General features: G+C 36.7%; 11 protein-coding genes, 6 long non-coding RNA genes and 1 other non-coding gene across 22 annotated transcripts; 15 read left to right on the top strand and 3 right to left on the bottom strand.

Annotated features, from left to right (window-relative positions):
* The first annotated feature begins 1,842 nt into the window (after positions 1-1,842).
* On the top strand, positions 1,843-4,670 carry LOC130989221 (uncharacterized). The gene is made up of 3 exons (XR_009090540.1): positions 1,843-2,039; positions 3,684-3,764; positions 4,389-4,670. It is a non-coding gene; the product is annotated as an uncharacterized LOC130989221 (long non-coding RNA).
* A 4,863-nt stretch (positions 4,671-9,533) lies between these two features.
* On the top strand, positions 9,534-12,361 carry LOC130989220 (uncharacterized). The gene is made up of 3 exons (XR_009090539.1): positions 9,534-9,730; positions 11,375-11,455; positions 12,080-12,361. It is a non-coding gene; the product is annotated as an uncharacterized LOC130989220 (long non-coding RNA).
* A 10,164-nt stretch (positions 12,362-22,525) lies between these two features.
* Positions 22,526-23,390, top strand: LOC130989219 (uncharacterized). The gene is made up of 3 exons (XR_009090538.1): positions 22,526-22,764; positions 22,858-22,920; positions 23,136-23,390. It is a non-coding gene; the product is annotated as an uncharacterized LOC130989219 (long non-coding RNA).
* A 27,545-nt stretch (positions 23,391-50,935) lies between these two features.
* On the top strand, positions 50,936-52,811 carry LOC130989218 (NAC domain-containing protein 6-like). Its single transcript, XM_057913171.1, has 3 exons — positions 50,936-51,290; positions 51,380-51,648; positions 52,314-52,811. Exons 1-3 carry the CDS (start codon positions 51,122-51,124, stop codon positions 52,623-52,625), a joined length of 750 nt encoding a protein of 249 aa, XP_057769154.1. The 5' UTR covers positions 50,936-51,121; the 3' UTR covers positions 52,626-52,811.
* Positions 52,812-53,257: 446 nt separating this feature from the next.
* On the top strand, positions 53,258-54,013 carry LOC130990817 (uncharacterized). Its single transcript, XM_057915053.1, has one exon. The coding sequence runs from the start codon at positions 53,258-53,260 to the stop codon at positions 54,011-54,013; it is 756 nt and encodes a 251-aa protein (XP_057771036.1).
* Positions 54,014-55,633: 1,620 nt separating this feature from the next.
* Positions 55,634-56,389, top strand: LOC130990816 (uncharacterized). The gene has a single exon (XM_057915052.1). It carries the CDS (start codon positions 55,634-55,636, stop codon positions 56,387-56,389), a length of 756 nt encoding a protein of 251 aa, XP_057771035.1.
* Positions 56,390-57,456: 1,067 nt separating this feature from the next.
* On the top strand, positions 57,457-58,507 carry LOC130989217 (uncharacterized). The gene has a single exon (XM_057913170.1). It carries the CDS (start codon positions 57,540-57,542, stop codon positions 58,368-58,370), a length of 831 nt encoding a protein of 276 aa, XP_057769153.1. The 5' UTR covers positions 57,457-57,539; the 3' UTR covers positions 58,371-58,507.
* A 1,617-nt stretch (positions 58,508-60,124) lies between these two features.
* LOC130989216 (uncharacterized) lies at positions 60,125-63,105 on the bottom strand. Its single transcript, XR_009090537.1, has 3 exons — positions 62,288-63,105; positions 60,936-60,993; positions 60,125-60,335 (listed from the first exon to the last, which is right to left on the bottom strand). It is a non-coding gene; the product is annotated as an uncharacterized LOC130989216 (long non-coding RNA).
* A 6,836-nt stretch (positions 63,106-69,941) lies between these two features.
* LOC130989215 (uncharacterized) lies at positions 69,942-74,587 on the bottom strand. The gene is made up of 3 exons (XR_009090536.1): positions 72,105-74,587; positions 70,753-70,810; positions 69,942-70,152 (listed from the first exon to the last, which is right to left on the bottom strand). It is a non-coding gene; the product is annotated as an uncharacterized LOC130989215 (long non-coding RNA).
* A 6,175-nt stretch (positions 74,588-80,762) lies between these two features.
* Positions 80,763-81,329, top strand: LOC130990815 (uncharacterized). Its single transcript, XM_057915051.1, has one exon. The coding sequence runs from the start codon at positions 80,763-80,765 to the stop codon at positions 81,327-81,329; it is 567 nt and encodes a 188-aa protein (XP_057771034.1).
* Positions 81,330-82,020: 691 nt separating this feature from the next.
* LOC130989214 (uncharacterized) lies at positions 82,021-84,014 on the top strand. Of its 4 annotated transcripts, none has more exons than XR_009090535.1 (6): positions 82,021-82,102; positions 82,280-82,372; positions 82,454-82,555; positions 82,795-83,004; positions 83,257-83,493; positions 83,779-84,014. XR_009090535.1 is itself a non-coding variant. In XM_057913167.1 (5 exons), the coding sequence occupies exons 3-5, from the start codon at positions 82,915-82,917 to the stop codon at positions 83,800-83,802; spliced, it is 351 nt and encodes a 116-aa protein (XP_057769150.1). In that variant the 5' UTR covers positions 82,084-82,218; positions 82,280-82,555; positions 82,795-82,914; the 3' UTR covers positions 83,803-84,014. The 4 variants fall into 4 exon arrangements, 2 of the variants coding, with proteins under 2 accessions (XP_057769150.1, XP_057769151.1); XR_009090534.1 differs by having other exon boundaries at positions 82,084-82,218; XM_057913167.1 differs by having other exon boundaries at positions 82,084-82,218; positions 82,280-82,555.
* Positions 84,015-89,529: 5,515 nt separating this feature from the next.
* LOC130990814 (uncharacterized) lies at positions 89,530-90,592 on the top strand. The gene is made up of 2 exons (XM_057915050.1): positions 89,530-89,979; positions 90,095-90,592. The coding sequence occupies exons 1-2, from the start codon at positions 89,530-89,532 to the stop codon at positions 90,590-90,592; spliced, it is 948 nt and encodes a 315-aa protein (XP_057771033.1).
* A 354-nt stretch (positions 90,593-90,946) lies between these two features.
* On the top strand, positions 90,947-99,194 carry LOC130990813 (uncharacterized). The gene is made up of 2 exons (XM_057915049.1): positions 90,947-91,565; positions 99,163-99,194. Exons 1-2 carry the CDS (start codon positions 90,947-90,949, stop codon positions 99,192-99,194), a joined length of 651 nt encoding a protein of 216 aa, XP_057771032.1.
* On the bottom strand, positions 93,770-93,876 carry LOC130991100 (small nucleolar RNA R71). Its single transcript, XR_009091063.1, has one exon. It is a non-coding gene; the product is annotated as a small nucleolar RNA R71 (small nucleolar RNA).
* Positions 99,195-107,625: 8,431 nt separating the features above from the next.
* LOC130989213 (uncharacterized) lies at positions 107,626-113,912 on the top strand. Of its 2 annotated transcripts, XR_009090532.1 has the most exons (3): positions 107,644-108,147; positions 108,267-108,363; positions 113,655-113,912. It is a non-coding gene; the product is annotated as an uncharacterized LOC130989213 (long non-coding RNA). The 2 variants fall into 2 exon arrangements; XR_009090533.1 differs by lacking the exon at positions 113,655-113,912 and having other exon boundaries at positions 107,626-108,147; positions 108,267-110,881.
* A 14,060-nt stretch (positions 113,913-127,972) lies between these two features.
* Positions 127,973-128,728, top strand: LOC130990812 (uncharacterized). The gene has a single exon (XM_057915048.1). It carries the CDS (start codon positions 127,973-127,975, stop codon positions 128,726-128,728), a length of 756 nt encoding a protein of 251 aa, XP_057771031.1.
* A 1,664-nt stretch (positions 128,729-130,392) lies between these two features.
* On the top strand, positions 130,393-131,172 carry LOC130990811 (uncharacterized). Its single transcript, XM_057915046.1, has one exon. It carries the CDS (start codon positions 130,393-130,395, stop codon positions 131,170-131,172), a length of 780 nt encoding a protein of 259 aa, XP_057771029.1.
* A 1,130-nt stretch (positions 131,173-132,302) lies between these two features.
* Positions 132,303-133,058, top strand: LOC130990810 (uncharacterized). The gene has a single exon (XM_057915045.1). The coding sequence runs from the start codon at positions 132,303-132,305 to the stop codon at positions 133,056-133,058; it is 756 nt and encodes a 251-aa protein (XP_057771028.1).
* The last annotated feature ends 4,688 nt before the right edge of the window (positions 133,059-137,746 follow it).

Raw genomic sequence — 137,746 nt, 5'->3', positions numbered from 1 at the left:
GGTCTTTACGTTCTTGAGAGAGTATGAGTGTGAGTTCAGCAAATCAAGGCAATCCGGCAGTTTTTTATGGTTGCAATCGAGATAAGAAGTGTCGTACGTGTCAGGGATTCGGATCCCATGAGAGCGAGCAGTGGGAGAATCTCTTCCACACGAGGTGTCTTGTCAACGACAAGTTATGCAGTGTGATCATTGATGGAGAAAGTTGTACGAATCTGGCGAGTAGGTTCATGGTGACGAGATTAGAGCTGCCCGAGTTGCATCACCCCAAACCATATCGTTTGCAATGGCTGAATGAGACCGGCGTCGTCGAGGTCACCAAGCAAGTGAAGGTGCCTTTTCGCCTTGGTAGGTATGCAGACGAGGTTTTGTGCGATGTTATTCCCATGCAGGCGACCCACATTTTGTTGGGTAGACCGTGGCAGTTTGATCGACGAGCTACTCAGGATGGCGTCACCAACAAGTATTCTTTTCAGTATAAGCAAACGAGGGTGGCACTTGTTCCCCTTAACCCTGAACAAGTTTATGAGGATCACGTGAAACTGCAGCAACTGCACATGGAGGTGGATGAGGTGATGTCTAGGGAGCATCCGGTAGAGAAAAAGGAGATGCAGGTTGAAGTGGAGATTGATAGAGAGGTTGTTGCTCTCAAAGATGAGGAGACCGATCCCGATAGGCCACAATTGGAGGAGACCGACGAAGCAATGGCAGTTGTGGTGGACATCGATCGAGAGGTTGTTGCTGTTGAAGAAGAGGAGCCCAATCTTACGTTGCTGAAATTGAAGGATTCACGTGAGAAAGTGCGTGAGGAATCTATTCCATATATTTTGGAAGCAAAGGCGTTGAATCATGATAAGAGCGTTGAACAGGAGCAGCGCTGTGATGTTGCCAATAAGTTAGGGATGATCTTTTTACAACAACCAAAGCTAAAGTGGATGCATGATATTGGAGATACCAAGCTGCTGCAGTTGGTGAAGGTTCCGTTTCAAATAGACAAGTATAACAGTGCAGTCTTTTGTGATGAAGCGTTGATGGTTGAAACAACCTTGGCTGAAGCAATTATGGCTGTTCAGAAGCAACCATGGCTGTTCGGAAGCGCCCACGCTACATATAAAAGGTTGAAGCCACCATGGCTGTTTGGACAAGAAGTGAAGCATGGCGGCCTTTACAACAACAACTTTGTCATGTTCAAGGTCCAAGCACAATCAGTGTTAGCGCCGAAGCATTTGGTTTTTGATCCCGGCAAGATGAATGATGGACAAGAGAGAACAGCTAGGGTCCATCAATCGTTTCTTGCAATAAACGAAGATCTGATTTTTGATCCCGGCATTGGCATTCACGACTTGGATTTTAGGACAAATCCTCTTCAAGAAGATGAGAATGATGCAGCCCGAACTGAGCCAAGCTCGCGCCAGAGCAGAGATAAATCCCGCGCCAGACCAGAGCCAAGGATGCCAGAGCAGAGAAGCCGAACTGCCAGAGCAGAGAAGCCGAACTGCCAGAGCAAAGAAGTTGTAATACCCCGTTTCCCCGAGTTAAATTTAGAATTTATTTTTAAACTTAGATTTAAGATGATTCACGCCGGATATAAAGAAAAAGAATTTATTTTTAATTCCAACAAAAATGATTTACAAAAACATTTGTAAAATTAGTTATTGAATTTATATGCATTGCATATTTATTTAATTTAGCATTCAAGCATTTTCACGAGCTTTTAATTAGCAAATCCTGAAGAATTATTACAGTTTCGACAATTTTATCAGATAGAATTTTATTTGTCAAATCAACAACCTCAATTACCCACCTCCCTATGATATCCATTAGCCACCTACCCACTTACCCACCTCCCATACCTGCATTACACCTCATTCATCACTATCATACATGCATTACACCTCATTCATCACTAGGAATTTCAATCATGCTTTCCACTTCATCTCACACACTCTCTTCGTTCCATCACCCCAAACAAAGTTCAAGAGCAGAGCAACCAAGCAAACTCAGCAGCCAACCATTTCAGAAATTGAAGTGAAATTCTAAAGGTTCAAACTTTAACTCGTCGCTTTATTTCCCTTTTCGATTGAGCAACCCATTGATATCATGTTAAGATTTCCAGCCATTCAATTGAATCACACGCTACTGATTTCCCATATAGCAAATTCAGTTTCGTGTATCAAGTTTTTGAAACAAAATGACATTTACATACATGAGCATACAAATATGTATTTCTATATTCATGAAACATTCTTGTTGAAAAGAAGAAAGAAAAGTTTGAGCTTTGATTTTGTTTCCTTGTCTGTCGAGTCTGGGCTCTGGTCGAAGGCGGTGGCTCGGCGCCACTGTCGGTCGGCTGGCGAGTTGAGGGAGAAGCTGACTGAGGCGGATGAGAGAGTGGAGGGAAGCAGGGCACGGCGGCGGTGCCGCTGCTGTCCGGCCAAGGGCGAAAAACTGAGAGGGGAGGGAGTCATGGTTTGTGTGTGTGAGCGTCTGTGAGTCAGGGGAGAGTCGACGGCGGCAGCCATGGCTGCTGTCGCCGGATGTTGCACAGAGGGAGGCCGAGGGAGGCGGCGGCGTCTACGTCGTCGCCAAGGAGGAGAGAGAACAGGGGTTGGGGCGGTGGCTGTCGTTGCAGTCGCCGAAAGAGGGGGAAGAAAGAGGGAGCTGGAGCCTATCGACGCTTGCCCCGGCGAGCTTCGGCGGCGGTGAAATTCTGAGGGAAAGAGACGAGCAGTCGTGAGGGAGAAAGAGAGACATGGGAGGGGTAGAGTTTCAGAGGGCGTTCGGCGGCGGCAGTGAGCTTCGTCTGCTGCTGTTGTTCGCCGGAGATGGGCCTCGGCGGCCGTGAATTCGGAAGAGAGAGAGAGAGAGATCGCCGCTGCTAAGTGTATTTCCGGTGACTGGTGTGTGTGTGTGTGCGTGCGTCTGTGTACGTGGGAGCGACTGTGAGTGTGAGAGTAACGAGATGGGGGGGATGGCGCGGCGTGAATGGAGAGAGAAGAGAGAGGCGTGAGAGTGGTGAGAGTGAGAGAGTGCGGCTGATGGGGGGAGAAGAAAGGAGAAGAAGGGTGAGGGTTGGGCTTTGAGTGTTGGGCTAGGGTTTGAGGGACTTGGGCCGAGTTTTATGAGTGATGGGCCGATTTTAAATAGATTTGGGCTGCGATTTTTACAAGCTTGGGCCGATTTCTAATTTTATTTAGCTGGGCCCGATTTATTTTATTCAGTCTGGGCCATTCCTATTTTATTGAGTTGGGCCTCGTCTTTTAAATTTATATGGGCTATTATTTATTTAAGCATGGGCTCTATTTCATCTATTTAAATGGCTTCCCTATTTTAATTAATTAGACTTATTAAGTTTGATTAATTATTTTTAATTTGCATAATAATATTATATTATTATTATGTGCATATTTTAAGTAAATTACTTATTATATGCTAAGCATGACATGAAATTGCATTATATTTTGCAATAAAAGTATTTATGATTTAATTGGTTTTATTTATAATTCCAATTATTAAAGAAAGATGAGTAAGAATATTGTTGGTGTTCTTAACTCAAGAGAAATGTTTTCAATTATTTATTTATTAAATTTTGAAAACCCGGCTAAGTGAATCATAGAATGTTAAGCACTACACCATGACTTAAGATTAGATTTAAGGAGACCTATTGAGAATAGAATTTCTTGTAGGCTTTGTGACCAGGGGGATTAGCGCTGCTTTCCCAAGACAGGTTTATATGTGATTATGATCTTCAGGCTTTGCCTAACCAGGTGGGCTTACTTTCCAAATGTACAAAGTATGATTGAGTTATTAAGCTCTAAATATTTCAATGAAATGCAAATTGTTTATTTATTGTAATGAAAACTGTTTATCCAATAAAATGTTTATGTGCACTCTACTCTGTTTAAGGCTCGCACAGTTAATCAATTGAGGTTCTCTTATGACCTAATACGTTGTTTGAGGATTGTGTACACTTGTTAGTTGACTCGGTGGGTTGATCTCCATCGGGCTCTAACCAGAGGCGTTATAAGGGTGCTCGGCTGGATGTGTTCCGGAGCATGAGAAATATCAGGCCTGCCTGGGTAGCGTCCCGAGGTCAAAGTAAACTTGTCTGGGTTACGCCCTCAGTTCAAGTAAGCAGGAGACAGAGATCCGTCGGTGGCTAAAAGGACCGGGATCACAGCGAGTAACAGAAAGGGAGTGTGACATGTGCGCACAAATGAAAGAAAATGTTTTAACATGCTTAGAAGTACTTCTTTCAATTTAAAAACCTTCTAAGTCATGTCAAGTATGATTGGATAAACTGTCTTTATTAAAATATGAGATGTTTCAGAAAATGCATGCCCACTAAGTACATTAGTACTTAGCCCAAAAATACTTTCAAATGTTTTCAGGTTGGCTGGCCGGTGCTGACGGGACGGAGCTGAGGCTAGAGTTAAATTCCTATGTTAGACTTCCGCTGTAGCAATTACTCATATCAGTCTTTTGTTTTCCCAACTTAAGATCTTCATGTTAAATTTCAAATGATATATCTGACCGAGCTTAGACTCTTCACTACTTAATTTATGCCAATGAATGTCGGTTGTCAGAAGCATGAAACAAAACTTGTGATCCAAAGGGGCATAGCCCGACTTTCTATCCTATTTCGGGTTTTAACAAGGTATTTCCCTTGTTTATTTCTATGAATTATTTATACCTCGATTATATTTATTCTTTCAAGAATTGGGGTGTGACAGAATGGTATCAGAGCATGAGTTTTCTTTCATGACTCTGATAACCATAAGCTTTTGATGTTGAGTCTAGAATAGTATCTCTAGACTTCTAAGAATGTCAGTAGCCCTCAGCTCACCGTCACACTGCCGCAACCGAGGTACGATAATAGTTTAAAAATAAATATATATATGTATTTCAGATGTTATAAATGTTTCCAAGAAAAAGTGTGCGCTCCAATGAATGATGCTATGTGAATTGCTTATCGCTTTCCATATGTTATAAGTTATGAATTGCTAATCGCTTTCATATTGTTATCTTGGGTCTCCGACTCATATAACCAAGCTCAGTATCGTGTTTGGGACAACCCGAGCCCTTAACGATAAGATAAGTAAGTATCGTGTTTGGGACAACCCGAGCCCTTAACGATAAGATAAGTAAGTATCGTGTTTGGGACTACCCGAACCCTTAACGATAAGATGAGTTAAAGTCGTGTTTAGGACTATTGAGCCTTTCACGAATACCAGATGAATGGTCGAGTTAGATTCTTTGAATCTTCCCGGCAATAGAAAAGTTTCATGTGGCATTTAATGTCAACATGTTTCAAGTTTCAAAGAGAATGAACGAATAAGAAAGCTTTATGTTGTCGTTTTAGGCTAGCTGCCTATACGATTAGAATGGTGGATCCTCTTGCAAACTGTTTGAGTACCACCCAAGAATGTTTTGAGAATGTTAATCGTGATAGCACCGCTTGATCGATTTAAGTAAAGACTGGTAAGATAGAAATGTTTAACATAGAGGTGTTACAACATAGAGGCACTGCCTTAAGACTAAGAATTCACTTGAGCTATTTCAATAGCGATGAGATTAAGTTTTTCACATAAGAACTTATGTTGCTTATGATTATGATGTCAGTCGTGATAGCTTTGCTAGAACGGCATAGAGTGGACTTTCATGGTATCAATGACTTATGATGAAATACTTACTAGTAAGTTTTAAGTTAGAAGTTTGACTAGAGACTTACATGAATAAGAAGTTGACATGATTGGGGGCGAAGTTCCCATTTGACTGAGTGATTCGTTTTGTTGGGTCTGGCCAGCCCACATGACTAAGATCTCGGTGATTGTCAATTAAGATTTTTGATCTCGAGGTAGAGCATCACTACAATATATATAGACTCGCACTATATAGTTGTCACAATAGAATATCCTTTCATCACGATAAGTATAGTAGCGATTAGAATTACTCAGTTTATCATTAGTTTTCAACCAGCTGTCAATATGTGGTCCACATGGTGGACAATAATAAGAAATGCGTAAAGGAGTTCGTGAATGAATCGCGTCATGAGATATTCAATTCCCCTAGTGAACCAGGGAGACATTACGAAGGAACAAGCAATGAACGAGACTCTCACCACCGAGTCACTACAACAATTGGAGAAGGAGAAATTTCACGCACAAACAAGATATGTACACCACCTCAAGAGGGAAGTAAAGAAAAAGGAAATGGAATGAAAGAAATAGAGAAAACCCTTAAATAAGAGGAAAGCACTAGAACTACACTTAAGGTATAACCCAACCCCAAGGCTAGTAAGCTCAAGCTAAGAGAGTGAATGCTTTGGCTAAAGTGCCAGAAGCTACAACAAGAATAAAGTTGGAACGCCACCACAATGGAAACTTAGAAACCCCCATTAAATAACCATTTGGAAATGGGAAAATAAGTTTACATGGCAGAAGGAGTGCCATTAATCCTCGAAGTGAAAGTTACGAAGATGATGAGAAAAGTTTGATGTTAGAATTCCCTAGTCAATCTGAGAAGGTGACTTAGGACGAAGGAAACAATTAAGAAAGTTCAACTGATTTGAGAGTATAAAGATATTTTTCCCAATGAATTACCAAATTTTCATCAGACCTAGTTTTATGCAACATAGTATGTCACTATGGGGAGCACTAATTAAAGATGTCAAAGAAAAGATGATACACTAAGGATGTGTATTGATTATAAGAAGTTGAAGCAAGCTCATAAGAATAGATATCATATTCCAAGGATAGACGACCTGTTAAATCAGTTGAGAGGAGCCGGTGTGTTTTCCAAGATTGACCTAAGATCTGGTTACCACCAACTCAGGATGAAAAGAGAAGACATTCCAAAGACAGCGTTTCGAATGCGTTATGGACTTTACGAGTTCACAGTGATGCCCTTAGATTTAACGAATGCCCCAGCAGTTTTCATGGACTTAATGAACAGAGTTTTCCATCAGTATCTCGATAGTTTTGTCTTAGTGTTTATCGACGACATCCTCGTATACTCTAAGACCGAAGAACAACGTGAAGAGCACTTACGCATCGTACTCAAAACCCTGCGCAATGAGAAATGGTTTACCAAATTCAACAAGTGTGAATTTTGGTTAAAGGAAGTTATGTTTCTCGGTCACATAGTGTCGACTGAAGAAATCAAAGTAGACCCCGCCAAGGTCGAAGCAGTCAAGGAATGGAAGGCACCATCAAATGTCAATAAGATCAGAAGTTTTCTCGGTTCAGCAGGTTACAATATAAGGTTCATCGAAAGATTCTCGAAATTGGCTAGGCCAATGACTCGACTTTTAAGAAAAGGGACTAAGTATGTTTGGTCCGAAGCTTGTAAACAAAGTTTTAAGTAGCACAAGACTAGGCTGACTACTGCACCAGTGTTAGCAATACCAGAAGAGAATGAAGAATTTGAGGTGTACACTGATGCCTTGAAACTAGGATTGGGTTGCGTGTTGATGCAAAATCAGAAAGTGATAGCATACACGTCTCGTCAATTGAAGCCCCATGAGCTGAATTATCCAACTCATGATTTAGAACTAACAGCCGTGGGCACGCGCTGAAGATTTGGAGACACTACCTCTATGGAGTTAAGTGTGAGATCTTTACAGATCATAAGAGTTTAAAGTACTTCTTCGAGCAAAAGAATTTGAACATGAGACAACGAAGATGGCTCGAATTAGTAAAGGATTACGATTGCATCATCAGTTACCATCCAGGAAAAGCAAATGTAGTAGCTGACGTCCTGAGTCGAAAGACGAAGGCTAAGCTAGGGTTTTTAATACCCAATAGAAGGAGCTGATTCGTGAGTTCGCCTCACTCAGTTTAGAGATTGTTTATTCCTCAGATTCAGTATCGGGTTGTGTAGCTGCACTGACAGCTAAACCTGATTTGAGAGAAAGAATTGTGCAAGCACAAAGAGAAGATTTGTTCTTGGAGAAGACGCGTCTCGCTGCAAGAACGAATGAAACGAAAAGATTAACTGAAGCAAAGAATAATACACTTATGGTTGGTGAAAGATTGTGTGTGCCGCACAATGAAGAGTTAAAGAATGAGATTATGAGCAAGGCTCATGATACTCAATACACTGCACATCCAGGCAGTACAAAGATGCACCAGAATTTAAAGAAAATTTTCTGGTGAACAAGAATGAAATGAGATATAGCGTCATAGTAGACCGATTATCAAAGTCAGCACACTTTCTACCAATTCAAATGACATTTTGATTGGAGAAACTTGCAAAGTTATATGTCAAAGAGATAGTACGCCTTCACGGTGTACCTGTATCTATCACATCAGATCGTGACACCAGATTCACCTCACGTTTCTGGAAAAGTTTACAAGAAGCAATAGGCACTCAGCTGAACTTCAGCACAACGTACCATCCTCAGACTGACGGACAGTCAGAAAGAACGATTCAGATTCTAAAATTTTCGTTGCGAAAAAATTATCGCAGACAAAGGTAGAAGTTAGGAAGATTTGTTATCTCTCGTAGAATTTGCTTATAACAATGGTTATCAAGCAACATTTGGAATAATCCAGATGAGGCCTTGTATAGCCGAAAATGTAGTTCACCATTTTACTAAGATGAAGTGGGTGAAAGAAAGCTGTTAGGTCCTGAACTGGTTCAACAGATGGTTGAGAAGGTCGACCACATCAAGCAAAGAATCAAAGAAGCTCGAGATAGACCAAAAGTCTTACGTCGATAAACGCCGATCGGAGTTAGAATTCAATGTTGGGGATCGAGTTTTCCTCAAAGTTTCTTCCTAAAAGGGAGTTATACGTTTCAGAAAGAGGGGCAAGTTACGACCCCGTTATATAGGACTTTTTGAGATCCTAGATAAGATAGGCCCTGTAGCCTATAGGTTGGCATTGCCACCCAGTATTGGAGACATACGCAATGTGTTTCATGTCTCTCAGTTAAGAAAGTATGTGTTTAATCCAAAGTATTTGATTAAGCCAGATAAATTAGTCCTAGTCAGGACTTAAGTTATGAAGAGAAATTAGTCCAGATACTTGATCGCAAGGTTCAAGTTTTACGAGGCAATAATATTGTTCTCGTCATGTAGTGGAACCATCACAGGATGGAAAAAGCCACAAAAGATATGAATGAAACAAATGACTAGTATCACAAGCTAGAATACCAGATATGCAATTCCGAGGACGGAATTTTTTTTTAAGGAGGGAGGGATGTAATACCCCGTTTCCCCGAGTTAAATTTAGAATTTATTTTTAAACTTAGATTTAAGATGATTCACGCCGGATATAAAGAAAAAGAATTTATTTTTAATTCCAACAAAAATGATTTACAAAAACATTTGTAAAATTAGTTATTGAATTTATATGCATTGCATATTTATTTAATTTAGCATTCAAGCATTTTCACGAGCTTTTAATTAGCAAATCCTGAAGAATTATTACAGTTTCGACAATTTTATCAGATAGAATTTTATTTGTCAAATCAACAACCTCAATTACCCACCTCCCTATGATATCCATTAGCCACCTACCCACTTACCCACCTCCCATACCTGCATTACACCTCATTCATCACTATCATACATGCATTACACCTCATTCATCACTAGGAATTTCAATCATGCTTTCCACTTCATCTCACACACTCTCTTCGTTCCATCACCCCAAACAAAGTTCAAGAGCAGAGCAACCAAGCAAACTCAGCAGCCAACCATTTCAGAAATTGAAGTGAAATTCTAAAGGTTCAAACTTTAACTCGTCGCTTTATTTCCCTTTTCGATTGAGCAACCCATTGATATCATGTTAAGATTTCCAGCCATTCAATTGAATCACACGCTACTGATTTCCCATATAGCAAATTCAGTTTCGTGTATCAAGTTTTTGAAACAAAATGACATTTACATACATGAGCATACAAATATGTATTTCTATATTCATGAAACATTCTTGTTGAAAAGAAGAAAGAAAAGTTTGAGCTTTGATTTTGTTTCCTTGTCTGTCGAGTCTGGGCTCTGGTCGAAGGCGGTGGCTCGGCGCCACTGTCGGTCGGCTGGCGAGTTGAGGGAGAAGCTGACTGAGGCGGATGAGAGAGTGGAGGGAAGCAGGGCACGGCGGCGGTGCCGCTGCTGTCCGGCCAAGGGCGAAAAACTGAGAGGGGAGGGAGTCATGGTTTGTGTGTGTGAGCGTCTGTGAGTCAGGGGAGAGTCGACGGCGGCAGCCATGGCTGCTGTCGCCGGATGTTGCACAGAGGGAGGCCGAGGGAGGCGGCGGCGTCTACGTCGTCGCCAAGGAGGAGAGAGAACAGGGGTTGGGGCGGTGGCTGTCGTTGCAGTCGCCGAAAGAGGGGGAAGAAAGAGGGAGCTGGAGCCTATCGACGCTTGCCCCGGCGAGCTTCGGCGGCGGTGAAATTCTGAGGGAAAGAGACGAGCAGTCGTGAGGGAGAAAGAGAGACATGGGAGGGGTAGAGTTTCAGAGGGCGTTCGGCGGCGGCAGTGAGCTTCGTCTGCTGCTGTTGTTCGCCGGAGATGGGCCTCGGCGGCCGTGAATTCGGAAGAGAGAGAGAGAGAGATCGCCGCTGCTAAGTGTATTTCCGGTGACTGGTGTGTGTGTGTGTGCGTGCGTCTGTGTACGTGGGAGCGACTGTGAGTGTGAGAGTAACGAGATGGGGGGGATGGCGCGGCGTGAATGGAGAGAGAAGAGAGAGGCGTGAGAGTGGTGAGAGTGAGAGAGTGCGGCTGATGGGGGGAGAAGAAAGGAGAAGAAGGGTGAGGGTTGGGCTTTGAGTGTTGGGCTAGGGTTTGAGGGACTTGGGCCGAGTTTTATGAGTGATGGGCCGATTTTAAATAGATTTGGGCTGCGATTTTTACAAGCTTGGGCCGATTTCTAATTTTATTTAGCTGGGCCCGATTTATTTTATTCAGTCTGGGCCATTCCTATTTTATTGAGTTGGGCCTCGTCTTTTAAATTTATATGGGCTATTATTTATTTAAGCATGGGCTCTATTTCATCTATTTAAATGGCTTCCCTATTTTAATTAATTAGACTTATTAAGTTTGATTAATTATTTTTAATTTGCATAATAATATTATATTATTATTATGTGCATATTTTAAGTAAATTACTTATTATATGCTAAGCATGACATGAAATTGCATTATATTTTGCAATAAAAGTATTTATGATTTAATTGGTTTTATTTATAATTCCAATTATTAAAGAAAGATGAGTAAGAATATTGTTGGTGTTCTTAACTCAAGAGAAATGTTTTCAATTATTTATTTATTAAATTTTGAAAACCCGGCTAAGTGAATCATAGAATGTTAAGCACTACACCATGACTTAAGATTAGATTTAAGGAGACCTATTGAGAATAGAATTTCTTGTAGGCTTTGTGACCAGGGGGATTAGCGCTGCTTTCCCAAGACAGGTTTATATGTGATTATGATCTTCAGGCTTTGCCTAACCAGGTGGGCTTACTTTCCAAATGTACAAAGTATGATTGAGTTATTAAGCTCTAAATATTTCAATGAAATGCAAATTGTTTATTTATTGTAATGAAAACTGTTTATCCAATAAAATGTTTATGTGCACTCTACTCTGTTTAAGGCTCGCACAGTTAATCAATTGAGGTTCTCTTATGACCTAATACGTTGTTTGAGGATTGTGTACACTTGTTAGTTGACTCGGTGGGTTGATCTCCATCGGGCTCTAACCAGAGGCGTTATAAGGGTGCTCGGCTGGATGTGTTCCGGAGCATGAGAAATATCAGGCCTGCCTGGGTAGCGTCCCGAGGTCAAAGTAAACTTGTCTGGGTTACGCCCTCAGTTCAAGTAAGCAGGAGACAGAGATCCGTCGGTGGCTAAAAGGACCGGGATCACAGCGAGTAACAGAAAGGGAGTGTGACATGTGCGCACAAATGAAAGAAAATGTTTTAACATGCTTAGAAGTACTTCTTTCAATTTAAAAACCTTCTAAGTCATGTCAAGTATGATTGGATAAACTGTCTTTATTAAAATATGAGATGTTTCAGAAAATGCATGCCCACTAAGTACATTAGTACTTAGCCCAAAAATACTTTCAAATGTTTTCAGGTTGGCTGGCCGGTGCTGACGGGACGGAGCTGAGGCTAGAGTTAAATTCCTATGTTAGACTTCCGCTGTAGCAATTACTCATATCAGTCTTTTGTTTTCCCAACTTAAGATCTTCATGTTAAATTTCAAATGATATATCTGACCGAGCTTAGACTCTTCACTACTTAATTTATGCCAATGAATGTCGGTTGTCAGAAGCATGAAACAAAACTTGTGATCCAAAGGGGCATAGCCCGACTTTCTATCCTATTTCGGGTTTTAACAAGGTATTTCCCTTGTTTATTTCTATGAATTATTTATACCTCGATTATATTTATTCTTTCAAGAATTGGGGTGTGACAGAAGTCGACTGTGCCCGAGCAGAGAAGTCAAGTCTGCCCGAGCAGCGAAGTCGAAGCTGCCAGAGCAGAGAAGCCGAACTGCCAGACCAGAGAAATCGACTGTGCCCGAGCAGAGAAGTCAAGTCTGCCCGAGCAGCGAAGTCGAAGCTGCCAGAGCAGAGAAGCCGACTTTCCAGAGCAGAGGAGCGGAATTGCCAGAGCAGAGCGGAATTCCCAGAGTAGACGAGCGGGCGTTTCCAGATGGGGCGTTTTCCAGTGCTGGCGTTCTCGCCCGAGTTGTCAAAGCTTGCTGATCAAGTTTCTTTTGTTTCCTTGGTTTTAAGTTTCCTTGTTTGTACGTTATTTCCTTCTTTAAATTAGGGTTTTATTTTGCCTATATATATGGCTGCTGTATGGAACGAAAGAGAATTGAATTTTGATAATATTACAGTGAGTTTATTCTCTCTCAAGTTTCGAATTCTTCTTGATTTTTCCAAACAAGAATTCAACCTATCGACGAATCGACGAGTTCATCATCCCTCGCCGTGTGTCATTCAACGTCTCCGAGTTGCTGCACCGATCACATCGTTGGGGACTAGAGATCCGTTCTCTAGGAAACTACGTAGATTAGGTCAGGGGTTTTGGGATATCCACACTTTATCTTTATTTCAGTTCTCGTTTTTAAGTCTTCCGAACGTGTTTGTGAGATCAGTCCTGCAAGATTCAGTTCTGCACCGGCGAAGATCATATCAGCCAGCTCAAGAAGGATGGCAAAGACAGCCATGTCTTTGATGGAAATTAAGCAAGAACCAGGAGAAACACTAAATGAATACTAGAGCTGGCAAAATCAACCAGCTCGACGGGCCAGCCCGGCCCGCTCGTATTTAGGGTTGGGCTGGGCTTTATAAAAAAGAGGCCCGAAAAAACCCGGGCCTAAAAAGCCCGCCCAGTCAGCCCGCCGGGCTGATCGAGCTTTGGGGCTAAAAAGCCCAGGGTTTTTGGGCTAAAAAGCCCGCCCGATCAATTTTTTTTAATATGTCAATTTATTCATTCTATCTGTTTTTTTCCGTAAAATCATTTAGTAGTTCGATTAATTTAATTCAATTCTGTAAAATCAAAACTGAAATTCAATTTTTTTTTTGTTGGGAATACTTAATGTTGTTCATTGGTTTTTCGTTTTTCATTTATTTATTATTATTTTTACTTTCCAGTTTAGCATAACATTCCTAAAATCATGAGTTAAAAAGCTTGATATATAAGCTTCAATTTGATAGCTGGGCATGAAGTATGAATCTATATCAAAGATCTGGCTAGCTTTTATTTATTAATTTTGTATTTTGTACTAGACATTTCATTTTGCTTCTGACTTGCTTCAAATGTGATGATATGAATGATGACGTTCAAATTTGTAATCAAATTGGCTCATGTTGATTGTAGTGCTTTTTATTTTGTTTATAGTTATCATTTGAATAATAAAATCTATTTATTTTTTTATAAAAATAAAAATAAAATTTAATAATAAGATAAAAAGATCATTGGGCGGGTTTGGCCCAACCGCCCGATGGTCCGAATGAGGCTGGGCTGGGCTTGTAAAATTGCAACCCGATCGAATTCCGGGCCGGGCCAGCCCGGCCCGGTTAGTCTCATAAGCCCAGCGGTTCAGGCCGGGCTAGCCCGACCCGCCCATTTTGCCAGCTCTAAGGAATACGCGTCGCGGTTTACTATGTCTTCTCTGGCCGTCCCTAGAGCTGAATCTCAGATCAAGGGCTATGCCTTTGTCAGAGGCATGAAGCAATGTGCATTTTTTGAGGAGCTCCAAATACATCCGCTTGCAGACTTTGATGAAATAATGTCTAAGCTGCCAGGATACATCCAGTTGGAAGAGGTTAAGGCTGCTCGCAGAGCAAAAAATGATCGTAACAGAGCCAAAAGGACAGAGGTGAAGTCAGAGCCCGTTGATAACACCCAACAAGATCATTCCAACGGAAATGCCTTCCGAGGTTTACCATCCAGATTCTCGTATCAAGCTAGAGAAGCCCAAGCGTCCCAACAAACGGTGAACAATGTGAATCAACTTACTGACTTCACACTTATGAATACCCCACATGAGAAAATCTTTGACATAATCAAGGGCGAACCGTGGTTTCGGTCTCCTTATGGTTATGAACAGGGTCGTCCCAAACCAGGGCATAACAACTTATTGTGCCATTACCACAACGCTTACGGGCACCCGACTCAGTACTGTCACAACCTCAAGCGACAAATCGAGATATTAGTCAGGCATGGAAGGTTGGATCGTTTTATAAAGCAGACCCCACATGTTCATCATCAGAATTATGAGGGAGAAAAGACAGGGGAACCACGCAGAGTTGGTAGTCCCCCACCAGAAGATAGACGGGTAGTACACATGATAATTGGGGAGGAAGAAGGCCCCACGTCTAATCAGGCAAAGAAACAGGCCATCAGAGCTGCTAAAGCAGGGTTGTACCCTATTCAGGTGATGTCTATACAAAGCCAGAGTAAAGAAGTAGGTATATCGTTTGGGGCAGCAGATCAGAGAAACATAAGGAGACGTTTGGGGTGGGGGATTGGAGGTTAGGAAAATCCATTGGGTGAAGTGGGTTGATTTGTGTGTTGGATTTGACTTTGGGGGCTTAAATTTTAAAAATCTCAGCTGGTTTAATACGGCCCTCATGGCCAAGTGGATTTGGAGATTCTTGGTGGATAAACAGCTTCTTTGGGCCAAGGTGGTGAGAGCCTGTCATGGGGAGTTTGTGTGGGAGAATAGTGGGCTGGGTGATGCTAATGGCAAAATTACATAAACAGGATGGTGGAAGAAAGTGTTGGGAATTTGTAGGGGGGACGATGGCAAGTGGTTGCGTGATAATGTTGAGGTGGTGTTGGGAGAGGGAGATTCCTTGAGATTTTGGCATGATTGGTGGATCGAGGATGGCAAACTCTCTGAGAAATTTCCTAGACTTTTTCGGATTTCCAACAACAAAGACGGTACTGTTAAGAGTATGGGGCTTTGGGTTGAAGGTGCATGGAGGTGGAATCTTGAGTGGTGCCGAGAGCCGAGGGGTCGAGAACATGATCAAATCCAGTCTCTTATCTCTATCATTGACCGTTATGTGTTGAGGTCAGATAAGCGGGATGGTTGGAGTTGGAAAGCGTCATCCAACGGAGTCTTCTCCGTCAAGTCGGCTTATGAGGCAATTAGTTGGGAGAGTCGACAGTTGAACGAGCGAAGAAAAGAAGGTGAACTGACGCAGATCTGGAAAACCAAAGCCCCTGCAAAAGTCATTCTTACGGCCTGGAAGGTGCTCAAAGGAAGATTACCAACCTTCGACAATCTCATTCGCCGGCAGGTGGCAATCCAACTTCCGAATTTTTGCGTGCTCTGTAAGGAGAAAGAAGAGTCCATCGACCATCTCTTTTTCTCTTGCTCGAAATCTGAGGAAGTTTGGAAGGAGTTGATCCAATGGATGGGCAAGCAAACTGTCTTTCATCATAAGGCGAAGCCCCACTTCAACGTTTTTGTTAACCTCGGGCACAAAGAAGACGTCATGTTCTTAACGGCTGTTTGGACCTGTGTTGTTTGGTGTGTTTGGAAGAAGAGAATCGAGTGCATTTTCAATCAAGGCTCTTGGATTAAGGAGAGAATGGTTTCTGAAATCAAGACAAGGATTTGGGGTTGGAGCTTGGCTTACAATCTGAAACTGACCACCTCAGATTTCCGCAGATGGACCGCAGCGGTCTGTTTGCTTGGTTGAGACTTGTTTCTGTGGTGTATTGGATCTCCCTGTTTTATCCTCCTTTCCTCCTTTTGTTTCTTGCTGTCTGATCTGTTTTCGGTACTTCTTGTACCTTCTTTTTAATAAAGCTTTTTCCCTTATCAAAAAAAAAAAAAGATCAGAGAAACATCTTACACCCACATAGCGACGCCCTAGTATTTTCAGCAGATGTAGCCAACTGTCTGGTACACCGGATCTTCGTGGATACTGGAAGCGCCGTCAATATCATTTACAAAGATTGCTTGGTAGCCATGGCTCTGAACACCACGTTAAGGCCAGCAGGAGCTCCTCTGTATGGATTTACGGTAGAATCGATCACTCTGGCAGGGTCGGTAGAGTTGCCTATGACATGGGGGCAAGCAGGAGCATCAAGAACACAAATCCTACATTTTTTGGTAGCGGACTTTCCCAAACCAAGCTATAATATTATAGTAGGAAGGCCAGCTCTGGATGCCTTTCAAGCTGTGATCTCAATGTATCATCTAAAAATAAAATTCCCTCTGGAGTGTGGTAAAGTAGGGGAAGTATGTGGAAACCAGATTGTTTCCAAAGAATGTCATGTTCGAAGTCTAACGACTCAAGCCTCGCGAAAGCAGCCCAGAGAAGAGGAAAGAACAGATTAGGGTACCAAGTTTGCCAAGAATGAAGGGGGCAGATCTGTCAACCCGGTAGAGCAGGTCGAGGCAGCGGAAATAGAGAGAAATCCAGACAAGCAGCCCATGATGGCGACTGATGACCATTGCATGCTAGTAGAGCTCTTCCCTGGGATTGCCAGAGCGCCTTTGAAAAATTGAAGACATATTTGGCGGAGATGCCAGTTCTGACAAAACCAGCTCCTGAGGAGAGCCTATATCTATATGTGGCCGAGGGAGGAGGAGCATACCACCTATCCGGCAGCGAGGGCAGACCGCTTACTCACCCATCGAACATCAACACGTTGAGGAAATTCTACGTCTGAACGATGCTCAAAGCCAGATAGACCAAATACTCTTTTTTCCCCACTGGGGTTTTAATGAGGTTTGGGGCCAAGGTACCCGTAATAAATGGTATTCTTGGTTTTAGGGAAACACACGTGTGTTGCTTTTTAATTTTCATTACTTGCTACCTTGTCATATTTACAAACAGAGCACAGCTAAGAGCAAAGCTACATAGCATAGCTATAGAGCAAACTGCTATGCCGACACCGGATGGTTGTCAAGGCATCAGAGCATGGCTAAGAGCAAAGCTACAGAGCAAACTGCTAAACTGACACCGGATGATTATCGATGCATCAGCTAAGAGCAAAGCTACAGAGCATAATTAAGAAAAAAGTTACAAAGTGTCATTCCAAAGCAAATAATAATTATCGAGTACAACTTTCATAGAAAAATCTATCAAAGTTAAATTACAGAGCTAACGGAGAGCACAAAACATACTTGTCGGAACAAAAATGACAGAACATAAAGGACGGAGCTTGACCGCAGAATTAACAAAAATTACAAAGCATAGTGCCAGAACAGAGTACTCAATACTACACAACAAAGTGCTAACTTTTTGTAATCGTGCTTGACTTCTAAAGTACGCGCACGATACTGGGGGGGACTAGGGGTGGATATCCCTCCCCACGTTTTCCGAAATTCAGATACTATCAGAAATTTACCCAGAATATACATTTCAAACATACAACACAAGTTACCAAAGTACACAAATAACAGAGCAAACAGCTAGACCAGAGACAACTCTGGTTGTCAGGGCAAGAGCATATGCTAACAGAGCAAACAGCTAAAGCAAAAACAACTCTGGTTGTCAAAGCAAGAGCATACACTAACAGAGCAAACAGCTAGACCAGAGACAACTCTGGTTGTCAGAGCAAGAGCATACGCTAACAGAGCAAACAACTAAAGCAAAAACAACTCTGGTTGTCAGAGCAAGAACATACGCTAACAGAGCAAACAGCTAGACCAGAGACAACTCTGGTTGTCAGAGCAAGAGCATACGCTAACAGAGCAAACAACTAGACCAGAGACAGCTCCGGTTGTCAGAGCAAGAGCATACACTAACAGAGCAAACAGCTAAAGCAGAGACAACTCTGGTTGTCAGAGCCAGAGCATACCTTAACAGAGCAAACAGCTAAAGCAGAGACAACTCTGGTTGTCAGGGCAAGAGCATATGCTAACAGAGCAAACAGCTAAAGCAAAAACAACTCTGGTTGTCAGAGCAAGAGCATACGCTAACAGAGCAAACAGCTAGACCAGAGACAACTCTGGTTGTCAGAGCAAGAGCATACGCTAACAGAGCAAACAACTAAAGCAAAAACAACTCTGGTTGTCAGAGCAAGAACATACGCTAACAGAGCAAACAGCTAGACCAGAGACAACTCTGGTTGTCAGAGCAAGAGCATACGCTAACAAAGCAAACAGCTAGACCAGAGACAACTCCGGTTGTCAGAGCAAGAGCATACACTAACAGAGCAAACAGCTAAAGCAGAGACAACTCTGGTTGTCAGAGCCAGAGCATACCTTAACAGAGCAAACAGCTAAAGCAGAGACAACTCTGGTTGTCAGAGCCAGAGCATACCTTAACAGAGCAAACAGCTAAAGCAGATACAACTCTGGTTGTTAGAGCCAGAGCATACCTTAACAGAGCAAACAGCTAAAGCACAGACAACTCTGGTTGTGTAAACACCTCTGGTCGCTGGAATAAAGAAACAAGAGCAAAATGTTACGCATTATCTCTGGATTCATGGGGGTTTTTGACCGGATGTGATAAAGTTATTGTTGGCTACCTCATAATGGATATACATGAGAATAACGTGTCATTTGATAAATTGATTTTCTTGCTTATGGGTGCGAATTCTTGGCTAAATATTATTTTGAGAAATGAGTTCTTTAGCCCTACATTATTGTTGTGGCGGAATAAAAGTTTAGGATAATGTTGTCATTCAGGGAAAGTAGAGATTATGAACCAGAACAGAATGCTATGAAGGCACCGCTGGTTGCCAGAGCAGAACGCTATGCAGAGCACTCAGGGTACACATCACAAATGATCAAAACAAGGGATATTCATAGCCCGAAAATAGCAACAGAATCGTGCTTGACTTCTAAAGTACACGATACCAGGGGGGTAGCTATTAGCTTCAAGAGCATAGCTGACGGATGATCAGACTCTGGATGGTCTCGTCTGACCATACCAGGGGGAGTAGCTATTAGCTTCAAGAGCAGAGCTGACGGATGATCAGACTCTGGATGGTCTCGTCTGACCATACCAGGGGGGGAGTAGCAATTAGCTTCAAGAGCAGAGCTGACGGTTGACCAGACTCTGGATGGTCTTGTCCGACCATACCAGGGAGGGAGTAGCTGATGAGGGGTGAAATATGCGAGGTCCTAAGATCAGGACACGTGGCCTTGCTTGGAAAACCAAAGTGGAATATCAAAGATGAGCAACAGGGAACGAAGAAGCTGTGAGAAGTAGGCAGAGGGAAAAGTCCAGAGCTACCGGACAGAGCAGAGCGATGAAGACGAAGTCTACTCCAAGAGAGAAAGTCCAGAGCTACCGAACAGAGCAGAGCGATGAAGACGAAGTTTGCCCCGAGAGAGAAAGTCCAGAGCTACCTGACAGAGCAGAGCGATGAAGAAGAAGTCTGCCCTAAGAAAGAAAGTCCAGAGCCACCAGACAGAGCAGAGCGACGAAGACGAAGTCCGGCCCGAGAAGAAAAGTACCCTTAAATCTCCAGAGGAAGAAAGTCAGAGGAAAACCCGTCAATCCAGCTCTGTATTTAGGGGACAAGGACCCGACAAAATATATGCTAATGATAGCCCTAGCCAGTCAAATAGTTAGCACGCGAAATGAATGACCAAGCGAATTTACAGTTTTGCCCTCAATTGTAACGCCTATAAATATCCGCTACGATGAAATAAAACACACGCTCTCTCTTTTCCTGCTTTCTAAACTCCCCTCTCTTGTTTTCTCTCTAAGAACTCTCTGAAAAATCAGAGAATGATGGGAACACAGGTAGACGATAATGAATCCCCACCGCAAATCCGATAGGTTTAATTATTGATCTACCACCTTATTTATTTATTAAATATATATTAAATTATTTAATTAACTTTAATTATTTTCATTTTGAAATTGAATCAAACATTCAAACCCTACACTGTACACTCCATCGGTCCCTCCCTCTATGACTCCCGCCCGCCTCCCAACTCCCTCTGTTCCCTAACCCTTCCCTCGTCGACCCAGTCACCCAGCGGCGCCGGCCTCCGTCGTCCCACCCACCACGACCCAGTGGCGTAGGCCTCCCGCGAGTCGCGACCCTCACCCAGTCATCTCCAGGTCCGAGTCCCGCCCGCCTCCCAACTCCCTCTGTTCCCTTGCAAGTCGTCGACCCAGCCGCGCCGCCTCCGAGCTCCCAGCAGACGCGCCGCCAGCCGTCCCCAAGTACTGTTTTCTTCTTCTTCTTCTTCCTTTTTTTTAATGACTCAATGTGTAGATTTGTGCACTATATCTACATTTTCAATTAAAAAAAAATCGGGTATTAGGGTACCTGAATACCCGATTAAGCCAAATCGGGTACCCTAATACCCGAAATACCCGATTTTCACAGTTTGACTTGAAAGATGTAATTTTGACCGGGTAATTTAGGGTATCCGAATACCTGACTCGGGTACCCGAGTCGGGTATTAGGGTACCCGATTTTTTTCGGGTTCGGGGTCGGGTTTAGGGTTTTAGTCTTATTCGGGATCGGGTGGCCTATTTTTTCGGGTAGGGTACCCGACCCCGACCCGATTCCCAGCCCTAGCCCTAGTGATTTATACATATTGTTGAGACGATTTGTTTAGTTAGTTGAAGAACATTATTATTTCTACGTATGTTTTCTAAGTAAATATTGTTTATGTATCGAATATTACATTGGTAAGTTTATTACATGAAAACATAATTTTATTTGTAATTATATCATGCTTATGAATTTTGACTCGGTCTTTGAGTAGTACATGCATGATATTTTGTTCTATTTGAAGGGCTTGAAAAAGACGGGTTATAGAAATTTTGAGGTGTTTGGAATTTGTGAGCGGTTTGGAATTTGTTGCACACTTTTTTCTTTCTCTGTATTTCCAGGTCCACGATTTTTCCCCCATCTTATATTATGCTAAATAATAACTCGTCTTAAAATATAAATAAAGAACCATTTTGACACTTTAATTATAAATATTCACGGTAAATTTATCACTTTATTAGATGAATTTATAATTTTTGGTTCAAATCCTATATGAGGTGATTTTTTTTTAAATTCATTACTTTTTACTGCGAATTCATCATAATTTCATGATTTGTAGTTCCTATTCTTAAATAGATTTATATGCTAATTACTCCCTATATTGATGGTTATAGAATAAAATAAAAGGATAAATTCTTTCAAATCAAATTGATTCGGATCATGAGGGTTGATAACGCTCATGTTTCCATGGTTTTTAGTGTTCATATGATGTCAATTTCATAGGGAATTGAGTGTTCGATATTGTTTTGTGCTTATATTACTTTATGTTGTGAAAAATGATACTTGCTCATACTTTGATAAATTTTACAGAAATCTTGAGTCTAAATTTGGACGAGTGGTCTTAATGAAAGTTATAGATCATCGCGATAATAGTTCGTAGGCGCAAACAGTTCGCAAATCCGAGTTCGAACGAGGAAGATATGGCTGAAAAAAGAAAGTCGCGCGCAGTAGTGAATAATGCCCATTTCGGGAATTTCCGAATTTTCGAATTTTATCAGTATTTTTTAGCTCTGTACTATATTTATCCCTTGTGCCTTTATATAGGTCCTTTTTCCTAACCTATTAGAGACATCTTTTCACCTCTCTTCTTCCTCTTTTCATATTTTTTAGTCTTAAACTTAGAATTTTAATGCTTTCATAAATTAGATTTATTTTCTGCAAGATTCAAGATTCCAGATGTTCATTCTGAATTCTTTTAGGGTTTTATCTATTTTATTCATTTCAATTGCTTTCTTTTTATTTATGCTTTTATTTTATTTTATGATGTGTGTCTAGTTCTTTTATCTGAACTTAGGGTTTGTACATAGTTGATTGAATATGTGTTATTTGATTTATTGATATTAATTTGCCCTCCAACTTTTGATTCACGATTATTGGTGTTTGATTTCTTGTGAATTATCTGGCCAATAATTTGCATGTCTAGTTGTTCAGTTTGAGTCTTGAATGTGATAATTGTTCAGCTAATTCATGAATGCATGATATAGTTTTGCCTTGAGTCTTGAATGTGATAGGTGGGCTATAAGAAGTTATTCTGTGTGTTATTTGGAATTAATTTATTCATTTGAGCAGTAAATTTGTAAAAATCTGTAGTTAATATTTTGCATTGAACATGTAGATCGCCATATTAACATAGATTAGTTCTCCAAATAATATTTATTAGGACTGGTGGTCTAGATATGTTCATAACAGAGAGAGAGCATAAAGTCTTAATTCACAACTTGATTTCAAACAATGTGGATTTTTCAGGAACCGTTACATGAAAGAAATTATTGAAGAGCTTATGAAGAATGGTCGCTTTTGCCTATACATTCACATGTAAGTAATTTGTCTTAATTCTCAATTATACGTTTTTCATATAAAACAATAGTTTATCTTTTATAGTTTAACAATCAGAGTTATTCTAAATAGGATATTGATGAAGTTCGTGTTGAGTGGGTGAATCTCATTCTTAGTCACATATAAAAAGTAGAGGTAATATTCTACAACTTTGGTTTACTAATATGGATTTGTGTTATAGATATACTAGTATATGTTTATTTGGTCTATTGATTTTAATGAAAGAAATATACTTTTGAAATAATATATGTTGCAATTAGCTGGAATATTGTTTGAAATGTAAGAAATGCTTTGTTGACATGATTGTTTTATATGTTTTCATGGCAAATCTTGTTTTAATTTTGTGCCAGGATATGCTGGAAATGAAGCAAAAACAGGAGACTTTTGCTGAATTTTCCATGAAGATTCTTCAACAATAGACTACTAGATATTGTTTTGAAAAAAAATATTGTACTCTTTGTTTTGTATATTTAATCTCTTGTCGTTGTTAGCTTCATTTCAGTGTACATTAACAGAATATGAAATATTGTGAAATTATATATGACAATTATAATTTTTTAGTGTATCAATATTTGTATTTCATTTTTTGTTAATTTTAAATAAAATAACAATAATTTTTAGTTGACGATAGCCAACCACTACGACAATAGGCGTAGAGTAAGATCACTAAAAGTGTAGTCTTTAAATACTATAGACTACCATTTCTAGTTGACAAACCGTAGTCTATTCTTCCAATACACTACAATTTCGAACAGAATTAACTACGGTTTCCACGTGTAGTATATGATTACACATAGACTACGGTTTCCACACGTAGTATATGTGCGTCTAAAAATGTAGTCTTAAGTAACTATAGACTACGGTTATAAAACCGTAGTCTATATTGATGGGAATAGACTACACCATCTACCACTACGGTTTTTAATGACATAGACTACGGTCTTAAAATGTAGTCTATGAGCTTTTTTGTAGTAGTGCTTGAATGCGATAAGGGGTTTATTAATCTAGTTTCATAGTTGTTCGTTAGAGAAGATTATGAATAGTATAGTGATCTTTCATCAGGGCTGGATTAAAATTGGTAATTGAATCAATAGATCGAATGCATGTGTTTGATTAACGATAATACATCCCTAGGTTCAAAGTCTTTTATTATTTGAGTTATTCTCCTATTTTATTTGGTTTGTTTTGATTTTAGTTTTTATTCATTCATCATATTTGTGTTTCTGCCTGAATATTGCTACAGAATTATTAGGATTACTTAGAGTATTTCGCTTAAATGTCTCTGTGGATACGATAATTGCTATATATGCTACAATTGCACTGTGTTAATTGCAGTATTTTGTTGCTAATAAATTAGTGATCAAAGATAAAATAGTCTTAATATCTAATTAAACTGAAAATATATTTTACCTTAAATACCCTTAATAAAAATTTAGAATATTAAAAATACTAAATTTAATATATTCATGAACATAAATTCAATTATCTTTTTATTTTTCTAGGTCATCAATTGATCAATTCATGAACATAAACATTTTCGATTAGTCTACTTAAATTTATGAACTTAAATTTATTTTTAATTACTCTCCATGATTCATGAACATCAATCCATGGACATAAACTAAAGCCTTTCAAAACACATTGCACAACAGTGTTAAATAGCATATATTGCCGATCTTAAAATTCTTTTTTTGTTTTCAAATAATTTGTTTGTTTTTTAATTTTTATTTTTTGTTTGACATTTTTACCCAAAATCATTATAAAACGCATTTCACTTTATAAATTAAAATACTTATTAATATAATATCAGACATTGTTTCTAAAATAAAATTTCTTACATAAATCAGTATGAGTTATGTATTCTCAAGTATTGTATAATTGCAACACCATCTTGATTTTCTTCTTTCCATGAGATCATAATAATTTGAAACACAACCAACAATACAAAAAGTCGTAAACTGTAATATAATATATATTATAATTTAGACATATATATATATATATATATCACATACTAAATTAAATTTGAATATTTACTACGAGTAAAACTTTTTTAACATGACGAAAAGTTGTGGGCCTATTGTAATCTCTAATAAATTAAAGAGGGAAATCTTATTATAGCCATCTTTCATAAAAACATAGGTTTTATAGCCCTAGTTTATAATAGATAAGTTATATAGTCATTTTAAGTTTAAAAGACTATAACACCCCTTGATTTTTTTGTACTCGATGGCGCCATCGTGTACACCATCGAGTACTCGTGGTGCCATCGTGTACACCATCGAGTACTTCGATTACTCGATAGTGTTGTAGAAAATCTTCATTTTTTTCATTACTCGATGGTGTACACGATGATGTCATCGAGTACATCATCGAGTACTCGAAGTTTCAAAAAAGTCAAAGGGTGTTATAGTCTTTTAAACCTAAAATGACTATATAACTTATCTATTATAAACTAGGGCTATAAAACTTATGTTTTTTTAACAAAAATGGCTATATGTGATAATTCCCACTAAATTTATGAATAGTTAAGGAGAATTTGAGTTTACTATTAATCTTAGTTATAGTTTATTAAGTGCCAAGTATAATTTATTCATTCTCAATTATAAAATATTTTAACGATATTTTATTAATTTTAGGTGATTATATTTGGAAGATGACTATCTATGTAAAATTTATAAATTTGTCTACGAAATAAAATAAAAATAGATTCATGCATGTTGAGAAGATTCATACATGTTGTAATTGTTGTTCTATTCATATCACCAATTTAATTCACACTATAAACTAGTCAAAATTTTCATTAAAAATATAAAAATATTTAATGGAATTAATGTTCCCAATATATATATATATATATATATATATATATATATATATATATATAGGGGCGCGCTCCAGTGAGACCCCCTATTTTTCGTGTAACATGAGTACAATGAATAAGACATATAATACTAATGAACAAAACGTATATCTAATGAACAAGATGTATATACTGATGAAAAATAAAATTTAAAAAATTCGTAATGAATAAGACATATATACTGATGAACAGGGCCGTATATATTGATGAACAATGCAGTATATACTAATGAATAACAAAATTTAAAATATTCTGCTCCCTCCAGGATTCGAACCCTGCGAAAAAAAATCACCCTCCAAATACAATATCAGCCATAGGATTGATAAAAATAAACGCACCAGATCATGCCCTAGATCTCACTAAAATTAGAGGGTCTCATTGGAGCGGCCCCCTATATATATATATATATATATATATTAATTAAAATTATAAAATGAAAAATATATAAAGGATAAAAATATCTTTATATGTTTAAATTTAATAAATTTTAACATTTGATTCAGATGAAATCTATCTATTACTATTAAATAGAATACATATTGAAGACCTCTCATTCATTCTCTATCCTACGTGGCACTGCCACAAGTTAGTATTTTGATCATTCTCAATTCTATATTATATGACACTAGTGTATTACCCGTCGAAATTCGACGGGTACATATTTTCTTGTAATTTATATATTTTATGTTATTCTTATGATAATTATATAAAATAAATTTTTATGTAAATTATTTATATAATTAATTAAATTAAATTAGTAATACATTTTAAATTATATTAATCTCAACAACTTTTAGTAATTAAATTATTAATTTTGTTGAGATCATAAAAATACCCATCAGTTTTCATATGAAATTTTATAAAAAGTTGACGCGTAAGAAAAAAAAGAGTAGAAATACATATATATTTGACATAGGTATAATGGAGGATTGATTTGTTGCATTTGTTGTTACAAGATTTATTAATTTTGTTCAATTTTTTATTTTTATTTTTTGCCTTTTGACCATAATTTTATATGGAGTTTGAAAAATCATAATTGAATTGTGAGTATCATATAATTCCGAACTTCTAAAAGCATAACTAATTATGAAAATAATCTCGCCTGATATTTAAAAGACCATAACTGATTTATCGAACATCGTATCATTTGGAGTTTTAAGACCAACCAAGTTGTGGGCATCATCTCGTCGCAGATTTGACAGATCACTTCTAACTTTTGAGCATCATCTTGTCTGAAACTTGAAAGAGAATCATCTCGTCTAAAACTTGAAAGAGCATCATCTCGTCTGGAGTTTTGAGCATCATCTCATCTAAAGTTTGAGAGAGCATCATCAAATATGAAATTATATTCAACCATGACTCCAATTGTCAACTATCTAACAAACATAAATCTAACAATTTAGATATTTTATTTATGTATATAATTTTATTAGTTCAAACTCTAGAGAGAAAGGAAAGAGAAGAGTTCTTAAAGCAGTAAAAGAGAGAGCGTGTGCTTTATTTCATCATCGTAGGTATTTATAGGCATTACAGTCGGGGTAAAGTAGTAAATTCGTTTGGTCATCTATTTCGCATGCTCGCCATTAAACTAATTAAGGCTATTATTAGATTATAACTTGTCAGGTCGTTGTCCCCTAATTACAGAGCTGGATTCTGTCCTCATCATCCCGCTCTGTCTAGTAGCTCTGTATTTCCTTCCTTGGGGCAGACTTCTACTCTTTGGCTCCGCTCTGCTGGCGAATTGTCTCTGGCGTGTGGCTCCACGCTCTGGCTCCAATAGCTTAGCTCTGACTCTGGATCTGGCGATTTGGCTCTAGCTCTGACTCTAACGACTTAGCTCTGACTCTGAATCTGGCGACTTGGCTCTGGCTCTAACTTTAAGGTAATATAGTTGAAATTATATTAATCTGAATCATATTCCCCAATTAAATGTTAAGGATAGTGATCTTCCGTCGATTGGATTGGAAAACCGTTACGGCGTGCTTCATAAAGATGATGAGAAGGTGGCCGAAACAGATAGTGACAGGGTGGACGAAAACTTTGTTGTTGAGTCTCCCCATATGTCTCTAAATGAAATTGGGAAGGTTAGTGCGGAGCATCTGAATGCGGATGGGGCTGATGATTTTCAGGAGGATCATTGCATCACTAAGCGACATGATTTGTCGGCTGGTAAGGGAGCTACGACTTTCATAGGAGATGAAGACTCCGGGAGCAGCAAAGGTCAGCATGGGGAAGAGGTTGTTACTTCTCCAAATATGCAGTCGGAGGATATTGATGAGTTACAGGTTCAGAAAGAAGCTGCCATTAATACACAACGGGAGAAGGACCCTACTCCTGATTTGAAGGATAGGGCGGAGTCTCAGGGGATCATTCCGGATCAAGAGGATATTGCTAATCGTATTAGCAGGCTCGAGGCGCAGGTTAGTCAAGGGATGGAATTGCTCGTTGAGCAAGTTCCACCTAAGCGTGGACCGGGTCGTCCTAAAAAGGGTATGGAACGTTCGCGCGTCCCACTGAATCCGAATCCGGTAGATTACATGAAAGGTCGTCTAAGAAATGCGGAGGAACTGGGATATAAGCCGAGGGACTTTGTGGTTGATCATAGCAACAATAGTGCTATGCGTGCTATGAACAATATCGCGCACGGCCGTTGGTCGGATGAAATGGAGTTGGACGACTTTCATACCAACAAGGATTTTCCTTATTGATTTTGTTGCCAAGTGTTTTCTTTTGACTTAAGCTGTCCTATGCGTTGATGTTTTTGTTTTACGAGCTCTTTTCGAGTCTCGGGCCCTAAGTTTGCTTTCTTGTGCCTTCAAGGGTTTTTTCTTTTTCCTTTTTATATAAAACTCTATTAAAAAAAAATATTTTGAAAAAATGTCAATATTGAAGATTGTTTTTCATCTGAACATCATCTTGTCTGAACCACCTTGTAGGATCATATCATCATCTAAAGCCCGGAAGACGACATCTAATGTTTGAATACCAGACTTTTGAGCATCATCTCGTTTAGACTTAAAATACAAAAAATGAACTTTTATGCGTCAATTTTTTTAACATCACTATTTGGAGGTTTAAAAATCAAATTTGACTTGTGAGATTGTATGATTTGGAGCTTTTAATATCATAACTAACTTGTAAACATCATTTTGCATGGAACTTGAAAAAATCTTGACAAACTTTTATGCATTATTAATTAGCTTCAAATATTATAATTGAGTTCCAAGAATCATCTCATTTGGAGTTTGAAAGAATAAATTTAACTTGTATCATCATTTAATTGGGTTACGAGAATCATCTCGCTTGGAGCAATTCAAATTGTATTAGTCTCAATCATTCCACCAATTAAATATAGATATTTTAATTTGGAGAGCAAGGGCTTCTTCTTGTATAAGTTTTATTTTAGTGAAACCTTATAAAAAAAATCAATGTGAAATGAGGTAATTTATATGAATTATTCACTCGATTGAGATTATTTTAAATTTAATACATAATTAAAGATTTTTAATGTATTTTAACATCATATCCTCTATTGTTCTTTATCTAAATTCTTCATTTATGCATTACTAATTTCATAATTTATCTATCTATCTATCTATCTACTACTACTACTACTACTACTACTACTAGTACTAGTATTATTATTATTATTATTATTATTATTATTATTATTATTATTATTATTATTATTATTATTATTATTATTATTATTATTATTATTATTATTATTATTATTATTATTATTATTATTATTATTATTATTATTATTATTATTATTATTATTATTATTATTATTATTATTATTATTATTATTATTATTATTATTATTATTATTATTTACGAAACTGAAACAAGTAAAGTTTTTAGATATGAAAAATATATTTTTCTTCCCTATACAAATAAAATGTACGGATATATTTCATAAAAAAAAATTTAATTATTTTGATAGACATAAAATACGATTTTGTTTTAAAGTAATCAGGTTATAGAATTTGTGCCTTATTATTCAAACATGTAAATCAATGACCTGACCCGTTTATAATTTACATACGCGTGCATGTCTCAATTCAAATTCAATTTAAAATTGATTTTATTGAAAATTAAGAAGATAAATATTATATATATATATATATATATATATACATATAATATATACACACACTTTTGAGAAATATAAAATTAATAACAAATATACATCTAATCACTAACATTCAATTAAAATCATTTATAATTTTTTTCTTGTCAGACATGTAAATCTAATTTTTATCGAGATAAAATAAATAATAAAATTTATTAATTTAGATTATATGTAAGTTAATGATAATAAAATTTATTATTATATATGTATAAATTTATTATTAATTATATTTATTAAGATTAATTTTTATCGAGATAAAATAAATAATAAAATTTATCAATTTAGACTATATGTAAGTTAATATTATAGATATATATATACATTTATTATTAATTATATTTATTAAGATTAATGGATCTTTATATGGAATGTAATAGTTAATTAATTAATAAATGATGAAGATTATATATGGTAAATTTTGAAATGATGAGATTTTAGATATGCCACATAGGTTAAGGCTTAATCCTATTATATAATAGATTTTTACATCTTTTCTTCATCCATCCCACATTGAAATTATCCTAAACTCCATCAATTCATAATCTATATAAAAGGCTCAATCTTCATGTAGACATTAGGCCATCTATTTTTTCCACATTGATATTATATTTAATCATTGAAAAATATAGATAAAGAAATACTTATATTATGTATTTCAAATAAATAGTTTTTCCGCATGTTTTTATAACTGCAATAAATTTTCACATTAAATTTATAATAAACTTCATAATTCAAAATCTAAAAAAATCGAAATTAAATTTCAATATTTGCAAACCGAAATAAAAGTATAGATGTTTTTGAAATAAATAGGTTCTTAAACTGAACTTGGTTAAAATAAATAAAATGATCGTTAGATATATTTTAAATAAATATGTAATTTAATTTAATTTGGTCATATAAAATAAAGAAAATGATAGTAAGATATATATTAAATAAATAAGTTCTTCAATTTAATTTGATCATGTATATAATTTGAAATAATCATTAATCTCACATTAAATTCATAACCTAAATAAAAGGCTTAATTTTCATTCATATTTTAGTTTTTCATCATTCTCACATTAATATTCTATTGAACTTAATAACTAAAAAACTGTAAAACAAGGACACTAAAAAACTGTAAAATCTATTCGAGTAACAACAAATTTGCTGCACAGTTGATTATACTGAAATTTACTTGGCTTCTCCATGGAATTTATCAACAGAAGATTCAGAATCAAAATATCTCATCTATCATTAAAAACAAGAAATCTTCAAAACCATAAACTCTATTCGATATCGTAATCAATCTGCTGCACAAAAGGAGACTGAAACTTATCTTGCGACTCCATGGAATTGGACGCCAAGCAGTAAAATCCCCGCAGGAATGATGAACTACAGTTGAGGCTGAAAAACAAAAATCACAAAACGATCGAAATAATCTCTAAATGCATTACACACATAACTAACGTATCTCCAAATATAATTTTCCTTAAATAAAAGATATGATTAGTGAAATAAATGGATATGCACAATTGTAAATGACAATTCTATCCTTTAATGAATGAAACAGCCGAATTCTCATCATTTTTGCACAGCCGAATGATCACCGTTGGATATAATAAAATCAACGCACAGGATTTGGTCTCTATTCTTTGAAAACTTGGGTGGTCTCCATTGAACTCTTCCCTATATATATATATATATATATATATATATATATATATATATAGGGAGAGGTTCAAATAAGAACCACTAATAAAATAAGAACGGAGAACCATTTTAAGCCATTCGATCATCAAGATCTACGGTGGATGCATCATCTTGGTGGATGGATGCAGGTGCTGGGTTCGAATCCTGAAGGGAGCAAAAAAATTATTTTTTTCGGATGCATTAAATTTAATAGCGGATGCATTAATTTGTATAGCAGATGCAGTAATTTTATTGGTTCTTATGTTCTCACGATAATTGTGGTTCTCACTATAACCGCACCCTATATATATATATATATATATATATATATATATATATTAAATAAATAAGTTCTTCAAATTAATTTGAAATAAGTCCTCATTTTCAAATAATCTCATAATATCTAGGTAAAACACTTAATCTCCGTTCATATATTAAACAAACCGCCTCTCACCAAGGCTTCCTATGCCTCCACTCTCCGGCGTAAAGCAGATCGCCCCTCCGATGTAATTGCTCATGATTATTCAGTCCTCAAGACATCGTTCATTGATGATAAACCTACGTTGATCCTTTCGCCGGATTTCCATCAACGTCAACTAAAGAAATTCACCCACTCTTTGCATGGTCGGTTGCTCCTGCACAAAGGGGACAACCTTAGGTTTGCCGATGACCTACAGGTGGAGCTCACCAAACTTTGGAAGATTAAGGAAGCCTGGCACATCGCACCTCTCGGAAAAAGGGTACTTCACTTTGCAGTTTTCCTCGGCCTCGGATTCCGCCGCCGCCGCTTTAAACCCGGTTTGGCGGCTTAGTTCCGGTCATCTTCGGATTCAAGCGTGGCAGCCTTTCTTCGATCCTTACAAAGCTTCGTCTTTCCTAGCACAAGTTTGGTTGCGTATCTTTCATCTTCCTCATGAACTTTGGCATCCGGAAGTTATTGCGGGGATCGCGAGACATGTCGGGGCGTCGATCAAGATCGACGGGATATCGGCCACAACTCGAGTTGGACACTTTGCTCGTGTGCTTATTGAAATGGACGTTTTTGGTCTGGTGGCTTATTTTTTTGGATGTCAAATGTGGTACTCAATACTTCACTTTGGAATTTAGATACGAGGATCTCCCGTATTACTGCAATACTTGTCTTGTTACTGGCCATTCTACTAACTCTTGCAGGAGACATGCTAATGAGGACACTGAGGTGGATCGCAAGGATGCCGCGACCGTTGAGGGCTTCAAGGTGGTCAAGAACCGTCGGGTGTAGAAACCGAACTGGTGTCAGAAGAACCGAGGGCATAGCAACCCTCACTTGGACGAGGGTGAAATTCCGTTCTCTCATGAGACTACGACGACAAAGAATAATACACATTTTGAGATGGTGGAAACGGATGAGGGAGAGTCACAAAGCAGTGAATGAGTTCCTCAATTGAACTCTTTCGCAGCCCTGGACGTCACAGAAGTTGGTGAGGAGATGGGTTTTGGGGCTGGAGAGGATATGGTGCAGAAACGTAGGCGTGTGGATGTTGAGGATGTCCTTGATGACAGGGCAGACCAGTTGGTTGGTACCAGACAACCGGCAGATAATACAACTATTTCTGATACACAGATTGTTATCACCACGACGCATAAACACAGATCTGGCTTTGATTGTGACGCCAGGAAAAGCGACGATGGAGGACCCCCCCATATCTCGCGGTCGAGGGCGTCCGAAAGAGGCTACCAAGAAGGGGAGAGTTTCTGATTCATCTATCAAGCACCGACTCCGGCGTATAATCAAGAATGGTATGTCCTCAGATTTCCAAAAAGCAGCAGGCCGTGCTACTGATATCGTTTTGCAGGGTGCCGTTCTTGACACTCCGTCTCCGGTGGAGTTCTTGAATAAAGTGCAGCAAGCTCAGTCTGGAGGAGCGATTCTGCAAAATTTTATGATTCACTCATCTTCTGACGCAGCCCGATCTATGTAGGCCGTGGTCTCTACACAAAAGAAAAAATGGGGAGATATGTTGGACGACAAATATTCTTTTGACAAGGAAGATCCTCTAAGAATGTTCTCTTAGTTTTGGCCGTTTTTTCGGTTACCCGTGGTCTCTTGCGGGTGCTTTCGCTTGTTTTTGTCTTTTATCTTTTTTCCTTTTTAATAAAATTTCTATTTCAGCAGCAGCAGAATTTATATTAAATCTCACAATTCAAAGTTTAAATAAATTTATTGTTAAAGTTTACCATTTATAAATTTAAATAAATAGATACTTAACTTTGAAAAAATAATAAAAATATATTTGAAATAAATAAGTTCTTATTGTTTGAAATTTTATCAAGATTATTGACCAATTATTTCTTTATATATTTTATTTGATTATAAATATATATATATATATACATATATATATATATAATAAATTTAAATAAATTCGAGAAATTAGTTGGTATTATTATATGTTTAGGACGAGAATATGTATTAATATATATATATATATATATATATATATATATATATATATATATATACTCCTATGTGCCATCGTCATATTTTTGCATTTTTATTAATCCTAATTTTCCAAACATTTACATATTTATTCATTCTTATTTATCTAAGTATTATTTTTTTTTATGAGAATTCACCAAAATAAAAACTTATATAAAAGGATGCTCTTACTCTCCAAACCAAATACCCACATTTAATTTGTGGAGTGATTGAGATTAATACAATTTTGCTTTGTCAATTTAAGTTGATCAAATTTATTTAATTAAATAAAAAAATATTTAATTTTATTTTTTAAAAATAAATACTTGTATTAAATAAATTATTTCTTCATTTTAATTTAATCATAAAATAAGATATTTTGCACATTTTAAAAAAAATTGGACTAAACATTGATTTTTTTTTAATGAAAATTTACCAATTGAAATACTAAATAAATTGATATGATATAATTTGAATCTACCATCAATTTTCTCAAGCCTTAGACGAGATGATTCTCAAAACTTAGTTATGGTCTTTCAAACTTCAAACTAGATGATGGTTACGAGTCAGTTTTATTTTTCTAACTTAAAATGGAATAATGCTTGAAACTTAGTTATGGTATTTTAAGCTTCAAATGTGATGATGCACAAAAGTTTGTTATGTTTTTTCAAACTCCATATAAGATGATGTTTGAAAGTTAGTTATGATATTACAAGCTTCACATTATATAATCTCACAAATCAGCCCTGGTCTTTCAAGCTCATAATGAAAATGATGAATAGAAGTGAGTTATGATATTTAAAGCATCAAGGTCTAGACGAGATAATGCTCAAAAGTTTGACGTTCAAAAATCATATACTCCCTCCGTCCACGAAATGAGTACCCATATTTCTTTTTTTGTCCGTCCACCAAATGAGTACCCATTTCCTTTTTTGGTAAGTGTACCCCACACATCACACTCACAATAAAAGTGGGTCCCTTATTCCACTTACACACACTTAATCAATTTCTTAAAACCCGTGCCACCCCCAAATGGGTACTCATTTCGTGGACGGAGGGAGTATCATTTTTCGAGTTCTTAATGATTAAGTGGTCTTATAGAGTTGAGATGAGATGATGCTTAGATGACAGATAAGATTTTAAATTAATTCTTATCTGTCAATATAGAAAAATTGTACTCCCTCCGACCCAATAGTAATGTCCCAAAAAAATGACCACGCAAATTAAGAATATGTAGATAAAGTACGAGAGAGATAAAGTAAATGAAGTGAGAGATAGATAGAGTAATGAAAAAGTAAGAGAGAGATAAAGTAAATGAGGAGAGAGAGAGGGAGTAGATAAAGTAAAATGTTTCCTTTTTTAGATTAGAACATTATAAATGGGACGCCCAAAAAGAAAATTTGGGACGGAGTTAGTACAAAATTTATACTACAAAATAGTATTTTTCATTATTCTAGCAAAAAGTTAACATTTAATTGACGAATATAATTGAGATTAATATACTCCCTTTGTCCCACGTCAAATGACCTAATTTCTATTTTGGGTTGTCCCATTTTAAATGAATCAAACCAAATTTAGAAATAAAATTGAGCATTTAACACGACTTTTTTTTATGTCCCACCACCACTTCACACCTTTATTATATATTTTTTAATCTTCGTGTTCAATTATTTTGGATAATTTAAAGTGAGACGAAATGAGTAATATGAACTCTATAGCATTAAGCTAAATTAATTAAAAAATAATTATATTATATAAAAATAATATAAATAATTTGAATCATAATTTAAAATCCCATCGAATTTATACACTAGTTGATCCAAATAGCATTGTCCAAAATAGTAAAATAAAAGCTCCAATTTTTTATGTTAATAATGCTTGCTTTTAGCCTTTTACACATTAATTATGAGTAGGTAGATGGGACAATAACTAGACATTTATTTTGTTTGAGGAGTGACAATTAGAATGTTTGGTGTATAATTAATTTGGGACCGTCTCACGAATTCCTACAATAAATTAAAACTTTGAAGTCAGTTGAACGTTTTTTGTTGTTATATATTTTTAGTAATTCCCCAACTACGTTATTCATAATCATAGGTGATGTGGTTAAAAAAGATCATATTTAAAAAAAAATATGACACACACATACATATATTAGACGGTCTTCGTGTATTTTAGACAACTAACTAAATTTATTGATAATCGGATAATTTAATGACTCAGTCTACATTCTTAAAAGAGCAGTGATTTTTAGACACTTAACGTGTTTGATACACAACATGAGATAAGGAATGATAAATAAAACTTAGATAAATAATATAGATTAGGTGAGATTGTTAATATTTTATAGGTGTTTGATAAATAAGATATAAATACTAAGATAACTAATATTATTGTTTGATACGAAAGATACAACTATAGATAAAAGAGTAAATTACAATTTTAACCTTATATTTAAATAAGTAAACTAAACAAATAAAAAATATAAAAATAATTATCCCAACCCCAACACCAGTACCCCCAACCCACGCCCTTTTCTTCTTATCTAGGTAGAGAGATAAGTTATCCCACCACTTTGGTGTAATTAGTAATCTCATAGTAACAGTGAAAAACATGCGGGCCTGACCTTTATTGCGGGCTTGGACTACTATATAAAATGCCTATCAAACGGAAGGAAAAGGTAAGAAATAGTACAATTTATCTAATCTAATAGCCCCTATCAAACGGACCGTGTCTAGACACCTAGGTTTTAACCGGTTTTTATGTGGATTTTTGATTGAACCGGTTTTTTGCTAATTTATGGTTTTACTAAAATATCATTTCCTTATATTTTTTAATTACTTTTAATCTTATCTTTTTTTTTTTGTATTTTCGTTTTCTCCATATTGTTTGCCGTTTTTTTGCCATTTTTTTCGAAAATTATATATTTTTTTCGAATTTTTTTATTTTTCTTTTAAAAATTTCATTTCTTAAATTCCTCAACTACTTTTAATCTTATCCTATTTATCTTGTATTTTAGTTTTTTTCCCTATTTTTTGGTTTATTCGAAAATTGTTTTTTTTTCTGAAAAGTGAAAATTTTATGATTTTTTTCGAATTGTTATTTATTTATTTTTTTCTGAGATTTTATTATTTTTTTCCGACGAATTTATGAATTGTTGTATAGTTATCCGGCCAAAATATCATAGTATGATTCGTTTTATTATCTATTTTTTTTTTCAAATTCAGTAATTAATTTCAATTAATTAATTGTAGCTTAATTTCATTGACTATAATTAATTCGTTACTCAAACATTACTATTTTCATTTTGTTATTATTACATTGCATTTAATACTTTATTATAATACATTCAAATAAAGTATATGTTAAATAGACTTGCGAGCGAAATCCAATCGTATTATTCATTTTATTTTATTTTATTTATACCAAATTCACTAATTAATTTCAATACAATGCAAAATGCCATCGTATAATATATTCTTTCTCATTTAAGTATATGTTAAATAGTGACGCGACCGAAATCCAATCGTATGAATCATTTCACTTTATTTTATTTATTTAGATATTATATTCACTAATTTAACTTAAATTAATTAACAACTCATAATTTTATAACAAATAGTTATATCGACTTTGTTAAATACACTATAGCAGTTCATTGTCTTATTGGCATATCGTGTTTAATTATTTACAATAATTAAATTGAATTTCCCTCAAGTATATGTTAAATAGTTTTATATGTTAATTTTATTTTCAAATTCACTAATTAATTTCAAATAATTTACTAACTTTATTTCATTGAGTACAATTATTTCGACTTTGTTAATAACGCAATGGTGAAGCATGAAATCTTTCCCTAATTAAAAAACAGTAATCGAGACAGGATTTACGTGGTTCGGTCATTAAGACCTACGTCCACGGGAGATCTTCGAGTTTTTCCACTATAATTCGAGATGATTACATTTTACAAGTATTGCTCCCAAAATAAACTATCCTCTTTAATGCTAATGCTAATCTTCTATTTATAGATGTGATAATAAACCCTAAAGGCCTTAGGCCCATGAGCTTTGATAATTGGGTTTAGGCCCTTTAAGGCCTTAATACACTTTAGTCCTGATTTGACCCATCTGCGCTGTCCTTCGTTGCCCGTGTTGAGTAGTTCCTTGAGCTGCGCAGGCGAGTCTGCACCGCTAGGTCCCTTCGTCTACGCTGCCAAGTTCGTTTCTTTGTCTACGCTGCCGAGTCCGTTTCTTCGTCTACGCTGCCAAGTCCATTTCTTCGTCTACGCTGCCAAGTCCGACTCTTCGTCTACGCCGCCAAGTCCGGCTCTTCGTCTACGCCGCCAAGTCCGGCTCTTCGTCTACGCCGCCAAGTTCTGGCTGTGTAGCTCTTTGTCTACGCCGCCAAGTTCTGGCTGTGTAGCTCTTTGCCTACGCCGCCAAGTCCGGCTCTTCGTCTACGCCGCCAAGTTCTGGCTGTGTAGCTCTTTGTCTACGCTGCCAAGTTCTGGCTGTGTAGCTCTTTGTCTACGCCGCCAAGTTCTGGCTATGTAGCTCTTTGTCTACGCCGCCAAGTTCTGGCTACGCAGCTCTGCTCTGGCCACGCAGCTTTGCTGCCCTGTTCTGGTCTACGCCGCTCTAGCTGCGCAGCTCTGCACTTTGGCCAAGACTGATTGATTCTTCGTATTCATTTGTTAGTAAGTCTTTTTAATTAGACATGCGCTCGTTAGTTCCTTTGATAATAATAACAATAATCAGGTAAAGTAGATTTAAACTACTAAGCACAGCGCTGATGAGTATTCCAGTCCTCATCAGCTACTCCCCCTAGTCTGGTTGAACTGTGTCTTCTTTGTTCAACCAGTGATGCGTGATATAGAGTCGGCGCTGTGCTGCTCACCCGAGTAGGGTCCAAGTGTTTTCTAGCCCTGTAATTCATCCCGAATCGAGTACTTGTAAGCTTTGCAAAATAATCAATGATAGAATAGTACATCCCTGCCAATTTGTCAACACAAAAATATCCCAACTCTGTCAAAATATTTAGAATAACAACAAGAATAATAAGAGTGAAGCAACTCCCTTTCGAACGTGCTCGTTGAGCCGCTTTTTGATTATTATCATTGTGCTCGTGCTAAGGCAGCTCCGGGAGCTTTGTACTTAGGCAGCTCTAAATTTCTTAGGCGGCGAAATTCCCCGAACTTCTCAAACTTCAAAGCATAATCCCCTAATTCATCAAGAATTAACATAATGAAAGTAGATAACTTAGCTTCCTCTTGTATTAGTGTTTATCAATGCCGGAAATTCAGCGCAGGCGATGAGATGGACCGGTATATGACATTGACCTGGTGAAGAACAACTAATGCGCCGCAGCGCTGGTGAAGAGCAAAGCATAACATCACAGCGCTGGAAACTTCGTTGTATCAAGATCAATAAATCCCATAGAGTTGAGACGCTAGAGTAATTTGTTTGGCTTGGTGATCATAAAAACTGAGACTTTGTCATCCCAGCTAGTTCACCTCAGTGGTGGGTGTGAGTTGCCGACGACGTGATTTAGATTTCGAAAAGGCGACATCTTCGTATGTCAAGGAGCTCTGAAGCTGAGAGTGCATCTTCAATAATATCAGCCCATCTTAATCACGAGCGGCAACAAAGGAGAGAGGCGGCGCTGGCTGCGTTGCCGAGCAGCAACAAGCGAGGGAGGCGGCGCTGCCGAGCAGCAACAAGCGAGAGAACAAGTTAGAGAGGGAGCGCTGCTGAGCAGCGACAAGCGAGAGAAGCGGCGCTGCCGAGCAGCGCGAAGCGAGAGAACAAGTGAGAGAGGCGGCGCTGCCGAGTAGTGACAAGTGAGAGAGGCGGCGCTGCCGAGCAGCGACAAGCGAGATAGGCGGCGCTGTCGAGCAGCACCAAGCGAGAGAACAAGCACGAGCCCCTTTCCCTTAGGTTTTGAATTTTTTTATCCCTAAAAAATAGGATATAAGAGGTGATGGGGGTATACACCCCCTACTCCCCCCCCAGTGTCGTGCGCGTACTTTAGAAGTCAAGCACGATTGTTGAAGACCTGGAAGAGCTAAGAAGGTACCCGAGTAGGGCTGAAAAGTCGGTGCCGAGGAGTAAACCGAGAGAGCGATTGAGTTTTTAAGGCTCATCCCTTGTCAATTAGGCATACATGATTCCCTGCACTTGTTAGATAAGAACTTGTCGATCTTTGTAAAAATAGTAAAGACAAAGTATTTCAGCGCTGCAGATGAACTAAGATAAAAGAGAGTAGTTTTTCCTTTAGATTATTTTGATGTCATCAATGATGACTAACTTAAGGCTCAAGTATCCGCAGAGCGGCTAAGTTGCCATTTAAGGCTCATCCCCAGTCTAACTTTCGCGGCTTATGATGTTTCTGCGCGGAGCATAGACATTGAGGCCTTCGTCGTGCAATTAATGCCTTGAATTGTGCAATTGATGCCCCGAAGTTTTGCAATTAATGCCCCGAAGTTTTGCAATTAATGCCTTGAATTTTTGCAATTAATGCCCCGAAGTTTTGCAATTAATGCCCCGAATTTTTGCAATTAATGCCCCGAAGTTTTGCAATTAATGCCTTGAATTTTGCAATTAATGCCCCTGTCTAACTTTCGCGGCTTACAATATTTTTGCGCGGAGCATAGACACTGTGAACTGACAACGACTCGGACATTCTGCGCCGACCGAGATAAATGAGATAACTGTTTTCCCTGTACTTGAAATAGCTGCTCTGACTGCGCTGAGATAGTCACACGGGTTGCGCTGATACAATCGCACTGGCTGCGCTGATATGATCACTCTGACTGTACTAAGATAGCCACACTGGCTGTACTGGGATAACCGCACTGGCTGCGCTGATATGATCATTTTGACTGTACTAAGATAGCCACACTGGCTGTACTGGGATAGCCGCACTGGCTGCGCTGATATGATCATTCTGACTGTACTAAGATAGCCACACTGGCTGCGCTGAGATAATTTATGCAATCTGCGTTGCAGATGACTTAGATGAAGATGATTGCACAGGTTGAGCTGACTGAGACGGTCACGCTGATAATTTGAGCACTGATTGTACTAAGATAACTGAGATAGTTCCCCCAGCCAAGACAACTGAAATGACTGAGACGGCTGTGCAGGCTGAAATAACTGAAAAAACTAAGATGGCCGTGTAGGCTGAGATAGCCTGTCTTGACTGCGCTGAGAAAGCTCAGATATATTCTGAAGCTTACAGTTCTAGATCGTAGCTAAGTTACCATTTAAGGTTTTAATATCCGCTACTCGGCTGAGTTGCCGTTAAGGCTCAAATACCCTGCTAAGTTTGTCGAGAAAACACACATGGTGGTGTATATTCCACTCCCCCCTTAGTAACATGTGCATGAGTCAACTAAACATGTTATGTGTATACTTGTGCTTGGTGTCCGTGCTTGTGATGTTAGTGGCAGCGCTGACATGACTATAGTCCCGAAATAAGTTATTCAAATTATGTTTCAAGCCCTAGGCACATATGCAGAAGGTGTGCAGCTCCGTACTAGTTAATATACAGAAAGTATGCAGCTTCATGTACTTAGTCAATTCATATTCTAGCCCTAGGCACATATGCAGAGGGTGTGCAGCTTCGTGTACTTAGTATCAAATTCCCAAGTCCCATCAAAGATGATATAAATCACCAGTATGCCCAAGTATTCAAGTAGAAAATTTTTCGAATCCCAATCATGCTCACGCACCTCGATAACTAAGATCATGTAATAAGGGACTATAGTTCTGCGAAGTACCTGAGTCACCACTTGTTAGTGGGTGACCTTTCCATGTGTGGCGTTTACCATATTTATTCAAGTCTTTCCCCAAAGTTGTTTATCCTGTGCTGTAAGAATTCTTAGGCAAAAGCATTAGTAAAATATGAGAGCCCCTTAGGATAGGGCGATGAACTTATTTAAGAAATATATATATTTTGCGTTCCTAGAACGACGGCGCTGCCCTGTCCCTGTTCACACTTGATATTTTGACAGTTGATATTCATAGATAGATCAAGTCTACTTGAGATAGGAGAATTTAATGTATTATGCTGATTTTGAGTTTTTCAAGTTGAAGACTAGTCACCACAATTTAGCGTAGTCATGAGCCTGCCTTCCCTTATGTTCTCATATTAAGCGCCAAAGCAAAGTGAAATCACAATGCAATCTCAGTCTCAAAATTAGAATAAAATCAAGGTAATGTCAATCCCAAATTTAGATAAATCATCATGAAATTCAAGAAATAACATAGTAATCTTGGTCCCAAAATTTTTAAGGAATCATTATGAATAATCCCCGCCCTGACTAAAATAATGGTAGGAGCTATCTTGATAACCAAAAGAGGGGAGAGACAACCGGTGCGGGCTGCGCTGCCGAGCAGTAACGAGGGCGAGAGACGGCGCTGACTTGTTGGCGAGAGGCGGCGCTGATGAACCGTGCGACAATTCGTGGCGGTGAACAGGAGGCTGTGGATGTCTTTGCCTAGTTTATTGAAGACTGTCATCACAACAGCACCCTGGCAGCTCTGTCGTCCCTTCATTCAGGCAAACAGTGTGCGTTTAACAACAAACGCTCAATATGCACAACACAAAAGCCTCTTCAGCGCTGAGCTAAGATAGCGGCCCGAGTTAGGAAAACTCCTAATGCAAGATCAGGGCTAAGTTAGTCCAGCAACATGGCATAGTTAATTCCCAAAATCAAAGCAAAGATCAGAATTAAATCAGTTCCAAGTTCAGAGCTAAATCACAACAATATCAAACCCAAAGATCATAGTAACATCATAGCACTGTCAAGCTCACAAATAAAGTAAAATCACAATAATGTCAAGCTCAAAAATTCCAAGAATCAACGCAGGGCAGATGGTAAATTTAAATCAAAGAGTGAATCGCTACATGATCAAGTAAATTGTTGTTCCCAAATGGAATATTCACTGATAATCTTCGTTGATAGCATTGTCAAGCAGTAGGACTAGCATCATGATATGAATCATTGAAAAGGAATCACTATCAAGCACCCCTAAAATTCATTCAGTAATAGCAAATGAATGTCAAGTACAATGTCCAAAATCATTAATAAACCAAGAATCACAATTAAGCATTTAACTTCCAAGGCCGAATCACAGCAATCTTTAAACTCAAAATTAGAGTAGAATCATAGAAAATTATAGCAAGATCACAAGAGACTAGCAAGACAAGCAAACAAAATTTGGGAACTCAGTTCAACATGAAACATATTGAGAAACATATTGAGAAAATCGCCAATAAGTAAAAATCTTCCCTTAGCGTAATTGCAGCAAAGATTAGCTCGATTCTGGCGGGCTGCGGAGCTTCGACACCATCGAGGGATGGTGGATTCTTGAAAAATGGGACTGAGAAGGCGAGATATTTGCGAGGAATGTCGCTGATTAGCTTTAATCCCTTTCTTTTTAATGGCGTCAAGAGCCGGGGGCAGCTATATTAACTGATCGTCTGTTAGCGAAACATGGATGGCTGTGCTCTGTTCCTGGACTAGTAACCCGGCGGTGAATCACGCCTCTAACCCGAAGAAATCAATCTCTCAATTTCAATCGGGAGCTCTGGTCGTTTTCCCCATATCAGCCCCTAACAACTCCTCATGAGTCTCTGTGCTTGTTGACAGAAAACTTTTTACCCTTGCACAAGGACGAATCGAAAGAGATCATAAGAGAGTATGATTGAAATAAGTACACGAAACTGAAGGACTAATTCTAGCATGAAAAGGATTGGAAGAATAAGATGTTTGTGAATGAAGCTCCTGGCACGGCGATGACGCACGGCGTGTACGAGACGAGGCGGCGCTGACTTGAGGATTTCTCCCTCAAGCAGTAAAAACCCAAGCAATTCTATATCGCCACAGCTGCCGAGCAGCAACAAGGGCGAGAGGCGGCGCTGACTTGAAGCGGCGCTGACTTGAGCTGCGCTGCCGAGCGGCAACAAGGGCGAGAGGTGGCGCGAGCTGCGCGGGCTGAGTGGAGAGGTGGTGCTGGCTGCGCAGGCTGAGCCGAGGAGAGCGCTGGCGGCGCAGGCTGAGCAGAGGAGAGGGCTGGCTGCGCAGGCTGAGCAGAGAAGAGGGCTGGCTGTGCGGGCTGAGCAGAGAGGCGGCGCCGCGTCGGGGCACATGACTACGTCGGAAGTCAGAGCTTCTCCTCCATCAACGTGGCGGAGGATGCCCGAACTAGTTTGCTCAAAGCCACCGGTGATTCGCTGAGAAACACAAGGGAAAATAAAGAATCATTAAGATTTTCCGAGATTTGTACGATTGGATCAAACTAAATCGAGAAATTTGGGGATTTTCCCCTCTTCCCAGCAAATCGAGAAGCCAAATATATTTGGGGAAATATATCTGTATTCCCCGATCTGGCCCTTCGTGGCCGGCCTTGTGATTTCCTCGATCCACCAGATTGGATTTAGAAGAAGAAATATCTGCCCTCCCCGATCTGGATACAAGAAATTGGCAGAACAAATCGTCAGCAAAAATAAACCCCAATTTTCCCCTTCTTCGGTCTTAGGATTTTTTCCGATTGGAGATGATTTGTTGCGGTTGTTGCCGATTTGCTGTGGTGATGAATCTTTTGAGGATGTTGCCGATTTGCTCTCCTCCCGTCGAAATCTGGAAGCTGGAAATCGGAAACTAGAAATCGAACTCAACCCCTAATCTTCCTTTTTGAATTTTTTTTTTTGTTGACAGATTGGATCGGCTCCGACTTCGATGAACAGTATCTTCTCCGATGAACAGTAACAAGGCTTGATTTTTTTTGATGAACAGTAACCCTCCTCCCTTTATTCGATGAATAGTAAATCCGAATCTGGAAATTGCAAAAATCGAGAAGAATGTTCCTCGAAACTCACGCCTTAGCTCAATTTCCCACAGACGGCGCCAGTTGGTGAAGCATGAAATCTTTCCCTAATTAAAAAACAGTAATCGAGACAGGATTTACGTGGTTCGGTCATTAAGACCTACGTCCACGGGAGATCTTCGAGTTTTTCCACTATAATTCGAGATGATTACATTTTACAAGTATTGCTCCCAAAATAAACTATCCTCTTTAATGCTAATGCTAATCTTCTATTTATAGATGTGATAATAAACCCTAAAGGCCTTAGGCCCATGAGCTTTGATAATTGGGTTTAGGCCCTTTAAGGCCTTAATACACTTTAGTCCTGATTTGACCCATCTGCGCTGTCCTTCGTTGCCCGTGTTGAGTAGTTCCTTGAGCTGCGCAGGCGAGTCTGCACCGCTAGGTCCCTTCGTCTACGCTGCCAAGTTCGTTTCTTTGTCTACGCTGCCGAGTCCGTTTCTTCGTCTACGCTGCCAAGTCCGTTTCTTCGTCTACGCTGCCAAGTCCGACTCTTCGTCTACGCCGCCAAGTCCGGCTCTTCGTCTACGCCGCCAAGTCCGGCTCTTCGTCTACGCCGCCAAGTTCTGGCTGTGTAGCTCTTTGTCTACGCCGCCAAGTTCTGGCTGTGTAGCTCTTTGCCTACGCCGCCAAGTCCGGCTCTTCGTCTACGCCGCCAAGTTCTGGCTGTGTAGCTCTTTGTCTACGCTGCCAAGTTCTGGCTGTGTAGCTCTTTGTCTACGCCGCCAAGTTCTGGCTATGTAGCTCTTTGTCTACGCCGCCAAGTTCTGGCTACGCAGCTCTGCTCTGGCCACGCAGCTTTGCTGCCCTGTTCTGGTCTACGCCGCTCTAGCTGCGCAGCTCTGCACTTTGGCCAAGACTGATTGATTCTTCGTATTCATTTGTTAGTAAGTCTTTTTAATTAGACATGCGCTCGTTAGTTCCTTTGATAATAATAACAATAATCAGGTAAAGTAGATTTAAACTACTAAGCACAGCGCTGATGAGTATTCCAGTCCTCATCAATTATCATATCAATTACAATACTTTATTATAATATATTCAAACAAAGTATATGTTACATACTGTTACAAGCAAAATCCAATTGTCTGATTCATTATTTTTAATTTTCTTATCATTACTTACACTATAGTAGTTTATTTTATAATTATTATATCACGTTTAATAAAGTATATGTTATTTATTCTTTCGAACAATGCCCCTTCGTATGATTCAGTTTATTATTATTTCTAACGGTTTACTAACGTGGTTGCCACTATCGGACAAGGTGGCAAAGTATCACTTACATATTATTAAGCTCTCAGGTTCACATCCCCCAAGCACCTTTTTCTTGTTATTTCTATTTTTTTTTAAATATTCGAAAAAATTATATAAATGAAAACGATTTTTTTTAAATATTCGAAAAAAAAAATTATAAATGAAACACCTTTTTCTTGTTATTTTGGTTCTTTGTTTTTTAAATCATTTTTTATTTTTTTTAAATATTCAAAAAAATTATATAAATGAAAACGATTTTTTTTTTTAAATATTCAAAAAAAATTTATAAATGAAACACCTTTTTCTTGTTATTTTGGTTCTTTGTTTTTTGAATCATTTTCGAATTTTTTTTTTAATATTTGTAGGGGGTGAATCCGACAATTACGGAAACGACGTCAGTCACGTCTGGATCGACGGGCACTAGCAACCTGAAACCACAAGCAACGTTAGAGCCCTCCGAAGAGCACCGGTGGGGGTGTCGATGGAAGGGCCTCCGACGCTCAAGTCAGTGAATTGAAATAAATAACGTAAATAACGTAATGACAATAATTAAACGATGGAGGGGAGATAGAGAAAAGATAGTTATAAGGGAGTTTTCCGGATGATCGGGATGATCCAGTAATTGGAGGCAGAGTGGATGAGCGATATGGACCAAGGGGCGACGGACGTCCGGGTTGGCGGGGTTACTCGGATGATCGGAACCCTAGGAGACTGTGAGCGTCGGAGGCGGTGGAAGAACGGGGAGAGCAGGAGATAACGAGAGTCAGTGATCGTGAATGCAAGAATGAGTGTTCGTGACGGCGTCCCTCGATTGTGTTAGTGAAGTAGTATATATAGGTTATGGGCCTGCAGGGAGGCGACTAGGGTTAGGGCTTTTTGGAATGTTCTTTGAAACCCTAGCGGTTCCGATTTTTTAGGAAACGATCTTCCGCGACTCTCGTCTGACCTAGTCGCCAAGTAGTTGTTGAGTTTAGGGTTTTCCCTGGTGGGTTTATGTATCTACCGCATATGGGCCCACTTTGGACCTTGTATCATGAATATGGTGTAGATCGTTTTACCGGGCTGGCCCGTTGGGCCGCACTGACGTACATGCCGCCGAGCTACTCTGCTCTGATTTTCCAAAGCTGCTCTGCTCTGGTTTCCAGATCTGCTCTGGCGTCGAGGCCAGCTCTGGCGTCGAGCTCTACTCTGGCATTGAGTTATGCTCTGGCGTTGAGCTCTGCTCTGGCGCTTGAGGTCAGCTCTGGCGTCGAGCTCTGCTCTGGCACTTGAGGTCTGCTCTGGCGTCGAGCTCTGCTCTGCCAGGGCATGTCTGCTCTGCTCTGTCTACCGAGACAAGCTAGGCTGGCCCGTTAGGCCATATAGTTTTGGTTCATACGAATTTTACCCATTACAATATTCGAAAAAAATATATAAATGAAAACAAATCTAGGATTATTTTAGAAGAATATCCCTAAATTTATGGAAACAAATCAAATTAACATAAAATTCAAAAAATAAATTAAATGTGGAAATATATCTAATATTATTTTAGGGGAATCCCTAAATTAGTGGAATCAAATATGTATTAAAATTCAAAAAATAAATTATCTATGTAAATAAATCTAGGATTATTTTAGGAGAATCCCTAAATTAGTGGAATCAAATATGAGATTATTATTTGGAGAAATTAAAATCTCTAAATTAGTGGAATCAAATCTAGGATTATTTTAGGATAATCTCTAAATTGGTGGAAATAAATAAAAATAACATAATTTTTGAAAAATAATAAAAATAAATATTAATTTCGAAAAAAAAATCCAAAAAATAAATAATAAAAATTTGAAACGAATAAATATTAATTTCGAAAAACAAAATTAATTTTCGAAAAATAATACTAAAAATAAATATTAATTTCGAAAAAAAATCCGAAAAATAAATAATAAAAATTTGAAACGAATAAATATTAATTTCGAAAAACAAAATTAATTTCGAAAACTAAATAATAAAATCTTGAAACAAATAAATAAAAAAAATTTGCAATTAAAACTAATATAAATTCCAATTATTATATGATTTATAAATTTTTTGAAAATAAATAACCTCGTGAGGGACAAACCCCAACCAGCAATTAAAGCTGGAAAACAATTAACCGAAAAAAACGAAAAAGATGAAAAATAACCGAAAAAATAGAGAAATATAAGGAAATGATACTTTAGTAAAATCATCAATTAACAAAAAACCGACTCAATTAAAAAATCACAAAAAAATCGGTTAACACCTAGGTGTCTCAAAATCATTATCATTATTGTTCTTAAAATAGGTCGAAATCACAAACGTACTCTCGACATGACAAATAACCCAAATTCTAAATGCGGAATATATATATATTTTTTCCTAAATTAATAATCAATATATACAATATATACATCTGAATTTATTGTGTTTTGAATGAGTCAAATATTAAAGTATGTTTTGGAAGAGAACAAAATAAGAGGAAAATGTTAGTTGTCGAATTCCTACAAAAATAAGCGGTCACGAGTCAAGAAATGGGCCCCTTATGGAGTAGACGTCTTTGGGGAAGACTTTCTAAGTCAAGTGAGCTTTGTTGTTGCCCAATTTTATTTTATTTTATTTTTCCAAAATGCATACTACAATAATGGCCAAACGCGGTTTGAACATTTACTCGTATTTTTTTGTTTTCATTTTTCATTTTCTTCTTGGCAAAATGCGCACATTCTATTTTTTTTGAGGCGAAAATGTGCATATTCTATAATTTACTCATTATCATAAATATAAGAAGCGGATGCATGTCTATTTATTCAAATTATAATTAATTTATATGAGTTATATATATATATATATATATATATATATGTGTGTGTGTGTGTGTGTGTGTTAAAATCATACTTTGATGACAAGGGGGTTCTTGTGTGTGAGATTGTTCCAAGTTCCGATTCAAATCTAAATAGTATAGTATTTTTTTATATATAATTATCAAAAGAACAACAAATAAATTATTGAAAAATGGTATTTGAACCTAAAGCTTGATCTGTTTCATGAGTAATTTGTTTATCTTAATTATATAGTTTGCATGTTATTATACAAGAATATAATTTATTTAATGCACATATAAGATTAGTAGTAATCGAATTTAAATACGTGCTTTAATATTCCAGTAGCGTTCAAAGTTCCACGAATATGAAAATAATGACTGTGATTAAATTTGTTGAATTCAAGTTCAAGATAGTCAAGAATTTTTCTATTCCGGTAAATATTTGTTTGAACTCTGATTTATACATCTTCGTTCCTTGAATTAATTATAATTCAATGTTTAATGTGAAACAATATTAAAAGAGGGTTATTTTTTTAGGGTAAATATTACTTTAAACCCCGAACTATTTTCGCACTATCAATTATATCATGAACTATCGAAAATAATTTTTTAAACCTTGAACTATTAATTTTGTATCAATTGTACCATTTGTTCATTTTTTTAGTTTCAAAAATTTGACGTGGCTCACCGGATACCACAATGTATTTAGAATCATTCTTTTTTTGACCTATATTATATAAAACGACGTGATTATATGCATTACTCATTAAAAATTCAAAGGATGAAAAATGGATAAATGGTACAATTGATACAAAATTGATAGTTCAATGATTAAAAAAATATTTTCAATAGTTCAGGATATAATTGAAAGTGCGAAAATAGTTTGGGGTTTAAAGTGATATTTACTTTTTTTTTTTTTTAAATCATTTAGGTATAAACATGTTACGAGAATTTCTTTAAACGGGTGTCTATTAATATTCATATATAGTATGACTTGTTCCATCGTTGATAAGTTTTTATTGACTGCCAAAACTTAATATAATTTCACGTATTCGTATTTTTTAAAAAACTAACACGATATATAGCACATGCAGTGTTTGTAAAAAATAAGACGTAATTTTTTTAAAAAAAAATGAGTAATAAATATATATGTAATAATAAACTAAAGCTCAAGTCACATTGGGTGACCATATTTTCCATCTCCAAAATTTTATTGCTTATCTATTCGGGTTTCTTTATCTCTTGAAAATATTATAAATAAATATTGATTATAAATAATTTTTTACGATATACATAGTGAAATTAAAGGACTTATTATTCTTTTGTATTTGACTTCCAAAATACTTAAATATGTGTACTAGTAGATTAATACTATATAACTATCGAAATCCGCTGTTCCTTATAAAATCTTTGTGAATTTGTATCTCAAAACCATACTTAAAATATCAAATATATAAAAATTACTACATTGCATGATAAAATATAATGAAATATTTATAAGAAAATTAATAGACAACATCATAATTTGCAAGAATTAGTATTACTTTTATCACAATTGTAAAGAATTTTGAGATATAAAATGGTTTTCCACCAAATAAAAAAAATTATTCATATATAGGGAGAAGTTCAAATGAGAACGGAGATTTAAAATTATAATGAGAAACTATTTTCAACACTTGGATTACGAAGATCTATGATGAATTGAACATTTTAATGGATGAATACACCAACTGAATTCGAATCGTGAAGACAGCGAAAATTTTATTTTTCTTTATTTTTTTCGAGTGCAGCTAATTGCACAAAAAATACAGTAATTTTACTACACAGTAATACAGTGTTCTCAATTTTCATTTTAATTTTCGATTTTAATTATAATCAATGCCAATACTTATCATATGAAAGAGGTGGCTATCATGATCTAAAATCCAATTTTAGTACATAAACCGCGTGAAATAAATCTAGTCTTTTTGTCCTTGATTCACAATGCATCGATGGCCCACACATTTTTGAAAAATGAAATAAAATAAAATTAACGAAGAGATAATACATCCGCCATTGAGTGGTTTCCCTTTCCATGACGAGAATTAAAAATCGATAAATTTGGTGCTTATATAAATGAGGCATGCTTTAGAGATATATGTGTGCATAAACAAACTTTGGGAGTGTATTTGCGTCACAGTGCATTGCAAGAAAGCGACATTCACAAAAACAAAGGTGCAAGAATTAGTGCAGCAGCAGAATCATGGATGAAGAATCTAAATATGAGCTGAAGCTGCCCGGATTCAGATTCCACCCAACCGAGGAAGAGCTCTTGAATTTCTACCTCAAAAGCATGGTTTTCGGGAAGAAATTCCGCGGCGATGTTATCGGATTTTTGAATATATACAACTACGATCCCAAAGATTTGCCGAGTAAGTTATCTTATCAACTGAGCTGCGTTTCGTTTCGTTATATATAAGATATTTAACTAATACATAAGTTGTTGTGTTATGATGAACAGAGCTGGCGAAAACAGGGGAGAGAGAGTGGTACTTCTTCGTGCCTCGGGACAGGAAGCACGGCGGCGGAGGGAGGCCGAACCGCACGACGGCGAAGGGATTCTGGAAGGCGACGGGTTCGGACAGGCAGATTATGGGCGGCTCGGATCCGAAGCAGACGCTGGGGCTCAAGAAGACGCTGGTTTTTTACGAGGGCAGAGCGCCACGTGGCAGGAAGACCAACTGGATCATGAATGAGTATCGCCTCCCCGACAACTGCTCCGCCCCTAAGGTACGTGCTTAATCGAGTCTATACGAATTTTTTATCTACGAGGAGCTAAGGGGGGCTTAGGCCCTCCCCCAAACATTTATATATATATGTGTTTTAAAAGTTTCACATCATCGTATTTTATGTGAGTCGTTATACTAGCCTTAATCGTCTAATCAACGAATCAAATGATATCAGAAAATTCTCATTTTCAAAATGCACCACCATGCGTTTGCTCCTAATTTTGTCCAGTGAATTTGAAATTCACTGTATCACATTTCGTGCATCATCCTGTATTTACTTTTTATTTTCTTGTATTTTTTTGTCCAATTTCATTTTTTTATGCTTTAATTTAATTTTGTGATTATTAATTATGATTTTTTCATTATTTGATGTCACTTTTATTAGTTAATAATATATTGATAAATTTAAAGTTATGGTATATAATTTTTAAAAAAATTTAAACTTTAGAAAAAAAAAATCAAATTAATTCATAATATTATACTCCTTGTCCAACGGCGGACCTAAGAGGCTCCAAGGGGGGCTTAAGCCCCCACCACCAAACACAAGTTTTTTATATAATCGTTATGTGAATTGCTGTAAAATAGGCGTCATCGTGAAATGAAATTGTAAAGAATATATAGAGAATTTATTTGCGCATCGGCCCCTAACGTTGTGGAATAATGCAGGACATTGTTTTGTGCAAGATATACATGAAGGCGACGTCGTTGAAGGTGCTGGAGCAGAGGGCTGCGATGGAGGAAGGGGCCAAGACACACGCTTCTTCTTCGCTGGATTCCGCCTCGTTGCAGTTTGAGGGGAAGGAGTTGAAGAGAGAGAGGGAGGAGAGAGAGAGCAGGCCTTGCTCGAGCTTGGTGTTGCCGAATAACATAGCAGAGCTGCAGGTGCCTAAGATGAGCATGGATTGGATGCACGACTCTTTCTGGACTAATTTAAGCCCATGGCTCGATAACTTCACACCCTTCATGCCACTGTGCTGATTTTATCATTATTCCACTTACTTTCAAGAATTGCATTAACATATAAAGTAATCAAGAAAATAGTTGCAAAGGCCTTCTTTCATTGTGAGACTTTCCTCTGTTTTAAATGTGCAAATTTGGCCTACAAATTGATACTTTATATACAGATGAAGGGACAAGACGAATAAAAAAATTTAATTTTTTCAAGTGCTGGTTGGCTGCAATATTGTGAAATTAATATCTCAGACAAAATGAAGTAAACAAGATATTATTTGAGGCTACAAACATAAAAGAAATGCACGTACGTGTTATCTCTCATTGATTACCAGGTATAATGGAGGTGCCAACTATGTGTAGTGTGTGATAATGATGAGACTTTGATTGCTCATCTACAGACAAAATATTACTATATTCTGATCCTTTGTTTCTTCTCCAAGAGCAGAATCTGAAATCATCTCGTGCATTACATTACAAAATTGTTCAACTAAACTATATTTTATAGCAAATGATTAATTTATGGTCTGTCATTGAGAAAATAAGAAAATAATGAAGATTCCTTGTATCATCTTCCCCCACTATATAATGAGAGAATGCATTCTTCTTCCTTCATTCATCAATTCAATTGTAAGCCTCATTTTCACCAACAAAAAGCAATGGCTCTTCACCACAGCCGCTCTCTTAGCTTCCCATCTGCATCACATCCTGCTGTTTCCCACTTCGATGAGAGCCTATCCCGGTTGAGATCTTCGGAGGCTGCTTGCTCCTCCCTCTCAACATTCAACGCCACAATAAACGGCCTCAGAAATTTATACGAGAGCATTGATGATTTGCTGCTCTTGCCTCACATCCAACAGATTGTTTCTGAGGAGTGTGTTGATGATTACATCAACCTATTGGATGCTTGCAGCTCAGTTAAAGATCTCATCTCACTTGCAAAGCAAAATTTAAGAGAGCTTTTGTCTGCTATAAGGAGAAAGGATGTTCAAGGAATCAATGCCTACCTTGCTTCAAGAAAGAAGTTGAAGAAAATGATCCAAAAGTGCTTGAAGAAGTTGAGACGTAGCAGCGTCTCAGCCACTTCTGAGAATGCTTCCATGTTGAAAGATGCAGAGTCCGTTGCCATTTCCTTGCTCGAGTCTCTCTTGTCCTACACCTTGGGGGTGAAGATGCAAGAGACGAAGAGCAGCTGGTCGTCGGTGTCAAAGCTTATGCAGTCCAAGAAAGTATCAGATGACGAGAATGAGTTCAACAAGGTGGATTCACTCCTTCAAGTGAATCAAGAAAACGAGCTCGTGAATCACATAAAAGAGATGGACTCGAGCATTCAAGTTGTTGAAGAAGAACTCGAATCAGTATTCAGGCAGTTGATCAAGACCAGAGTTTCCCTTCTCAACATCCTCAACCACTAGCTAGCTTTCAAACTCATCTTGAGATTGAAAATTTTGTAACTTAGTACATGAAAATGTACTTGTACATATCAAATTGATCCACAAGGATCATTATAATACAGAGACAAAAAAAAATCTCACACATATATACTTATTTCATTTTCCCTGTCCTTGACCATCTAATATTGAGTATTTGCTATTTATTTATTTGATTTAAGAATTTCTTTTATCTTAAGCATCTATGATGCATGCTAGGCTATTTCATCATCACGCATGACATACTGTGGAAATACAAAGTTTACGGCATCATGCCATCTTTGTGAAATCTGAAATCTCTAAAGATATATATGGTGGCATGCTGTGGGATAAATCTATCACATTTTCTTCTATATCCAACTATCTTCTCCCCCTCATAAGGTAATAAATCTATCAAATTTTAAGGTGATATTTCAAAAATCGGCTACTTCAATGTCTCAATATGTATTGTATTTTCTTCACCAACATAAATTTTGTAACAGAAAGTTTTAGGCTACCCACTAAACTGCAAAATATTGGATTGCATACCTCAAGTGGGAAGATTTGTTTCTTGAAAGCTTGGAACATGGATTAGCAGATTCTTCTTTTTTGTGGGTATGATTTTCTCTTAGCCTTAGAGCAGAAAGTAGCATCTTGGTTCATGTGTGAGACAGATCTCCAGCCAATCCAAATTCAGCCTATTTTTTCAACTTCTTGTGAAATGATTCAATGAATACGAGGCGAAAGAAGCAACTTATTGATCCAGACAAAAGCGTTTTAGGCCGTTTACTCTGTCTGTCATGTGATTCAGACAAGCAGCTAAGAGAACTGCCATGGAAACTGCGGCTTCAAATCAATATTCAAATAAGGCCTACAAAATTGAAGAGTTCTGCTGTCTTTATAGGAAGTGGTAGTATACATATATAAAGATGAATTGACCCGTGTGATATCGATCAAGATTCACCATTATTCCGGCTATGTCTATGCATTCTTTCCTACCATCAAAACCAAGAAATTGTTTCAGACTTTAGTAGTTTGGATTGCATCATAAATTTGTGTGTTTGCATCGTCTGAAACCAGCAGTTATCAAGGAATAGAAGATTCTTTCATTTGGAGAATCCTTCCCAGTTATGAAGGAATAAAAGATTCATTCATTTACTATTATTACCAACAGTTAACTTTTCATATCTCAGAAGAAAATAACAACATAGGCAGCAGCACATTTACTTGAATTTGTCAAATCTCAAGACAATATAATAATTTAGGACACACGAGGGTATTGCATAGTTTAATACTATCTCAGCTGTCCAGATTCCAAATGTCTCTGAAGAGACAGCAACTACTGAATATATATCACATGCTTTCACCTCAGAAAAAACACTAATAAAATGTGCAGTTGCTGATAATGTGCAGATTTCTCTACAATATACAATTATGTTGGCTACGATGGTAGGAAACATTGCGTAGACATCGCCATAATCATTCATAATCCAGATCATATCACACGAGCTCGTCTTAGAAAACATAATGTTGTCGTTCATCTCTTCTATATATTAAGAGAATGCATTATGCTTCCAAACATCACAAACTTCTTCCTTCATTCCTCATTTTCATCAAGAAAAAGCAATGGCTCTTCACCACAGCCGCTCTCTTAGCTTCCCATCTTCATCACATCCTGCTCTTACTCACTTCGATGACAGCTTATCCAGAGTGAGATCTTCGGAAGCTGCTTGCTGCTCGCTCTCATCAATCAACGCCACAATAAATGGCCTCAAAAACCTGTACGATAGCATTGATGATTTGCTGCTCTTGCCTCACATTCAACAGGTCGTATCTGAGGAATGTGTCGATGATTGCATTAGGCTATTGGATGCGTGCAGCTCAGTTAAAGATCTCATCTCACTTTCCAAGCAAAATTTAAGAGAGCTTCTCTCTGCTATAAGGAGAAAGGATGTTCGAGGCATCAATACCTACCTTGCTTCAAGAAAAAGGTTGAAGAAAATGATCCAAAAGTGTTTGAAGAAGTTGAGACGTAGCAGCGCCTCAGCCACTTCTGAGAATGCTTCCCTGTTGAAAGATGCAGAGTCCGTTGCCATTTCCTTGCTCGAGTCTCTCTTGTCCTACATGTTGGGAACGAAGATGCAAGAGAGGAAGAGCAGCTGGTCATTGGTGTCAAAGCTGATGCAATCCAAGAAAGCATCAGACGAAGAGAATGAGTTCAACAAGGTGGATTCACTCCTGCAACTGAACCAGGAAAACGAGCTCGTGAATCACTTGAAACAGATGGAATCAAGCATTCAAGATGTTGAAGAAAAACTCGAATCCACATTCAGGCAGTTGATAAAAACTAGAGTTTCCCTCCTCAACATTCTCAACCACTAGCCTTAAATCTCATCTTGAGTTTGAAAATTTTGTAGAGAATCTATTATACAAACTGAAAATTTTGTACCGAAATTATACAATACAAACTGAAAATTTCTTATAAACTCTTGCACAGTACCCTCATTTTATTGTGATAAGAATCTATTACATATTCTTCTACCAAGTCTCTCTCCCTTGATTATATATCCAAGGCTACGGTGATTCTCACAACATTTTGCAGTGATCTAGTTGAGAACACACTTGGCTAACAGAAATGCTAATGTTGCTACAGAAAGACTGAGGATTCCTATCCTATCAGAGTGTTTTGGACTGCATATATACCAAGATTTTTCAATTTTTGGATATTCAGATAAGCTTTAATATTTTCATTTGCAGCATATTATATGCCTTCTTCAACTGCAGCAGCTTGAAACTAACATAGATTCAAGCAACTGATTCTGATTTTTGGCCTTTGTACAAAAACAGTCTCTCTCTCTCTTCAATTTCAAAGGTGAATCTGCCATCTTTATCAGTTCTTTTAAATATGCAAACAAGGCCTAGAAATTGCACAGGAAAAGAGTTATCAGCCTGTTATCTATTTCAATGAGCTTTTTCGGTTTTGATTTTGGATATTTGCTCATGTTAGAAGCAACGCTCATTGTTGGTCTTGCCTCACAATGTTTACAATATGAACCTAGCGAGAGACGAATATAAAGGATCTCGTTCCAGCCAAAATCAGACAGTTATGAAGGAATAGAAAAGATTCAGTCATTGGAGAAATCATTCATTTACTATAATACCAACAGTTAAATTACTTTTCACATTCTCAGAAGAAAATAATAACTTAGGCAGCAAAATTGCTTGAATTTATGAAACTTCTCAAATCTCAAGACAATATAGTAGAATAGGCCACACGAGGGAGTTGCATAGTTTAATACTATCTCAGCTGTCCAGATTCCAAATGTCTCTGCAAAAACAACAATTACTGAATATATATCACATGCATTCACCACAGAAATAACACTAATAAAATGTGCAGTTGCTAATAATGTGGATCAAATTGCAGATTTAACAACAATTGGCTGTGATGGTAGGAAACATTGCGTAGACATCGCCAAAATAATTGATAATCCAGATCATATTACACCACTATATATTGAGAGAGTGCATTATGCTTCAAACATCACAAACTCCTTCCTTCATTCATCAATTCAATTCTAAGCCTTATTTCCACCAACAAAAAACAATGGCTCTTCACCATGGCCGCTCTCTTAGCTTCCCTTCTTCATCACATCCTGCCCTTTCTCACTTCGATGAGAACATATCCAGATTGAGATCTTCGGAAGCTGCTTGCTCCTCGCTCTCATCAATCAACGCCACAATAAACAGCCTCAAAAACTTATACGAGAGCATTGATGATTTGCTGCTCTTGCCTCACATTCAACAGATTGTTTCTGAGGAATCTGTCGATGATTACATCAGCCTATTGGATGCTTGCAGCACAGTTAAAGATCTCGTCTCTCTTGCAAAGCAAGATTTACGAGATCTTCTCTCTGCAGTAAGGAGAAAGGATGCTAAAGGCATCAATGGCTACCTTGCTTCCAGAAAAAGGTCGAAGAAAATGATCCAAAAGTGTTTGAAGAAGTTGAGACGTAGCAGCGCCTCAACCACTTCTGAGAATGTTTCCATGTTGAAAGATGCAGAGTCCGTTGCCATTTCCCTGCTCGAGTCTCTCTTATCTTACACGTTGGGAACGAAGATGCAAGAGACGAAGAGCAGCTGGTCGTTGGTATCAAAACTGATACAATCCAAGAAAGCATCAGACGACGAGAATGAGTTCAACAAGGTGGATTCACTCCTGCAAGTGAACCAAGAAAACGAGCTCGTGAATCACTTGAAAGAGATGGACTCGAGCATTCAAGTTCTTGAAGAAGAACTTGAATCAGTATTCAGGCAGCTGATCAAGACCAGAGTTTCCCTTCTCAACATTCTCAACCACTAGCTTTCAAACTCATCTTGAGATTGAAAATTTTGTAACTATACATGAATGATGAAAATATACTTGTATATATCAAATTGATCCACAAGGATCATTACAATACAATTATCAGAATATTTCTGCTACATTCTTGTTCAATATCCTGATATTAGTATATGCTTATCCATTCATTCTTATTTTTGACTTGAATATACAAGATGACATATAAATACAACATATATAATGGCATTTCAAGATTTACAGCATCATGCTATGATCATTACTACCAAGATTATATCTAACATATGACTAGCAAAGTTCTAATATTGGTAAAGAGTGGCTGTTAATGAGTATTATTTTATACAGCATGAATTGATTCATGATTCTTAATCCTTAAAGATATGGATGAGATAGGACAGTTTTTTCCCCTCATTAATTTGAGCTCTAAAATATATTTTTAAACATATATGGAGCTCTAACAATTGAATGAAGTGTCATCTAAACTGCAGAGAGATTGTCTCAGGCTTAAGTAAGGCTAGATATTTAAAGATTCAGTTATTTCAATGTCTCAGTTTGCAATGGCTCTGCATGTGATGAAGAGCTTGACCAACATAATTATGAGGCAACAATAGCAAATTCATCTAAGTATTTTTTTATTTTTGGGTTTGTTTTGTTGTTTGTATTTCATCACCAACACTCGAAATCATGAACAAAAAGCAAACTCGAATCAGGATTTCATGAGAATCAGAGCTACTCCAAAATTTTCATAGTAGCTGCCATGATAATAATTCTAGGAAAAAAAACAATTCAAAATTATTGATATTGATGAAGAGGGGAAACAACAAAAGGGTCTGTTTCTTAGTAATATTCAAGAAACAAGTGTGCTGATGAAATCAAGTAAATATTGACAAAAGCAAAACAAATAGGGTTTTTTTTGTTGGATTTCATTTTTGGGTACAAAAACTGCTTCTTGGATTTGGAAAAACGCCTGGTTTTCTTGAAATACTTGTTCAAGTTTGCTTTTTTATCCATGATTTTGAGTGGTGGTGATGAAATACAAACAATGAAACATAACCCAAAATCAGAAATGCTTGTAGAAAACATATTATTTTGTGAATACTGCCTAAACTACGTAAATTTTCATGAACTCGTGGACTTGGTATTTCTTCTTTGCTGATCTGCAAATAAGGTGTTTTAAATTGAAGCATATATGGAGATGAAGGGACAAGAAGAATCAAAATTATTTTTTCAAACATGATCAACGTGATAGTGATGGAGATTCACAATTATTTCCGGCTATGTCTATGCATTGTTTCCCACCATCATAACCAACACGCTATTAAAAAACCATATTTATTTCATGCATGAGAATATAAAGAAAATATCATTTTGTAGATCTTCGGAGGCTGCTTGCTCCTCCCTCTCATCAATCAATGGCCTCAGAAATTTATACGAGAGCATTGATGATTTGCTTCTCTTGCCTCACATTCAACAGATTGTTTCTGAGGAATGTGTTGATGGTTACATCAACCTATTGGATTCTTGCAGCTCAGTTAAGGATCTCATCTCACTTTCCAAGCAAAATTTAAGAGAGATTTTGTCTGCTCTAAGGAGAAAGGATGTTCGAGGCATCAATGGCTACCTTTGTCACGACCGGCCCTAATTAAGGATAATTAAGCCGGGTTTCCCGTGACTAATGGAGGGAGATTAGAAGCGGGGTAGAAAGGGGGATAATCAAACAAGGAAGGATCGCATTTCATCATTGTTAACAAAAGGGATATAATATAACGGAGGTTTAGTCGTATAGACTCAAATAACTAGTAAGTTCGGATAACTCCGACTTAGCCAAAATAACATAAAACTTCTGAGTACGCAGCGGAATAAGGTTCTGATTACATGTATGAAGACATGTATCCCTAGAGTTCATTAATACATAATAAGACAAAAGAGTCCCGCTCGTCACTTCATCACCATCGGCAGCTACTCAACCTGCACATTTAGAAATATATGCAGGGCTGAGTACAAAAGTACTCAGTGGGCACGTATGCCTAAGTATAAAAATACATGCTTCAAAACTGTAAATTGTCATGCCATCATAAACAGTACAGCAAGGGAGTTTTTCGCTAAAAAGGCCCAAGCTTACTAAGTTCATTTGTGATTCTTAAAGTTCGTCTGCAGACTAAGTTCTCTTGTAATCTATCATATCTGGAACTTTGTGCCGGAGAGGTGGCCACCTCTCACGGTCACTTGACCGGCCAACCCGCTAGATGACTCACGATCACTGGTGTACACTAGTCCTGGCAGGATAGCTATCAACTGCTCAGGACCCGAATTCGATTGCATCATTGGCAAAGCCAAAGCAGATAGATATCATACTAAAATTTAAACATTTTATGGCAAGACAATACTTGAAATAACTTTAACTCAAAGATTTTGTCATGAAATAACTTGCTCAAAGGTAGCATTAAACTCGTTTGATAGATATATAAAACTGAAATTAACAGTTAAATCATCTCATGCATTCATTCGTATAAGAGGCCTACGACAAGCAGGGGATCTCTATATACGTATAGTAAAAGTAATGCCCACCTGATATGCTTAATGAAGTAGAGATCCTTGCTTGTTTACTTTATAAAGCCACTCGAACCTTCATTATAATGAGGTTCCCAAGGTAAGATTGTATAGATAGACAAGAAATAAATAGAAAAGAATTTCTAATTGAAACTTATATCTCTTGAAACTTTAGGGTTGCTTCCTCTAATCTAAGTAATCTACTTATATGGACTTCACTAACTAAAAGCAAACAATAACATCATATCTCTTGGGATATCTCAAGTTGAAAAAAAACTTAAGAGTAGACTAATCCATTCTATATAGATTAGCTTACAATTAATAACTAAAACATCAATCACTTAGCATAATTCTATTCATAACTATCCCAACTAAGAAATCTCAAACATGTATTTATATATGAATCTCAACTTTGAAATATCATATAAAATCAACCTCTTTAAAGAAAAATACAAGCTTTACATTTTTAGAAATCTCTCAAAGTCTATTTTTATTAGAAAGTTACAAAAATACAATACATTAAGTGTATGAGAAGTTATATCACAAAAGGCAAAATCTGCCACCGAACTTCGCTGCTTCGCGCAGTACATTTCAGAAAATAAGTTAGCATATCTAATGGTCTCGGATTTAGCTGAAATTTTGCAGAGAACGACTACACATGATGAAGTTATTACAATAAAAATTTCAAGTTATTTGGACTGCGAAAACATCATCAAAAGTACCCCGAAACATACTGTTCTGTCCAACCCGAAAACTGACAGAAATGCTCATTGACATATCACTCATATTTTTCTCAAATAAAAGCTATAGGATCTCAAATACATCATCCTAATACACATTAGCATGCTTTAGCTTAAACTTAATTCATGTTTAACACATCAACATATAGTAGCATGCTTGATATCCCCCAATTACTATCGTATGATCTCATTTTACAACTCAAAGAGTACAATTACACAAGCATCAAACATGTAGCTATCTTATATCAAGAATTCCCACATCCATTGAAACTAAACTATTAGAAAATTATGATTTCTTGCAAATAAAAACTCAAATAAATCTCAATGATTCCCTCACAAACATATAAATATATATACGCAGCCAATTGATGGAAATTAAGAAGATGGAATTCTAGGGTTCTTGAGGGAATCGACAATTGGGGGTTTTATCTAGCTTTGATTGTTTTCATCCTATCACTAAATTCTAATCAGTCTCTAATTGAAAGCATAGAGAAATTAAGATAAAATATGAATATGAAGCCTATCCTTCCAGCCCCCACTTTCGAAACAAAACAAACAGAGTAGATAAGAGAATTATTGTTTTCTCTAATTTCTATTGTGAATAGAATACTTGACTATAAAAATTCTTACCTGTACTCTTGGATGATTATAAGAGGATTCAATTGTTCCGAAAGCTTGGTGAGGAAACAACAAAAGAAATGAAAGAACAAGTGGGAGAAAATAGCGTCTGAGCAAGGAACTAAAATGAAAAGTAGGTTTTCATGTTTTCTTGAAGTAAAAGAAGAATGGAGATTATACGCATGAAAGGGAAAGTCGTAGGGAAGATAAGGATAAAGAAAGTAATGACTTCTCCCATAAGCTTTTTCTTGTTCTAATCCAAAAACTAGATATACATGCTATTTTATTAATAAAGTTTTAAGGAAAATGTTATAAAATCCACTCCATATTACTCCTTGTGCATATATCAAACCAAAATCCATAGACACAAGTGAAATAGAAAATTTTAAAATAAATAAATAAAACTTCAAAGGTTACTTTAACTCAAATTTCTTGTGAGATAAAATCCCAAATAAATTCATTCCTAAAATTAGGAAATGAATTTGCTAAAATAAAATTCTTGCTATCTCAAATATGATCTCAAATTCATGACTTAATATTAAATCATCACTATTAAAATAAAAAGCTCATAGATAAATAATTAAATAACATCCGTCACTTCGATTAGTCGAGCGATAAGTCGACTAATAATATTTCTTATTTATCACCAATCTCATCTCTGAAAATAATAAAATAATCCCTTTAACTAGGAATTATAAACTTGCTTCAAAGAATAAAATTAATAAAGGATGCAAATTAAAAGCTCAGGATATTTTAATAATATCTCATCTCATCTCTGTGATTCTACTTCTCTTTCTTCTTTTAGATAATAGAAAATAGGAAATAATATTAATAATATATACCGTAGTGAAAAAGCCGGGTGTTACATCCTTTCCCCCTTAAAAAAATTTCGTCCTCGAAATTTGACTACGTTAGAAAATAATTCTAGATACTTGTTTTTCACATCGATCTTGTGCACTCTTGGAATGCGGAACATTGAGAAAAACTTCATCCTCTACAAAAAGTTTATGTTGCTCTTGAGGTTCCTTGAGCAGTTGTCGATTTTGTCGGATAAGCGTAATCATTTATTCAACCGCATTAGGTCCTGTCACTTTTCTTTCACTTACCTCATGTCAATAGAGTGGAGATCAATATTTCTTTCCACAATAAGCTCCACATGGTGTCATATCAATTGTTGCCCAAAAATTATTATTGTAGGCAAATTCAATGAGTAGCAAAAGCTTTTTCCCAATTCATCCTTCGATCTAGTGCATAATGCGGCTTCTGAGTACGCATGATGCACCTTGAGATGGTCGTCTCCTGCCCTCTGTAGGCGGGGAATTCACTCCTACCGTGCTAGGGAAAAGACAAATCATTTTTGAAAAGAGAGTTTTGGAACCCGGATTCACCCACGATTGCCAGCGTCCCTTCTGCTAAAGCCGCCGCTTCTTCGCTCTAGTACAATAATCTATATCACATCTTCCAAGGTTTAAAGATTTCTCTCAAATTGCTCATCTATTGTTGGATGAAAGGCTATTTTAAAATATGGCCGAATTCTCAAAGTTGAAAGACCATATAAAATCGGTCCTCTGTATCAAAGATGGACTTGGTTATGCATTGTTGCAAAGTGAAAGAGTTATTGTTAATGGGTCATGAAAATTTAGACCGCAAGAACTGAATTGCTCAACATAACTTGGAGCTAGCAACAATAGTATTATGAAACGAGATGTGGAATTGATACACCTCATAAAAGTTTAAAATACTTATTCGAGCATTAAGATCTAAGTATAAGGCAAAGAATATAGCTCGAATTAATAAGGGACTATGATTGTAGAATAATTTGTCACCCACGCAAAGCGAATATAGTAGTGGATGCCTTGAGTAGAAAAACTCAAGTTAACTAAGGATTTCTCCTTACCCATGAAGAAAATTGATCAAGGAATTCGAAAGGTTGAATTTAGATGTGGTTTTACCACCACAAACCATAGAAGCTGTAATTGCAATTTCAACAGTAACTCCTGATTTGAGAATCAGAATTGTTACAATACAAAGGAAATATGAAAAGTTAGAAAAATTACGGGCAAGGATTATGATAGAAGAGATCAATACTTGCCCAAAAGCTAGGGGTACTGCTATCATGTTTGAGAAAAGTTGTGTACCCAATACTGAACGGTTGAGAGTAAAGCTCATGATACGCTATATAGTGCCCACCAAAGAAGCACTAAATTATATCAAGATCTCAAACAAAAGTTTGGTGGGAAGAAATGGAAATGAGATATATCTTCATTAGTTGAAGGAATGTTTGGCTAGCCAACAAGCAAGGGCACTACATCAAAACTCTATGAGAAGTTACAACTACTATATGTGTCAACCTTCTAAGGCGCATATCGAGATATGTCACATAATTCTCAATCATATTCAACCATGGTCTTCTTTCCTTGCTTTAAATTGTTAAATTACGTCTCCTTTTTGCTGACGACGACTTATGAAAACATATTCTTCATAAAAATTTCTGTGAACTGGCCCCAAATAAGATTCTCTAATCGCTCGAGGGTATATATCTTCTGCTTCGTCTCCCACTAATAAGTCGATCCTTGTAGTTGAAATAACATACAAGAAGGCGCTCTTGATCATTGTATCTAAGCAAGCGAAACTCGCAAAACTCTACTGCTTCTTTGAAACTCTACCGCTTAACTCGCAATAAAGGGATTTTGACAATGAAAAACTTCTGCTATTCTTCTTTCAAGTTGATGGGGACGAGTAGTTCTTTAAATTATTCACATGGCGGATAGCAGATTTTCATTGCTTCTTTGAGACATCATGCCGAGTAAATACACAAAATTCTCAAAATCGAGCTTTCATCCCATCAGTAAAGCAATCGCTGCTAATTAGCTATAAATCAACTAAGTTATAAAACTTATACACAAAAATTCAACCATCTAAGCAATTAAAGCTCAACGGCCTAGTAAATGACTACTTTGATCATTTCATAGCATGGGAAAATTTGCCTCATTGATTTCTCATACAAAAGATGAGAATATACGTTGCAAAAATGATCTTAGTACGTACTAATTGTGATGCAGTAACTGTATAACGTCACTTACTAGTACTAGGTTACAGTGCCACTGACATAACTCGCTACTGTATCATCAAACTGTCTATATCTACATCCATCCAATGTATAGATATACGTACACACCATCATCTAAAAGATTTTCATTGCTATGCAACAAATGAAAATCCCCCACATATCAAGATACAAGTATTAAAATATGAACAACACTTTATCCGTTCAAGAAGTTCATATTAGTAGGGGATACTCATAAATAGACCATGTTATTCATATTCACCCACTTGTAAACATGTAAACTTCTCCAAATACTAGTTTCTTGCAAAATTGCAATATTAATAACTTTCTTGCAAAGTTGCAATATAAATTTGTTGCAGTGGTTAGTAGGCGATCACTATTTGTGTACAACTTGTTGTTGTCAAGACCCACTCTGATCCCTTCTCATGAGATAATATGTCCCAAAAATGTGACTTCATTGAGCCAAAATTCGCATTCGTTGGACTTGGCATAGAGACGCTATGTTTACAACGTTTTTAAGACAATTCTCAAGTGTTTCTCATGGTCTTTCTTGTTTTTTTTTTAGTAGATCAAAACATCATCTCTGAAAATTATGTCAAATTTGTCTAAGGATAGATGAAACACTCGGTTTATGAGATCCATGAACACGACTGGTGCATTAGTCAATCCGAATGACACCACTACGAACTCATAATGGCTATATCTAATTCGGAAGGCCATCTTAGGTACATCCTTTGACCAAAACTTTAGTTGATGATACCCAATCCTTAGGTCTATCTTTAAGAATACAGTCACTCCTCTGACCTGATCGAAAAGGTCATTTATCCTCGACAAGGGTACTTGTTCTTGAATGTCTCCTTGTTCAACTCTTTATAGTTTATACACATTCTCAATGTGCCAATTTTCCTCTTTCGAAAAGAATGGTTGCACATCGGCGAGATATTAAGGAAACATCAAGAAATTCTCATTCGATGGTCACATCTCTGATGCTTTTCTCGGTTCTTTGTTCTCCATGAAAAATACACAAGGTAGTCCGAATATTCTTTCCTTATCATCTTTATTGCGTCGAGGGTGGAGATGATTGCCTTCCTCTTGCTCATGCTAATTCCATGGAAAAGTGTCAGTTCATTTCCAAGGGTCGAAAAGAAATTTGTCTTTTGTTGCAAATGATGGTAGTTTGGTTCACAGTTAGCTAATCCACTCCTAAGATTACATCAATGTCTCCCATCGGTATAACATACGAGTTATTCACCATGACTTTGAGTGAATTTATGCTCAGCTTTAAGCTCAAGCACACATGTGTTATTGTTGTTGTTGTTGTTGGCGTGGTTACTACTCTTGGTGTGGTGGGGCAAAACATGGATTGCTTGCAGATACGGAGCCTGGACAAGCAAGTTCAGCATAGACCCGTCCCTTGTTCCTTATTTAAACAACGGTTTGCATAATGCCCTTCTGGCTACTGTGTAACAACCTTCACTTCCACTCTTCCATTATTGCAGCATCTACCATGGTTCTTGTTACAATTTGGGCAGGGCAAGATTCTTTGTTGGTTATCTCCTATCTGTCTAGGAGTACCCTTTTGGCTTTTGTAGCCTTATTGCTGGGATGATTGCCCCTGCCATGGTGTCTTTTTCGCTTGACAACTGTTACTGTTGTCCTCTTTTCTTCTTCCTCAAATGTTCTGAGTTTGTGCCTGTGGAGGTGTTGGCATAGGCGTCGTTACTGGTCTTTCTCTCGACATATCACAGAACATCCTATCGTATTGAGTAACGGTCATTATTCCCTACTTTAGATTGTAAAATCCACTTTTCTTCTTCTTGCGATAGCTTTGGGGTATATACTTATCATATATTTCTGTTTAGAATGATCCCGCGTAAAATTTTCTAATTGTTCAACTGTCATCATTTTTCTCTGTGCTTTCCTTCCTGGTCTGTAAAACGCAAATGAAATTGAAAATGCACTCAATAGCTCTTACCCAAGTCTCAGCTTTTGCTGGATCTCATGTCCTACTGAAGGCAGGTGAGTTTTGTCGTGAAATAGTTCATCTATTCTATGTTCTAGTTATATGGGTGATGGGGCTATGTTTTTTTTTTTTTCCTAGCCCTAGTACCTTCATTACCTTAGGAAATTCTTCTCCCTCTTCTTGGATGCCCTTGTTTTGGTGGCATACTAATGAGTCGACATACAATCATCAAAACATACAGTTGTATATCATCACTTCTGTAAACCATTTCTTGATTCTCAAATCTTGCTCACACTCTTTCTCATGAAAGTATATAAATAACATAGCGGAAGTGACTTGCCGCAAAAGACTGATAGGGTTGCTACATAGACACGGGAAAATTAATATCAATGAGGACTATTTCATCAACATTTGAATATAGATATGGTGATCTATCCAAGCATTATACATGATGAACTGGCTATCTTGCAAGGTCATCATGAAAGGGCTCAGTTCCGAAATGCCCTATGAACCAGCGTTTTCCGTACTAATACTAGTCAAAATAACTAAGCCAACATAGGGCATACAAAAGCATCGAAATGATCGTCGTTTTCGAAATACACAAATAATGTCCTACTAAATGCACAAGAGATTGTCTGTATGCATTACGTGCTTGACCCTTGGGTTGAAGCATACGTGTTTGACTGATTTAATCTGATGAGTATCTGTTTATCCTTGGTCACAAAAAATCTACCAACAGTTAGTAGATCACAATGATTCAAATCACAAATGGCAATTAGACAAAGTGTTTCAATAATTTGCCAAACAATTGAAAATGAATAACCATAGGGTAGAAATGAATTGACTGAAAGGTCGAAGCAAAATGACCTAATAGTCTGAACCCGTTTGGCTTTTCAGATGAAGGTTTAAAATATATAGGTTTAAAGACCCATATATGACGACTACTGAGATTTTGGCCATGTGGACTGGCCAGGTCCGACACAACTACTTCTCAGTCACTCGGAAATACTTTTTCGAACTTGGTAACTCTTGTTCATTGGCTGCAAAAGGTATACTTGGTCTAAAATCACCACTTTCATTTAAACATCTTGAACATGTCCTTGACAATATTCTAGAGCTTCTCAAACTTAGAGTTTGCCTCCTAATTTAATGCAATCCCTAAACATCTTCTATAGGCGAAATAAGGTAGGCTCAACCTTACTCAACAATCTTCAACTACATGATTTTAAATGTAGTACTTCTAGTACTTAGTGTTCCTTCACATAGCGCTTGAAATGCAACCATATAATTTGAAGCACTCTTCCGTGTCATTGCAAAAGACCTTCTGAATCATCACGCCTTCAATAAGGAAATAGATTTTGCTCCTCTGAGCATCTTTACAGGGTATGCGTCACCATACGTAATCCTAAGTCATGGAATGACCTTAGTCAATGCTCTCACTCCGGCTACTAAACTAAATGCCTAATCCAAGACGTTCTAAGTGAGGCGATGTCCTTGATAGGTTAAGGTATGTATATTTATCTTGAGTATATCCTTAGTGTCTCATTAGAATCTTAATTCATTTATTTCAGCATTGATCCACTGTCGGCGCTTCTAGCTATTATTAAACTCTGAACCATCTTCGAGAACTTCTCTCGTCTTACACACTTGCGTAAACTTTTATGATCAATCATAATGGTTGGTAATTGCTAGTACTCATATCACATCTCGTCTTTCCAATTCGTAGTAGGTGATCGTAATCAATAGGGATTCTCAGTCATGTCCTCATCTATTGCGATAGGTACTGTAAGTAGAATGGTTCCGAATATCTGAAAATATAAGCTGATAGCTTTAATCGTAATATTACAACATTATATACAAAGCATTTTGACCCCTCGTAAGTCTAACTCTGAAGTTCATACATGAATCATGAAGGTTATCCTCAAGCCATAGCTAGTGATAATCGAGGCTAGAAGCGAGTCTCAACTTATTAGGGATTAGCTAACTGATTACATAAGTCGCACTCATCGCTATAAGCAATATCATACTTAAACTATCATCGAATAAGGCAATAGTCGATTAGGTGCTCCGTCTCGCGTGAACAACCTGAATGAAGAACTATGTCTGCGTCAGTGATTCGTGCGTGGCACTCCGCTTGCACTGCTTTCATTGGATTATCTTCCTCTTTCTTAGCTCTTCACCATGGCTATAGTGAAATATAACTGAGTTTCTAGCTTCTATTGTTCTTCTCGTAACAGTGATCATGCATTCTTAACGCATCTAAGTTCATTGAGATATCTAATCAATCAATAAAGCATAAAACTTGAATGTAAGCATCAGTACATTTATATAGAACGTGAACTTCTCAATGTTTTAAAATCATTACCACCTTCTTTCTTGCTGAGCATGACGATGTGATGAAGTGATGAGCTTTGGTTGACTGACTCATATATACTAGTGATCATACAAGAAAAATTGGTTAACTCTAGGGTTCAGAGCAAATAAACCTGCTCTGATACCATTCTGTCACGACCGGCCCTAATTAAGGATAATTAAGCCGGGTTTCCCGTGACTAATGGAGGGAGATTAGAAGCGGGGTAGAAAGGGGGATAATCAAACAAGGAAGGATCGCATTTCATCATTGTTAACAAAAGGGATATAATATAACGGAGGTTTAGTCGTATAGACTCAAATAACTAGTAAGTTCGGATAACTCCGACTTAGCCAAAATAACATAAAACTTCTGAGTACGCAGCGGAATAAGGTTCTGATTACATGTATGAAGACATGTATCCCTAGAGTTCATTAATACATAATAAGACAAAAGAGTCCCGCTCGTCACTTCATCACCATCGGCAGCTACTCAACCTGCACATTTAGAAATATATGCAGGGCTGAGTACAAAAGTACTCAGTGGGCACGTATGCCTAAGTATAAAAATACATGCTTCAAAACTGTAAATTGTCATGCCATCATAAACAGTACAGCAAGGGAGTTTTTCGCTAAAAAGGCCCAAGCTTACTAAGTTCATTTGTGATTCTTAAAGTTCGTCTGCAGACTAAGTTCTCTTGTAATCTATCATATCTGGAACTTTGTGCCGGAGAGGTGGCCACCTCTCACGGTCACTTGACCGGCCAACCCGCTAGATGACTCACGATCACTGGTGTACACTAGTCCTGGCAGGATAGCTATCAACTGCTCAGGACCCGAATTCGATTGCATCATTGGCAAAGCCAAAGCAGATAGATATCATACTAAAATTTAAACATTTTATGGCAAGACAATACTTGAAATAACTTTAACTCAAAGATTTTGTCATGAAATAACTTGCTCAAAGGTAGCATTAAACTCGTTTGATAGATATATAAAACTGAAATTAACAGTTAAATCATCTCATGCATTCATTCGTATAAGAGGCCTACGACAAGCAGGGGATCTCTATATACGTATAGTAAAAGTAATGCCCACCTGATATGCTTAATGAAGTAGAGATCCTTGCTTGTTTACTTTATAAAGCCACTCGAACCTTCATTATAATGAGGTTCCCAAGGTAAGATTGTATAGATAGACAAGAAATAAATAGAAAAGAATTTCTAATTGAAACTTATATCTCTTGAAACTTTAGGGTTGCTTCCTCTAATCTAAGTAATCTACTTATATGGACTTCACTAACTAAAAGCAAACAATAACATCATATCTCTTGGGATATCTCAAGTTGAAAAAAAACTTAAGAGTAGACTAATCCATTCTATATAGATTAGCTTACAATTAATAACTAAAACATCAATCACTTAGCATAATTCTATTCATAACTATCCCAACTAAGAAATCTCAAACATGTATTTATATATGAATCTCAACTTTGAAATATCATATAAAATCAACCTCTTTAAAGAAAAATACAAGCTTTACATTTTTAGAAATCTCTCAAAGTCTATTTTTATTAGAAAGTTACAAAAATACAATACATTAAGTGTATGAGAAGTTATATCACAAAAGGCAAAATCTGCCACCGAACTTCGCTGCTTCGCGCAGTACATTTCAGAAAATAAGTTAGCATATCTAATGGTCTCGGATTTAGCTGAAATTTTGCAGAGAACGACTACACATGATGAAGTTATTACAATAAAAATTTCAAGTTATTTGGACTGCGAAAACATCATCAAAAGTACCCCGAAACATACTGTTCTGTCCAACCCGAAAACTGACAGAAATGCTCATTGACATATCACTCATATTTTTCTCAAATAAAAGCTATAGGATCTCAAATACATCATCCTAATACACATTAGCATGCTTTAGCTTAAACTTAATTCATGTTTAACACATCAACATATAGTAGCATGCTTGATATCCCCCAATTACTATCGTATGATCTCATTTTACAACTCAAAGAGTACAATTACACAAGCATCAAACATGTAGCTATCTTATATCAAGAATTCCCACATCCATTGAAACTAAACTATTAGAAAATTATGATTTCTTGCAAATAAAAACTCAAATAAATCTCAATGATTCCCTCACAAACATATAAATATATATACGCAGCCAATTGATGGAAATTAAGAAGATGGAATTCTAGGGTTCTTGAGGGAATCGACAATTGGGGGTTTTATCTAGCTTTGATTGTTTTCATCCTATCACTAAATTCTAATCAGTCTCTAATTGAAAGCATAGAGAAATTAAGATAAAATATGAATATGAAGCCTATCCTTCCAGCCCCCACTTTCGAAACAAAACAAACAGAGTAGATAAGAGAATTATTGTTTTCTCTAATTTCTATTGTGAATAGAATACTTGACTATAAAAATTCTTACCTGTACTCTTGGATGATTATAAGAGGATTCAATTGTTCCGAAAGCTTGGTGAGGAAACAACAAAAGAAATGAAAGAACAAGTGGGAGAAAATAGCGTCTGAGCAAGGAACTAAAATGAAAAGTAGGTTTTCATGTTTTCTTGAAGTAAAAGAAGAATGGAGATTATACGCATGAAAGGGAAAGTCGTAGGGAAGATAAGGATAAAGAAAGTAATGACTTCTCCCATAAGCTTTTTCTTGTTCTAATCCAAAAACTAGATATACATGCTATTTTATTAATAAAGTTTTAAGGAAAATGTTATAAAATCCACTCCATATTACTCCTTGTGCATATATCAAACCAAAATCCATAGACACAAGTGAAATAGAAAATTTTAAAATAAATAAATAAAACTTCAAAGGTTACTTTAACTCAAATTTCTTGTGAGATAAAATCCCAAATAAATTCATTCCTAAAATTAGGAAATGAATTTGCTAAAATAAAATTCTTGCTATCTCAAATATGATCTCAAATTCATGACTTAATATTAAATCATCACTATTAAAATAAAAAGCTCATAGATAAATAATTAAATAACATCCGTCACTTCGATTAGTCGAGCGATAAGTCGACTAATAATATTTCTTATTTATCACCAATCTCATCTCTGAAAATAATAAAATAATCCCTTTAACTAGGAATTATAAACTTGCTTCAAAGAATAAAATTAATAAAGGATGCAAATTAAAAGCTCAGGATATTTTAATAATATCTCATCTCATCTCTGTGATTCTACTTCTCTTTCTTCTTTTAGATAATAGAAAATAGGAAATAATATTAATAATATATACTGTAGTGAAAAAGCCGGGTGTTACATCCTTTCCCCCTTAAAAAAATTTCGTCCTCGAAATTTGACTACGTTAGAAAATAATTCTAGATACTTGTTTTTCACATCGATCTTGTGCACTCTTGGAATGCGGAACATTGAGAAAAACTTCATCCTCTACAAAAAGTTTATGTTGCTCTTGAGGTTCCTTGAGCAGTTGTCGATTTTGTCGGATAAGCGTAATCATTTATTCAACCGCATTAGGTCCTGTCACTTTTCTTTCACTTACCTCATGTCAATAGAGTGGAGATCAATATTTCTTTCCACAATAAGCTCCACATGGTGTCATATCAATTGTTGCCCAAAAATTATTATTGTAGGCAAATTCAATGAGTAGCAAAAGCTTTTTCCCAATTCATCCTTCGATCTAGTGCATAATGCGGCTTCTGAGTACGCATGATGCACCTTGAGATGGTCGTCTCCTGCCCTCTGTAGGCGGGGAATTCACTCCTACCGTGCTAGGGAAAAGACAAATCATTTTTGAAAAGAGAGTTTTGGAACCCGGATTCACCCACGATTGCCAGCGTCCCTTCTGCTAAAGCCGCCGCTTCTTCGCTCTAGTACAATAATCTATATCACATCTTCCAAGGTTTAAAGATTTCTCTCAAATTGCTCATCTATTGTTGGATGAAAGGCTATTTTAAAATATGGCCGAATTCTCAAAGTTGAAAGACCATATAAAATCGGTCCTCTGTATCAAAGATGGACTTGGTTATGCATTGTTGCAAAGTGAAAGAGTTATTGTTAATGGGTCATGAAAATTTAGACCGCAAGAACTGAATTGCTCAACATAACTTGGAGCTAGCAACAATAGTATTATGAAACGAGATGTGGAATTGATACACCTCATAAAAGTTTAAAATACTTATTCGAGCATTAAGATCTAAGTATAAGGCAAAGAATATAGCTCGAATTAATAAGGGACTATGATTGTAGAATAATTTGTCACCCACGCAAAGCGAATATAGTAGTGGATGCCTTGAGTAGAAAAACTCAAGTTAACTAAGGATTTCTCCTTACCCATGAAGAAAATTGATCAAGGAATTCGAAAGGTTGAATTTAGATGTGGTTTTACCACCACAAACCATAGAAGCTGTAATTGCAATTTCAACAGTAACTCCTGATTTGAGAATCAGAATTGTTACAATACAAAGGAAATATGAAAAGTTAGAAAAATTACGGGCAAGGATTATGATAGAAGAGATCAATACTTGCCCAAAAGCTAGGGGTACTGCTATCATGTTTGAGAAAAGTTGTGTACCCAATACTGAACGGTTGAGAGTAAAGCTCATGATACGCTATATAGTGCCCACCAAAGAAGCACTAAATTATATCAAGATCTCAAACAAAAGTTTGGTGGGAAGAAATGGAAATGAGATATATCTTCATTAGTTGAAGGAATGTTTGGCTAGCCAACAAGCAAGGGCACTACATCAAAACTCTATGAGAAGTTACAACTACTATATGTGTCAACCTTCTAAGGCGCATATCGAGATATGTCACATAATTCTCAATCATATTCAACCATGGTCTTCTTTCCTTGCTTTAAATTGTTAAATTACGTCTCCTTTTTGCTGACGACGACTTATGAAAACATATTCTTCATAAAAATTTATGTGAACTGGCCTCAAATAAGATTCTCTAATCGCTCGAGGGTATATATCTTCTGCTTCGTCTCCCACTAATAAGTCGATCCTTGTAGTTGAAATAACATACAAGAAGGCGCTCTTGATCATTGTATCTAAGCAAGCGAAACTCGCAAAACTCTACTGCTTCTTTGAAACTCTACCGCTTAACTCGCAATAAAGGGATTTTGACAATGAAAAACTTCTGCTATTCTTCTTTCAAGTTGATGGGGACGAGTAGTTCTTTAAATTATTCACATGGCGGATAGCAGATTTTCATTGCTTCTTTGAGACATCATGCCGAGTAAATACACAAAATTCTCAAAATCGAGCTTTCATCCCATCAGTAAAGCAATCGCTGCTAATTAGCTATAAATCAACTAAGTTATAAAACTTATACACAAAAATTCAACCATCTAAGCAATTAAAGCTCAACGGCCTAGTAAATGACTACTTTGATCATTTCATAGCATGGGAAAATTTGCCTCATTGATTTCTCATACAAAAGATGAGAATATACGTTGCAAAAATGATCTTAGTACGTACTAATTGTGATGCAGTAACTGTATATAAAAACTCAAATAAATCTCAATGATTCCCTCACAAACATATAAATATATATACGCAGCCAATTGATGGAAATTAAGAAGATGGAATTCTAGGGTTCTTGAGGGAATCGACAATTGGGGGTTTTATCTAGCTTTGATTGTTTTCATCCTATCACTAAATTCTAATCAGTCTCTAATTGAAAGCATAGAGAAATTAAGATAAAATATGAATATGAAGCCTATCCTTCCAGCCCCCACTTTCGAAACAAAACAAACAGAGTAGATAAGAGAATTATTGTTTTCTCTAATTTCTATTGTGAATAGAATACTTGACTATAAAAATTCTTACCTGTACTCTTGGATGATTATAAGAGGATTCAATTGTTCCGAAAGCTTGGTGAGGAAACAACAAAAGAAATGAAAGAACAAGTGGGAGAAAATAGCGTCTGAGCAAGGAACTAAAATGAAAAGTAGGTTTTCATGTTTTCTTGAAGTAAAAGAAGAATGGAGATTATACGCATGAAAGGGAAAGTCGTAGGGAAGATAAGGATAAAGAAAGTAATGACTTCTCCCATAAGCTTTTTCTTGTTCTAATCCAAAAACTAGATATACATGCTATTTTATTAATAAAGTTTTAAGGAAAATGTTATAAAATCCACTCCATATTACTCCTTGTGCATATATCAAACCAAAATCCATAGACACAAGTGAAATAGAAAATTTTAAAATAAATAAATAAAACTTCAAAGGTTACTTTAACTCAAATTTCTTGTGAGATAAAATCCCAAATAAATTCATTCCTAAAATTAGGAAATGAATTTGCTAAAATAAAATTCTTGCTATCTCAAATATGATCTCAAATTCATGACTTAATATTAAATCATCACTATTAAAATAAAAAGCTCATAGATAAATAATTAAATAACATCCGTCACTTCGATTAGTCGAGCGATAAGTCGACTAATAATATTTCTTATTTATCACCAATCTCATCTCTGAAAATAATAAAATAATCCCTTTAACTAGGAATTATAAACTTGCTTCAAAGAATAAAATTAATAAAGGATGCAAATTAAAAGCTCAGGATATTTTAATAATATCTCATCTCATCTCTGTGATTCTACTTCTCTTTCTTCTTTTAGATAATAGAAAATAGGAAATAATATTAATAATATATACCGTAGTGAAAAAGCCGGGTGTTACATCCTTTCCCCCTTAAAAAAATTTCGTCCTCGAAATTTGACTACGTTAGAAAATAATTCTAGATACTTGTTTTTCACATCGATCTTGTGCACTCTTGGAATGCGGAACATTGAGAAAAACTTCATCCTCTACAAAAAGTTTATGTTGCTCTTGAGGTTCCTTGAGCAGTTGTCGATTTTGTCGGATAAGCGTAATCATTTATTCAACCGCATTAGGTCCTGTCACTTTTCTTTCACTTACCTCATGTCAATAGAGTGGAGATCAATATTTCTTTCCACAATAAGCTCCACATGGTGTCATATCAATTGTTGCCCAAAAATTATTATTGTAGGCAAATTCAATGAGTAGCAAAAGCTTTTTCCCAATTCATCCTTCGATCTAGTGCATAATGCGGCTTCTGAGTACGCATGATGCACCTTGAGATGGTCGTCTCCTGCCCTCTGTAGGCGGGGAATTCACTCCTACCGTGCTAGGGAAAAGACAAATCATTTTTGAAAAGAGAGTTTTGGAACCCGGATTCACCCACGATTGCCAGCGTCCCTTCTGCTAAAGCCGCCGCTTCTTCGCTCTAGTACAATAATCTATATCACATCTTCCAAGGTTTAAAGATTTCTCTCAAATTGCTCATCTATTGTTGGATGAAAGGCTATTTTAAAATATGGCCGAATTCTCAAAGTTGAAAGACCATATAAAATCGGTCCTCTGTATCAAAGATGGACTTGGTTATGCATTGTTGCAAAGTGAAAGAGTTATTGTTAATGGGTCATGAAAATTTAGACCGCAAGAACTGAATTGCTCAACATAACTTGGAGCTAGCAACAATAGTATTATGAAACGAGATGTGGAATTGATACACCTCATAAAAGTTTAAAATACTTATTCGAGCATTAAGATCTAAGTATAAGGCAAAGAATATAGCTCGAATTAATAAGGGACTATGATTGTAGAATAATTTGTCACCCACGCAAAGCGAATATAGTAGTGGATGCCTTGAGTAGAAAAACTCAAGTTAACTAAGGATTTCTCCTTACCCATGAAGAAAATTGATCAAGGAATTCGAAAGGTTGAATTTAGATGTGGTTTTACCACCACAAACCATAGAAGCTGTAATTGCAATTTCAACAGTAACTCCTGATTTGAGAATCAGAATTGTTACAATACAAAGGAAATATGAAAAGTTAGAAAAATTACGGGCAAGGATTATGATAGAAGAGATCAATACTTGCCCAAAAGCTAGGGGTACTGCTATCATGTTTGAGAAAAGTTGTGTACCCAATACTGAACGGTTGAGAGTAAAGCTCATGATACGCTATATAGTGCCCACCAAAGAAGCACTAAATTATATCAAGATCTCAAACAAAAGTTTGGTGGGAAGAAATGGAAATGAGATATATCTTCATTAGTTGAAGGAATGTTTGGCTAGCCAACAAGCAAGGGCACTACATCAAAACTCTATGAGAAGTTACAACTACTATATGTGTCAACCTTCTAAGGCGCATATCGAGATATGTCACATAATTCTCAATCATATTCAACCATGGTCTTCTTTCCTTGCTTTAAATTGTTAAATTACGTCTCCTTTTTGCTGACGACGACTTATGAAAACATATTCTTCATAAAAATTTATGTGAACTGGCCTCAAATAAGATTCTCTAATCGCTCGAGGGTATATATCTTCTGCTTCGTCTCCCACTAATAAGTCGATCCTTGTAGTTGAAATAACATACAAGAAGGCGCTCTTGATCATTGTATCTAAGCAAGCGAAACTCGCAAAACTCTACTGCTTCTTTGAAACTCTACCGCTTAACTCGCAATAAAGGGATTTTGACAATGAAAAACTTCTGCTATTCTTCTTTCAAGTTGATGGGGACGAGTAGTTCTTTAAATTATTCACATGGCGGATAGCAGATTTTCATTGCTTCTTTGAGACATCATGCCGAGTAAATACACAAAATTCTCAAAATCGAGCTTTCATCCCATCAGTAAAGCAATCGCTGCTAATTAGCTATAAATCAACTAAGTTATAAAACTTATACACAAAAATTCAACCATCTAAGCAATTAAAGCTCAACGGCCTAGTAAATGACTACTTTGATCATTTCATAGCATGGGAAAATTTGCCTCATTGATTTCTCATACAAAAGATGAGAATATACGTTGCAAAAATGATCTTAGTACGTACTAATTGTGATGCAGTAACTGTATATAAAAACTCAAATAAATCTCAATGATTCCCTCACAAACATATAAATATATATACGCAGCCAATTGATGGAAATTAAGAAGATGGAATTCTAGGGTTCTTGAGGGAATCGACAATTGGGGGTTTTATCTAGCTTTGATTGTTTTCATCCTATCACTAAATTCTAATCAGTCTCTAATTGAAAGCATAGAGAAATTAAGATAAAATATGAATATGAAGCCTATCCTTCCAGCCCCCACTTTCGAAACAAAACAAACAGAGTAGATAAGAGAATTATTGTTTTCTCTAATTTCTATTGTGAATAGAATACTTGACTATAAAAATTCTTACCTGTACTCTTGGATGATTATAAGAGGATTCAATTGTTCCGAAAGCTTGGTGAGGAAACAACAAAAGAAATGAAAGAACAAGTGGGAGAAAATAGCGTCTGAGCAAGGAACTAAAATGAAAAGTAGGTTTTCATGTTTTCTTGAAGTAAAAGAAGAATGGAGATTATACGCATGAAAGGGAAAGTCGTAGGGAAGATAAGGATAAAGAAAGTAATGACTTCTCCCATAAGCTTTTTCTTGTTCTAATCCAAAAACTAGATATACATGCTATTTTATTAATAAAGTTTTAAGGAAAATGTTATAAAATCCACTCCATATTACTCCTTGTGCATATATCAAACCAAAATCCATAGACACAAGTGAAATAGAAAATTTTAAAATAAATAAATAAAACTTCAAAGGTTACTTTAACTCAAATTTCTTGTGAGATAAAATCCCAAATAAATTCATTCCTAAAATTAGGAAATGAATTTGCTAAAATAAAATTCTTGCTATCTCAAATATGATCTCAAATTCATGACTTAATATTAAATCATCACTATTAAAATAAAAAGCTCATAGATAAATAATTAAATAACATCCGTCACTTCGATTAGTCGAGCGATAAGTCGACTAATAATATTTCTTATTTATCACCAATCTCATCTCTGAAAATAATAAAATAATCCCTTTAACTAGGAATTATAAACTTGCTTCAAAGAATAAAATTAATAAAGGATGCAAATTAAAAGCTCAGGATATTTTAATAATATCTCATCTCATCTCTGTGATTCTACTTCTCTTTCTTCTTTTAGATAATAGAAAATAGGAAATAATATTAATAATATATACTGTAGTGAAAAAGCCGGGTGTTACAACCTTGCTTCCAGAAAAAGGTTAAAGAAAATGATCCAAAAGTGTTTAAAGAATATGAGACGTAGCAGCGCCTCAGCCTCTTCTGAGAATGCTTCCATGTTGACAGATGCAGAGTCCGTTGCCATTTCCTTGCTCGAGTTTCTTGGTCGTTGGTGTCAAAGCTGATGCAGTCCAAGAAAGCATCAGACGACGAGAATGAGTTCAACAATAAAAAGCAATGGCTCTTCACCACAGCCGCTCTCTTAGCTTCCCACTTCGATGAAAACTTATCAAGATTGAGATCTTCGGAGGCTGCTTGCTCCTCCCTCTCATCAATCAACGCCACAATCAGAAGCTCCAACTGTGACAGCCCATGTTTAAGGGATTTCGACTTCAACGGTGAATCTGCCAGTTTTTGTTTCCAGTTCATTTTAATAAGCCTACAAATTGAACAGAAAAGAGTTATAGCATATATGAAAATATTAAGATTAAAAATCCATATCTATTTTATGCATGAATTTTCAGCCAAAGGGAAATACAGGTTGGCTGCAAGAATATGAAGCCTCTACCTCAGACAAAATGAATTTAAAAAAATAGATTCTGCAGATCTGTGCTTCTGTTTGAGGGTATATAATATGGACACTGCACGAAGAGCTGACCTTTATTAAAAGAAATGCACGTTGAATCTCGCCTCGTTTCTCATTCATCACAAGCTCTCATGGAGCTGCCAACTGTGTAAACTCTGTGCTGCATAGATAATGATGGAGCTTTGATTGCTTATCTTCAGACAAATTAATACAATATTCTCATCATATGTTTCTTCACCAAGAGCAAAAAATGAAATGTATTCGTGCATTACATTAAAATAATTTCAAGATAACTATATTTTATGGCAGTTATTCATGGTCTGTCATTGGGAAAATAATGCAGATTCCTTATGTCCTTTTCCTCACTATATAATAAGCACATATATTTTTGTTAGATGCATCACAATTTTCTTGATTCAATTCCAATTCTAAGCCTTACTTTCACCAAGTAAAAAAACAAAACAATGGCTCCCTCACCTTTGAGATCCAAGTCACTTAACCATGGCCGCTCTCTTAGCTTCCCATCTTCATCACATCCTGCTCCTACTCACTTCGATGAGAACTTATCCAGATTGAGATCTTCCGAGGCTGCTTGCTCGTCGCTCTCATCCATCAACCGCGCTGCAAATGGCCTCAGAAACTTATATGAGAGCATCGATGATTTGCTTCTCTTGCCTCACATTCAGCAGATCGTTTCTGAGGAGTGTGTTGATAATTACATCAGCCTATTGGATGCTAGCAGCTCAGTTAAGGATCTCATCTCACTCGTGAAGGAAGATCTACGAGAGCTTCTCTCTGCTGTAAGGAGAAAGGATGTTCGAGGCATAAACGGCTACCTTGCTTTAAGAAAGCAGTCGAAGAAAAAGATCCAAAAGTGTTTGAAGAAGTTGAGACGTAGCAGCGCCTCAGCCTTTTCTGAGAATGTTTCCATGTTGAAAGATGCAGAGTCCGTTGCCATTTCCTTGCTCGAGTCTCTCTTGTCCTACACGTTGGGGATGACAATGCAAGAAAGCATCAGACGACGAGAATGAGTTCAACAAGGTGGATTCATTCCTGCAACTGAATCAAGAAAACGAGCTCGTGAATCACTTGAAAGAGATGGACTCGAGCATTCAAGTTCTTGAAGAAGAACTTGAATCGGTATTCAGGCAGATGATCAAGACCAGACTTTCCCTTCTCAACATTCTCAACAACTAGAGATTGAAAATTTTGTAACTAGTACATGAATATATATACTTGTATATATCAAATTGATTCACAAGGATCATTACAATACAATCAGAAAATTTTCTGCTACATTCTTGTTCAATATCCTGATATTAGTATATGCTTAATTTATCTATTCATTCTTATTGTTGACTTGAATATACAAGATGACATATCAATACAACAAGATTTACAGCATCATACTATGTTCATAACTAACAAGATTTATATCTTACATGTCTACTAACAAAGTTCTAATATTATCTTATTCAGTTTGTAATAATATTCTCTCCCTCATTCTATATAAAATCAACAGCTACATGACTATCAAATCAACAGCTACAAGATAACTGAGCTCTAAAATACTATCTAAACTGATGTCTTCGACATTTACAGAAATCATCTCAAGGTGATATCTAAACTGATGTCTTCGACATTCAGTTTGCTACATTTTCTTTTTCAGTTAACATAATTATTTTAGATATTTAAATGCCTAATTTATTCTAATAGGAGATATTCGAAGTTCCCAAAGATGCAGACCATTGGATTTTGTTGTCTATAGGCAAAAAGAGGAGACATTGGAAATCTAGAGTCAAAGGTGGGTCTTTTGTTCCTACATTAGCGATCGAGAATCAGGCCCACAATAGACCTATTCGGGTACATGAAGATCAGTGGAAGAATTTGTTATCATATTGGGCAAAAGAAGATGTACAGGTATATAAATTTTGACGCATTAGTTTATTCACATATTATTCAACTAACTTCTAGTTTTCAGGAAATAAGTGATAAAAATAGAGATCATAGAAAGTGTTCTTCTATGCAACAAACTACTGGAAAGATAAGTTTTGCCGAAGTTGAGGAAGAGTTGGTATGATTTTATTTCTTTATTGTTGAGCTATTTTACATTACCAACAAATGAACGTATTAGCATGTTAATTTCTTTTTGCAGAAAGAAAAATTGGGTCGATCCCCATCACGTGTCGAGATGTTTGAAGCTTGTTACACTGATCTCAGTGGTAACCCATCATCCGATGAAGTTGGAGTTGCACTGGTAAGATTAAATTTTAAAGATAGTCATAAAAAGTCAAGTTTTATATGTTAAAACTTACAAGTTAAATGTTTTTTATAAACTGACATGACAGGGAGAAATTAAAGAAATTCAATCTAAATTTTCAACTGATTTCCAAGATTCAGTTGGACCAAGTGACACATTTTCTAGAGTTATGGGCAAAGAACCCCGTGGTAGAGTACGAATGATTGGTTTAGGTGTTAACCCTTCTGACATATCAGGTGGTGTTCCTAGTCGTAGTGAGTGTTATCGAATGTTTTTGGAAAATCAAGAAGCGCTGGTAAGAATGGAAGAAAAAGTAAACGCAGCGACAACTCTGATTGCAAGTTTAACAAAAAAAAATGCAGCAGAATACTAGTTTTTCTACAGGACAGCAACCTACATCTCCGAGTCAGTCGTCCAACTCAGTAAATATAGGACACTCTTTTCAGGTATATTCTTTTTATTTTGACCCTGATTAATTTAGTCATCAATAATCAGTTGTTATATTATGGGAGAGAGTTGTGTGCCTGCTTTTATCATTATTTGCTCTCCTACCTCTGTCTTTGCTTTTACTGATTTTGTTTCCTCCTAAAACTGAGTTTCAGCCCAATATATTGTAGTGTTGGTTGTTGTAAAAGTCATGTAGCTATTGAGATAAAATAAACGTTCTATTAGTGGCTAATTTAGGACATGCATTTCAGGTTGGGGATGAGGTGCTTTTGAAAAGCTTATTCAATTCTAGAAAAGTTGTGGCAAAAGGTCGTATTCGTAGTGTTGATCCAAATCAAGAAGTTGGAGGAAAACGACTTGGACTACAATGGTGTGAAGTTCAAGTTTCAGTTCCAATAGAATGGGATGAAGAACTAATTAGGCCGTATTCGAATTTGTCTACAATTGGAGACGCAATCGGAACATGCGTTGCATGGCCTCACCACTTGGTAATCATCTTTATTTGTCTATGTTGTTGATTATGTTGGTATGCTTGTTCTATTTTAAAATATAATTGATAGCATTGCCAAGAAAATGCACCTGTATTTTTTGTTGCAGCAGATAGCAGTTAACATATTTCAACACCACAAAATTGACATTTAATATTCCAGTTTATACACCTCATCATCGACAGTCGATTGCATAACCATATCTCTGTCTCCTTCATCACAACCATACAGTACTTCTCCCAATTTGTCTACAATTCTAATGATTTTTTCTCTTACAAATTTTAGGTGAAAGCCGATGATTTGGATTGATGAGATGCTGAAATAGCTTTAAAAGTGAAGCCTAGCTAGAGGTCTCATTCTAAAAGAAAGTGAACTGATGAGCAGAAACTCATTCTAAAACAATTGATATCAATATAGACAATATGTAATAAGCTTTTTACTCATGATTGAGTAGCTATTCCTTCAACAGAATATTCATTAGTGATGTTTGAAATTTTAGATTTGAAATAAAGCATTTTATATTGGGATTGATCTCATATTTTAAAAGCATTAGTTATAACATTATTTCCATATTATAATTGTATTTTAAAAGCCTACTAGCATCCTAAAATAAGGGACTGCAATCATCCCAGAATAGGACAGAAAAAAAAGTCCTATTATGTATTTTGTGGTAAACCTTTAATAGGACTCTCCTGAGTGTCCTAAACTAAGTGTCCCAGAATAGGACATGCGCATGCGTCCTATTACACATATTGTGACTAGCGCAGATAGGACTCATTTCGGGAGAGTCCTATACGAGGGAAAGTCCTATTATATTGCATAATAGGACACTTATGAGAGTCCTATAAAGAGATTTTTGTTGTAGTGCCTGAAATAACATGCATCAATCAAGTATAGTCGGGTGATTTCTTCTTCACATCACAAGCACATTTCCAAAAGTGGAAACATATAAGAATAACCCATTTGTTAAAGTTTGCTACACTACATACCAACTTTCTGAAATTGATACACTAGCTACCCTTTTTTAATTTTTTGTCATTTATTAATTGTAAATCAAATTATTTCAAGTACAATATGGATATCAGCTGTAAATATACAAGTCCTATGAGAAAACAAAGAATAGTGAAGTTGCAAAAAGCAAGCAGTAACATATAAGATGAAGGCATGAGTTCTTACTTCAGTGGCAGCTAGTTTCTTTACATCCCCTTCTGTTTGAATACAAGATCCAACATAAATTTTCTTTGCTCCGTGATCTGCAAGAGTAAAATGAAAGCATCAGCATGTTGGAGTTCAATGTCTGAGTCCATGGACTTTAAGAACCTTGATTTAGCTAATGAATTATCACAAAAAAACAAAAATACTGAGAGGTCAAGAGAACAAGCAGATAATTATCACAAGCCTCTAGCTCAGACAAAATGAATTAAAAGAAAATATGATTCTGCAGATCTGTGCTTCTGTATGAGGGCACAAAGCTATATAATTTGGACGTTGCAGGAAGAGCTGACCTTTATTAGAAGAAATGCACGTTGAATCTCGCCTCGTTCATCACAAGGTCTCATGGAGCTGCCAACTGTGTAAACTCTGTGTTGCATAGATAATGATGCAGCTTTGATTGCTTATTTTCAGACAAATTAATACTATATTCTAATCATATGTTTCTTCACCAAGAGCAAACCATTAAAATAATTTCAAGACAACTATATTTTATTGTAGTTATTTATGGTCTGTCATTGGGAAAGTAATGCAGATTCCTTGAATCCTTTTCCCCACTATATCATAAGCACATTGTTGTTAGAGGCATCACAATTTTCTTGATTCAATTCAATTCTATGCCTTACATCATCCATAGACATATTGAAGAAATGAAAACAAAAGAGTTCTAGCTCTTGAAAATGAGCTTACAGTACAAAGTCTAGATTATGCAATGATTAGCTAGTTCATGTGCTGTTTTCTGAAACGCAAACAACTGTTAATTTTGTGGACGAAAGGAACGATGAAACCCTTCCTTTCATTTTATTGATCAATTTCATTTTATTGATCAAGAAAGGGCCGCATATTCTCGCAATTTCATTTTATTGATCAAGAAAGGGCCACATATTCTCGCGACCACTCTGTAGATCACGAAAACATTCTCCCTAGTTTAGTCACCCATAATCTGACTTTTAGTTCGTCTAGGAGCTTATGACTATACACTTAGAGATTATGTTCAAATCTACTGCCCACTTATAGCTATATTCATCGATCCAACTGCCCAAGTAATATAAATACAACTGGGCAGTGAATTTGAACATAATCTCTAAGTGTATAGTCATAAACTCCTAGACGAACTAAAAGTTAGAATATGAGTGACTAAACTAGGGAGAATGTTTTCGTGATCAAGGTTTACAGAGCGGTCGCGAGATATGCCGTCCTTTCTTGATCAATAAAATGGTTTCATCGTTCCTTTCGTCCACAAAATTAAATTAACAGTTGTTGGCGTTCCAGAAAACAACAATGAACTAGCTAATCATTGGATAATCTAGACTTTGTAATGTAAGCTCATTTTCAAAAGCTAGAACTCTTTTATTTTCATTTCTTCAATATGTCTATGGATGATGTAAGGCTTAGAATTGAATTGAATCAAGAAAATTGTGATGCCACTAACAACCCTAACAATATGATACCGTTGGTCAGACATGGATGAAAGGAAGGGCTTTATCGTTCCTTTCGTCCACAAAAATTGGCCGCAATACGTGATTGTAATGGTAAGCCATTTCTACCCTTCCCCAAATGAGCGGATCCATGTTTTTTGAATAAGCAAGCTGAGAGAATAAAGAGGGAAAAGAATAAGCTCTCTTCGAGCGGATCCATATTTTTTGAATAAGCAAGCTGAGAGAATAAAGAGGGAAAAGAATAAGCCTGAGAGCAGTAGCATTAAAACATAAAATGTGGTTCATCCATGTCTGACCAACAGTAGCATTAAGACATAAAAAAATGGTGAAAAAGTGAAACGCACCGGATCTGTGGCCAGGGGCGGAGCCAGGGGGGCAGTGGGGTCACTGGACCCCCCTGGAATTTCCAAAAATCCCAGGGGTGTTTTAGTAATTTTACAAATATATTTAAAAAAATAAAAAATATTAATTTTATCTAATTTTTCTAATTGCTCCACCATCTACTCGCCTCTCTCTCTCTCTCTCTCTACCATCTCCCTCATTCTCCCTCTCTAAATCGCTCCACCATTTCCCCTCTGCAAATCCACCGGCGCCGCCACTCACTTCCCCTCTGTTCCACCGGAGCCGCCTCCCTCTTCCCCCTCTGTTCCGCCGCCGCCGCCTCCGCCTCCCCCCTTCCCCCTCTGTAAATCCGCTCCCCCATGAATTAGGGCTCGTCGCCGCCTCTGAGCTTCGCGCACCGCAGCCTCAGATCTCTTTCTCTCGAGCTCAAGGCACAGGAAGTTGTGGTTTGATTTATGTATCTTTGATTTTGGGGATGAAGATTTTATGTATCTTTGATTTTTGTGGAGGATGATGCTTTTATGTATCTTTGATTTTGGGGATGAAGCTTTGATTTAGAGTACAAATTTTTTCTGTGATAATTTTCGTTCTGCATTTGTTCTGCATTTTAGGGTTTATAATTTGTTCAACATTTTAGGGATGAATTCTTGTTTGAGTTCGTTGAATCTGCATCAGTCGAGCTTCATTTAGGCATTTGTTTGAGTTCGTTGAATTCTTGTTTGAGTTCTTGTTTGGTTATTAATATGCTTGCTAATTGTTATATTGGACTTTTTTTTAAAAAATAATTATGTTTATTTTTTTTAACTTGCTATATAATTTAAATAACATTATAATTATATTAATTATTATTATTTATTTTTAAATTTTTTTTATTTAATTATTATTTTTTTGAAAAAAAAAATTTGGACCCCCCTGAGTCGAAAGTCTGGCTCCGCCCCTGACTGTGGCCAGGGAGACTGGGGCCCGATAGCGAGAAGATGGAGCAGGAGACGTCGGCTTCGACGGAGCCGGAACTGGAACCGAAGCAAGCGGAGCAGGAGGCGGCGCAGAAGTACATATTAATTTTAATCGCAACTGGATGGAAAAAAGAAAAACACGTGTGCAAAAAATATTGAAACCCTCCGTGAGGGTTTTGGGTTTAGACAAAAGTGATTTATAATTAAATAATACGAATGTCATGGCTTTGGAGTGACCCATTCGGGTATCCACCATGAAGGTCACCCTTTTTACTTCAAATGATAGCATGGCACGTGTTCATTTTCTTTATTATTTTCAGATTTTCTTTTATAAATTAAATTTATAGTACATTTTATTAATAAAAATATATATATATATATTAAAATTATATCAAAAATTTTATTAACTTGAATTCTATAACTAGAACTCAAAATGTTCATTTTTTACTAAATTAAATATGTAATTTGCATTTTTCAATTGTATTTTTAAGTATCACGTATTGTATTTTGATTTATTTAATTTTAGTTATGTGTTTAATTCTTGTAATCTTCATTTGTGATTAAGTGAAGTATCAATTATAATGAATGACAATGTTTAATTTTAATATGGTTATAAAATTTAAAATATATATTTTAAACAAATTTTTATTTTATTTTATAAATATAATAAATAAATATACAATTTTAAATAATGTATTTTATTTTAGATACTAGATAATTAAAAATAAAATAAAAAGAAAAATATGTAGGCTGAGTTGGTGTCACTAATGGGAGTAGAAATTATATTAGGTTGTGTTATATTAGGTTGTGAGTTGTGTAGGTGGATAATAGAGAAATGAATATTTTATTAAAAAGTTGAGTTGGGTTGGGTTGGGTTTTATGAGTGTCACGATAGAGGTGGCCAAAAAAATCGAAACCGAGAATCGAACAATGAAATCAGACCATCAGGGACGGCTCTGGAATCGGAACAGTGTTAGACGGTTCCGAATCGGAACCGAAACCGTGTTCGACCGGTTCGATTACGGTTCCAAGTTTACAAAATCGGCGGTTCCCGATTCGGAACCGGAACCGAACTGTGGAACCGCCAGGAACCTCTCTTAGAACTGGCGATTCCCGATTTGAACCGTCATTTTTTTTAAAAAAAATTACTCCCTCCGTCCCTGAAATAACTTCATCTTTTTCCTTTTTGGGACGTCCCCAGAATAACTTCATCTTTCTTTCTTTCCATTTTTGAACAACTGCCCCATCAGTAATAATACTCCCTCCGTCCGCCAAAAGTGAACCACTTTTACTATATCAGGCGTCCGCAAAGAGTATACCACTTTCCTTTTATAGAAATGATCCACTTTAATTTTTTATCCTTACAAACACTCTTTATTTACAAAAAAAATCACCTCAAATCCAATCTCAACCACACATCTCATAAATTGGTAGGACCCTTTCTCCACTACATCAAAATTATCGCCAATTTTATTAAATCTCGTGCCCAGCCAAAGTGGTCCACTTTTGGCGGACGGAGGGAGTATTTATTTATTCTTACTTTTCACTTTTCACTAGTCTCAATACTAATTATAACACATTTTCACAACTTTCAATAATAATTATAACACTTTTTCTCCACTATCAATATATTTTATAATTTTTCCTTAAAACTCGTGTCGTCCCCAAAGAGGAAGCTATTTTAGGGACGGAGGGAGTACTATATTTTGAAGTGTTGTATGAAATGTAAATAATATTGAATCATTTATTTAGGTTATAAATGGTTTAGGTTTAGTAAATTAAATGTGAGAATCTACACAACTTATAAAACGGGCAATTTTCAACGGGAATTTTTTTTTTATTACAACGTTCAAAAGAATAACGGCCATATTTTTTAATAGTCAAATTTTTTCCTATAAATAGAACAATAAAATAAGCCATTTCCTACACAACTCTTATATTTATTTCTCAAATTTCTTGCTTCTGAAAAAATTTCAATAACATCATGAGTGGATTTCCAAAATTCAAGTTTCCCTTCTCAAAATTCTGATAATCCTTCTCAAAATTCAGATGTTCATTCCAGTTTTTTAAATTTCTCGTGGCCAAATATGCCTAATCCTCAAATATATCCTAACAATCCCATGAGTCAATCGGTCCCTCCATTTCAATTTTCATCCCAAGGGCATCCACCTCAGGGGTTTCAGCTATACGGCTATCCCCCGAGTTGGTATCCCCCGCCAGGGTTTCCCCCGCAAGGATATCCTTCACAGGGGTTTATGTTTATAGACTCATCTAGGAGAAGCAGCATAGATGGGAGTGGTACTAATGGAGGGAGACCATCCTCAAGAAAGGCAGTTCAAGATTTGGAGAATATAAATATCTCTGTTGAGCCACAATCCGACGACGATGAACATAATACTAACAAGCCACGAGCGTTTTATTCAGATGCGGAAAGTGAGGTTCTTGCGCAATGTTGGATCGATATTAGCATCGATTCAGTGGTTGGAAATGACCAAAAGATGGAGCAAATGTGGAAACGCATTACAGAAGCCTACAATGTAAATCGTCCCGCCAGCACTCCATCTAGGAAACCCAATCAATTAAAGTCTCATTTCTACAAGATGCAAAAACAAGTAAAATTCCGAATGTTACAATAGGATTGCAAGCATCTAGAAGAGCGGCGCGAATGATGCTGATATTATGGAGATGGCACAACCTGAATACAAGCAACATCACGGTACACAGGGTTTTAAGTACATTGGAGTTTGGAGAATTTTGTCGACAGTTCCCAAGTTTGTCGAAGTTCAAGGGAATGTTCAAGCATCTAAAAGAACGAAAAATAGAGAAGGAGGAGCTTACACATCATCTTCTACAGCTGAAGATACTACCACGAGCCGCCCAATGGGGCAGAAAGCGGCAAAGAGGAAGGCGAAGGGAAAGGGAAAAAAAGAAGACCTCAGTGCACTGAAGGAACTTGTGAGCAAGCATGAAGACAATGCCTCCAAGTACATACGTATAATGGAGGAGAATGCGCGTACAAAAAAAGAGGAACAACGTGTAGATGAGTATAAAATTGTAATGATGGACACATCAGATATGACGGAAATGCAGCGACACCTACAGAAATTGCACTGCAAGAAGATACTGAAAAAATGGGAAGATGATAATTAGTTGTGTTATATTGTATCCACTTGAATTTATTTTAAATCTGTAATTGTGTTGTGTGTATCTGTCGAATTTACCTTTCAATAAAATATAATTGTTTTTTCAATTCTCTAATGGTCATTTAAAATAAAATTGTAATCGTTGCATTCTCGAACGGCCACGTTAAATAAGAAATGGTAACCGTTGCATTCTCGAACGACCACTATAAAAAAGAATTGGTAACCTTTGGATTCTCCAACAGCCATTTTTAAAAAAATATAACTGTTGCATTCTCGAACGGCCATTTTAAATAAGAAATGGTAACCGTTGCATTCTTCCCTATTCGATATCTCTCTTCATAACATCAAAGAAATTTCAGTGATGTCTTCATCATCTTCTGAGCATGATGCTGAAGACACAGCTACAACTGCAGCTAAAGCTGTAGCTGAAGCTGAAGCCTTTATGGAAGAGTACATGCGCCAATACATGAAGGATGACAGTATTCATCAACGTGTACTTCGAGCAATAGCGTCAAACACAAGTCACACGAGAAGATATGTGCAACGAGACCGAGAAGGAGCACACGAGCGACTCATGCAGGATTATTTTGATGATAATCCAACATGGGGTCCCAATGTATTCAGGTGGCGTTTTCGGATACGGAAAGAGTTATTCACTCGCATAGTGAATGCTTTGGAAGCCTACAACATATGGTTTCAACAAAGACCTGATGCCACAGGAAAGAAAGGTTTCACGCCACTACAAAAATGCACGAATGCGATTAGGCAGTTGGCATATGGTGGCCCAGCTGATCACTACGATGAGTACTTGCGGGTTTCTGAAACAACAGGGTACGAGTGCTTGCGCTACTTCTGCCGAGGTGTTATTGAGGTTTTCGGTGCACACTACTTAAAGTGGCCAACTTTTCATGACTATCAATGCTTGATGGAAATGCACAAGCAAAAGCATGACTTTCCTGAAATGCTCGGGAGTCTTGATTGTATGCATGATAACACTCATATTTCCATGGTTTTTAATGTTCATATGATGTTAATTTTATAGGAAATTGAGTGTTGGATGATTGTTTTGTGCTTAATTTGCTTTATCTTGTGAAACATGATTCTTACTCGAACTTTGAAGGAATTTTCAGATTTATTGAGTTCGAATTTGGAACAATGTCCTGAAATAGAAGTTTTAAATCATCTCGATACGAGTTCGTGAGCGCAAACGGATCGCACATCCGAGTTCGGACGAGAAAGTTATGGCCGAAACGAAAACATCGCGCGCAGCAGTCAGAACCCGGCGGTCAAACACCGTTGACCACCGCCCGAAGAAGGATTTCCGGCGACCTGACCGGCGACCGCCGCCTGGGTCGCCGGATCTTCTGGAACGTTGGAAAAGACGCGGCGATCGCCGCCAGATGAAGGATTTTTGTGCTTGAGCCAATGATCGCCGGATGGGTCGCCGGGCAGGTCGCCGGCTACCCGGATTTTTCAGTTTTGCGCGTTTTTGGAGTTCTTCTGGGTTTCAAACACTGTATTTTACCCTGACACTATAAATAGGTCTTCTTTTGACCTATTTGGGGTTCCCAGCTTTAGTTTTCAGTTCTCAACTTTCATATTTCAGTTTCATAGCTTTAGAATATTTATTGCTTTCCAGTTTTTACTGCTTGGATTGGATTTCCACAAGATTGAAGATTCAAGCTGCTACAATTGTTTTATTCAGAGTTTTATTTAATTCAGTTCTTTCAATTGCTTTCTTATTAATTATGTTTATGTTTTATTTTATTATGTCTGGCTAGTCTTTTAATATGAACCTAGGGTTTGTATATAGCTGATTGATTATGTGTTTTTGATTTATTGATATCAATTTGCCCTCCAACTTATGATTCATGATTCCTGGTGCTTAATCTCTTGTGAATTATCTGATCAATGATTTACATGTTTAGTTGTTCAGTTTGAGTCTTGAATGCGATAATTGTTCAGCCGATTCAGGAATGCATGATATAGTGTTAGCCTTGAGTCTTGAATGCGATAGGTGAAGCTATAGGAAGCTATTCTTTATGTGCTATTGGGAGTTAATTTATTCCTTGGAGTCTTGAATGTGAAAAGGGATTAATTAATCTACGTTCATAGGTGGTCGTTAGAGACGCTTGTGGATAATATAGTGATCTTTCATCAGGGTTGGATTAAAATTGGTAATTGAACCAATAGGTTGAATGCATGTAGTTGATTGGTGAAAATACATCCCTAGGGTCAGAGTTTTCCATATTTGAATTTATCTACGTATTTTTATTAGTTTCTATTTGCGTTTTAATTTACGTCAACCAATCTCTACCTTTCGTTGCCTGAATATTACTATAGTTTAATTAGGATTACTTAGAGTAATTCGTTATAATAGTCCCTGTGGATACGATACTCGGTTACTGATTTTGTGCTGCAATTGCACCGTGTTAGTTGCGGTAATTTGTTGCTAATAATTTAGTGATCAACTTTTTGGCGCCGTTGCCGGGGACTATTTAGAATTAACTTTAATATTTCTGATTAGACTTAAGCATTATTTCAGGCGTTATAAGTTTTAATTTTATTTTTTTTTTAGTTTTTAAATTTCTGTTTTTGTTTGTTGTCTCAGGCGTGCATGATCACGAGATCCAAAGGAAAGGAACATCTAGTACCTTTGAACTTGGAAATCGAAAAACAGTACAAAAGAGACAACCGCGAAAAGAAAAAGCAAGCAATGGCAGAGAATAACATGGACCTTCAAACTCTTGTGCAAGTCGTGACAAACCTTCAGAGGCAACTAGATGAAGAAAGAGAGCGCAACCGGGCTCCTCCAACAGAGCCACCACTGAATCACATGTATCAGCCTAGGGTTGATCAATTTCAAGGAGGCAGATGGGGACCAACTGTGCAGGCTACCACGTTCGAACTGAAGCCGGGATTGATAAACATGGTGCAAGCTGAACAGTTTAGTGGAATGGCTGATGAAAATCCGCATGTCCACATCACTCAGTTTCTAGATATCTGCGACACTATTAAGCAGAATGGAGTGCCACCAGATGCCATCAGAATGAAGATGTTTGGATTCTCTCTCAGAGATAGAGCAAAGGAATGGTTCAAGTGTTTGGACAGAGGTGCTATTACTGGATGGGAGGATTTGTGTAGAGCTTTCTTGGCAAAATACTTTCCTGCCTCTAAAGCTCAGAAAATCATTGCAGAGATTTCTCATTTTTCCCAGCTAGGAGATGAGACCATTCATGATGCCTGGGAAAGATTTCGTGAGCTGCTCAGGAAATGCCCACAACATGGTTTCACAGAGGATCAGCAAATCATTCACTTTTATAATGGTTTGACTGGTCTAACAAAGAGTATGGTGGATGCTATTGTAGGTGGATGTCTTCTCCATAGAAATACAAAGGAGGCGTATCGTGTGATAGAAGAGATGGCCTCCAACAGTTACCAATGGCCGAATGACAGAAATTCCACGAGAAGAATTGCAGCTGTGAATGAGGAGAGAGATGATTTTAAGGAGAAATATGAAGCTCTTCAAAAGCAGTATGAGTTGGAGAGAAAGACACTGCTAGCTAAAATTCCTCAGCAGCCGAGTTTACCTGATGTGTCACAGTTGGAAGATGCTAATTACATCCAGCGGCAGTACCAATTCAATAGACCAAACTATCAAGGACATCAGGGCGGAAATCCACCGTATCATCTAAATAATAGGAATCATCCAAATTTTTCCTATTCAAATCCCAACAATGCTTTGCAGCCTCCACCTGGATTTTCTGTTTCTAGTGGGGGAGTCATCAATGAGCCAAAGAAAGATTCAATAGAGGAAATGATGAAGCAAGTTTTGGTGAAGGTCACCGGGATGGAGACAAACTCGGCAAACTTGGGAACCAAAATGTTCAACATGGAGCAAAACTTTTCAGCACTGTCCAAACAAGTGCAAATGTTAGAGAATCAAGTTGGTCAGATTGCCAACCAAGCAGCTGCGCAGCACACACCAGGAAAGTTCCCTAGCAACACTGAGATCAATCCTAAAAATCAGTGTAATGCAATTCATCTAAGGAGCGGGACTCAGTATCAGAATCATCCAGAGCTGCAAGATGGAAAGGAAAAAGGTGTAGAGATCATTGAGGAGGAGGATTTGGAGACGATTGTTTGCGATTCGCCGCCTACTTCTAAGGCATCGAGTTCTGCTGCTGTGAAGGAGCCCAATCCTACTCCTACGTTTCCCAGGCCAGAGTACAAGCCTGTAGCGCCTTTTCCGAATAGCCTGGCAAAGCCGAAGATGGATAAGAAGTTAGCCAAGTTCATGGAGATGTTTTCAAAGCTTCACATCAACATTCCTTTACTTGATGCTTTGAGAGATATGCCAGGCTATGCCAAGTTTCTCAAGGACGCAGTCTCCAACAAGAAGAAGTTGGGGAAATATGAGACGATAAATCTTTCCGAGGAATGCAGTGCTGTGCTACAAAGAAAGCTACCATTGAAGAAAAAGGATCCTGGCAGCTTTACCATCGCTTGTATGATGGGAGGACAGAATTTCTCTCGTGCTCTTTGTGATTTAGGGGCTAGCATCAATTTGATGCCTCTCTCTATTTTCAACCGGTTGGAGATTGGAGATATCAAGCCTACCTCTATTGCATTGCAGATGGCAGATCGTTCCATCACATATCCCAAGGGAATTGTGGAGGATGTCCTAGTGCAGGTGGAGCAGTTTATTTTTCCTGCAGATTTCGTAGTCTTGGACATGCCGGAGGACAAGAATACTCCATTGATCTTAGGACGTCCGTTCCTAGCTACCGGCCGTGCGCTTATTGATGTGCAGGATGGAGATCTCACATTTAGAATCAATGATGAAAAATTGACTCTATCTATCTATGATGCTATGAGAAAACCAGCCGAGCCGCCGTTGGATGAGTGCAACATGATCGACTCTCTGATAGCTTTTCCTGCAGCTGTAGAGGATCCTTTGGAGGAGTGTATCACACAGAAACCTCCACCAAAGGAAGTTCCCCAGAATGAAGTGATTAATTTGGCTGACAGTTTTCTAGCAAATTTGGAGGATGAAGAGGTTGAGAAGAATGAGCTCCCCAAGTTTGAAGCCAAGAAAAAAACTCAAGAACCAAAAGAAGTTCTGACTTTTGAGAAGTGTTTGTTTTTGGAGTATGATGGGGGGTCTTTGAAAACCCATACCCCCAAGAAGAAGAAAGTGAAATTTCGGATTTTTCGGAATAAGAATGAAAAGGGGGCAATGCTTGTGGAGGATGTCCGAGCCAAGAAAAGTGTTTTGGTGGAGAGGGCACCTAAGAGTAGAAAAGCTTTCCAATGGTTAGAGTGCTGTTTCCGACCTCCATGAGTTTTTGAGGTATCATCGAGCTCTAGACGTTAAATTAAGCACTTGTTGGGAGGTAACCCAACCTTTTTCTTTGTTTTGTTTTCCTTTCGTTTAGTTTCTTTTTGTTTCTTTGTTTTCTTTGTTTAGTGCAGTGGTGAGCCTGGAAGATGCGGGAACTCGCGCCTTGTTCATACCACCACCATGGAGCATGTGTTTCTGTGAGTAGTGACACACATATCATCATCCCTCCAAACTTATTTTCGAACTTATGTTCTGTAATAAGTTTGGGGGAGGGGGGTGAGAGTAGATATGTGTATCACTTTTATTATTTTTGTTGGCTTTATTGTTTCATCTTGCTTGGTTGGTGGTGTGTGTTTGTGATTGTTTTTTAGATGATTATTGCTCCATTAGATTTTTTTGGTGAGATGCCAATGATGATTTCTGTGAAAAAAATTGGAATTTGATTTTCTTTGATGATTTGAGCATATTGAAACTAATTTGCATAATTCTAGAGTGATTTTGACCTTGACTTTTAGACGTTGAATAAACCTGTGAGATTTTGAGCTATATCTGTTTATCATACACAATTTATTCTTTGTTGTGAGTTTTGTCATGCATGTGATGATCTTCTAGAACTTGCCATGGTTTCTGTGTCGAGGTTGCTGTTGTGCCCAAGATTAGGAGATGATTTTAGGCCATCTTTTGTTAGCCACTTTATTATCCCAAACACTGTCTTTAACGAAAAATTATCCTTTGTTATCCACTTTGAGCCTATTTAGCTTTTATTCTTTAGCCGGATGATAGGGGGTGATGAAGTATATGGGGATCTTTGTGTGGTGAATATTCATAGTGGGTTGTGAAAAAAGAAGGGATGATTTTGTGTTACTATTTACTCTTATGAGCTCTAGAAAAGTTGTGGAAAGAAAAGAGAAAAAAAAAGTTGTTGAAAAAAAAAAGAGAAAAAAAAAAGAAGAAAAAAAAAGAAAAAAAAAAGTGTAAAGTCGAGTGTTTATTGAGAAATTTGTTAGAAAATCGACTTTGTTTGTTGGAAATAAATGGAGAGCATAAAAGAGTGTTTAGTTCTGTATTGTGATGATTAAATCCCTTGAGTTGTGTTGTTTATGGTGATATAGTTGGGTGGAAGATGGAATTTATTCCATGCTTGATTAGTGAAGTCATAAGGTTGGTGTTCTTGATTTATTTGAGTCACTTAGCCTATATTTCCCTACCTTAACCAATGTCCCTACATTATAACCCGAAGAAAAAGACCTTTTTGATCTTAGTCCTGGCACACTTTTAGCGATGGAGATTGTAGACGATTGGCAAGCCTATGGTAAGAGATCTGCATTGCATTGAATTCGATGAGAGCATACACGTCCTATATATTCCATCAAATTGAGAGTTGAGTGATACACATACCTTGTGAGATTCAATTGTTTGGAATGTCAAGGTTGATTTTGCTATAGGTTGTGTTTATTGGTGAATTTTGTGCTTGATTATTGAAGATTTGAGAATTCCATTATTCTTTATTTTTCGGAGGCATCTATGAGCTAGAGTTCTTACCCATTCGTGTTATTGTTTGTGTTCTTCTCATTATTCGAGGACGAACAATGGATTAAGTTTGGGGGAGTTGATAACACTCATATTTCCATGGTTTTTAATGTTCATATGATGTTAATTTTATAGGAAATTGAGTGTTGGATGATTGTTTTGTGCTTAATTTGCTTTATCTTGTGAAACATGATTCTTACTCGAACTTTGAAGGAATTTGCAGATTTATTGAGTTCGAATTTGGAACAATGTCCTGAAATAGAAGTTGTAGATCATCTCGATACGAGTTCGTGAGCGCAAACGGATCGCAAATCCGAGTTCGGAAGAGAAAGTTATGGCCGAAACGAAAACATCGCGCGCAGCAGTCAGAACCCGGCGGTCAAACACCGTTGACCACCGCCCGAAGATGGATTTCCGGCGACCTGACCGGCGACCGCCGCCTGGGTCGCCGGATCTTCTGGAACGTTGGAAAAGACGCGGCGATCGCCGCCAGATGAAGGATTTTTGTGCTTGAGCCAATGATCGCCGGATGGGTCGCCGGGCAGGTCGCCGGCTACCCGGATTTTTCAGTTTTGCGCGTTTTTGGAGTTCTTCTGGGTTTCAAACACTGTATTTTACCCTGACACTATAAATAGGTCTTCTTTTGACCTATCTGGGGTTCCCAGCTTTAGTTTTCAGTTCTCAACTTTCATATTTCAGTTTCATAGCTTTAGAATATTTATTGCTTTCCAGTTTTTACTGCTTGGATTGGATTTCCACAAGATTGAAGATTCAAGCTGCTACAATTGTTTTATTCAGAGTTTTATTTAATTCAGTTCTTTCAATTGCTTTCTTATTAATTATGTTTATGTTTTATTTTATTATGTCTGGCTAGTCTTTTAATCTGAACCTAGGGTTTGTATATAGCTGATTGATTATGTGTTTTTGATTTATTGATATCAATTTGCCCTCCAACTTATGATTCATGATTCCTGGTGCTTAATCTCTTATGAATTATCTGATCAATGATTTACATGTTTAGTTGTTCAGTTTGAGTCTTGAATGCGATAATTGTTCAGCCGATTCAGGAATGCATGATTTAGTGTTAGCCTTGAGTCTTGAATGCGATAGGTGAAGCTATAGGAAGCTATTCTTTATGTGCTATTGGGAGTTAATTTATTCTTTGGAGTCTTGAATGTGAAAAGGGATTAATTAATCTACGTTCATAGGTGGTCGTTAGAGACGCTTGTGGCTAATATAGTGATCTTTCATCAGGGTTGGATTAAAATTGGTAATTGAACCAATAGGTTGAATGCATGTAGTTGATTGGTGAAAATACATCCCTAGGGTCAGAGTTTTCCATATTTGAATTTATCTACGTATTTTTATTAGTTTCTATTTGCGTTTTAATTTACGTCAACCAATCTCTACCTTTCGTTGTCTGAATATTACTATAGTTTAATTAGGATTACTTAGAGTAATTCGTTATAATAGTCCCTGTGGATACGATACTCGGTTACTGATTTTGTGCTGCAATTGCACCGTGTTAGTTGCTGTAATTTGTTGCTAATAATTTAGTGATCAATGCACTGGACATGAAAAAATTGTCCAGTAGCATGGAAAAGTCAATTCACCCGTGGCGATCATGGAGTCCCAACAATTATGCTTGAGGTAGTTGCATCTCAAGATTTGTGGATCTGACATGATTTTTTTTGGAGTTGCAGGGTCCAACAATGATATAAACGTGCTTAATTAGTCTCCACTATTCAACGACGTTTTACAAGGGCAAACGTCTTTCATCCCATTCCAGTAAATGGCACGCAATATGCCCATGGATACTACCTAACAAACGGTATATATCCTGAAGATTTTGTCAAGCAGAGGCATGGCTTTCCTAGATAAGTTCAAATTCTTCAAAATTACTACAACTTTCTTCATTCTTCTATCTTTCATTTTCCTTTTATCAAACTAAATCTTTATTCTCAATTTTTATCAAACGAAATCTTTGTATTTATGTAGCAAATAGACTTGGTTGCAAAGCTAGCATGTAGTGTGTAATTAGATTTTTTCGCTCAAAATCCCAAATTAATTTTGAATTATTATTAATTTGATATATTTGTATAGATTATATATTATTTTTCTTCTTGATTCTGAAGCATAAGAACTCACTTCGTCCACATCAAGCTTACTTTTGTTGGGGATGAATCCAACAATTATGGATAAGGATGTCGGGGTCGTCCGATACGATGGGCACTAGCAACCTGAAACACGAACAACGTTAGAGCCCTTCTTGGAGCACCGGTGGGGGTGTCGATGGAAGGGCCTCCGACGCTCAAATCGGTAAACAATATTAATAAAAATCGTATTGAAAGCAATTTAAAGTAAATGAAAGAGTAAATCGGGTCGATCTGGTCGACGGATTTGAAGGCGATTGTGCAATGAACGAGGGCCGTTGGGTCGTCCCGGTTGATCTGATCACCAGAAAAATCTAAGGCTGAGAGCGTGGAGGGAGAATAGTGTGAGTGGGGAGAGAAGAGTGAGAGAACGTGTTGGAGTGCGAATGATTGTTTCCCTCAAATGACCTAGTTGGTTATTATTTATAGGGCGAAGGTGCAGATTGCCCCCTGAACTACACCCCCCTAGAGCTTTTAGCCCCCCATACTCGGTCAAAGCGTGTTGACCTCCCTGAACTCCCGAAAGAAGGGTGCAATTAAGTCCACCCGTTAAACAACTGTTAAACGCCGTTTTCTTAAAAAAAATTAAGAGGGCAATACGTCGTCGTTTTTGTAATCTCACTCTCATCATCTTCTTCATCTTTTTCTTCTCGCCGGCAGCCTCCGCCGATGGCCACAAACACTTCCTTGAATGTCTGAATGTCTGTCGGAGAAATTCGACGACAACTCGTCATTTTCCAACATCGTCTACACCAAGGCCAACTCATCCCACGCTTCCATCTTGCAAGCCGCCTGCTTCTCTCAACATGAAGAATCTTTCTCTCTCATCTCTCACTCTCATCATCTTCTTCATCTTTTCCTTCTTGCCGGCAGCTTCCACCGATGGCCAAAAATTAACACTTCCTTGAATGTCTATTGGAGAAATTCGACGACGACTCGTCGTTTTCCAACATCATCTACACAAAGTCCAACTCATCCTACTCCTACGCTTCCATCTTGCAAGCCGCCATCTGGAACCTGAGATTCCCCACATAATCTATGTCGAATCTTCAGCGGTGGCGGCGTCGACGATTGGAAAGGGGGAAATTAGGGCTAGATTTTTGAAGGGGATGTGTAATTGAGAGGAAAGATCGAGGGATGGAGTACAGCCTCGCCGGCCTGTTAGCAGCGGCGAAGCCGAGATGAACGGCGACGGCGGCAGATTTCATCCTCGTCGGCCCGTTAGCAGCAGCGAAGCCGAGATGAACGGCGGCGGCAGCAGATTTCAGTTTGGAGAAGGATGAGGCTAGGGTTCATTTTTTTTTGGTGAAGGAATGTGAGAGGGGCGTCGAACTCAGGTGGAGAAACGTCGGTGCAGAGGCGGACAATGGCGTGGACAATCGCTGGAATTCCCAGCGCCGAGGCGGTGCGGCTGATTCTGGTGTGGTGCAGCAACGCCGTGTGTGAGAGAGGTGGTCGGAAGATTACAAAAAAAAAATTAAAAAAAAATTAAAAAAACGACGTTTAACAGCCGTTTAACGGGTGGACTTAATTGCACCCTTCTTTCGGGAGTTCAGGGAGGTCAACGCGCTTTGACCGAGTATGGGGGGCTAAAAGCTCTAGGGGGGTGTAGTTCAGGGGGCAATCTGCACCTTTGCCCTTATTTATACCGTGATCACCCGACAGCTAGGGTTTTGCTGGCATGTCTCCTTAAACCCTAGTTGTTCCGATATTCGTAGGGTCGATATCCCTGATTAGTTTCAGCCTTTTTCCCCAAGTCGCTGCCCTATCTAGGGTTTGGGTCGATGGGCCTTGATGACCTAAAGTACGGGCTGAATTAATTGAAATTAATTCAGTTTTTTGGATTGGGCCAGACACTTGGGCTATGAGCATTCAGTCAAAGGGAATATACGAATTTTGCCCACTACAACTTTTAGGTACAATAGTATTTCTCCAATCCCACCTTTTCAATGAGATAACAATGAAGCAAAATTAACTTAAATGATATAAATAAATAATAATCAAGGGCCTTGGATATTCAAAATTTCAATCCATCTAAATAAACAAATGATTAACCTTATTATTTTATCAATTAATACCAATTCTTCATAAGAGGCATTATCTTGCATGATTGAATATTGTTATCTCCAATTCACTTATTAATTAGTCTCTCTCCATTTAACCAACTACTTTATTAACCATGATTCTCTCTCTCTCTCTCTCTCTTTCTCTCTCTCTCTCTCTCTATATATATATATATATATATATATTTCTCTTTTTTTAATAATTCTTTCACTTTTAGATTATTTTTTCATTTTTTCTAAAATTTGTACATTTTGATTAATATGAAAAATATTCAATATGCGCATGAAACTAAAGATAGTGATAAAGCCTTTAATTTAATTTAGGGTTAAGGTAAGTAGATGCCCTTATAGCGTTTCACTCATCTTACTCACTGTGTGTGCAATTTAGCCCCTAAAGTACTAAAAATCGAACATTTAACCCCCTCCGCCCTAACTCCGTCAGTCCACCGTTAGTCAATTTTTTTTTTAATTCGAAAATGGAGGTGCTGGAGAATATTCTAAGCACACTCGCAAGCTGCGACGGCCTCGCGCGGCGGTGCTCGGAGTCCTCCTACAGCGGGAAGCTCCTCATGCAGAGCGATCTCGACATGCTGTCGGCGAAGCTCGACACCCACATCACCAGCTTTCGTGAAATCTATGCCGCCGGCCTGCTGGAGTAGAGTCACGCCCTCGTCGTGTCCAGGCCAGCCGCCTCCGCCTCCAAGGACGACGTGCGTTTCTACCTCAACGACGTCGTTTCTAGGCTCAAAATCGGGAGCAAGGCAATGAAGAGGGAAGCCCTCTTTGCCTTGAACCAAGTCATTCGAGAAGATGCTAGATATGTCAAGATTGGCGCTGAGATTTAAGGTTTCTTAAACATTCTTGTCAATTTACTCAATTTTCAAGAGACGGAGGTGCAGGAGGAGGCCGCGAGAGCCGTTTGCTTGATCGCCGGCTTCCCACCCTGCAAAGCCGAGCTGATCGCCGCCGGCGCGATTGCGCCGCTGATCAGAGTGGCGGTGGAGGAGATAAAGAGATTCATGGTGGAAGATAGCGGCATTGCAGGGGTGGTGGAGCTGGCCGGGAGCATGGACGAGGCGGCGCAGATGAGCGCTCTTGATCTGCTGCAGACCATGGCGTATAGAGACGAATCCATCAGAGGAACGACCATTTTCGAATTAAAAAAAATTGACTAACGGTGGACTGACGGAGTTAGGACAGATGGGGTTAAATGTTCGATTTTTGGTACTTTAGGGGCTAAATTGCACACACATTGAGTAAGAGGAGTGAAACGCTATAAGGGCATCCACTTAAGGGGTCTATCTGCACCTTAATACTTTAATTTATAATGTATAGAAAATAGATTTAAAATAAGAAATATATACAAATTAAAAGCTTCAAAATATTTTCTCTCTCTCGTACGTTTCTCTTATTTTACACAAGTTAGATTTTTAAAGGAAGTTATTTTTTCAAAAAAAAAAAACTTGTTATTTACATATAGTGTTTTGTGAAATCATGAAAAATATGTACATTTGTATTATGCAAGCCTGAAAGTGTTTGTATTTTTTTATTACGAGCTTTTATTTTATTTTTTCACTATTTTCATATTTTTGATGAGGCATTTATAGTTTATTTTTGTGTTATAGTATTTATAGTTATTATTATTATTATTATTATAGAGAGATACAAATTATAGTGCATTTAATTGTTTTTATATATTTTTGTCATTGATGAGGAGTAAATCCTACATCAGCCAATCAACTCTAAAACTTGTAATATAATTTAAATATCCGAATTTTTCCATGATAAATAATGTTTACAGTTTAAGCTGAAAAAGACTTCATGGTTCCATAAGGAAGAAACGAGCTTGTGCACCCACGATTACATCAAAGAAAAGGAGAAAGGGGAGCCGCAAAAGTATTTCCCTAACTTTAGGGTAAAAATCTAGGTCATACAAGGTGCCACGGTGGCAAGACACCCGAGCTATGACGGATGAAAAGCTTGATAGATTCCCATGGTGGCATTCCACCGTATCCGAGCCTCAAAAAGGAATAATGGTCGGGGGTTTTGAAGGAATATGTCAAAAATCTAGGACGATAGTGTTGAAGAGAAAAGGGGTTTGATCAAGTGCCACGATGGCATTTTCTTGGCTAAGGGCCATAGTGACATTTTCTTAGAAATCTTATGCTAAAAAAGAGGAAGGGCTTTACTAAGTGCCACGGTGGAACATTTCCAAAAGGTCAAGACTAAGAAAGGTAAAGGACTTGACCAAAGTGCCACGGTGGCACTCATAAAGTATCTAGGCCATGAAGTTAAGAAAGCCCACTAAGCCTTGGACGCGCTACCCTCATAGTGCCACGGTGGAGCTTCAATTCTATATATCCTAGGACGGCTTATGCTATTTTTCTACAGAATTGTTCATCCATCCTACGGCTAAGAATGCTAGGAGCTGGGTAGAAGCAGGATCACCTTCGTACCTCGACAAAGGCTGCATGATCAGTTACAAGGGAGATGAAAGAAGCTGATTATAACGGGGAAGTTAGAAGTACACACGAAGTACGTGAAGAATAGATTTTACATATTTACCCCTTCTATAATTTACTCATATAAATAGAGGAATCATAGTCACTTTGTAGTTCAGTCTATCTTCAATCGAAAAGTTAATACGAATTGAGTTCTCTCATTTCTCTGCTATTTTTTTCATACTCAGGTTTTAATTCTATTTTCTCTGTTATTTTCACCCATTATTGCGATGTGTTATTCTATGATTCATCAGTCATATTCTTGGATTGCTCTAATTATTTGTTTCATATTAGTTGTATTTGAAAATATGAAATTAAATGATATACACTTGAGTTTTACATGATTTTTAGTTATAATCTTTTTTAAAAAATCAACTAAAGTGTAGGAAATTTATTGGTTCATTTTAGAACTAGTCTAATAGAAAAACAAATGTAAGATTTGAAATAATTTTAATATAAATTTGTAGATCTGTAATTTGTTTTTCATGAAAAAAGTAGAATTGAACATATAATTTAGATTTATTTAATCTAATAATATTTTTTTAGATTAGGCATGTAAATAATATTTATATAATATTTGAATCCACTTACTTTTATGGGGAATATTGTTGGGAACTTAATGAAATATCCTAATCCTTGTTTTGATGATACCAAAATCACTAGGTTTCTTTTGTAATAGACTAGAACTGCTTGAACTCAAGTGTTATAGTTTTTTTTCTAGTGTAGTTGCGGTTCTGAAGACTAAAGGACGAAGGACTGAAGACTGAAGACGGAAGTTGCCGACTAAAGCATCAGTCGAAGAATTAGTTTTGACTGATTACTTAATGCGAGCCACGTGGAATCAGCGGACTGATACTAAAGTCAAGTATCAGTTAAACATTCTTCCTCGAACTGAACCTCCAACGTTCAAAAGAAGCCACGTACTCCAGCAGTACAACCGCATTAAATACAGAGATCTCAGGATCGTCATTTCTCTGCAGAGGTCATTCCTTTTTGGCGATTACCTTTTCAGAGATGTCGCATCTTCTCACCAAACAAGGAACCTCGAAGATTGAAGCCTCAGCCCAAGTTCAAATTACTCTCTAACGGAAGAAATCTTGAAGACCTTCTCCGCCAACGGATCTATTCAAGACTTCTCCTATAAATAGCGCTCGAGGATCACTTCAATCTTCACCGATTCAACAACATAAGCTGAAACGCTGCCAAAATCATTACTCAGCTCAGAGCCTAACCTCTCCAAAGTTTGAATCGAAGAAGAGAATTCCAAAGCCAAAAATCAGTCACTGCTGATTACACATATTCTCTTAGACCTTGGTCAAACCTTGTTTATCAAAAGTCTAGGTCAAACTAACTACAAAGAACTTGTTCTTTGAAGTTTAGTTGGCAAGTTTTCAAACCTCTCTTCAACCGACCGAATTGAGTGTTTGTGTGAAAAATGAGTTCAGAAAAGGTATTCTGTCTCCGTGAGGTCCTAGTACCCAGTGTGTGCTAGGAGTGAGAAAACCAACAAGGTGTGTTGGTATTGAAGATTGGATCTTCAGTTGTTTCGGTTGTGTGCACCCGTAAGCACACGTTCAGGTTTGCTGTGCACCCGTAAGCACGAGCACTGGTTTGCAGTGCACCCGTAAGCACTTGCCAGTGAAGTTGTTGGTCTGATCAACCGACCGTAGATGTAGGAAGTATTTTCCGAATCACGTAAAAATCTCTATGTTATTTACAGTTTTCAGTACTTACTTTCTTGCTTGTGTTCTTACCTTCTTAAACTGAAAACTGATTAATAGCAAAGAGAAACCTAAAGACTGACAACGTGCTTAAACCACAGGCTATTACGAAATAAATTTTTTTCGCTGCGTGTGTTATCAGTCTAACTGATCTATCTTCTGATAGTCAGTAAGATTCATAACATCTCTTTTTATCAAACTCGACTGAAGCCTTACGTGTATCTGTTAAGGTCTTTGACTTAACTGATAACTCCTTACTGAAGAGTATTCATTATCAGTCGTCAACCCTGTTTTGTTCAAAACTCTTTTCAGTAAAACTTGTTGAGTGAGTTTGTGTTTGAAATTTCGTTTAGACTATTTTAAAAGAAAAAAATAGCCTATAGGTGTATTCCCCCCGTACACCTATTCGAGACCTTCTGGACCTAACAAATATGTATTATAAGATTTTTTTCATAAAAAAATTAAGGGCATATTTATTTAAAATTTACTGACCTCCTTAAATTTCTTAGTTTGAATATTTTTTAATCTGCAATTTTTTGTTTTCAATTTATTCTCACTCTTAGAGAAAAACGTACATAAACAAGCTATATTAATATGTTTGAAATAAAATTATCATTATAGCATCATCAATTAATATCTTGAATTTTAATCTTGCTATAGAGGATGAAATACGGGAGTTTCACCAATCCCGCTGTCTCAATGAGATATGAATCAAGCAAAACTAATTTAAATGATAAAAATAATCAAAGGCTTTGGAATATCACAAAATTTCAATCCATCAAAGTAAACAAGGAATTAACATTATTATTTTTATGAATCAAGGTTAATCCTCCAAAATAAACATCTTCTAAGTTTATAATTAGTTTATAACTTTAGCTTATAAATTGCTTGAACTTTACAATAATGCACTACATCAAGAAATAAGCACTTGATGTGTGAGCGTGCGATTACTTTGATGGAAAATGAGAGAAAATACATATTTTCACTCTTTTTTCATAATTTTCATATGTTTACTATAATAGAAAAATTTCTCTGGGCAGGGTAAAATATTTTCACGAGCAACTCATTTCCTCTTCAATGTTCGATAATATTATCTTTGGGTAGCTAGTGATTTGAAAATATTTTCCATCACTTTTTCATCTTTTCATCTCTAGTAAATATATGATAAAAATATATATATATTTTTCAATTTTTTTACCCATAATTAAAATTTTACAATCAAAGTAAACACACTCTAAATAACATATATAAACATGGTTTAGAAAACCTTTCGGAGGAGGCTCCACGAAAGCACTTGAGGAAGCGCCTCTCCTTGTGTGGTCATAATACACAGAGTGAAAGATCGTAAGAGCATCCACAGTGGGAGGCGCGAAGAAGAGGAGCTAATTGGTGGTCCCCACCTTAGCGCCTCCTATCTCCAATGCATTGGTTCTATAAGAGGCGCTATAATCTCTATTTTCATTTAATCTAATTTTTACTCTTCTATTTTAAAATTTAACATTACAATAATTTAAATAATTAAAATTCAAAATTAAATTAATTAACAATTAAAAATCAATGAAATAATTCAAAATTATATTCAACATTTCTAGCCCATTTAAAATTAAATAGGGCAACAAAAAGTACAATAAAAATCCAACAAAAATTCTAGCCCATTTAAAATTAAATAGGGGAATAAAAAGCCCAACAAAAATTGAATAAAAATAGGGCAATGCCACAAGCCGCCTCAACACTTCCTCTATTCTCTATAACTTCCTCCATGGCCGACTGTTCTTCAACATTCGTCTTCTTTAATTCCTAATCTCCACAGATTTTCACAAATTTTCTACTATCACGAAATGTATCTCGACCCATTCACCACCAGAGCTACCTCCACAGCCTAATCTCCCACCTCACCGATTGACTATGGACTAATTTTCCATAAAAATATGTCGAAGGTGCCTTCGGAATTTAGGTTTTACATAACCTTTGACATATTTCTATGGAAAATTAGCCCATGGCCTATGGACTTTGAAATTTTACATGACCCTGGGGATTTGTATGGTGCGATCGGTGGCAGTCGAGATACATTTTCTGATAGCAGGAATTGTTGGTAATTCGAAAATGACTGCGGATCTCAGTATTCCTATTAATGCTAGGCAATTCATCGCGTTCACTACCACTAATATGTGAAGCGGCAGTTGCAGCAGCAGATTCGATCAATTACCTGAACTTGATTGAAGTTTTGCATTATTACGCCGGATTGGAATGGTGAGAATGATTATCTGTAACCAAATTCTTCAGATTTACTTAAATTGAATATTTTGTTCACTCAATGTTATAGTAAATTTAGTTGTGGTTGGCTAAGTTTTTTGGGGATTCTTGTTTAGGTGGGCATCAATTGCTGCTACAACTCTTTTGATGCGTTTCATTCTTGTTCCTTTTCAAATATAGTGCCTGCAATTCTGATCCAAAAATTACACAACTGTAAGTTCTCTACCCGATTTTGCCTATGCACATTTTGGATTTCATATATACAGATTGCATCATTACTTTCAATAACAGTTTAAATTGGAGGAAATGTTCGTCGCACATATTTGTAGATAATGAATTGCTTAAATGTATGCTAAAAATTATCTTTTTAGACGATTTGTTATCATATTCAATGCAATACTGAAAATATCATTGAGAAAATTATTGTGAATAAAGTTTGTTAAAATATGTATTAAATTTACAAAAAGTCAAATATCAGGGCGATCTTGAGTTGTTTGTCGCAACAGATTATTATTATTATTATTTATTTTTTTCCCATTTAGGCTTATTGCATGTCATTGTGATAAATAAATTCGATTTTTCAAATCTTTGAACTAATGTCAATGCATAAAGGTGTATACGCCCCATATCTCTTAGGCCTCCAATAAATGTTGCGGGAAAAACAAATCTCTTGAGTCTTGCCAATTTCATTCTCTATCAATTCTCCTTTGAAAATTCCCTCAAAAAAAGAAAAAAAAACAACAACAACAACAGAAAGAAATCTCCTTTGAAAACACTATCAACAACTCTTTGATATAATTCTGCCTCATACTTGATTGGTTAAAGTGATAAAAATCTAGCCTTGTCGTCTCTAATTTTATATACATATCATCAACAAATTATTGTAACATTATTCCTGCTAATAAAAGTATGGATTCTTTTGTATTTATGATTGCTTATAGCAAATATATTCTTGTCATATACATTCTTATTATTTTGCTTTATTAAATCAAAAAGAGTTGAAGTGAGAAGATAATGTCTGGTAGATCAAAGGAAAAGACTACATTTTTCAATATTCTCATATATATGGAGCATCGAAATTTGTGGCAATATTAAGTTGTTAATTCGGATTAATTTATTCAAAATGGTAGCAAGTACTATAAGTTTAAGGATTAATTTATTCAAAATGGTGGCAAACAACTTTAATTATTTTTCAACTATTCTTATCTTTACTTTTTTACTCATGTTATTATTGTTTAATACTTAATAATAAATAAACACATTAACATGTAGAGTGAATTTTTAAAATGGCCACTTTTATATTGTAAAAATAAAAAATGTCCACTAAAATAAAAAACTTAAAAAATATCCACTGTTACCAAAATACCCTTCACATTAAAAATTAAAAAAATGTCCACTTTACATCACCCCTTTAAAAAATCCCGCAATTCACAACCAGCGTGAATTCACAACCAAAATTTTTTGGTTGTGAATTCACACTGGTTGTGAATTGTGAATTCACAACCAATCGAATTCACAACCAGAATTTTTTGTTTGTGAATTCACAACCAGTCGAATTCACAACCAGAATTTTTTTAGTGTGAATTCACAACTAGTCAAATTCACAACCAAAATTTAATTCACAATTAGAATTTATTTTGGTTGTGAATTCGAGTTTTAGTTGTGAATTCATAGATCTGGTTGTGAATTCAAGAATATTAAGTTGTGAATTCATCGAATTGGTTGTGAATTCAAGAATATTAAGTTGTGAATTCATCGAGTTGATTGTGAATTCATCGAGCTGGTTGTGAATTCAAGAACATTAAGTTGTGAATTCATAAATCTGATTGTGAATTTACAAATATTAAGCTGTAAATTTATAGATTCGCGAATTCATAGATCTAACTTCAAATAAAAAGAATAAATCAACCATAACTGTTCTTGGTAACTCTTCTTGGCGAACCAGATCCAAATTCAGGCGAATATCAGGCAATGAAATAATTAGCATAAGCACCTTCAATTTAAACTTTAGATAAAAGAATCAAAATTAAACAAGTTGCTGTAGAGAATGGAAAAATCAAATACATACTTACAAATTAATGTAGTAAAATAAACTCTCATAGATATGCGTGAACCACAAATCTTAAATTTGCAATTCTAGGAAAACGTGTTGTTTTTAATCAAAACAAATCTTCAACATTTGAATTCGTCAAATGTTTTTCTCAAAAATCGAGAACTAATTGAAAAGCAAAATAAAGAAAAAGAATGAGTATGGCGGCAGCTGCATTTTTTTTCTCCGCGGCACAGAGGATGCGCTGATGTAGGCGAACGGAGAGGGAGGCTTCCGAAGGCGTGTCGAACCAGGGAGGCGGCGCGACGGAGTCAAAGGTGCCGAGCCAGAAGCGCGTCTTCTTCCCCGGCGAGTCAGCAGTGGCGGAGCAACGCTGCCGCGTGCGCGTCTCCCTCCGTCTCAGAACAGCAGCGTTGCGGTGGTGGTGGGCGGCGACTGTGGAGCGGCGGCGAGGACGAGAAGGAGAGGAAGAGGAAGAGGGGGGGAGAGAGAGAGAGAGAGAGAGAGAGAGAGAGAGAGAGACAGACAGACAGACGTGAAGGTGAAGAGAGAGAGGAGAGAAAGAGAGAAATGGGTGGCCATTTTTTTAAATTTTAAAGTAAGGGGTATTTCTGTCTTTTCAATAAAAAAGTGGACAGTTTTTATTATTTTTATCTTAGTGGACAATTTTAATCTTTACAATATGAAAGTGGATAGTTTTATATATTAACTCTTAACATGTATATCATTAAAAATTAATACACCAATATATATATTTTAAGCTTGAAAAAACAAATAAATAATAGTTTTAAATTATTTTAAACTTTTCATTTTAGCAAATAAGTTTAATTATGTTTCAACTATTAACGTCAATGCTATTAGTAAGTCGTATTATACTTATATATATGGTGTATCGAGATTTATATTGAATATTAAGTTGTTGGTTTGGATTAATTGATTCAAAATGGTAGCAGATAACTTTAATTAATTTTGAATTATTCTTATCTTTACTTGTTTGCCCATGTCTTTATTGTGTGTAATACTCTCTTCGCTCCTTAAACATTTTCCTTTATTTTCATTTTTCTCCGTTAATAAAACATGTTCCTTTTCTAGCTTAAAATAGATGTTGATATATTAATTTTTAATAATATTCATGTTTATGCGTTTATTTATTTAAGTGTTGCACAATAAAATCATGGGTAAAGAAGTAAATATAAGAATAGTTGCTACCATTTTGAACCAATTAATCCAAACCAACAACTTAATATTCAATATAAATCTAGATACTCCATATATGAGTATAATATGACTTATCAGTAGCATTGATGTTAAATCAGTATATGAGTATATATTTGAGTTGAACTTGTTACGTTTTGAATTACCATTTTTATTTCATGTTACTACTTTAGTTTTGGCAACATGATTTTAAATTGGTTTAAACTTTTATAATTCAAGAAATTTTATTTTAACTATTAGTTCTTCAAAGATTTTAAATTAAAACGTTTATGAAAATTGGGGTGTTACATAGTGGTACAAGAGCGGGTCTACGTTCTTGTAGACTCGTGTTTTTTTTTTTTTTAAATTGACTTTCAAAAGGTCAAGTAAGCCTAGTCATTCGAAACTCATGCGCTACATCGACTCCAAGGTATGTGTTCTAATTGTTCAAGTATATATATGGTAGTTATGATGTTTTACATGATTTTTTTTGTTTTTGTTTTTTTATGATGTTTTTATGTTCTAGTACTATTATGTATAGCTCCATTAGAAATAGTTGTAATTGTGAAATTGTTTAGATGACACAAATCAAGCATGATTAGAAATTTCGAGGACAAAATTATTTTTAAGTGGGATAGGTTATAACACCCCAAATATTTAGGTTATTGTATAGGTTTAATTATTAGTATTTTCTTGTAGCTTATTATTTTTAGATAGCTCTCATCTCTCAAGTTCTTCATCAATATACTTTGATCACATCTATTTTTTTTGGATAAGCTTTTTATTCCTATTGTTTTATTCCTTTTCTTCCTTTTCGTGTCTACACCTACTGGAGCCTTAGGGAGTTATTAACCATTATATATATATATATATATATATATATATATATATATATATATATATAGAGAGAGAAATGATATGCTACATACCTTATGTGAGCACCTTACGTGAGCACCACTCATGTTTAGCTCCCGTTAGCGTTATCTTTTTTGTTTTAGGCATTTATTTTTATTCTAATACTTCATATATTGTTATTGAGATCATTAATTTTATAAATTAAATAAAAATCAAAGTCTAATTTATTCTTTTATTAATTATTTGAAGTTAAAGGGAATATGAACAAATCGGACTTTGATTTTTATGTAATTTATAAAATTAATGATCTCAATAACAATATATGAAGTATTAGAATAAAAATAAATGCCTAAAACAAAAAAGATAACGCTAACGGGAGCTAAACATGAGTGGTGCTCACGTAAGGTGCTCACATAAGGTATGTAGCATATCATTTCTCTATATATATATATATATATATATATATATATATATATGACTGAAATTGGTTAGAAGTCAGAAGCTATTTATTATTACAAAACCAAGGTCTCGTGGTTATGGTTGATGATTTGTTAATGGTGGGCTTAGATGAAGAGTTTTACTATATATCAAATGTTTGGGAAAGGGCCGCATATTAATGTTTTGGAATTAATTGGGCAGACTTCACTCAATTGGGGATATAGGCTTATAAATAAAATGGATTTATTGGTAATGAGTTTTTGATTTAATTAGTATCCTAAATAGAAGTATAATTTATTTAAGTACCTAAACTATCTCACGATTAATTTCCTTGAAATTGTAGTTTGGTTTATTTTAATTTGAATTCATGTTGGGCCCCTTATTTTAGATAAATTCGAGCCTATTGAATTTCACTTATTATTAAGGAATCCAACGGATTTTCCATAAGAAAGATCTTTAAGCATTTATTCTATTTATTATTTATATATTTTTATTGAATAAATTTCTAAGATTTAAATTATTCTTAGTTCATTTTTTAGGCCTTTATTTTTCTATTATTTGAATTTTATGTGGTTGGGTGCGGTGCATTTAAGATTTCCATTTCGAAATTTTGTTGGCTTTATTGTCTACGACATTAAGGTGAGGGATTATATGCTTGTGGTTATATTCATGTATGTTTTTTATACGCTCTTATTTCATGTTTGATTATACTTGCTTAACCATGTTTAGATACATGTTCAGCCATGTAGAAATACATGTTCACAAATTCAGCCACGTTGAGATACATGTTCAGTATATCATGTCCAGATACATGATCAGATTCAGGGGTTTTCAGATCGCCCATCAGAAGATTATCAGTATATATGTGTATGATAATGTGAATTATTTACATGTTTAAGCGTATGTGAATATGTGCATGGTTCCTCATTGAGTATATTTTCAATATGCTCACCATTTATCTTTTCAGTTTTGCAGTTTTGGAGTCGAGTTGGCCATGGAAGTTGAGAGACTAGAGATTTAGTATTCCTATAGAAGTGAGTTGAACTTATTTCATGTTACTACTTTAGTTTTGGCAAGTTGATTTTAAATTGGTTTAAACTTTTATAATTTAAGAAATTTTATTGTAACCATTAATTCTTCAAAGATTTTAAATAAAAAAGTTTATGAAAATTGGGTTGTTACAAGTTGAAACAGAATTAAACTTATCTGCTAAAATAAAAGGTTGAAATAATCTTTTAATATTATTTATTTATTTATATTTCTAGCTTAAAATAAATATTGCTTTATTAATTTTTAATAATATAGTTTCTGTATTTGATGAGTGGAGGAGATGTCTCACCAATTTTTTAAAAAAATGATGGTAGAAAAAGTGATGATAGTAACTAATTGATGGACCAATTAAAATGAAAATTAGTGGGTCTATTATATATATATATATATATATATATATAGGTAGAGGTTCAAATAAGAACCACTAATAAAATAAGAACGGAGAACCATTTTAAGCCATTCGATCATCAAGATCTACGGTGGATGCATCATCTTGGTGGATGGATGCAGGTGCTGGGTTCGAATCCTGAAGAGAGCAAAAAAATTATTTTTTTCGGATGCATTAAATTTAATAGCGGATGCATTAATTTGTATAGCAGATGCAGTAATTTTATTGGTTCTTATGTTCTCACGATAATTGTGGTTCTCACTATAACCGCACCATATATATATAGGGGAAAGTTCTATGGAAACACAAAGTTAGATGGAGAAAGGAGACGCAATCTGGTTTGTTAGATCAATCTTGATCAAAGGCTGAGATTAAAAGTCAATATAATTAAAATTGGTAAGATTCATATATCCCTAAAATTACTCATTTCCATTTTCTCTCTCCCTCATCTCTCTCTCTCACGATCTGCCCGTCCTCTCTCTCCTCTCTCTTTCTCTCTCTCTCCTTTTCCCTGTCACCGTGAACCCCAAACCCGCGCCGCCGCCTTTTCCACTATTTCTTCTTCTCCCTCTCTGCCGCCCCCTGTCACCGTGAACGCCCCAACCCGCGCCGCCTAGGGTTTGAATCCCTCAGCGCGGCGCCGCCTCGACCGCCGCCTTCCTCCGTCATCTCTTTGTTCTCCACACCACCACTGCCGCCTTCGACCGCCGCCTCCCTTCGTCCTCTCTCTGTTCAGAGCCACTGCCGCCCAAGTTCAGAGCCACCGCCGCCCAAGTTCAGCCCCCAAGTTCAGAGCCACCGCGCCCAAGTTCAGAGCCACCGCCGCCTCAAGTTCAGAGCCACCACCGCCTTCGAACCCCCTCAAGTTCAGCCACCACCGCCCAAGTTCATCTACCGCCGCCTTCGAACGCCCTCAAGTTCAGCAACCACCGCCGCCTTCGAACGCCCCAAGTTCAGCCACCACCGCCGCCTTCTGAACTTCGGCCGCCGCCCCCTTCTCCGTGCATTGAACATTCGTCGGAGAAGAGGAAGGGGCGACAGATTTTGTAAATAATTTTATTGAACTTATACGTATAATTCTGTGAACTTTTGAATTTGTGGTATTGAACTTATGAACTTGTGTTGAACTTGTCTTGAATGGTGTTGAAGTTTTCTGGTGTTTAATGGGGGAAAATCGTGAGAGAGAAAGATGTAGATGGGAGAGTAGGATTGAACTTGCAGATATAGTTTTATGAACTTGCAAATACAGTTTTACGAACTTTCAGATATAGTTTCATGAACTTAATTATGTATTTTGATTTTAAGAGAGAGAGAGAGAGAGAGAGAGTAGAGAGGGGGACGAGAGAGAGATGAGAGAGGTGAGGGGTGACGGGAGATAGAGAGAGGAGAGAGGAGAGAGGAGAGAGAAGGGAGTAAATTAAGGGATATTATGAATCTTACCAATTTTAATTATATTACCTTCTAATCTCAGTCTTTGATCAAGATTGATCTGACGAACCAGATTGTGTCTCCATTCTCCATCTAATATTGTGTTTCCATAGAATTTGACCATATATATATATATATATATATATATATATATATATATATATATATATTAGAATTGTAAGTGTAAACCAAAAATAAACTAGAAAAATGTTTTATTAACGAAGAAAAATGAAAATAAAGGAAAATGTTTCAGGGACGGAGAGAGTATTACACACAAAAAAGACATGGGCGACAAGTAAAGATAAGAATAATTCAAAATTAATTAAAGTTATTTGTTGCCATTTTGAATCAATTAATCCAAACCAACAACTTATACTCCATATATATAAGTATAATACGACTTACCAATAGCATTGACGTTAATAGTTGAAACATAATTAAACTTATTTGCTAAAATGAAAAGTTTAAACTATTATTTATTTGTTTTTCAAGCTTAAAATATATATATATTGGTGTATTAATTTTTAGGGCAAATAGCGTCAAAATCCCTATATTTTCCCCGTTTTCGCATATTTCCCCTGACTTTAAAAATTCGCGATAGAATCCTTGACCGTTGATTAATTTCGTAATTTTCCCTTAATAAAGTTTCCGGTGAGTAACTACAATGACGTGTCATTTATGTGGCATTATTTTGCTGAGTCATCTAACTAAGTTTACTTAGTCACGTAAATCAGCCAAAAATGTCGTCGTTTTCCCGGTTACTAAGCTGCCGCTGTCCAAATCCGCCGGTTTGACTCCCAACAACATGCTCCGGCGGCTTATTCAGGCGTGGTGCGTCGCCAATGTGAAGAGCAGGATCGATAGGATCCCGACTCCCAAGTCCCCCCTCCACCGCTCCGCCGTCATCAAGCTCATCCGCACTGCGGGCAGCCGGCGGAGCAGATCGGAGAATCTCGAGGCCCTGAGCAAATTGGAGGAGCTCGTTGGCGACGAAGACGGTAAGAATCAGCAGTGCATGGCGGAGGCCGGCACCGCCAAATCGATGATTCTTATGTGATGAAATGTTTCGACGACGGCTGACTTGGTCCCCCACGGCGGAGAACAAGCAGATCGTTGAAGAAAAAAGCCCTCAATTTTTTCAATCGATTATGTGGATTTTGAACGGCAAATTAGAAATTTCAGCCAAGACTGATGCCCTAATTGTACTATAAATGCCATAGAAGTGACAAGTTCGATTTTTTTGGAGAAATTGAAGCCGTGTTTCTTTAAAGAGATGATGAGAATTTTGAGGTCGCAGACGGCACCGGCGCCGGCACCGGCGGTGAGGGCGGTTCTGAAAATTCTGATCCGGAAGCGACGACGTTTTACGTTATTAAGTAAAACTACGTCGCTTAATACACCGAAATTTAATCCTACGTGGATTTCCGGACTCCATGTCAGTATTCTATAAATCGCCGGTCATTTTTTAGGGAGAAACGCGAACGGGATTTAAAGTCAAGGATTCTATCGCGGATTTTTAAAGTCAGGGGAAATATGCGAAAACGGGGAAAGTATAGGGATTTTGACGCTATTTGTCCTAATTTTTAATGATATACATGTTTATGTGTTCATTTAATAATTAAACAATAATAACATGGGTAAAGAAGTAAAGATAAGAATAGTTGAAAAATTAAAGTTGTTTGCGACCATTTTGAATAAATTAATCCTTAAACTTACTTGCTCTCATTTTGAATAAATTAATCAGAACCAACAACTTAATATTGACACAAATTTCAATGCTCCATATATATGAGAATATTGAAAAATGAAGTCTTTTCCTTTGATCTTCCAGACAATTTTGTTTATCCCTCATTTTATAGTAAATGAGGAATGTGTAAGGGTCAAATTATATTTTGTAGTAAATGAGGAAAAAGAAAGAAACGATTTAAAGTGTGAAATTTTGTTTATCCCTTATTTTTCCATGATAAATTTATAACCAAAGATAACGCACCCTAAGAGAAAAACCTATAACCTACTCGTGTATTAGATTGAATTTTTTTCAAGATAACTTATATTTTATGGCAGTCATTGGAAAAATAATGCAGGTTCCTTATGCCCTATTCCCAGCTATATATACATTGTTCTTCGTTCAATCATCAATTCAATTCTAAACCTTATTTTAACCAAGAAAAACGATGGCCCTTCACCATGGTCGTTGCTTAACTTGAAGTAAAGTTGCGGTAGAGTCAGGGCTGTTTCCGACAAAAAATGGGCTCAGAGCGAAAAAATAAAAATGGCCCTCTATTCACCATCGTAAAAACAAAAAATAATTTTTTTAAGTCATATTATAATATTTCGATTAAAAAATATTAATAATTATAAAAAAAATAACTTCTTCTTGCTGTTTTTACTTGCAAAGTCAACATTTGTTTCAAGATTTTCTAAGATATCTTTTTCAAAACACAAAATTATTTAACTATTTAATCTTTTTTGCGATATCGACAATCTCAACAATTTTAACTTCTAGAAACTCCTCTCAGCCGAAGTTATGGTTACAGGCATAGTCAACAAGATCCTATAAGCTATTGCAATATTTGGATAATAATATGTAATTTTCACAAATTCAAGAATTTCAATAACTGACATTATTTTATTTGGAAATTTCATTTGTAATATTTTTAATTCGGTAAATAAATCATCTAAGTCAACACTAGATATATTATCATGAGTGAAAGTAGATTTCAAATTAACACAACAATGTCTTCATTTTTCACTATCTAGAGATTTTAAAGTTTTCAAATCAAACGAAAAACCTAATATATGATCGACTGATTTCATTTATTCAAATTTACATTTTAAAGAAGCAATCGCCATGTCCGCAACATCCACAAAATATTCAATTTTAAATGATGTTTTGTTGAAAATATTGGCTTTATATTCATATTAGATGCAAGACTCTGAGCAATAGTCAAACTTGTATTAAAACCTTCATTCCTATACTTTTTCAAAAAAAGATATTATTTGAAAAAGATATTAGACCTTATAATTTTTTTGGGCCTCAAAATTGTCTTGGGATGTGCTTGGGCCCCAATTTTTTTTTCAATGCTAGTAGTATACAAAAAAAAGTTGGCCCATAATAATAATAAGTATATATAAAAGAATGTAAAACTTTTTGGGGCCAAAAAATGATGGGCCCTGGACGGTCGCCCATACTGGCCCGCCCTCAGAAACGACCGTGGGTAAAGTGTGGTGGTGAATCTCCAGGTGGACTGAGGCATTAGCAACACAGTTCTTGAATAACATCAATCGAAACAGAAGATAAAATTATAAGAACATAAACGATATATTGAAATTGGAATAACCAAATGTTTACAAAATAATATTGAGGCACTCTCCTGTGCAACTGGTTTCCGAATGACACTACTTCAACATACAAATGACACTTGAAAGTCTCATTTGTATGTTGAAGTACTGTTATTCGAAAATGCTCAAGTGTCATTTCTCGAATGAAGTAATGTTATTCTGGAAATCAGTTGCACGGTGCAACCGATTGCACAAGAGTATTTGTGAACAATATTTTTTAAGTTTTGAATTCAACCGATATTCTTACTAGATATATAAAACATAAGTTTCTAAAAGGCAAACAAGCCCACAATAGTGGAACTAACAAAATTACAAGGATAAACAAATTTAAAAGACTTCATGCACCTAGCAAATTGGCCATCTTTGTTTCTATCCTCAAACTTTTCGTCATTAAGCTTTAGCATGTCCATGGTCCAGAATGACGTTTCATAATCATCCTTTCCTACTTTGCACAATAGAAGCAACATGTTTCGGGTATGCTCAAGTAGTATGATCGAGGAATTTTATCTACCAAGTCGCGGAAAAATATACGAGCATAGTAGGGTTCATCATATTCAACCTTATGAGCTCCATACGAAGACATGCAGTTGACTTTTATAGTAGCAACCAAGTGCTCGGGCAACAACGGAAAGCTGTAAATGCCCACACGTTGGGTTAGAGTGGTTTTAGAGCACCCACATTGGGTGACTCAATGGGGGTGACTCGAGTCACCCACAACATTGGGTCACCCACTGCAGCCATGCACGACTCGAGGGTGTCACGATAGATCAGGCTTGGCCTGATCTCCTTTAATTAAGGCGCGTGTTGTACACGCTCCTATTAAAAAAAAAAAATTGAATTACGGCTTCATAGCCGTTTCACCCCAATTTTTTTGTTTTCTCCCCAACGGCTTCATAGCCGTTTTTCATCCTTTTTTTTTAATAAATACCTGTCACTCATTTCTTCATTCACACACACGAAAATGGAATGGTTCGATGATACTTCGTCGTCTTCGTCTGACGGTGTAGCGGAGGCGATCATGTATGAGATCCATGAGCAAAAATAATTGCTTGCTCAAATGTACTCCCAACTGGCGTCGGAACGTGTTGTTCATCACCGACAATACGTCTACCGTGATCGTGAGGCTGCCTATTTGCGTCTTATGCAAGACTACTTCAACGACAATCCGACGTACAGGCCTACATTTTTTTTATGTCATTTTCGGATGCAGAAGGAGGTGTTCTTGCGCATCGTCGAGGCTGTTCAAGGTGAAGATACTTACTTCCAGATTAGCCATGATGCACGAGGTAGAGACTCTCTCACGCCTTTGCAGAAATGCACGGCGGTCGGCGGCTATCCGCCAATTAGCCACCGGCGTCAGTGCGGATACTTTCGACGAGTATCTCAAGGTCGCCGACACGATGGGGCGTCTATGCTTCAAGAAATTCTGCAAGGTTGTCATTCGGGCTTACGAAGCCTAGTATCTTCGACGTCCTACGGCGGTGGACATCCAACGCCTTCTTCAGATGCACAAGGAACAACACAAATTTCCCGGGATGCTTGGGAGTCTTGATTGTATGCATTGCGCGTGGAAGAATTGCCCAAAGGCGTGGCACGGCGCATATACACGCGGTGATCAAGGGGAGTCCACCTTGATCTTAGAGGCCGTTGCATCCCACGATTTGTGCATTTGGCATGCCTTCTTCGATGTCGCCGGTTCAAACAACGACATCAACATTCTGTGCTAACAATCAAACATACTCAGGATAGCACATATCTTTTCTAGCTGCGGAGGGAAACCTATCTATCAACTTCTCCTCTGAAAACTCGGATGAAGAACCAACATCCATCACGATGGAATTCAATTATGGAGTTAGAATTGCAGACCGAATTTGCCAAAACTTGTGCCCTACTTTAAAATTGTAATCATATAAGACGAGGTTTGATGCTAATTTATTAATTTTAATTCCAAAGATTCTACCAAAATTAAACTTCTAAAAAAACTAGTATTAAGTAATTTTTTGTATTATAATTCTAAATTATTAAAATTATATAATAAAAAATAGTAACTTATATGATAAAGACTACTACTTAAATAACTATTAAAATATAAAGGATAAACCATAATAATTTATAGACTTTGTTGAGAAATGAAAGAGGCAACACAAACAATTCATCGATGCTGCGGTGAAGCCTCTCTACGTTATCCCTCAAAATTGCTGAATGTGATGGTGACAGCAAGCTGGTGTTTTATCAATATGCAAAACAGAAGCAGCCCTATAATTTGTATACGCTGCACGAATTCTACTAATATTACTTTTATACAGTTTGTGAATGCTATATTATCTTAAAACGAATTTCACCATCAACACATCTAGGGGGTGCTGAATATTTGCAGAGGAGTGTGTTGATGATTACATGATCAAACAGTTGGATGCTTGCAATTCAGTTTAAGGATCTCTTCGATCAGTCGCAAAGCAAGATTTAAGAGAGCTTCTGTCTGCTATGAGGAGAAAGGGAAAAACCAAATCTTCTTCTATGATTAAAAAACGTGCACGGCAGGTTCCCGGCAAATATGTGGTTGGGGGTGCTGAAGCCCCCCCCCAGATTTTTCGCTACATTAGTGCAACGACACAAGATCTTCAGCCGAGCTGCAAGCATTGACAAACATGGTTTTCGTACCTCAATTCCACATGTTTTGTTGTCATTTCCCTTCATGTTTTGCTTGTGAATGCTTGTTTGTGCCCGAATATTTAGTTTTATGAAGATTTGATATCTTTGTGTAGTTTTGGAGTAATTTCAGGAAAAATCAAGGATTAATTGGAGGATTTTGAAGATATGAGATTGAAGTACGTCTCGAGAGGAATCCGTGAGCGTAAACGGCGACCAAATCCGAGTCCGGACGAGGGAGAACGGAGCAAAACGAGCGGACTGCGCAATACGCCCAGTACCCCGCGGTCACCACCCGCGGCCGCGGGGTGGGACCGCGGGTCAGCTGCCCCCGACTCCAGGAGACACCCGCGGTCACCACCCGCGGCCGCGGGGCGGGACCGCGGGTCCCCTGACTCTCCCCCACGTTTGAAGGCCGCGGACGCGGGCCGTGACCGCGGGAAAAGAGCGGAGCATCCCCAAGTGGGCCCCAGTCGCGTTTTTCAGCCCTTAACCCCCATTTTTCCCCTTTTCCTCACATTATTCATCATCCCCAACATCACACACCCACTCCATCTTCCCCAATTCTCTCCAATTCCAAACCCTAGCCTCCATTCTCTACCATTTTTTCTCTCTTCCACACACAAAAACAACACCAAAATCAAATAAAGAAGGGGAAGACTTGGAAAGGAGCTCATCAAGACTACATGATTGAAGATCAAGATTATAGGATTTGTCTATGAATCTCTATCTCTCTATATCTTTATTTATGTTTTCTTATGACTTGAGATTTGCTTTTATTATGAATATGCTTGGCTAAAATCTCTTATCTTAGGGATTAGATTAGATGGATTTGTAATGGATTGATTTCTTTGTTCAATATATATCTTGATTGTGCTTATTGTTATCTTTTCAAGTCCTAGATTTATCTCTTGTATGATTGGTTGGCCACCTTTTGTGCATTTCTAATTTGTGATTTGAATCGGGAGAGGATAATTACAATAGATTAGGAGTTTGATACATATCATCTCAATAAACCGGGAGGTTGAGAGGTGGGTGAGGGCTTGTTGATCTTTTGTGCTCTTGGGAGTTATAGGTTAGAAATTGACCGGGGACGGCAATTATGACCCGTAATCTACTGTTTTAGTCGTCCGGGAGGGGGCTAAAACTAGTGGGGAGATCGCCCTAGATAAGTAGGCCATATCAAGATTAATATTGCTTTAGATTGAAGTTCATTACGATCCATCGAAATCTAGTCCCTAGGATAACTTTCCTTCGAGTCATTCCCCAATTTATTAACTAAGTTTATCTTGTTGTTATTTTATTTACTTGCTTTATTTAGTTTTGTTTTAGTTCTCAACACCTCTTGAACTTTGGTTGTCTAAATAGATTGAAAACAACTTATTAATAGTATTTAGAAGTTTGAATTCACCAATCCTTGTGGGATACGACCTTGCTTCCCTTATATTGCAACTACACCGTATACTTGCGGCGTGGTGAAAATATTAGCGAACAAGTTTTTGGCGCCGTTGCCGGGGATTGGTTGAGTTTTTACTTTTGATATTGTGAAAAGTTGTTTTTATCTAATTTAGATATTGTTTTTATGTTTGTTTATTTATATGTTTATTTATTTTTGTTAGAGAAAATTGCTCCACAACCGTAAAAGCGGCACCAAAAATGGATGATGGAAGGAATGAGTTGGTTGAGCAACTCCAACTACAATTGGCGATGATGCAACTTAAGTTGCGTGTTTTGGAAGCCAAAAGAAATTGTAGGCAACCAATGATCCAAAAAGCCTTCCAACCAACACCTTCCTATGGTGACTTTTATGACATGGGGTGCAATGCCATGGAGTGGCAATCACCATTGGAGTATGAGGACCATTTCAATAGTTGGAATTATGAAATTTCTTATTCCACTCAAGAAGGCTTCCAAGGGGGAAATCGATACTATCAAGAGGAGAAATCAAATTCAAAAGACGATCTCCTTCAATGCTTCATAGCTACACAAGCTTGGATAGAAAAAAGTCTAGCAAAATCGGAGGTTATGCTAGAAGAGCAAAGAAGGTCTTTGGCTACCACTATGGAAAATCAAAAGCGAATTGATGATTTGTGCATGGCCATTAGCCTTCAAAATGGAACCTTGTATGAGGAACCAATGCCAATGCTAAGTGAAGAGCCTCAAGAAGTTGAAGAAGAGTATGAAGAAGATGAGGATCAATTCTCCAAACCCCTTGAAGTCGAGAGCCCAACTTTTCCGACACAACCTCTACAATTTCAAAAAGATGAAGATTTCACAAGCTTTAAAGAAAGCAAAGTCAAAAATTTTGTCGATCCTTACCTCGCCACAGGCGATTCTATGAAGGCTTGCTTCTTTCACTTTTATTTATCTTCATCTTTTGATTTTCACTTTGATTTGTCTAATAAGGAATTGTTTGAGTGTGGTGGTACTCTAGATGGTGAACGAGATTACCATGACGCCCGGGATGTCTCAAGAATTGCAAAGCCACCATATTTTTGGGTCGCGGTGGATGGAGCATGCAAATTTGATGAGAAATGGCCACCGCCTAAGCCTCCACCTCGTTTGTGAGTACGAGACAAGTAACCATTTTCTCCTTCATCCAAACTTATTTCTCCTTTGTGTGAAATAAGTTTGGGGGGAGGGTGAAGATGGGTTACTTATCTCGTTTATCCGTTGTTTATTTATTTAGTTAGTTTAGTTTTCGAATAATGAGATTTTGTCTCTGTTTTTGAGCTTTTCCTTGTCTTTTGTTTTTGAGCTTGATTGTTGAAAAACATGAGTTGGATGAAATGTGTGTTGGGCTTATGATATGAATGTTGCTTTTGAAAAGAAATTGTGTGTATCACTTGTGGATTATGCATGAAAAGTTTGAACTTGTGACAAGTGAGTTAAATGTTTTGCCTCCAAGAACTTGATAATGAGCTTGTAAGATTTGAGCCATTGATTGTCATATTATCACAATCTCATTTTGTTCTTGAGTGTAAATCGATTGAGCATGTATGTTGGTCTCTAGAACTTGCCATGAGTCCTCTCTTGAAAATAAAAGTAGATGTGTTGTTAATATTGAAGTGATTTAAGGCCATCTTTGTTAGCCACTTGACCCCAATTGTGCCAAATTCTCATATGATCCTAGTTTACCCCTTTTGTGCCTTGTAGCCTTTCTTTGAATGAACCAATGATAAAGGGGTAGAACTTAGAGTGTTAGTGGTTGCTTTGATGAAGAAAAAAGTTTGGGAAATGATTGAAATTGCTTATCAAGCTTTGATTGTGTGAAAATCACTAATCCCCTATGAGCTCAAAAAGAAAAAGAAATGAAAATGAATGTGAATAAAAGAGCATAAAGGGGAGTGATTTGCCTTTTGAATCATATCATGATAAGTATCACTAAGGGTGAAAAGAAGAAATGTGGGGATATTGGTTTTTGATTGATTAAAAAAGAGAAATGGTGAATTTGACTTGTTCATTGTGATTGTTAGATTGTGGGATATGAGTCATTTGCCTAAAAACACCTCACCTCACCAAAGAGCCCTCATTACAACCTTATGAAAGCCCTTGTTGATCATTATTTATAACACATTGAAGTATAGAGAGTTAGGATAAATGGCAAGCCTATGGTAGATTGCATACATGGTTCAATTTGAGTGCAAACACGTCCAATCTAAACACTTGAGAGTTGAGTGCATCATTGAAACATCCACATTTGTGAGGATTCAAGCTTGGAGGCCATAATATTGAACACTTCATCACTTGTGATTTCTTGGAATGCATTTCTACTTGTGATACACTTTTTAAAGATTTTTTGAAAAATTGTTGAAGCCCTTGAAATGACACCAATTCATGCTTACATGTTTGTTTACTTTTATTTCTCTTCTCTTCGTCGTTTGGGGACAAACAACACTTTAAGTTTGGGGGGGTTGACAAACATGGTTTTCGTACCTCAATTCCACATGTTTTGTTGTCATTTCCCTTCATGTTTTGCTTGTGAATGCTTGTTTGTGCCCGAATATTTAGTTTTATGAAGATTTGATATCTTTGTGTAGTTTTGGAGTAATTTCAGGAAAAATCAAGGATTAATTGGAGGATTTTGAAGATATGAGATTGAAGTACGTCTCGAGAGGAATCCGTGAGCGTAAACGGCGACCAAATCCGAGTCCGGACGAGGGAGAACGGAGCAAAACGAGCGGACTGCGCAATACGCCCAGTACCCCGCGGTCACCACCCGCGGCCGCGGGGTGGGACCGCGGGTCAGCTGCCCCCGACTCCAGGAGACACCCGCGGTCACCACCCGCGGCCGCGGGGCGGGACCGCGGGTCCCCTGACTCTCCCCCACGTTTGAAGGCCGCGGACGCGGGCCGTGACCGCGGGAAAAGAGCGGAGCATCCCCAAGTGGGCCCCAGTCGCGTTTTTCAGCCCTTAACCCCCATTTTTCCCCTTTTCCTCACATTATTCATCATCCCCAACATCACACACCCACTCCATCTTCCCCAATTCTCTCCAATTCCAAACCCTAGCCTCCATTCTCTACCATTTTTTCTCTCTTCCACACACAAAAACAACACCAAAATCAAATAAAGAAGGGGAAGACTTGGAAAGGAGCTCATCAAGACTACATGATTGAAGATCAAGATTATAGGATTTGTCTATGAATCTCTATCTCTCTATATCTTTATTTATGTTTTCTTATGACTTGAGATTTGCTTTTATTATGAATATGCTTGGCTAAAATCTCTTATCTTAGGGATTAGATTAGATGGATTTGTAATGGATTGATTTCTTTGTTCAATATATATCTTGATTGTGCTTATTGTTATCTTTTCAAGTCCTAGATTTATCTCTTGTATGATTGGTTGGCCACCTTTTGTGCATTTCTAATTTGTGATTTGAATCGGGAGAGGATAATTACAATAGATTAGGAGTTTGATACATATCATCTCAATAAACCGGGAGGTTGAGAGGTGGGTGAGGGCTTGTTGATCTTTTGTGCTCTTGGGAGTTATAGGTTAGAAATTGACCGGGGACGGCAATTATGACCCGTAATCTACTGTTTTAGTCGTCCGGGAGGGGGCTAAAACTAGTGGGGAGATCGCCCTAGATAAGTAGACCATATCAAGATTAATATTGCTTTAGATTGAAGTTCATTACGATCCATCGAAATCTAGTCCCTAGGATATCTTTCCTTCGAGTCATTCCCCAATTTATTAACTAAGTTTATCTTGTTGTTATTTTATTTACTTGCTTTATTTAGTTTTGTTTTAGTTCTCAACACCTCTTGAACTTTGGTTGTCTAAATAGATTGAAAACAACTTATTAATAGTATTTAGAAGTTTGAATTCACCAATCCTTGTGGGATACGACCTTGCTTCCCTTATATTGCAACTACACCGTATACTTGCGGCGTGGTGAAAATATTAGCGAACAAGCATCCAACATTAGCTGCACATATTTTTCTTGTAACAGAACCAATTCAGCAGTGTAGCTATGAAGCCATTTACCTTTTCCCTCACTCATGAAAATGATGCTATAATCTCTCATCTTCAATGGCCTACAAATTAGAGCAATATATTTCTACAGCCAAATGCTAGTATATATACAGTTGAAGGGGCAATATATTTTGGTAGTGATGGAGATTCACTATTATTCCGGCTGTGTCTACGCATTGTTTCCCACCATCATAAGTCATAACATAACCAACACGTTATAAATTATAATAAATCCATATCTTCATGAATTCTAAGCCAAACTATTATCAAATTTGTATCTCACAAAAATGGAGTGTAAAATATATGATTTGGCAGATCTGTGCTTCTGTTGGAGGGAACAAAGCTATATAATTTGTGTACGCTGCACGAGCAATGACCTTTACTAAAGAAATGCACGTCTGATCTCGCCTCGTTTCTCATAGATAATGGTATGACTTTGATTGCTCATCTGTAGACAAAATAATACTATATTCTGATCTTATGTTTCTTCTCCAAGATCAGAATCTGAAATCGTCTCGTGCATTACATTAGAAAATTGTTCAACTAAACTATAATTTATGGCTGAGATGCATTCATGAATCCTGAGCCATTTTTGAAATACTGGTTGGCTGCTCCATTATGAAGTTTGTGTTTCAGACAAAATGCATTAAAATCGATATACTATATAATTTGTACACCACACGAATAACAACCTCTATTAAATGAAATGCACATCATATGTTTCTTCATCAAGAGCAAAACCTGAAATCTACGCGTGCAGTTCATTAAAATAATTTCAAGACAGCTATATTTTATGGTCTGTCATTGGGAAAATAATGCAGATTCCTTATGTCCTCTCTTCCATACTGTATATATAATAAGCACATACATTGTTCTTGGAGGCATCACAATTTTCTTTGATTCAATCATCATTTCAACTCTAAGCCTCATTTTCATAAACAAATTACAATGGCTCTTCACCACAGCCGCTCTCTTAGTTTGCCATCTGCATCACATCCTGCCCTTTCTCACTTTGATGACAACTTATCCAGATTGAGATCTTCGGAAGCTGCTTGCTCCACACTCTCATCCTTCAATGCCACAATTAACGGCCTCAGAAATTTATATGAGAGCATTGATGATTTGCTTCTTTTGTCTTCCATTCAACAGATCATTTCTGAGGAGTGTGTTGATGATTACATCAAACTATTGGATGCTTCCAGTTCAGTTAAAGATCTCATCTCACTTGCAAAGCAAGATTTACGAGAGCTTCTCTCTGCTGTAAGGAGAAAGGATGCTCAAGGCATCAACGGCTACCATGCTTCCAGAAACAGGTCGAAGAAAATGATCAAAACATGTTTGAAGAAGCTTAAACGTAGCAGAGCCTCAGCCACTTCTGAGAATGTTTCCTTGTTGAAAGATGCAGAGTCCGTTGCCATTTCCCTGCTCGAGTCTCTCTTGTCCTACACCTTGGGGAGGAAGATGCAAGAGACGAAGAGCAGCTGGTCATTGGTATCAAAGCTAATGCATTCCAAGAAAGCATCAGATGACGAGAATGAGTTCAACGAGGTGGATTCACTCCTGCAACTGAACCAAGAAAACGAGCTCGTGAATCAAATAAAAAAGATGGACTCGAGCATTCAAGTTCTTGAAGAAGGACTTGAATTGGTATTCAGGCAGCTGATCAAGACCAGAGTTTCCCTTCTCAACATTCTTAACAACTAGTTTTCAAACTCACCTTGAGATTGAAAATTTTGTAACTAGTACATGAAAATATATATACCTGTATATATCAAATTGATCCACAAGGATCATTACAATACAATCAGAAAATTTTCTGCTACATTCTTGTTCAATATCCTGATATTAGTATATGCTTAATTATCTATTCATTCCTATTCTTGACTTGAATATACAAGATGACATATCAATACAACATAATGGCATTTCAAGATTTACAGCATCATGCTATGATCTTAACTACCAAGTTTTCCCCCTCATTAATTCGAGCTCTAAAATATCTTTTTAAACATATATGGAGCAATTGAATAAGTGTCATCTAAACTGATTTCTTCGATTAATATAGAAATCGTCTCAGGCCTAAGTGAGGCTAGATATTTAAAGATTCGGCTACTTCAGTGTCTCTCAGTATGCAATGGCTCTGTGCATGTATGAGGCAACAATAGCAAAGTCATCTAAGTATTTCTGATTTTTGGGGTTTGTTTTGATGTTTGTATTTCATCACCACCACTCAGAATCATGAACAAAAAGCAAAGTTAACCTGGATTTCAAGATAAGCTGAGCTACTCCAAAATTTCATAGTAGCTGCCATGATAATAAGTCTAGAAAAAAATAATTCAAAATTATTGATATCGATGAAGAGGGGAAAATAACAAAAGGGCCTGTATCTTAGTAATATTCAAGAAACAAGTGTGCTGATAACCAAGTAAATATTGACAAAGTAAAAAAAAGGGAAAGGGGGGTGTTGGATTTGATTTTGGGTAAAAAAAAATTGCTTCTTGGATTAGGGTTATATATATATATTTTTAAATAAAGGTCTCTCATTCTGGAAAAACACCTGGTTTTAAATAAAGGTATCTCATACTTTTTGCCCATGATTCTGAGTAGTGGTGATGAAATACAAACAACGAAACATAACCCAAAATCAGAAATACTTAAAAAAAAAAAAACAGATTATCTTGTGACTACTGCCTAAACTAAACAAATTTTCTTGAGCTCGTGGACTTGTATTTCTTCTTTGGAGATTCACAATTATTTGCGGCTATGTCTATGCATTGTTTCCCACCATCATAACCAACAGACTATTAAAAAACCATATTTATTTCATGCATGAATTCTCAGCCAAAGAGAAGTACAGGTTGGCTGCAAGAATATGAAGCCTCTACCTCAGACAAAATTAATTAAAGAAAATATGATTCTGCAGATCTGTGCTTCTGTTTGAGGGCACAAAGCTATATAATTTGGACGCTGCACGAAGAGCTGACCTTCATTAAAGAAATGCACGTTGAATCTCGCCTCGTTTCTCATTCATCACAAGCTCTCATGGAGCTGCCAACTATGTAAAACTCTGTGCTGCATAGATAATGATGGAGCTTTGATTGCTTATCTTCAGACAAATTAATACAATATTCTCATCATATGTTTCTTCACCAAGAGAAAAAAATGAAATGTATTCGTGCATTACATTAAACTAAGTTCAAGATAGCTATATTTTATGGCAGTTATTTATGGTCTGTCATTGGGAAAATAATGCAGATTCCTTGAGTCCTCTTCCCCACTATATAATAAGCACATACATTGTTTTTAGATGCATCACAATTTTCTTGATTCAATTCCAATTCTAAGCCTTACTTTCACCTAATAAAACAATGGCTCCCTCACCTTTGAGATCCAAGTCACTTAACCATGGCCGCTCTCTTAGCTTCCCATCCTCATCACATCCTGCTATTACTCACTTCGATGAGAACTTATCCATATTGAGATCTTCCGAGGATGCTTGCTCGTCGCTCTCATCCATCAACCGCACTGCAAATGGCCTCAGAAACTTATATGAGAGCATCGATGATTTGCTGCTCTTGCCTCACATTCAACAGATTGTTTCTGAGGAGTGTGTTGACGATTACATCAGCCTATTGGATGCTTGCAGCTCAGTTAAAGATCTCATCTCTCTCGTGAAGGAAGATCTACGAGGGCTTCTCTCTTCTGTAAGGAGAAAGGATGTTCGAGGCATAAACGGCTACCTTGCTTCAAGAAAGAAGTCGAAGAAGATGATCCAAAAGTGTTTGAAGAAGTTGAGACGTAGCAGCGCCTCAGCCTCTTCTGAGAATGTTTCCATGTTGAAAGATGCAGAGTCCGCTGCTATTTCCCTGCTCGAGTCTCTCTTGACCTACACGTTGGGGACGAAGATGCAAGAGACAAAGAGCAGCTGGTCGTTGGTGTCAAAGCTGATGCAGTCCAAGAAAGCATCAGACGACGAGAATGAGTTCAACAAGGTGGAATCATTCCTGCAACTGAATCAAGAAAACGAGCTCGTGAATCACTTGAAAGCGATGGATTCGAGCATTCAAGTTGTTGAAGAAGAACTCGAATCCATCTTCAGACAGTTGATCAAAACCAGAGTTTCCCTTCTCAACATTCTCAACCACTAGGCTTGAGATTCTTGATGTATCCAAAATTTTGTAGATTAGAAAACAGGAAAGAGAAACAGAATGATGTATACTTGTATAGTTTCTTGATCATCAATCAACTAAAGAAAAATCTCAAATATTTGATCTACATGGCTTGTCTTTTTCTTTTATTTTCTTTTTTTACTTTTTTCCCCTATCTTTATTTTCTCATTAAACCAAGAAAAAAGAATTACCAGAAGAGATAATACTTGATTTCAGAACTGCCTATCATCTTCTACCTACACTTCTTTATAAAAAAATCAATAAATTTTCATTAATATTACTATACCAATGGTTAACTCCTATGTAAACTTAACCTTTTTATTTTAAAGATTCTTGTCGCCTTTTACCTTCATGTCTACACGAAAATCGACTCAGTTAAAAAAAAAAAAGAAAATTTTCAAAGAATATAATAACTCAGGCTGCACAAATCACTTATATATAAGAAAATTCTCAAATCTCGAAACAAATATGATGAATTAGTGAATACATAGTTTAATGATATCATAGTTTTCGAAATTCAAAATTGTCTATTGCTGATAGATAATATATCACATGCTTCAGAAGAGATAAAATAGAATGAAATGTGGTGTTTAATTTTTTATAGCAAAACACAAGAGTTTGCATAATGTATATTGATTGATTATGCTAAAAATCATAGAATTCTTCAGCTAAAAAAAGTCAAAAGAGAAGAATATAAGAAGTTAGAATGCACGAATGTGATGAAAATACACCACACATGGGGCTTGTATAGTTTAATACTATCATAGTTGTCAATATTCCAATTGTCTCTCAGCAGAAAACAATTTCACACATTAATAAAATGAGTTTTTGTTTTCATTGGAAGGCAAAGCATGGATCAAAATGCAGATTTCTCAACAATATACAATTGTGTTGACTCTTATGGTGGGAAACATTGCGTAGACATCGCCAAAATCATTCATAAAATCCAGATCATATCACACGAGCTCTTGTTGAAAACATAATGTAGGTTCCTTGTGTCGTTCATCGCTTCTATATATTGAGAGAATGCATTATGCTTCCAAACATCACAAACTTCTTCCTTCATTCTTCATTTCAACTCTAAGCCTCATTTTCATCAACAAAAAACAATGGCTCTTCACCACAGCCGCTCTCTTAGCTTCCCATCTTCATCACATCCTGCTGTTTCCAACTTCGATGAGAGCTTATCCAGATTGAGATCTTCGGAGGCTGCTTGCTCCTCCCTCTCATCAATCAACGCCACAATCAATGGCCTTAGAAACTTATACGAGAGCATTGATGATTTGCTGCTCTTGCCTCACATTCAACAGATCGTAACTGAGGAATGTGTTGACGATTTCATTAAGCTATTGGATGCTTGCAGCTCTATTAAAGATCTCATCTCACTTGCAAAGCAAAATTTAAGAGAGCTTCTGTCTGCTGTAAGGAGAAAGGATGCTCGTGGCATCAACTGCTACCTTGATTCCAGAAGAAACTCGAAGAAAATGATCCAAAAGTGTTTGAAGAAGTTGAGACGTAGCAGCGCCTCAGAAACGTCTGAGAATGTTTCCTTGTTGAAAGATGCAGAGTCCGTTGCCATTTCCTCGCTCGAGTCTCTCTTGTCCTACACGCTGGGGATGAAATTGCAAGAGAGGAAGAGCAGCTGGTCATTGGTGTCAAAGCTGATGCAATCCAAGAAAGCATCAGACGACGAGAATGAGTTCAACAAGGTGGAATCATTGTTGCAAGTGAATCAAGGAAACGAGCTCGTGAATCACTTGAAAGAGATGGACTCGAGCATTCAAGTTGTTGAAGAAGAACTCGAATCCGTGTTCAGGCAGCTGATCAAAACCAGAGTTTCCCTTCTCAACATTCTCAATCACTAGGCTTGAGATTATGGATGGATACAAAATTTTGTAGATTAGAAAATCAAAATAGGAAACAGAATGATGTATATTTCGTTGATCATCAATCAACTAAAGAAAAATCTCAAATATTTCTCCCACATGGCTTGTCTTTTCCTTTCCTTCTTTTGCTTATCTTTATTTTCTCATTAAAACAACAAAAATATCAATGAATTATTGACTCCTATGTTACTTAAACCATTTATTTCCAAGATTCTTCACTTCTTTTACCTTCCTCTGCTCGCATGAAAATGATTGATTCGGTTAAATATAAAGAATAAATTTAAAAGAACATATTAATTCATGCTGCACTAATTTCTTATATCTAACAGACTTTTAAAATTTGAAAACAAATCAGTGAACACGAGGGACTTGCATAGTTTTTATCACTTTTGTCGAGATTCAAAATTGTCTCAATTACTAATTATACATAACATGCTTTCAGCAGAGGAAAAAACGTATAAAATGTGCAGTTGAATTTTTTAATTCTTTTTATAGCGCAACACATTAAAAGTTGAAGATGATGCGGAATCATATTAAAGAAAAGGAAACAGAAGAATTTAGAGAACATAATATGGATTGATTCTGTTAAAATCATCGAATTTTTTCAAATCTCGTTATCATTTTCAACATTATTGTCTCTTTAAGCTCTTGTTTGCACAGAAGAGTTTATTCATCTAAAAGTTAAAAATGTCAATATTTACAAATATACTTGTACATTTCTATGGATTAAAACAAAACAGCCACGATCTTTATCACCTATCCTGATAGATATTAGTGTGTGCAAGAAGATTCATAACTAAATATGGAGATGCTGTATTGATTGGGCGTATTTATACGCATTTATTTGGAAGATTTTAGTATGATTTTTGTGCTTAATTCGTGTTAAATATCATCTTTAGGATATGAATTATTATCTTATATGAATTTTGATGGTATTTAATAGGTTTTGAAGAAAAGATTTGGTTTTGAGAAAAATTTTGAAAGCTTGAAGTTATGAAGGATGAAGGTTTCCCAAATATTTGCTGAGCAGGACACTTACAAGCTGAAATTTGAGCTATTTGGGATTACTGGAGTGGCGAATATAATTGAGAAATGTTGAGCTACTTTGGGGCTTGTTTTGTGGGCTATGCAGCACCACTTTTGGTCAAAGTTAATTAGTTTACTAGTGGGCCATGCGCCACTTTTCTCTTATTTTCTTTAGTTAGTTAGCTTTTAATTACATTAGTTTGTGGGCTTTACGTCATTTTTGACTAGTTGCCTAATTAGACTTTTTTTTAGTTGCCTTATTAGACTAAAGTTTTGATTATTTTCTTAGTATATATATTAGCATTCAGCGCACACTTTGGGAGATAGACACATCACAATTCAGACGCCAACTTTGGAGAGCAGCGACTGGATGCAACTTTCAGCAATTAATCAAGTTTTTCGTTTCTTCATCCCTTGCAATTTATTTATTTATTTCTTGTGTTATTTAATTATGTTTTCTAGCTAAATTTCTTTATTCCGGCAACGATTAAGAAAGCACTAGCACGATTATTCTGTGAGATCTAATTATTTTTATACTTTATTTTATGCTTGCATCTGCGATTCTCCATGTTTAATGATATTAATTGTTTTAATCCATTAGATAGTTGCAAATATTTATTGGGTTAGAATTAATTATATAGCCAATTGAACCGGCCATCCGTAATTGTGGTTTAGGTTTGATTAGTGGTAAATTGACACATCAGGGTCAAGGGAAAAGCAGTCTTAATTCAATAATCCTGCGTCAGAGTTTATTGGTTTTGAATCGGGTTTCTCTAGATATTAATGCTATCGGCTCATTAAATCTATAGAGCGTCTCTTACGGTTGTCAGTCGATTAGGGTAGTAATTAGTGAAGCGTCTTCCTGGTTACCGAATAATTAAGGAGAAATAAGATCACGTCAGAAGCGTCTTCTGTGATTATAACTGGTTTGTTTGCATGATTTAAAGTTATTTTTGCATCGATGATCGGAATAATTAAGCTAGGGTGGACTTAATTGATTGCTGGAATTCTTTTATTAATTGTTGGAATTTTTATTCATCTTTTATCTATTGGAAAAATTGATTTATTTGGGTTTTATTTATTTAATTTTAAGTTTAGTATTTTCTATATTTTCTTCTCAAAATTTCGTGGGTTACTTGCAGGCTTTAATTAGAGAAATTCTCGCCAATCCCTTGGGAGACGATTTTGCTTACTGCTGTCTGCGCAGTGTGGGCATACCGGCTGACTGCAGGATATTTTTGGTGTAAAACGACGCACCATGTATCTTTTGTAAATGAGTATATATGACACAGTGCTTTTGATAAATTCTTTCAGCAACTTCTTAAGATCAAAAGATTCAGCCACTTTAAAGCTCGTATATATTAATTTTACACATGATCAAGCACACCTGATTCAAGAAAGTCGACGTTCTACCTTGTCTTGATATAACCGTGACGAGCCACTAGAGCAACTGATTCTGATTCTTTTACCATATATCACTTCTTGCTCTTTGTCCAAAAACAGGTCATCTTTTTGCTTCTTTCTATTCGAGAGAGAAGATGATATGAAGATAGAAGAGAAGATTTTATTATTTGAGTGAATGAATTACAAACTCCCTATTTTTCCCGTGCCCTCTTCACATGTAATACGTGTTTATGAAGAGGACGTGGAAAAGCGAGAAAAGGAAAAATACAGATCAGCAAATATAATAAACCCACGCAAGGCATGCATGCCTTCTTTATTTCTTATTCTCAATACACCCCCCTCAACATGGAAGGAAGATGCTATCGACACCCATCTTGGTCATAATATTCCGAAGTGCAGGAGCTGGAAGAGCCTTAGACCATCTTTATCAGCAACCACCCAACCATCCAATCATATCTAATTAATTTCTCTCTCTTCCACATCACTAATATTCATCCAACCCAACCACCTCTATTTTTGTTCATTTATCAATGACCACCCCAACCATCCAACCACTCAACCACAACATAATTTTATAATTATTTTATTATTATTTTTAATCATAATAATTTTAATAATACTATTAAATATAAATTAAAATATTATAAAAAAAATTTAAAAAAATAACAAAATAATAAAAATTTAAATTACTACAAACTAAAAATATAAATTACAACAATCCAAACTCGAAATAGATAAAAAACAATACATACGACGCATTTAATTATCATCTCCAAACTTTTGCCATATATGCTCGATCAAGTCGTGTAATAGAGAGTTGTGATCTTCTCGATTGCGAAGTTGGGACCTAGTTCTCATATAGCTCGCTTGGCTTGTAATCCTATTCGTAGAGTATATGAAATCATTAGTTTCTTCTTCATCTTCACTTCGACGAGTATTTTGTCTTAGTCGATCTTCAATGAATTCTATATAATCATGATAGTTAAGGTAAGTGCTTCTTTCATCTTCCACTATCATCATATTATGCATGATGATGCAAGCAATTATTATTTTTTTCATAATATCACGATCCAATAAGACATGGCCGCTTGATAAAAGCAAAACGCGCTTGTAAAACTCCAAATGCTCGCTCAACATCTTTTTGGGCAGCCTCTTGATGTTGAGCAAACAACTGGTGCTTTCGAAGTTGTGGAGTAGGAATAGATTTGATAAATGCCGCCCATTGAGGATATATACCATCAATGAGATAATATCCCATATTTCTTTCGCGACCATTAACGATATAATTGACCTTAGGTGCTCGACCTTCTAAGATATCATCAAAAACGGGCGATTGATCAAGTATATTGATATCATTTCTTGAACTTGGGATTCCAAAAAATGCATGCCAGATCCATAGGTCTTGTGATGCAACTACTTCCAGAATAATTGTTAGCGTACTGCTTCGTCCTGCATATTGCCCTGCCTATGCAGTAGGGCAATTTTTCCATTCCCAATGCATACAGTCAATACTGCCCATCATGCCTGGGAACCCTCGCCGTTCTCCGATATGAAGAAGAGCTGCCATATCTTCTTCAGTTGGCTTTCTGAGGTACTCAGCTCCGAAATTGGAAATGACACCTTCAACAAATTTGATGACTGATTAACGAATGACTTGGGCACTCATTCGTAAGTATTCTTCATGCAAATCGGCTGACAAATTTGATGACTGATTAACGAATGACTTGGGCACTCATTCGTAAGTATTCTTCATGCAAATCGGCTGAGGTGCCATATGCCAACACCCTCATGGCTGCAGTACATTTTTGAATTGGAGACATACCAAGACGGCCAGCTGCATCAGGGTGTTGTTGAAAAAATTTATCGGTGGCGACGAGCTTGTTCATTATACGTTCGAACAAAGGCTTTCGCATGCGAAATCTTGTTCGAAAATATTCTGGGGGATAGATTGGATCTTCAGAAAAGTACTGCTCTCTTCATGACCTATCTCACGTCTTCTTTCAATATACCGCCTCCTTCTTCTAACGGCATGATTGATAGGTTGTACAGATAGACTTGCGGCATGGATGACCACATCATCAATGATACGATCAAGTTGGCGATTATGTTCGGCAACGCTTTGTTCCCATGCTTCATCATCGCTAGAATTTGAAGCATCAATATTAGAACTAGAGGCCATTTTTTGAAGAGGAGTTTTTTATATTTAGAGTATAGAAGAGATAATTGTTCTGTCATTT

Source organism: Salvia miltiorrhiza, chromosome 6 (genome assembly GCF_028751815.1).
Source record: "Salvia miltiorrhiza cultivar Shanhuang (shh) chromosome 6, IMPLAD_Smil_shh, whole genome shotgun sequence".
Lineage (NCBI taxonomy): Eukaryota > Viridiplantae > Streptophyta > Magnoliopsida > Lamiales > Lamiaceae > Salvia > Salvia miltiorrhiza.
This window is presented reverse-complemented; position numbering and strand designations above follow the sequence as displayed.

What these genes read in the sequence shown, in the direction of transcription:
- LOC130990816 (XM_057915052.1), top strand. Translation starts at nt 55,634, where the DNA reads ATGGCTCTTCACCACAGCCGCTCTCTTAGCTTCCCATCTTCATCACAT.
- LOC130990815 (XM_057915051.1), top strand. Translation starts at nt 80,763, where the DNA reads ATGGCTCCCTCACCTTTGAGATCCAAGTCACTTAACCATGGCCGCTCT.
- LOC130989218 (XM_057913171.1), top strand. Translation starts at nt 51,122, where the DNA reads ATGGATGAAGAATCTAAATATGAGCTGAAGCTGCCCGGATTCAGATTC. An exon ending in CGATCCCAAAGATTTGCCGA is followed by an intron (nt 51,291 to 51,379) that starts GTAAGTTATCTT and finishes TATGATGAACAG; the next exon opens with AGCTGGCGAAAACAGGGGAG. An exon ending in ACAACTGCTCCGCCCCTAAG is followed by an intron (nt 51,649 to 52,313) that starts GTACGTGCTTAA and finishes GGAATAATGCAG; the next exon opens with GACATTGTTTTGTGCAAGAT.
- LOC130990811 (XM_057915046.1), top strand. Translation starts at nt 130,393, where the DNA reads ATGGCTCCCTCACCTTTGAGATCCAAGTCACTTAACCATGGCCGCTCT.
- LOC130990812 (XM_057915048.1), top strand. Translation starts at nt 127,973, where the DNA reads ATGGCTCTTCACCACAGCCGCTCTCTTAGTTTGCCATCTGCATCACAT.
- LOC130990813 (XM_057915049.1), top strand. Translation starts at nt 90,947, where the DNA reads ATGTCTTCATCATCTTCTGAGCATGATGCTGAAGACACAGCTACAACT. An exon ending in AATGCTCGGGAGTCTTGATT is followed by an intron (nt 91,566 to 99,162) that starts GTATGCATGATA and finishes TTGGAGTTGCAG; the next exon opens with GGTCCAACAATGATATAAAC.
- LOC130990817 (XM_057915053.1), top strand. Translation starts at nt 53,258, where the DNA reads ATGGCTCTTCACCACAGCCGCTCTCTTAGCTTCCCATCTGCATCACAT.
- LOC130989217 (XM_057913170.1), top strand. Translation starts at nt 57,540, where the DNA reads ATGCTTCAAACATCACAAACTCCTTCCTTCATTCATCAATTCAATTCT.
- LOC130989214 (XM_057913167.1), top strand. Translation starts at nt 82,915, where the DNA reads ATGCAGCAGAATACTAGTTTTTCTACAGGACAGCAACCTACATCTCCG. An exon ending in ATATAGGACACTCTTTTCAG is followed by an intron (nt 83,005 to 83,256) that starts GTATATTCTTTT and finishes CATGCATTTCAG; the next exon opens with GTTGGGGATGAGGTGCTTTT. An exon ending in TTGCATGGCCTCACCACTTG is followed by an intron (nt 83,494 to 83,778) that starts GTAATCATCTTT and finishes TACAAATTTTAG; the next exon opens with GTGAAAGCCGATGATTTGGA.
- LOC130990810 (XM_057915045.1), top strand. Translation starts at nt 132,303, where the DNA reads ATGGCTCTTCACCACAGCCGCTCTCTTAGCTTCCCATCTTCATCACAT.
- LOC130990814 (XM_057915050.1), top strand. Translation starts at nt 89,530, where the DNA reads ATGCCTAATCCTCAAATATATCCTAACAATCCCATGAGTCAATCGGTC. An exon ending in GCATTACAGAAGCCTACAAT is followed by an intron (nt 89,980 to 90,094) that starts GTAAATCGTCCC and finishes GCAAGCATCTAG; the next exon opens with AAGAGCGGCGCGAATGATGC.